Raw genomic sequence first — 144179 nt, forward strand, 5'->3', positions numbered from 1 at the left:
ACCACGGCTGGCCGGGAGGGAGTCCGGGAAAAGGTCTGGAGCTGCTGAAGAAGCAAGAGCCTTTTTCTTCCCTCTTTGTTTCCTGGTGCGCGAGAAGAGGGGATCGAGAGCGCTGCTAAAGGAGCTCCAGAGAGGGGCGCGAGCCGCGGCTATCAGTGCGGACCCCAGAGACGGGCATGAGACGCTAAGGCCGCTGCTGCCACCACCAAGAAGCCTATGTGCGAGCACAGGTCACTATCCCCACCTCCCCTCCTGGGAGCCTGTGCAGTCCGCCACTGCCAGGGTCCCGTGATCCATGGACAACTTCCCCGGGAGAATGCAAGGCACGCCTCAGTCTGGTGCAACGTCACACCGGCATCTGCCACCACAGGCTCGCCCTGCACTCCTCCCTCCCACCGGCCTGAGTGAGCCAGAGCTCCCGAATTAGCTGCTCCTTTAACCCCATCCTGTCTGGGCGAAGAACAGACGCCCTCAGGCGACCTACACACAGAGGCGGGTCCAAATCCAAAGCTGAACCCCGGGAGCTGTGCGAAAAAAAGAAGAGAAAGGGAAATTTCTCCCAGCAGCCTCAGGAGCACCGCATTAAATCTCCGCAATTAACTTGATGTACCCTGCATCTGTGGAATACCTGAATAGACAACGAATCATCACAAATTGAGGAGGTGGACTTTAGGAACAATGATATATATATTTTTCTTCCCTTTTTCTCTTTTTGTGAGTGTGTATGTGTATGGTTCTGTGTGATTTTGTCTGTATATCTTTGCTTTCACCATTTGTCCAAGGGTGTTGTCTGTCCGTTTTTTCTTTTGTTTTGTTTTGTTTTAGTATAGTTTTTAGCACTTGTTATCATTGGTGGATTTGTTTTTTGCTTTGATTGCTCTCTTCTTTCTTTTTTTTTATTACTTTTTAAATTTTTTTAATAATTATGTTCTATTTTAATTACTTTATTTTATTTTATCTTCTTTCTTTCTTTCTTTTTCTCCCTTTTATTCTGAGCCATGTGGATGACAGGCTTTTGGGGCTCTAGCCAGGCATCAGGACTGTGCCTCTGAGGTGGGAGAGCCAAGTTCAGTACATTGGTCTGCAAGAGACCTCCCAGCTCCACATAATATCAAACAGAGAAAATCTCCCAGAGCTCTCCATCTCAATGCCAAGACCCAGCTCCACTCAACGACCAGCAAGCTAAAGTGCTGGACACCCTATGCCAAACAACTAGCAACAGAGGAACACAACCACACCCATTAGCAGAGAGGCTGCCTAAAATCATAAAAAGGCCACAGACACCCCAAAACACACCACCAGACGTGGACCTGCCCACCAGAAAGACAAGATCCAGCCTCATCCACAAGAACATAGGCACTAGTCCCCTCCACCAGGAAGCCTTCAAAACCCACTGAACAAACCTTAGCCACTGGGGGCAGACACAAAAACAACAGAAATATGAACCTGCAGACTGAAAAAAGGAGACCGCAAACACAGTAAGTTAAGCAAAATGAGAAGACAGAGAAACACACAGCAGATGAAGGAGCAAGGCAAAAACCCACCAGACCTAACTAATGAAGAAGAAATGGGCAGTCTACCTGAAAAACAATTCAGAATAATGATAGTAAAGATGATCCAAAATCTTGGAAATAGAATGAAGAAAATAAAAGAAACATTTAGCAAGGACCTAGAAGAACTAAAGAGCAAACAAACAGTGACGAACAACACAATAAATGAAATTAAAAATTCTCTAGAAGGAATCAATAGCAGAATAACTGAGGCAGAAGAACGGATAAGTTACCTGGAAGATAAAATAGTGGAAATAACTACTGCAGAGCAGAATAAAGAAAAAAGAAAGAAAAGAACTGAGGACAGTCTCAGAGACCTCTGGGACAACATTAAACGCACACCAACATTTGAATTATAGGGGTCCAAGAAGAAGAAGAGAAAAAGAAAGGGACTGAGAAAATATTTGAAGAGATTATAGATGAAAACTTCCCTAAACTGGGAAAGGAAATAGTTAATCAAGTCCAGGAAGCACAGAGAGTCCCATACAGGATAAATTCAAGGAGGATACACGACAAGTCACATATTAATCAAACTATCAAAAATTAAATACAAAGAAAAAATATTAAAAGCAGCAAGGGAAAAAAAAAACAAATAACACACAAGGGAATCACCAAAAGGTTAATAGCTGATCTTTCAGCAGAAACTCTGCAAGCCAGAAGGGAGTGGCAGAACATACATAAAGTGATGAAAGAGAAAAACCTACAACCAAGATTACTCTACTCATAAAGGATCTCATTCAGATTTCACGGAGAAATTAAAACCTTTACAGACAAGCAAAAGCTAAGAGAATTCAGCACCACCAAACCAGCTTTACAACAAATGCTAAAGGAACTTCTCTAAGCTGGAAACACAAGAGAAGGAAAAGACCTACAATAACAAACCCAAAACAATTAAGAAAATGGTAATAGGAACATACATATCAACAATTACCTTAAATATATATGGATCAAATGCTCCAACCAAAAGACATAGATGGGATGAATGGATAAAACAACAAGACTCATATATATGCTGTCTGAAAGAGACCTAGGGACACATACGGGCTGAAAGTAAGGGGATGGAAAAAGATATTCCATGCAAATGGAAATCAAAAGAAGGCTGGAATAGCAATTCTCATATCAGACAAAATAGACTTTAAAACAAAGACTATTAAAAGAGACAAAGAAAGACACTACATAATGATCAATGGATCAATCCAAGAAGAAGATATAATTGTTGTAAATATTTATGCACCCAACATAGGAGCACCTCAATACATAAGGCAAATACTAACAGCCATAAAAGGGGAAATTGACAGTAACACAATAATAGTAGGGGACTTAAACACCCCACATTCACCAATGGACAGATCATCCAAAATGTAAATAAATATGGAAACACAAGCTTTAAATGATACATTAAACAAGATGGACTTAACTGATCTTTATAGGACATTCCATCCAAAAACAACACTTTCTTCTCAAGTGCCCATGACACGTTTTCCAGGATAGATCATATCTTGGGTCACAAATCAAACCTTGGTAAATTTAAGAAAATTGAACTCGTATCAAGTACCATTTCCGACCACAAAGCTATGAGACTAGATATCATTCACAGGAAAAAAATCTATAAAAAATACAAATATATGGAGGCTAAACAATACACTACTTAATAACCAACAGATCACTGAAGAAATCAAAGAGGAAATCAAAAAATACCTAGAAACAAATGACAATGAAAACACAATGACCCAAAACCTATGGGATGCAGCAAAAGCAGTTCAAAGAGGGAAGTTTACAGCAATAAAATCCTACCTTAAGAAACAAGAAATATCTCAAATAAAAAACCTAACCTTACACCTAAGGGAACTAGAAAAAGAAGAACCAGAAAACCCCAAAGTTAGCAGAGGGAAAGAAATCATAAAGATCAGATCAGAAATAAATGAAAAAGAAATGAAAGAAACGATAGCAAAGAACAATAAAACTAAAAGCTGGTTCTTTGGGAAAATAAACAAAATTGATAAACTATTAGCCACACACATCAAGAAAAAAAGGTAGAAGACTCAAATCAATAGAATTAGAAGTGAAAAAAGAGAAGTAGCACCTGACGCTGCAGAAATACAAAGGATCATGAGAGATTACTATAAGCAACTATATGCCAATAAAATGGACAACCGGGAAGAAATGGACAAATCCTTAGAAATACACAACCTTCTGAGACTGAACCAGGAAGAAATATAAAATATGAATAGACCAGTCACAAGCACTGAAGTTGAAACTGTGATTAAAAATCTTCCCACAGGGCTTCCCTAGTGGCACAGTGGTTGAGAGTCAGCCTGCCGATGCAGGGGACGCGGGTTCGTGCCACAGTCTGGGAAGATCCCACCTGCCGTGGAGCGGCTGGGCCTGGGAGCCACGGCCACTGAGCCTGCGCGTCTGGAGCCTGTGCTCCACAACGGAAGAGGCCACAAAAGTGAGAGGCCTGCGTACCGAAAACATCAATCAATCAATCTTCCAACAAACAAAAGCCCAGGACCACATGGTTTCACAGGCGAATTCTATCAAACATTTAGAGAACAACTAACACCTATCCTTCTCAAACTCTTACAAAATATGGCAGAGGGAGGAACACTCCCAAACTCATTGTACAAGGCCACCATCACCCTGACACCAAAACCAGACAAAGATGTCACAAAGAAAGAAGACTACAGGCCAATATCACTGATGAACATAGATGCAAAAATCGTCAACAAAATACTAGCAAAAAGAATCAAACAGCACATTAAAAGGATCATACACAGTGATCAAGTGGGGTTTATCCCAAGAATGCAAGGATTCTTCAATATATGCAAATCAATCAGTGTGATACACCATATTAACAAACTGAAGGAGAAAAACCATATGATCATCTCAATAGATGCAGAGAAAGCTTTTGACAAAATTCAACACCCACTTATGATAAAAACCCTCCAGAAAGTAGGCATAGAGGGAACTTACCTCAACATAATAAAGGCAATATATGACAAACCTGCAACCAACATCATTCTCAATGGTGAAAAACTGAAACCATTTCCACTAAGATTAGGAAGAAGAGAAGGTTGCCCACTCACCACTATTATTCAACATAGTTTTGGAAGTTTTAGCCACAGTAATCAGAGAAGAAAAAGAAATAAAAGGAATCCAAATTTAAAAAGAGGAAGTAAGCTGTCACTGTTTGCAGCTGACATGATACTATACATAGAGAATCCTAAAGGTGCTACCAGAAAACTACTAGAGCTAATCAATGAATTTGGTAAAGTAGCAGTATATAAAATTAATGCAGAGAAACCTCTTGCATTCCTATACACTAATGATGAAATATCTGAAATGAGATTAAGAAAACACTCCCATTTACCATTGCAACAAAAAGAGTAAAATATCTAGGAATAAACCTACCTAAGGAGACAAAAAGACCTGTATGCAGAAAATTATAAGACACTGATGAAAAATTAAAGATGATACAAACAGATGGAGAGATATACCATGTTCTTGGATTGGAAGAATCACCATTGTGACAATGACTACTACCACTGGCATTTTTTCACAGAACTAGAACAAAAAAATTTCACAGTTTGTATGGAAACACAAAAGACCCCAAATTGCCAAAGCAATCTTGAGAAAGAAAAATGGAGCTGGAGGAATCAGGCTCACAGTCTTCAGACTATACTACAAAGCTACAGTAATCAAGATACTGTGGTACTGGCACAAAACAGAAATATAGATCAATGGAACAGGATAGAAATCCCAGAGATAAACCCACACACATATGGTCACCTTCTTTGATAAAGGAGACAAAAATATACAGTGGAGAAAAGACAGCCTCTTCAATAAGTGGTGCTGGGAAAACTGGACAGCTCCATGTTAAAGAATGAAATTAGAACACTCCCTAACACCATACACCAAAATAAACTCAAAATGGATTAAATACCTAAATGTGATGCCAGACACTATCAAACTCTTAGAGGAAAGCATAGGCAGAACACTCTATGAAAGATATCACAGCAAGATCCTTTTTGACCCACCTCCTAGAGAAATGGAAATAAAAACAAAAATAAACAAACGGGGCCTAACGAAACTTAAAAGCTTTTGCACAGCAAAGGAAACCATAAACAAGACAAGAAGGCAACCCACCGAATGGGAGAAAATGTCTGCAAATGAAGTAACTGACAAAGGATTAATCTCCAAAATTTACAAGCAGCTCATGCAGCTCAATATCAAAAAAAAAAAAAAAAAACCCAATCCAAAAATGGGCAGAAGACCTAAACAGACATTTCTCCAAGAAGATATACAGATTGCCAAGAAACACATGAAAGAATGCTCAACATGTTTAATCATTAGAGAAATGCAAATAAAACCTACAATGATATATCATCTCGCACTGGTCAGAATGGCCATCATCAAAAAATCTACAAACCATAAATATTGGAGAAGGTGTGGAGAAAAGGGAATACTCTTGCACTGTTGGTGGGAATGTAAATTGATAGAGCCACTATGGAGAACAGTATGGAGGTTCCTTAAAAACCTAAAAACAGAACTACCATACAACCCAGCAATCCCACTACTGGGCATATACCCTGAGAAAACCATAATTCATAAAGAATCATGTGGGCTTCCCTGGTGACGCAGTGGTTGAGAATCCGTCTGCCATTGCAGGGGACACGGGTTCGTGCCACAGTCTGGGAAAATCCCACATGCTGCCGAGCGTCTGGGCCCGTGAGCTATGGCAGCTGAGCCTGTGCGTCTGGAACCTGTGCTCCACAGCGGGAGAGGCCACCACAGTGAGAGGCCCATGTACCAAAAAAAAAAAAAAAAAAAAAAAGAGTCATGTAGCACAATGTTCATTGCAGCTCTATTTACAATAGCCAGGACGTGGAAGCAACCTAAGTGTCCATCAACAGATGAATGGATAAAGAAGATGTGTCACATATGTACAATGGAGTATTACTCAGCCATAAAACGAAGCAAAATTGAGTTATTTGTAGTGAAGTGGACGGACCTAGAGTCTGTCATACAGAGTGAAGTAAGTCAGAAAGGGAAAAACAAATACCGTATGTTAACACATATATATGGAATCTAAAAGAAAAAAAAGTCCTGAAGGACTTAGGGGCAAGACGGGAATAAAGACACAGACCTACTAGAGAGTGGACTTCAGCATATGGGGAGGGGGAACGGTAAGCTGTGACAAAGTGAGAGAGTGGCATGGACATATATACACTACCAAATGTAAAATAGATAGCTAGTGGGAAGCAGCCGCATAGCACAGGGAAATCAGCTTGGTGGTTTGTGACCACCTAGAGAGGTGGGATAGGGAGGGTGGGAGGGAGGGAGGCGAAAGAGGGAAGAGATATGGAAACATATGTGTATGTATGACTGATTCACTTTGTTACAAAACAGAAACTAACACACCATTGTAAAGCGATTATATTCCAATAAAGATGTTAAAAAAATAAAAATAAGAGAATTCAGTAAGTGGTTGATAACAAAAACAAATTAGAAAACATAATGGGAAATTTTAAATCTAATTTACAATAGTAAATGAAAGATTAAAATACTAAGGAGTATACTAAATAAGAAAGGTACAGGACTTTTATTTTAAAATGTTAAAGTTAATCTAAAGAACATAGAAGATGAAAGGAACCAATATTGAAAAGAAACCAATTTCACTAATCTATAAATTCATGGTAATCCAGTCAAATCCAGTAACATCTCACAAATGATTTATCTTATAACATAAAAACGTGAAAATAGTCAGGGAGATTTTGAAGCAGAAAAAAAAAGTATTAGATATTATTTTAAAAATTATAAAGCTACATTAATTTAAACTATTTAGTGTTAGTACTGAAAAGACAAGTATATCAATGGAAGAATAGAGACTCCAGAAATATACCAAAATACTTATGGATATATAGTGGGAAACATGTACAAATGATTCTAGTGGAAAATATATCAAATATTCATTATGTGATATTCATATAACTATCAACCTATCTAGAAAAAAATGATAAAGGTAAATGCCTACCCTAATCCTTACTCAAAAATAAATTCCAGATCTAAGAAAGATTCAAATATTTTTGAAAACACCCTGAATGTACTAAGAGAAACATAGGTACTCTTTCAAATTAATCTTATAGTGAGAGAGTCCCTTCTAATGAGGGTATAAAACCCAGAGACCATACATTTAAAAGAATAATAAATACAGTAATAAAAAATACTTTTGAATAGAAAAAATACCATGAGAAAAGATTTAAAATAATAGCACACTGGAAAATATTTACAACACACTTCACACCAAAATGTTAATATCCTTATAAGAACTCTTGAAAAACATTTATGAAAAAGAGAAGCAATCCTACATAAAAATAGCAAAGGACATGGGTCTGAGAGTAAAGAAACATTTAAATGGCAATAAACATGAAAAATGCTCAAACTCAATAGTCATTAAAGTAATACACATTGAAAAACAATGGGATACCATTTTCATCTCAAAAATAATTTAGTGATGAATATGGCAGTGGGTCGGGAAGCTCTCTCATAAATTTTTGGTAGGAATAAATATTGGTACAACCCCTTTGGAAGGGCAATCTCTATCAAAATATGAAATGCACATACCCTTTTTGTCAGTTACTGAATTTCTAGGAATTCACGCTGCAGATATACTCTCTTATGTATGCAAATAGAAAGGTATATAAGTATGTGTGGCAGCATTGTAGCCATAACAAAAGTCAGAAAATAAGTCAAATATCCGTCAGTAGGGAACACTTAGACTGTGATATATACACATACTGTGTGTCTATATATAGTGATACGGGAAAATGTCCAAGGCACATTACGTGATAAAGCAAGCAAGATACAGAGCATTGCTTGGCATAAGTCCATTTGTAATTTTTAAAGCATACGCATGTGCGTGTAGGTGCTCGCCTACACATGGAATATCTCTGAAAGGATAGGTGAAGATGGTAAACCCGATTACCTGAGAGGAGTAGGACAAGGAGCAAAGGGTAGGCACTTTCTTCTCTCATTTTATATCCTTCTGCACTACATAGATGTTCATAGTGATCATGATTTTTTTTTTAATTTTCTGAAACTAATTTTTTAAATTTAATTTTTATTTTATATTGGAGTATAATTGGTTTACAATGTTGTGTTAGCTTCAGGTGTACAGCAAAGTGATTCAGTAATACATATACACATATCCATTCTTTTCAGATTCTTTTCCCATGTAGGTTATTACAGAATATTGAGTAGAGTTCCCTGTGCTATTCAGTAGGTCCTTGTTGATTATTTGTTTTACATGTAGTAATGTGTATATGTTAATCCCAAACTCCTAATTTATCCCTCCCCATCTAACTTTTCCTCTTTGGTAACCATAAGTTTGTTTTCGAAGTCTGTGAATCGGTTTCTGTTTTGTAAATAAGTTCACCTGTATCATTTTTTTAGATTCCACACATAAGTGATATCATATGATATTTGTCTTTCTCTGTCTGACTTACTTCACTTAGTACAATAATCTCTAGGTCCAACCATGTTGCTGCAAATGGCATTATTTCATTCTTTTTTATGGCTGAGTAATATTCCATTGTATATATGTACCACATCTTCTTTATCCATTCCTCTGTCGATGGACATTTAGGTTTCCTCCATGTCTTGGCTATTGTAAATAGTGCTGCAATGAACACTAGGGTGCATGTGTCCTTTCCAAGTATGATTTTCTCCGGGTATATGCCCAGGAGTGGGATTGCAGGATCATATGTTAACTCTATTTTTAGTTCTTTAAGGAAGCTCTATACTGTTCTCCATAGTGGCTGTACCAATTTACATTCCCATCAACACACCCTCTCCAGCATTTTTTTTGTAGACTTTTTGATGATGGCCATTCTGACCGGCATGAGGAGATACGTCATTATAGTTTTGATTTGCATTTTTCTAATAATTAGAGATGTTGAGCATATTTTCATGTGCATTTTGGCCATCTGTATGTCTTCTTTGGAGAACTGTCTATTTAGATTTTCTGTCCATTTTTTCATTGGGTTGTTTTTTTGATATTGAGCTGCATGAGCTGTTTGTGTATTTTGGAGATTAATTCCTTCTTGGTCACATTGTTGGCAAATATTTTCTCTCAGGTTGTCTTTTTGTTTTGTTTATGGTTTCCTTTGTTGTGAAAAAGATTTTAAGTATAATTCGGTCCCATTTGTTTATTTTTGTTTTTATTTTCATTACTCTAGGAGGTGGGTACAAAAGATACTGCTACAACTTATGTCAAAGAGTGTTCTGCCTATTTTTTCCTTTAAGAGTTAATAGTATTCAGTCTTACATTTAGATCTTTAATCCTTTTTGAGTTTATTTTTGTGTATGGTGTTAGATAGTGTTCTAATTTCATTCTTTTACATGTAGCTCTCTAATTTTCCCAGCACCACTTATTGAAGGGTCTGTCTTTTCTCCATTGTGTAGTCTTGCCTCCTTTGTTGTAGATTAATTGACCATAGGTATGTGGGTTTATTTCTGGGCTTTCTATCTTGTTCCATTGATCTATATTTCTGTTTTTGTGCCAATACCATACTGCTTTGATTACTGTAGCTTTGTAGTATAGTCTGAAATCAGAGAGCCTGAATCCTCTTTCTCAGAATTGCTTTTGCTATTTGGGGTCTTTTGTGTTTCCATACAAATTTAAATTTTTTTTGTTCTAGTTTTGTGAAAAATGTGATTGGTAAAGTTGATAGGGATTGCATTGAATCTGTAGATTTCCTTGGGTAGCATAATCATTTTGACACTATTGATTTACAGTGGTATCTCTTTCCATCTATTTATGTCATCTTCGATTTCTTTCATCAGTGTCTTATAGTTTTCAGAGTACAGGTTTTTGCTTACATAGGTAGGTTTATTCCTAGGTATTTTATTCTTTTTGATGCAGCGGTAAATGGGATTGTGAAACTAATTTTTACAATAAATATATGGGATCTAATTTTCTTGTAGTCACAGGTTTCTAAGATCTAGGATATTTGTACTCCATGCATTATTTTTTGATTATTTAATTCTCATAAAGACAGCACTGTGGGATATTATGACACCCACTTTACAGATAAGGAAAATGTGCTTTGAAGGGATTATATAACTCTCTCAATCTCACAGAGTGGCTCTGTCATGGCCAGGATTTGAGTTTCATTGAGATCTCTTTGGCTCCAAGCCCACAATTGAATCCTGGACACTGGCTTCCAATTCTTCATGACTGATAAGAGCTTCAGGACACCACCTGATTCTTCTCTCTCTCAGTCCCTGCTGCATATCAGGCTTAGGCAGAGAGCAGACTCACAAGAACTATCTGTTGAATGAATGAAAGTCACATGGATTTAATAGGCTGAATCATGAATCTGACTTTTTTCATCACAAAAATCAGGTTAAAATCAGAAAACACCAAGGAAACAATGATAAGGCCTTTACCTAGATTCTCTCTTTAGCACTATCTTTTTTTTTTATAGCATAAGTCAGCCAGTTCACATTCCCCAGGCTGTCCCCTTACACAAATGAAGCCATATGACTGAGTTTTAACCAGTAGAATGTTAAGGGAAGTGATGAACACTACATTCTGGACTTGAATATCAACAAATATTTTTTAAAGTGCCTTAGCAAATAATAATGTTTATATTGTTTTATAGGATTTATAGAGCTGTCTTTCTCCCTGTAACCAGAAAATGCTATTCTATTGTCTTTTAGCATTTAATATTACAGACGATAAATTTGGGATTTTTCTGGTTATTTTTCCATTGTAGGTAACTTGTTCTTTCTATCTGGAAGATTATAATAGAGTCACATCATCTTAGGAGTTCAGATTTTACCAAAATATTGCCTGGTGAATGTTACTTTTTATCAGTCCTGCTCTGAACTTGATGAACCCTTTTAATCTGCAAATTCAGATCTGTCTTCAACTCAGGACACCCTCTCTCCCTACTACTTGTTAGGGCATTAATTCTCTTCCTAATTCCTTTTTGAACTGTTTTTCACATGTCAAGTCTTTGTAATACTTCTCCCCAAACTTCTTTCTCCTCAGATCTTCCTTCTTTAAATCTTTGCTCTAGGCTTTGAGATACATCTCCCACTTGCCTCCACAGTAAACATCTTCTCCTTCATTCAGTCTGCTAAATTGTTGAATTGAGAAATCATGTGGTTTATCTCTACGCTTGTGCTGCACTTGAGCCTCCTTCAGTGTCCTTGTCAGTTTTAGTTCAGACTGTCACCTGTCATGTTCCATCAAGCCATTCATGGAAGGGGCTCTACTAGTTCTGACCCATCTCCTATTCTGGCTGCCAGGACCACTTAGTTGAGTTTTCATTTCGTCTGTTCATTAATTTTCAGGTCTGGTTGTTGGAGTCTCCTAACTGGTGTCGGTCACACAAATGTGGGGGAAATATTTTCTACCCCCAGGAGAGTGGCAGTTTAGAAGCCAGAAGATTGTCAGTTGCCTGCTACAAAGGGTGCTCCCACATTCTAGCACAAGATAGGTCCTCATACCATGCCCTAAGAGGTAGGAAGGATCCAGCTCCTGCTTGGCCTCATGGGGACCAATAAACCAGACACTCTCAAGGCTAATGTCATTCTTTCCCTCAGGTCCATAGATCTCAAAACCAGCATTTTCTCAGGAGCCTCCATGCAGACCTTGGTTATCCTGATGGGACAATCACCTTTTCAGCTCTGTCACTACTCTTGAGAAAGAAAGCCCTCTGCCCAATCTCCACTCCTCACTGCAGCCTCATCTCCTTCCCATCCAGCTCAAGAAAAGTAGGAGTTGGGAATTGAGAGTCAAGGAGAAGAAGGCTACAGCTATATGGCCATCTTCCAAGAATCCTTACTCCTCTGTGTTCTTAAAAACTGTCTTATTTCTATTTTTTAAGTGAAAGGAAAGGAACAAATATTCAAGGCAGGATTGAGAAAATGAAAAAAACATCATTTAAATAACCAGGAAGAATCATGATCATGGGGTAGGAGGAAAAAGCCCTGTGTTGGAAACCAAACAACCTGCTCACTGGCTTGGGGACCCTTGCAGGAGACCTCATGGTCCTGAACCTCAGTTTTCTCTTTTGTTGCATGAAGATGTTAGACCCCACTATGGACTCAATATTTGTGTCCTCCCAAATTCAAACATCAAAGCCTAATCCCCAGTATGATGGTATTTGGAGGGATAGTCTTTGGGAGTAATTACATCATGAGGGTGGAGCCTTCCTGATTAGGATTAGTGCCTTATAAGAAGAGACAGTGAGAGATGATCTCTCTTGGCCACGTGAAGATACAGGAAGAAGGTGGCTGTCTACCAGCTGGGAAGCAGGCCCTCCCAAGCTCCTGATCTTCCAGTACCTTGATCTTGGAATTAGCAGCCTCCAGAATTATGAGAAGTAACCACTGTTTAAGCCACCAGTCTATTCATTTTTGTTATAACATCCTGAACTAAGACAGAAATAGTTATCCCCAAGGACTAATCCAACATTAAAACCGTCTGAGTCTGTTAATTTTCTGAAATGACTTACGGTCAAGGAAAGCATTGCAAGAAAAAAAGTTTTTGTAATAAATTACAACATGGGTTTGAGAAGTGGTTATGTCTTGTGAGCCTTGTAAATCACTTCTGAAGCAGCTTAAGTCCCTCGTTGCTTCCTTACGCTGCAGCCTGTGCCAGAAGATTACAGGATGTCAGCTACCCAGCAAGAGTCTTACACTGAGTACTGGCCAAATCTGGGAGGAAAAGAAAATGCCACCTCATTCAGCTAATTTGTTAGATTCATAAAGTGTCAGATATAGAGCTCCTTAGACACCACCAAGTCAAGCTCCGTCTTCTGATTCATACTCAGTCTGAATCCAATCTGCCTTGGAAACTAGAAGTGCAATAGAGCAAGAATCAAGAAAAAAAGGGTCTGAAATTTTCAAAAACAGTGAAAGCTCAGTTCTTCCATCTGCCCAGCTGTTTCGAAAACCATAACAGCAAGCAGCTATAAACACAAGTTATGACCTGGAGTTGTCAGTGCCTTAGATCCCACAGAATAAACAAAGAAGAAAGAGAACAGGGAGTCACTGGACTCTGCAGTCCATGCATCCCTCCCTGATGACCAGAGAGATTTGTGGAGACTGACCATAAAATGCACTTCCCATCCTGCCCGAGTGATGTTAGCCAGCCTAACTCAGGCCACTTGACTAGCCCCTAATATATGAATGAATTCATCACACTCATTCAGTTCAAGCACTAGAGTCTCAACAATTTCACCAACTTGTCTTCCCTTTCCAAACTTGATACTGACCTCCTTGGCTCCAAAGCTCCTACTCTCTGTTTATGGAATCAAACTCATCCTTCAAGCCTGGTGCTTGACCCAGATTCTCTAGAATTGGTCTCCAACTTCCCTCCTTACACTCACACCTGAGTTAATGCCTGTTCCAAGGAGCTCTCAATAAACTTCCCACTTAAATGAACCTGGCCTCCAGGACCACACCCTGGAATAAGCTGTCCTGCTGAGTGGTGGCAAGATTCTTCTCCCTTAGACTTACTTGGAGTGGCTGGGACAGTTGAGGGTGCACATATCAGTTAGATATTAAAAAATCAAACAGCCCTGAATGCTAAGATGTTGAATTTTATCCTTAAGAAAACTGAGAGATTTTAGAGGTTTTTGAGAAGAAAGAGCCCTTGATCAGACCTGTCCAGACTTTAAAAAGACCACCCTTGAGGCAATGTGGAGAAAGAATATGAGTGAGACCAGAGAAAAAGCAAGATCTATCCACAGGCTAGTAGAGTTACACAGGAGGATGTTGCTGTATGTCATGCAATGAGGGCAGAGAAAAGTGAATAAAATCCTAATGGACTAAGAGAAGTGAATTTGCGAGATACAAATCTTGAGATGAATTTTTAAAAGAGAGGAGCCTAGGTTGGTAGGTGTAGTAGGTTTTATAGTGTCACCCCCAAAATTCACGTCTATCCATAACCTCAGAATGTGACCTTATATGGAAATAGGATCTTTGTAGATGTGGTTAGTTAAGGATCTCAAGATGCTATCATACTGGATTTGGGGTGGGCCCTGAATCCATTGTCTGGTCCTTGTAAGAATAGGAGAGGACACAGAGACAGAGAGAAGAGGGCCACGTGAAGACAGAGGCAGGAATTGGAGTTATGCAGCCACAAGCCAAGGAATGCCTGAAGTCACAAGAAGCCAGAAGAGGCAAGGAAGGATTCTTCCCTAGAAACTTCAGATGGAGCATGGACTTTCTGACACCTTGATTTCAAACTTCCAGACTCAAGAATTGTGAACGAATATGTTTCTATTGTATTAAGCCACCCAATTTGTGGTACTTTTTGTGGCAGCCCCAGGAAACAAACACAGTAGGGAGGGAAGGGGAAGGGATAGGTGTAGGGAAGGGGAAGGGATAGGTTTGAAAGAGTTAGCACCAGCAATAGCTAGGAGCTGGGAAGGGAAAATTAAAATAGCTAACAGGGCACTTCCTAGCCATGAAGTATCACGTTAAGATCCTTGCAGATTAGCTTCATTTACTCTGTGCAATAGCCCTATTACATAGGCATGGTTATCTCCCCCTTTTTCTAGATGAAGCAACTGAGAATAAATTAACTTGTTCAAGGTTACGTGGCTAGTAGCCCAGTTCAAGATTGGATCCTATCTGACTTTAAATTTCATGGTATACTTCTAGACATATACAGAGATGGGAACTGGGTTAATGTGATTATGTCAGTGAGTCCCTGAAGACGAATCATGAAATATTAAATCTGAAAAATGTTTTTAGGACACATTATTAAATGGAGAAAGTTTTGGAACAAACACAGGCACTTGGGCTTGATTAAACACCAGTTAGAAGCCATTGTCTTTTCCCACTTAACTATTCTATGTTGACCAGATAAAATTAACAGGCTGCCTCAAATCATTCTTCTTCACCCAGAGCACACAACCTCCCAACCAAGGCTGGGCAGGTGGGGTGGTGGGGCAGGGTTACAATGTCAGAAAGGGAGAGGGTCCTCCTCCCTCATGGACCCCAGAAACTTGGGTCCAGAAAATGAACTCCACGAATCCAAGAGGAACTGTTCACACCTGCAAACAATTCCCTTTGCAAAAATTCTGGTCAGTTTTTTGCTGCATACATACACACAAAGATAGATAAGATTAAGCAGATAAAATAAATTATAAGAAATCTCCTTGGGGTAAGGACTGAAGTTCTCTGATTATCAACATACCATACACATGGCGCACATGCACACAAAAGCTCACATATGCCTATTACACACACATGTAAAAACCCTGTGCACATGCATACATGGGAGCATGCGTGCACTCACGTGGACACACACAAACACACACACACACATCTGCCTCATTCTTTCCTCCAGGACAACTCCCTCACTTGTTGGGGGAGGAGGGAGGGTTCCTGGGGGATTTTACTTCTCTGAAGGAAGAAACCAAACCGATCTTACTGCAGAGTCCAAGCACTGGGACAGCTTAGGGGGAAGGTGGGAAGGTTGGAGGCTCAATATGCCTCTCTGAGAGCCTGGCAAGTTTATGTCCTCAAGTTCAGAACTCTGAGCCTGCTCTGTGGATGGTGCCTGGGAAAATTCTCAGAGTATCCCTCTGAGTCAGCCTGTGCATTTTCTGATCAGGATAGAGTGAAAAGATTGTTATTTTTGAGAAGCAAGAAGAGAGAGGAGGTTGCCTCTTTCAACTAAGGATGGACCAACAGCTGTCATTTTAATGGCAGTAACTGACAGTAACAGCTTGGTGGCATCATATTTAATGGGAAGAGACCAGCTCACCTCATGCCCTGGTTGCTATGTACAGAGTTCCAAAAAGGCCATAACAAAGGCTGGGAGAGTCACTGCTTAGGGTAGAAAGGAATAGGGCCTGTCCCCAAAGAAGGGGGGCTTGCTTTGACCAGCCTCGTTGGAATTTATGAGGTCTGTGTAGCAGAGTTTATGGGAGTGGCCCCAGAGGCAGCCAAAGCCCCTTTGAATTGCTCAGAAAGCCTTCACTCCAAGCTGCTTCCCTAAGTAATTATTGAACTTGGGAGAATGTAACTAAAGAACCTAGGTCTCCTGTGGCCATATTTAGGCATAATGGAAGATTTCCTGGCATTTAAAAAATAACATCAGCTTCATTTTTATCTCCTATGGGAGTTTGCTGACCCACCAGCAATTGGCCATTCCTCGGCAGAGGATAAAAAATGAGCCATATAATTTTATATATGGAAATGAAAGTTCTAAGCAGATTTCATTAGCCCTGAGGGAGAAAAGAAGCATATGTTCCAAGAATAAATATGTGTGAGTTTAAGAAATCAGCAGACTTATTTTCTTTGCTTCCCACCCCATAACCACCCTGGGGAGAGAGAAATTGAGGACACATGTTGCTGAAGCCTGGTGGTGGGTGTTGCCACTGAAATGTTGCCAGGTCCCCTTCAGAAGTCAGTGTTGCTGACTGAAGTGGTGCCTGAGAGCCCAAGGCAGGTGACTAACAAATCAAGTGTTGTTTTTATTTATTTATTTATTTATTTATTTATTTATTTATTTATTTATGGCTGTGTTGGGTCTTTGTTGCTGTGTGCGGGCTTTTTCTAGTTGCAGCGAGTGGGGGCTACTCTTTGCTGCGATGTGCGGGCTTCTCATTGCAGTGGCTTCTCTTGTTGCATAGCACGGGCTCTAGGCACACAGGCTTCAGTAGTTGTGGCATGTGGGTTCAGTAGTTGTGGCTTGCAGGCTCTAGAGCGCAGGCTCAGTAGTTGTCGCGCACGGGATTAGTTGCTCCGCGGTATGTGGGATCTTCCCAGACCAGGGCTCGAAACCCCATCCCCTGCATTGGCAGGCGGGTTCTTAACCACTGCACCACCAGGGACACCCAATCAAGTGGTTTAAGGACAAGAGATCTGCCTCCAGGAGCCCTACAAGCAGGAGGGGAAGCAACAGACATTTGTCCTGTTGTGTACAGGGTGCTGCATGTGGTGATGATGTTAGCCTAGAGGGTTCAGAACTAATGCTGCAATGCAGAGGGCCTGCTTCTCCATCCTACAGTGGGCCACAATTTCCTGTAATGTCAAACATAATTTGTCTATCTCCTGTCCTGCTCAGTCTTTTACCAGGTTCCTCACCCCAAGTATTTCTGAGAATCTCTGAGGCATGTTGCGATGTCTCACAGTCCAGCCAGTTTGTCCCTTGTCACCTCAGTCAACCAGTCTGAGACGATCTGATTTTTATAGAAGATTCTTCTTAATATCTCATGATCAATTTCTTGAGACTTGTCACCCTAAGAATGGATATATTTCTATCCCTTAATTACTCAGTCACAAGCAGGGCCACTTTAATATATAGTATCACTTTATTGAAGGCACTGGGCTCTAGCAGAAGGGAATTGCAACATGCGAAAAGCAAAGTTCTAAGCCCTAAAAAACAATGAAATATTCCCATGTGCAGGAACATGGATGGAACTAGAGATTATCATACTAAGTGAAGTAAGTCAGAAAGAGAAAGACAAATGCCATATGATATCATTTATATGTGGAATCTAAAATTTGACACAAATGAACGTATTAATGAAACAGAAACAGATGCACAGACATAGAGTACAAATTTATGGTTACCAAAAGGGAAAGGGGGTGGGGAGGGATAAAGTAGGAGTTTGGGATCAGCAGATACAAACTACTATATATAAAATAGGTAAGCAACAAGGTCCTACTGTATAGCACAGGGAATTATATTCAATATACTGTAATAAACCATAATGGGAAAGAATATGAAAAAGAATGTATATATATGTATAACTGAATCACTTTTCTATACACCAGAAACTAACACTACATTGTAAATCAACTATACTTCAATTTTTTTAAAAAAAGCAGGGAATTCCCTGGAGGTCCAGTGGTTAGGACTTGGTGTTTTCATTGCCGGGGCCTGGATTCGATCACTGGCTGGGGAACTTGCGGTTCAATCCTGCAAGCTGTGTGGCATGGCCAAAAACATAAATAAATAAAAATTTAAAAAACACAGATTAAATGCTAGATCATGGATATAGCTATTTCCAGTATCCACGATGGCCATCCATCCCCTCCCCGCTGGTTCTCCAGCATGTTGCAAGGGTCAGTTACCTATTCTCAGTAAGACTTCTATGGACCACATCTCCCTTTCTTGGAGCCCAGGCCCCCAAATCCTGAATAACCACATATATATGATCACAAACATAATCTGAGTGATGTGATCCCAAACACAACAAAGACATTTTTACATTATATGTACAGCAACATTACACCCAATTAGGCAGAACATTCCATTGCAGAACCAAGAAGCAGGCTCAGCTCTAGTGATTAGTTATAACAACAGTTACAACAGCAATAAATATAATAGCAGCAATGGTTTATTGAGCATCCACTCCATACCAGTAGCAATGCTAACTACTGCATATATGTTATTTCTAATCTTTATATTGCTATTGATGTTGTTAGATATTAGTTCCATTTTATGGATAAGAAAACTAAGGAGAAATAAAGTAAGTTGTCCAAAATCATACTCTTGGAAAAATTAGAAATAAGATTAGGATAAAGATGCTCCAAGACACTGAACCAGTATGAAAGCTGATTCCCTTCCCCAAGGAACTACAGGGGAAAAACACCAAGAAATTTCCAGGAGACCTGGAGTTAGGCTATTTTGAATGGTGTATGGATGGGGCTTTAATAAGGGCAGCAATGCATACTTCAGGAGAGTACAATAAGATAGAAATGCTTGGCAATCTGACTGGCTCTCCTCTGCTATTGCCTTGAGCAAACAGTGTCTGCCCTCCTACTTGTGGCTCTGAGCCACAAGTCCAGTTCTAGGCGACACAAACAAGGTGACACACAAGATATGTAGTTGTGAGGTGTTAAGAAAAACAAGTGAAGACTAACCTTGAGCAGAAATCCTCCTTCCAAACTCCTGCGGCTGACAGATGTTTTAAGGATGCTTCTTCCTCGTGGGCAAAGAATGAGACCCTGACCAATGAAAAGTCTCTGATTGGTTGTCCCATGCCTGGCTTTTTCCTTCACAGGGCTCAGCTCCCTAAACTGTGCTAACTAGGGTTGTTGCAAACTAAGGTCTACCCTCATCTGACAAAATAGCCAATATCCCAGGGAAGATGAGCTCACAAGCCAAAATAACAAGCATTTGAGGAGCACAATTATTTCAAATGAAACTAACTTAGTAGGTTATATATTCCACCAAAAGCAGAAATATTAGCAAAAAAAAAATGTTTGCCTAGTACAAATATTAAAAGAGATAATAGAAGTTATTAGCAATTTGAAAGAGAACTAGAAAGTATAAAAAGATCCAGGAAGAAATATTAAATATGAAAAGATATTAGTTAAAATAAAAACTATAAATGAAAGGAATAGCAGAAAGAATAAGCTACGGAATGGATTACCAACTGAAAGACTGAACTGAGAAAAAAAATCCCAGAGGGAAGAATGAAAAGACAAAGAAATACAAAACACAAAAGAAAATCTTTAGAGGTGACGGGCCAGGGAAACAGAAGTCATAATAGAACTTCCAAAAGAGGGACCAGTAATGGAGAGAAGGAAATATTCGAAGAAATGGAGATAAGCTCCCCTGAACGTAAGAGAAGAAGGAAGTGGGAGAGGAGGGAAGGGCTTCAGATGGAAAGGGCCAGAGAGTCCCACAAAAACCCCACATTAGACACTAATAAGAAAATGTAAGACTATCAAAGACAAGGAGAAAATTATGAAAGTTCCTAGACAACAAGGACAGGTCCTGAATTCATAAGCAAGGATTAGATTAATTTCAAATTTTCAATAGCACATTAGAAACAACCATAAAAAAAAAAGAATGAAAAAAATAGTGTAATGTCTTCAAAGCATTGGGGAAAAGTATTAGAACCATAGAACCAAGAAACTTTTATTCTTTCAAATTGTTATTTAAATATGATAAAAAATATTCTCAGGCATCAAAACCCTCAGACTGCCACAAAAAGACTTATACTGAAATTAATTCTGTATTAAGTACTTCAATTTGAGAAGAGAAAATTCCAGGAGATAAGATGTGTATGAAGTAACAGTGATCAAATACCTTAGTAGAGTTTGATGTTGTCTTAAAAATTAGCTACAAGAAAAACAAAGAGAAATTACATGCATAGTTACCCAGATTTAAAGTCTACATCAGTGATTCTTAAAATACGGTACCTGGACAAGCAGTAGCAGTATCACCTTGGAATTTGTTAGAAATGCAAATTCCCAGGCCCCATCTTAGACCTGCTGAATCAGACACTCTGGGTGTGGGGACCAGCAGTCTGTGATTTAACAAGCTTCCCAGTGATTTCGATACACCATGAAAATTTGAGAATCACTGGTCTCAAAGTGTGGTTTATGGACCCCTGGAAATTCCTGAGACTCTTTCAGGGAATCCACAAGGGCAAAACAATTTTCATAGTAATACTAAAAATGTTATTTGGCTTTCCATTCTCTCTCATGAGTGTATAAAGGAGTTTTCCAGAGACTCTATGAGTTATGAAATTTTTTTAAATGTAGTAACAAATATAAGAATCTTTTCTAAGACAAAAAGAGATTGGCTAAAATGTAAGGCAACACCACTCTTTCATTTTAAAAAATGCAGTTATTTTTCATGAAGATATGTTATGTTATCATGTAATGGGTTTGCTATTATTATTTTTCAATGAATTAATAAATATTTTAAATATTCTGTTTTAATTTGTAATATGATAAACTTTAATAGATATAACTCCCATAAACAAAAGTCTTTGGAATTCTAAACATTTTTTCAGCATATAAAGAGGTTCTGAGACCAAAAAGTTTGAAACATTGGTCTGGATATTGTCAATATAATGGGATAACAGGAAATGGAGAACAACCATATGAGAATAAGCTAACATTGTGTCATAATGGGGTTATTTAGTTACAGCAATTCAAAGAAAAAGTAAGGATTAAAAAGGAACTTACAAAGTGGGATAAACTAAAATAAATAAAATAAACTTTAATGGTAAAAAGAGGTCCAACTTATAAATGATTACCTTAAATGGACTAAATATTCCAATTAAAAGTCAGACTGTATCCACATCACCTTAATCAGACTGAAGAACCATAAAATTAGAAAAAATGGACATTATTTTTTTAAAAAGATAAAAATGGGCATTACTTAATGATAAAAACTTCAGTTCAACGGGAAGATGTAATAATTCTTGATCTGTATACACCTAATAATTTAGCCTCTACCTAAATAAAGCCAAAATTGACAAGTCTTACATCCAATATCTATAAATCCAAAAATACACTGGAAATTTGACCAAAAATGCCATATGCTGGTTTATAAAGCAAGTGTCAAAAAGTTTCAAAAAGATTGTAATAATAGAGAGTGTGTTCTTTGAACACAGTAGAATTAAGTTACAAATGCATACAAATGAAAAATAACAATTTATTTCTAAATAATCAGTAGATCATAGTAGAAATAACAATAGAAATTAGAAAATATTTTGAAATAAATACTACTGAAAATATGACATATCAGAATGTGTGTGAGGAAAATGAAGCCATATCAGAGGGAAATGCCTAGCATTAAATACAAGTATTATAAAAGAACATGATGAATAACTTTATGCCAATACATTTAAAAATTTAAATAATATGAACCAATTTCTAAAATATGAATAAATACATTTATACCATTCAAACTGGTACAAGAAGATATAGTTTCCAAAACTAATATAAGAAGATATAGAAAATATAAATCATTTATTCATTAAAAAAACATTGAACCCTAATTAGAGGATAAAGAAAGACTTGAGGCCCAGATTACCTCACCAAAGAATTCTTCCAAATGTTTAAGGGAGAAATAAAACTAATTTTAGCCAAACTCTTCCAGAGAATAGGAAAAAAAGAAACAATTCTAAACCCATTTTTTGAAGCCAGTACAGACAGTGCTCGACTTAACAATGTTTCAACTTACCGATGGTTTTGACTTTAGGATGATGCAAAAGCGATACAAACTCAGTAGAAACCATACTTCAAATTTGGAATTTTGATCTTTTCCCAGGCCTCTGATATGTGGTAGACACTCTCTGGTGTTGCTGAGCAGGGCAACAGTGCAGCTGCTGGTTGGCCACTTGATCACGAGGGTAAACAACCAAAACACTGACAACCATTCTGAATCCGGACAACCATGCCGTTTTTTCACCTTCAGTACAGTATTCAATAAATTCCATGAGATATTCGGTACCTTATTATAAAATAGGCTTTGCGTTTGATGATTTTGCTCAACTCTAGGCTAATGTAAGTGTTCTGAGAATGTTTAAGATAGGTTGGGCTAAGCTATATGTTGGGTAGTTTAGTTATATTAAATGCATTTCTTACTTACAATATTTTCAGCTTACAATGCATTTCTTGGGATGTAACCCCATTGTAAGTCAAGGAAGTTCTGTATAATCTTGATACTAAGTTAAATGTACCAAGACCTTATAAAAAAGGAAATTTATAGGTTAGTCTCTTACTCATGAACAAGATGTAAACATCCTAAAAAGAATATTAGTAAGCCAAATCTAGCAATTACACGAAAAGAATAACTAGATTGTGTTTATCCCAGGTGTGCACCGTTGGTTCATTTAAAAGTCAACTAATGTGACTCCCCAAACTAAGAGAATAAAGAAATAGAAAACAATATGATCACCTTAATAGATTAAAAAAATGTTATAAAATTTAACAGTATTTAAATAACCTTTAAAGCCTTAGCAAACTTCCTTAATCTGATAATGGTGAGAATGAAAAAGAGAGAAAGATGGTGTGGGTGGGTAGGGGAAAAAAAGAAGGAAGTTAGGAAGGAGGGAGGGAGGGAGGAAGGGAGGGAGGGAGGGAGGAAGGCAGGAGGAGGGAGGGAAGAGAGGACGCCTACCACACAGGAGAACAACAGCAAAATGATTCAGAACGCTAGCTATGCAGCAGTTTGGAAGTTTGAGGCAGGAGGAACTCATCCAAGACAGCAACCAGTTCTACTGGCCTCCCTCTTTATCTTTTTGGTTCAAACCCTTTCAGAGAACTCAGAGCCAGTTTGATGGAAGGCCAAGTGGCCTATTCATCCCTATACCTACAAATGCCTTACCCATGCTTTGCACATAGTAGGCACACCCTAAGTGTTTGTTAGAGACAGTAATTCAGGGACCGTAGTCCTTAAAGCAGCACTGATAAGCTTCATTATTCTTTCCCACCTCCTCATCGTTAGGGTGGAATCTTTTTTGCAAACATGAGATGATGAGAGTTAAACACCACAGTGTGTTGATTTTACTCTTCCCTGTACCTGTGAAATTAACTCAGCAACAGTTTCCTGCCTGGGGAAGTAATAGGACAGCTTCACTGTCCCAGGTCTCCTCTCTCCTATGTGGTGTGTTAGCATGTGCTTGTTCTCCCCTCTTCTCCTCTCGTCCCTCTATCGATTTGGCTGGGGATTCTTTTACTTTTTCCCATCATTCTCTTGCCGTTATCTCCTCGGAAATATCAGTTAATGAAAGTTTAAATGAATGCAAGCCTTATTCCAAGGCTTATAATCTAGATTTCTATGCCCAGCACTGATATTAGGGAAAAATAACAAAGAGCTTTTCTGGAAAAGCACACCTCTTTTGTTTCTGATTTAAAATATAAATTTCCTACAGTGCTCTCAGCTTCACCAATTCACAGCTTCCTTGGGAAAATCCCTCTAACTCTGGGAAACCACTTTGTCCTAGTTCAGTGAAGGCAGTTCTTAAGGAGGCTGCATAGAAGTATGGGAACAACAGAATAGCAAAGGCCTGGTTTTTACATTATTTACATAAATTAAAAATTATTTTTACATAATTTATATTTATGTATAAAATATGTAATTACAGAAACATAATTATAATACATAGTTGTATTACAAAATGTATAAATTATTTTACATAGCCAGGAATCCTGAACAACTCTGAAAGGCCTAATGCATTAGCCCTTAATTCTGTTAAAATTACATGTCTACATACCTCAAGAGAGGCAGCAAGTTGAAAACTCCCTGTGGAAATTTCCTTTTCCAGTGGGAAGCCAGAAAGATTTCTAGATCAAAGACATCACCACTTCAGGTTTTCCCTCCAGAGTACAGTCAGATAAGGGAACTTTTCTCCTAATTCCACTTATTGAAATGATAACAAGCAGATACCCTGTGCCCCCCAGCCTCCCAGCTGCTGTTAAGTCCTGAAGTCACCCTTATGATTGTATACCTCCGGGAAAGAGCTGACTTCTGGCTGTCAAAGTGACAGCACTGTGACAGCATCTCTCCTGTGCTTTCTTGGATCTCTGCACATTTGGTGTCAGATTCCCTGAGGAGACGAGGAGGACATACAATGGGTGGATGGGCCCAAGGGAGGTGGTGGGAAGGCAAGTTGTTATTCCCATTGGGAACTCCTATTTGGGAATTTTGCTCCGACAAATGAAAGTCTAGTGTGGAGCGTAGTTTTCCCAAGATATACGTAGCTCTATCTTAAGTATCCATTCTTATCTTTCAGGGGAAAGGCAACTATGCCCAGATTAGTAGGTGGCCTCTGTTACCTCTTCGTCTATATTCCTTCTCTATCCGGGGTTTTAGGTTTGGGGAAAGGAGGTTGGTAACTCTGAGCGCAGAAGGGAGGGGAAACTTGGTTTTCACACAATAAGCACAGAGGGAATTTTGAAGCCAAGTTTCTTTGTTCAGCTGCTTTGTAACAGATAGTACACTTGCTCTGCAGCAAAGGGATTTAGGGCTTTCCAAAGGGTTCAGAGGTCTTGGAATATGCCTCCACTGCAGGCTACAGAATTCTGTTGTCTAGAGACTTGAACTATTACAAACAATGATTATAGAATCCCCATGCCACTTGGAAAGGGATGTTGTAAGAAGAAAATGAGATCATATCAGCGAAGCACTTAGGAAGAGACAGGGTTAAGGACCTCTAATAGCAGCAGCAATTGTTCCTGTTGTGTAATTTGTATGTTTATTTTCCTGTGCTCGTCTTCCTCAGTGGTAACAAGGCCTTGCTATTTTATCAATGCTAACTCTTCCAAACGCATCAAGATACCTGACTTCCGTTATATCACCGCTGTTCTCATGTCCTTGGACATACTCATTAATTCATTCAACAAACATTTAGGAATACCTATTACATATCCTACTGAATGGAGGTTCAAAGATGGGCAAGATACGGTCCTTGTTCTTCAAGGGCTTACAGTCTAGTTGGAGAAATAGACACATGAACAACCAACTCAAACATAAAGCATAGAGAGAGAAGTGATCCCCAGTGTAATGAAGCATAAGGTTTGCAGTCTGTGTAAAGCAGGGCAGCAGGGCTACGGAGAGAGCAGCCAATTCAAACCGGGAGGGAACAGAGAAGGGGGTTGGAAAAGGCTTCCCGGAGCAGGGGAAGCTTGCGCTGCCTTTGTAACTAAATGAGGACTCTGCGTCCACCATGCCAGCAGCCTGAACGGAGTGGGCAAAGAGGGCCACGGGTCACCGAGAAGTGTTAGTTCAACTGCAAATAGTCTGCGTGCCTGAGGCCAGGAGAGGCCGGGAGTTCAGGCAGGAGGGTGGGGAGCCGGCTGGAGGCCGATCCTCGAGGACCTTGCTTGCCGGGGACTCCCACCGCTCCGCAGCCAGACAAAGAGAGGCGGCCCACCTGTGCTAGCGAGCAGCTTGCGGCGCGAGATAAGGAGCCCAGTAGGGGCCCAAGCCCCGTGGTACCCGCCTCCAGCGGGACCGCTCAGCAGCCCAGAGCGCGAAAGGCCGGCGGGCGCACAATCCTGTTCTGAAACGCAGGAACTGGGACTTTTGTTTTGGCCACAGGACGGGACTCAGAGAGCACACAATGCCCAGTGTTGAAACTCCCTGTTTGGAAGGAAGAACAGTTGCACATCTGGGAAAGGTTAGGGTCAGACCCAGAAGCGCGGGGAGCGGGCACATTCCTCTGAGACGCTGCGGCGGTGACGTCAATCGCGGCTGGGCTTGGCCAGAGCTGCTCGCGGGCAGGAGTCAGGGCCCATTAACTCTGCCCAGCGCCCGAGTGTTTATGTGGAAAATGTGAGGCCAGGAAGTTGCTCCTAATTATGATTTGGAGGTTGTCAAGTCACTGTTCTTTAGCGGTTGGTTTCTCTCTTTCCCACCTTCCCAGCTCCATTCGTTGCCTAGTTTCTTTTGTGTAGCTCAATCACTCTCTCTCTCTCTCTCTTCCTCTCTCGCTCTAATTCACTCTTTTACTGAAAAAAAAAAAACAGGAGAGAGAGATTTGCTTTGCATTTGCTCCCGCGCCTTCTCTGCGCTGCTTCCTTCCTCCCCCTTGTAGATCTTCCCACCGCTTCACGCCCACCGCCCTCCCGCCACCCCCATGGCTGTGGGCCCATCTGGGGAAGGAACTCTCCCGACACATGGCCACTTATAACATAGTGTTTGGACCATCAACGTTTTCCTCTTTCAAACAAGCTGCACTCTGCACAGGCACCATCATGGCCCCTCCCCAAAGCCAAGTCAGAAGGAGCCAGGAAACCTGTCCCTTACGCCTTCAGGCATCAATCAAATTTAAAGTAAAAGACGGCAGAGGAGAAACTTTGTAAGCCGGGAAGTGCTCAAGGCCTGAAATTCCACCTTCTCTTCTTGCCTCCATCACATCCCCAACACTTCCAAAGCCATTATCATCCACCCAGAATAATAACTTGGAGAACTAGAGACCTGCTTGTAATTACCATTATCCTATTTAATCCTCGGCCAAGGTGAGGCACCCCAGCAGTCCACTGCCAACGCCCAGGGAAAAAAATCCTAACAGCCTCATATAATGAGCAGTTACCCACATACAGATGATTCACTTGAATAATAATTGACAGTACATTTTAAGCCCAAGGCTACTTTTGTATTTGCCCTATGACTTTCCCCCACCACTCGCTGATCAGCCTCTTCCCCAAAAAATACTGCCAAGAAGCTTGAGGAAGGAAGAGAAAAGCCGAGACTACACTTGGGAAACACAACTCACACCGGCCTCAACCACACATGAACTGCAAAGTAAATAGGCAGGAGAAAAAAATGTGTATATATAATTTATTTTTATATAAGTTAAATTCACATATTCATGTAAAATTTACAAATTTATACTGATGTATATAATTTAGCTTTATATGTATAACTAATTTTAATGGGAACAGAGATAGAGAGAGATAGAGAGATGTATACATAGATTTACTTTATACTGATGTAAGATTAATTATTTATTGTTACATATTATAATTAACATTAAATGTAACATTATATTTAATAATGAACACACATCTTCAGTAAACAGCTTGATGTATTTTAACATATGTAAAATGTATCAAGCTGCTGAGAACCAGAGCTAGAGCAAGAGAGAGAGAGAGAAAGAGAGATCATTTATCATCACCTAGATCAAAATAGAGGACACTTTCATTACCTAGAAGTTTCCTTTATGGCCTTCTCAGTCAATAACTTTCCCCCAGCGGTGACCACTATTCTGACTTCTACCATTGTGCATAAGTTTTGTCTGTCTTGCTCATCACATAAATGGAACCATACAGTATTGTATTCTTTTCAGTCTGGCCCCTTTTGCTCATAATGTTTGTGAGATTTCCACATTGTTACATTTAACAAGATGTAGCCCATTATTTTTCAGTGTTGTGTAGTATTCCAGGAATTCCCTGGCAGTCCAGTGGTTAGGACTCAGTGCTCCCATTTCAGGGGGCTCGGGTTCAATCCCTGGTCAGGGAACTTGGATCCCACAAGCCACATGGCCAAAAAAAAAAAAAAAGTGCTGTGTTCCATTTATGAACATACCATAATTTATCTATTCTACTGTTCAATCACTTAATTTTTAAAACATCTATCCTTTAGGAGTATACAGACTACTCTTTCGCTTTAATCAGGTACTAACTACAGGACAGTACACTCTACACCAATGATTTGCAACCTCAGTTGTATGTGAGAATGACTTAAATAACTTTTTACCTTACATGTGGTTTTTGCTGTATCATGGATCATGGGTACCTCTGTGGAAAGACATAGCTCCCCAGACTTCCTCAGAAGATAGAATGGTTTCTTTATTTTGATTGAGACTAGAGGATATAAAATGTAATTGAAAGATTCTGTGTTTATGTAGCATAACACAGATATGATGATGATGATGATGATGATGATGATGATGATGGCAGACATTATGTATTGAAGCTTTCTGGATAACATACACTGTGCTCAGCACCGTACAAACACACTATCTGGCTGGCTCTTTATTCAATCTCAGTACCTAGCACAATGGCAGGCACACAGCAGAGCAGGTCCTCCAAATATACTCAGTAAGTAAATTTAATTTGATCCCCAGAACAACATTTTGAAGTAGTTATCATTATCTCTTTTTTAAAGAGGAAGAAAAATAGAATGTCAAAAACTGTGCCCAAACTTACCCAGCGTAAATATGGGAAAAGTAGGAATCAAATCCAGATTTTAACAACCCTAATCTATCTATTAACAATACTAATCTATCCTTGAATGAGACTTAAAGATATGGCTCTTCTGGTGAGGGAGGGGCGAGAAGAGGGTAGTATTATCCCAGATGGGGGTGGGGGGGGGTTGGATGACCTGGGGAGTGAAATCTTAAAGAAGCTCAGATACAAGGAAAAAGTGTGGTACTTTCATTGATCATCTACTATGGGCAGAGTACCCAGATAATTAGTATTGAAGGGATGAGGACACCTACCCATCTTCACAACAAGCTCTTTAAGTTGGTTTTATCATCTCTACTTTATAAGTGAGAAAGCTGAGGCTTTGGAACATTAAGGGCCACAAATGGCCAGGAATCATACAGTAAGTCGTGTACCCACAGTTCTAAACCAGGTCTCCCTAACTTCAAAGTCCTCACTCTTTTTACTACATCCTGTCGAAAAGAGGTGAAGATGTGGCAACACTTGGAGATTCAGTAGGCTCTGATATCAGCCTTACAAGAACATCATGAAAGGTTGAAGGAAAGTACAAAGTGAGATAATATTTTTAAGAAATAACAGCTTATGTTTATTTGAGCACTCACGGATGTACTAGAGCCTACTAAGGATTTTTCTTCCATCATCTAATTAATCCTCACAAAAACTTCTGAAGAAGGAACTATTTTTATTTTCACATTATAGATGAGTCACTTGAGACTTAGAGAGGTCAAGTAGCATACATGAGATCATGCTGTCATTAAATGACCAAGTCAAGGTTAGAAGTCAACCATTTGGCTCTCAATCGCATGCTTGTAACCTCCTTGCTGCACTGACTCTTGAGGAATAGACAGGAGGAAACAAATCACCTGGGCAGAGGCAAAACCAAGGAAAAGTGCTAGGACTCAGTGTGATGTACTAGAGCTAAGAGTGGTTCAAGACTAACCTACCTCATGAATGTCACATTTGTGTCCCCAGGGTCATGACCTAAAGCTGAGATAGCTGGGACTTGGGGACCAGATAGAAAAAGCCTATTTTCCCAGGGATCAAGGTGGTTGAAAATAGAACTGAAACAGTACAAATACGTTTTCAAGAAAGAATAATAATCTTAAAATTAGTTAGTTGAACCATCTTCCTGGTTCTCCCAAACAAGAGAAGACCAATAATAAACCAAAGAATGGTTTAATCTTAAACCAATATATTGATCACTGTGAGACTCTAAACAACACTCCCTTAGGCCACTTCATAGAAGACGTGGGATGACCTTCTGTTAGCTACCTGTGCTCTCAGACTTATTTCCGTAAAGGACTATCCACCCTATCCCAGCTAGACTATCTATTAAGACATGTGGATTTGTAATGGGAAACATTAATTAGCTACATTCCAAGCTCTTCCTGGGGTTTACAATCTTGGGGTAGGCAATCTTGGGGAGCACACTGTTACCAAATGTCTACCAAAAGCCTGCCTGAGTGAAGCAATATTTGAGAATGCTTTTTAGAAAGGAAAATGAATCTTTAAATTAATCTGATTATAAAAATAATATATGCTTAGTGGAGAAGATTCAAATATAGAAAGTATAAAGAAGAAAGTAAAAGCTGCTTGAGAGTCAATCACCCAGAAAGGACAATTGTTAACATTTTAGTGCACTTTCATCACCTACATGTGAAAACACATACATACACACAATCCAGGTGCCAACTGGGCTTTTCCGTACTTTAAGACTGAAAGATGGTTATGAACCCCTTGTCTTTGCCTGGAGGGAGAATCCATTACCTCCCGCATTTCTATGAAATACTCCAGTGCTAACAAGCCCATGATTGCCTCTGTCTCTGATGTCATCCCATGTTCCCTGAATTTTGGTTCTCTGCTGTGTCTTACAACTATTCCTCTAACTCCAGACGGCTGTTGACCCAAATGAAGAAATCAGTCACATTCATCTCACACAATTCCTTTGCTTGTGAAACAAACTACAACAAATGGGAGTTATATGGCAAAAAGGCAAACAACAAAATCTACCGTTACTCAGTTACTCTGGTTTCTCTTTTTTCCTGCTCCCTCTCTTCTCTTCTCTACTCTCCTTCCATCCCCCAAGTCTCTGTGCATTTCTAAGGCACAGTGATTCAGTCATCTCCCTTGTGACTTTGTATCTTGCTAATCCAAGTCCTTGGGACCTCACCTTCTCCAAGCAGCTTAGAAAGGTATTTTACTAAACAAATATAATACTTTTTTAATAAAGGGAATCAAATGTCTACTGGTAGGATATTTTTAACCTCACTTTATCACCATTCTAATAAATATACATGTGCCCTGTTAACTTCTAAGAAAGGAATCACATGCAGCTATTTGCAAATATATTTGACATTTTGTTCCCCAGAGTGTCTTTCAGGCCCAGTGTGCCACAGAACACACTTTAGAAAATATTGGGTAAAATTCTGTTAGAAAGAATAAAAATAAAAAAGAATTGTTAAAAGCAAACAGCTTTGTGACAATGGCACACTATACCTGATAACCAATCCCTTAGACAATAGGAGGTTTGCTCACACTCAGTAGTGTGACACTGAGAAAAATCCAAGGTACTGTAGCCCTCAAAAGTGGGATACTTAGAAAGGAAATGCAGTCATTTAAAGCACTTAAAAGTAAAATTCTTGAAGCCACACTACTATGAGGATGATCTAGGTAAAAATAGCCTCTTATTACTGGTCTTATTAACACTTATTCTTAAAATTCCAGAAAAGTAACTTCCTTTTATGAAGCCATGATAGAATTCTCCACTTCAGAAATGTTAGATGTCCCCATTCCTCACTGCCACATGCTCATGTAGCTTATTGTTTATGAAACTGGCATGGTGCTAAACTCTTTGCAGTGTCACTATCTGTGATGGTTAATTTTATGTTTCAAAATGGCTGGGCCATGGTGCCCATATATTTGGTCAAACATTATTCTGGATGTTTCTGTGAAGATTTTTTTGATTGAGATCAACATTTAAATCAGTGGACTTTGAGTAAAGCAGATTACCCTCCATAATGGATGGATTATGATTGGATAGGAGGGCCACATCCAGTTAGCTAAAGGCCTTAATAGAGCAAAAACTGGCTTCCCCAGAGCCAGAAGGGTTTCTATCAGCAGTCTGCCTTAGGACTTGGACTGCAATTATTCCTTGGGTCTCCAGCCTGACTGCCCACCCAGCAGACTTTTGATTGCCAAGCTTTCACAATTACATGAGCCAATTTCTCAAACTCAATCTCTCTCTATGTCTCTTTCTCCTTTCCTCTCTCTCTCTCTCTCTCTCTCTCTCTCTCTCACTATATATATATATATATATATATATATATATATATATATATATATATATACACACACAGAGAGAGACACACACACATATGTATGCAGATGTATATACACACAAACATATATAGATATTATACATGTATATTTATGTATATATTTTATATATACACATCCTGTTGGTTCTGTTTCTCTCGAGAGCCCTGATGAATTCACTATCTGTTCCTTGTCTGCTTCCCTAGCTAAATGGAGAATTCCTTGAAGGGAAGGAGCATGGCTATGTACCTCTCTTACTCAGGGTCTAACTCTCCACTTGGCATAAAGTAAGTACTTTTTAAATGACATAAATGAAATTGAAATTATTAATGTTATAAATTTTTTAGTTTAATGGAAATATAAAAATTACTTTTACAATAAGAAAAATAAAAACTTTTAGTGACCTAGAAATCTCTACATCTTTTTAGTTTTCCCTAAAAGTCCAATAAGCTTTTTTAAAGAATTTAAAAATTCAGCAACTAATTTTTTTAACCTGCAAAGTATAGGATAAAGAAAACATTCCAAGTGGACCTAAAAAGATGAACTTTCAAACATTCCACTATTAGCTAAAATAACTAAGTTTAGCAATAGATCAAGTGAAAAACAAGAACAAGAAAGAGAAATTGGAAATGCTAAATTGTACAACTTTTAATTATTTCAAGGACTAATTATGTTAAGTGCATATAAATGCCACAAGGTATAAGTTTAGTAGACTAATAAAAGTTTCACAGACATATTGAAGAAAAGATTAATAATTAACATATAACAAACACAACCAATAGTATATATTTTGGTTGCTTAGGGAAGGTAAACTTTTTGCATATTTCCAGAAAATATTTAGATTACACAAACTAAAATATTTAAGACTAAAAAAAAAAAAATGATGAGGGCTTCCCTGGTGGCGCAGTGGTTGAGAGTCTGCCTGCCAATGCAGGGGACACGGGTTCGTGCCCCGGTCCGGGAGGATCCCACATGCCGTGGAGCGGCTGGGCCCGTGAGCCATGGCCGCTGAGCCTGCTTGTCCGGAGCCTGTGCTCTGCAACGGGGGAGGCCACGATGGTGAGAGGCCCGTGTACCGCAAAAAAAAAAAAAAAAAAAATGATGAGACAATGGTTCAAAGAATAAATGAATAGAGGGATAAGATTATGAAAAGAATTTTGCATAAAAATTAATAATAGTCACATTATCAAGAATCAAACAATTCCCAAATTATTAAAATGCCTACATTAAAAATGGAAAGAGGGAAAAACCCATAACATTCACAATTAAAGAAAAGAAGATCACTTACTTAAAATATATGGGAAAATCTCAGCTCTCCATACTTGTTGGAGATGCAAATCACTAATTTGTAGCCAGAACTTTCAAAATTGATGGGTGGAGCAATGAAATAGCAATAAGTAGTTTAATGTAGCTGTTGTACAGGGACAGAGTGGCAGGAAATGGGACTAATACTTTCTGTTTTTCCTTTCTTCCTAAGCTTCTTGGCTGACGTCTTATCTGTGCATGATTTTCAACATCATCATGTAGATGGAACCAGATTGCAGATGTCCTTAAATGCCATAAAAAGGGGTTTATATTTCATTCTAAGAAGGCAATGCGAGTCCATTCAGAGACTGTGAAGTGGAAGAATAGCATGATCAAATCTGTCTGGTTGGTGGACTGAAGCAAAACAAATATGATATCTGAGGGTATATTAATGAAATTCAATAAATGGCCATTCTATCCTTATTTATTGGGCAAGGCTCCATGTTAAGAAGTAAATCTAAAGAAAACAGATAAAATCCAACCCTTGTGGATGTTGTTGTCCAGTGGGGACATTTCCATAGTCCATGGAAAAGCTTAATTAAATCAGATGAGAAACTCAGTCTAAGAATATTTGACCTAATCAGAGCATCAGCAATTACTTGGTGCAGTCCTCTCATGTTTACAGAAAATAAAGGTGAGGCTAAAAAAGAACCAGAGTTCTGATTTGAGTTTGGCAGTCATATATTCTATATGGACCACAATGCTAGATTTCGGAATCTGTGTTTCCAAACTCTAAGCGTGAACTTTAAGGAATGTATCCATTATGGATCATAGTTGCTCAGTTTGTATTTATCTTAACAGAATTTCTTACCTTAAACATAGATATAGGGATGGATGTTGATTTAAAGGGTAGCATGATGATGTAGAAGCCCATGCACAGGAAGTTTAGAAAGAGAGGGAAAAGAGAAAGTGAGAGCATAGGGACATCAATAATACATAGCATTGCAACATATCAATAGATTGACAAAAGCTGACACCTGAGTGCCAGAAAAAATGTACTCTGAGGTCTTAAAGTTCCAAGTGAATTTTAAAGTTGTACCTAAATTTAACAATTTTAACCTGTATAAATGACCCATCATTGAAAATTAATCCAAGTGTAATTCACATGTTCTAGACAACCACTTATGAGTAAGTTCTCCTATAAAATTTCAGGACCACTTTTGCAGTGATAATTGCATTGGTACTAAATGAAGTCCAAATGGCCCCACAGAGCACTGTTCAAATGAAGGTTTATAGATGTGCAAATAGAAAAGGTGATGAGGGAATTCAGACATCTTTTGGAAGTTAGGGGAGAAGGTAACATAGGCATCCCAAATGCAAAACCCCCTAAGTTGTGTCTGCCAGTACGAAATTCAGGTTGTGAGTGAATGGATACTGTGACATCCATGACAACTCAGTTCAAGTGAGAGTAGTAAACACACATGAAGAAATGTCACTCATTTTTTTAGACGCAATGCCTAATAAAATAATGATAATTAAAAAATTATTACATCTGAGGCTTCCCTGGTGGCGCAGTGGTTGGGAGTCCGCCTGCCGATGCAGGGGACATGGGTTCGTGCCCCGGTCCGGGAGGATCCCACATGCCCCTGGGAGCGGCTGGGCCCGTGAGCCATGGCCACTGAGCCTGCGCGTCTGGAGCCTGTGCTCCGCAACGGGAGAGGCCACAATGGTGAGAGGTCCGCATACTGCAAAAAAAATAAATAAATAAGTTATTACATCATTGAAACAGAAAAGCAGTGATTCAATTGAAGCAAAGTGACTCTCTAAATGTCTTCTTAACCATCCAGTGTTGATACGTTTGTCCTTTATAATCGTTTGCTCATAGAATGATTTTTTCATTGGACATAAACTCCTATAAAGCAAGAATAGTGCCTTTAACAGCTTTACTGAGATCTAGTTCACATACCATGCAATTCACCCATTTAAAGTGTATGATTCATATATACACTACCAAACATAAAATAGATAGCTAGTGGGAAGCAGCCGCATAGCACAGGGAGATCAGCTCCGTGCTTTTTGACCACCTAAAGGGGTGGGATAGGGAGGGTAGGAGGGAGGGAGATGCAAGAGGGAACAGATATGGGGACATATGTATATGTATAGATGATTCACTTTGTTATAAAGCAGAAACTGACGCACCATTGTAAAGCAATTATACTCTAATAAAGATGTTAAAATAAATAAATAAGATAAAATAAAGTGTATGATTCAATGGTTTGGGTATAATACATTATTAATTTTTTAAATTGTGGTTAAATGTATATAAGTAAAATTCGCCATTTTATCCATTTTTTTCCCATATATTTATTTATTTACTTACTTACTTTTGGCTGCGTTAGGTCTTCGTTGCTGCACGTGGGCTTTCTCTAGTTGCTGCAAGCAGGGGCCACGCCTCATTGCAGTGCGCAGGCTTCTCATTGCAGTGGCTTCTCTTGTTGCGGAGCATGGGCTCTAAGCACACAGGCATCTGACTAACATTTGTCATTTTGTTGAGTTCTCCCAACAGCCAAGAGATATTTTTATTCCTATTTTAAAGGTGAGGACACTGAACCCCACAGGGGTTAATCAACTTGTCAGTTATACATACAAAGTGAAGAGGTGAAACCAAACCCAGATCTTTAAGGCCCGCACTTTCTCCCACTAGAGTGGACATTTCAGTCACAGTTTCAAAGCAGCAAATCAGAACTCAGGAAGTTATAGATAGATGCCCAAAGAACAAAAATAGAATATTAAAACCACAATTTACCCATGCAGGAGAATAAAGGAAAACAATACAAATACAACAGTAGAATTCAAAATAGTCGGAGACCATTTAACAGAGGGGCAAACAGCAACAAACAGGCACATGTACCTGATGAAATCTACCCTCTTCTTATAATGGTGTAATTAGGTTGGAATCAGCCCTGAGTCACCAAGCAAAATTTAAGTTTTGTCTCTTATTTTTAGGGTACCAATAAAAATTATAAGGAATTAAGGGAAGATTTCTAATAGGTACTTAATATAAAAGGTTTGGTCCTGGAGTAGATGTATTCATTCAACAGAATTTCATTGAATATCTAATATGTGCAGTATACTTAGGCAGTATTCCAGGCATTGGTGATGCAACAGGAAATAAAACAGAGAAAAATCCCTGACCTAGAGAGATTACATTTTAATGGATATTGAATCGTGTATAAAATTTCTTAAGTGTCAGATAAACAGATTACTTTGTACCATGCTTTCACTATTAATTTGCAGTCATCTCTATCATCTTGTAAGTCTGAGCTAAACCCTTTGTAAACCAGGCAACGTGTCCTTCCTCTCCTGTTAGGCCACAAGTCATGTCTTTAGTTCCTACAGCAGCCATCACAGTACTCAGCTCCTCTTAGGGCAACACACACAATCTGAATTCAATCATTGTTGTTCTGCTGGGCTTTACAACAATTACAAGAAAAGGAGAGACTGTGTTCCACCAAGTTGCATCCAGGACTCGGAAACCCAGAGCCCATTTGGATCAAGAGAGGGAAGCTCATGGAGGGACCAGTGCCCAGATTCATCTCCAGCTAACACGTGGGAAAGTTACATAACTGCCCTTTCTTATTCATCACCCCAACTAGGCTTTAGTTGAAATGTCAGATGTTCATCCTTGTCCTTGCATAGTTATCTCTGCTTTGGAATTGCCCCTGTGCTACATCCAGTAGTAAAGGAAGACCCTGGGATAACATTGGGCCTGTTTCTCCAGGTCCACTGAGCTATCAGTTTGGAATCAAGGTCCCGCTTTCTTCTTAGAGACCTGCCCCCTCCCTTGTCCAGCTGCCAAAGAAACAGACTGCTCCTGCCAAGGTTTCAGAAACTGCAGTCTTTGAATGGTGCAAGAAAGACTGTGTTTTGGTACAAGTTCAAGAAAGCTCTCGGGATCCTGCTTAGGAGGAAATCAGCCAAAACAAAGGGTTAGGAGGGAGTGATGGGGGAAGCTGTTTGATCCAATATCAAATCTCACCACTGACTCCTTTGAACAAAGGCTATCGGATGAAGTCCTCTCCCTGTGAGCTGTGTGAACTGGATTCCACTTACCTTCTGCCTCTTGGAATTAGACAGACCCTCCGCTCAGCAAGGGAGTGAATGACAAGGGTGTGGGCAGTCCTTTCTGAGCTGGATGATTTAGTGAAGCATCTGGGGGATAGGGATGAGGTGAGGGGGATTTGGAAGGAGGAGGGGACTGAGCAAGAGGACTTTCCATCCCTCTGTTTGTAGAGCTGATAGGACCACATTGGTTGGGAGGTGGAGGAAGGAGGGCTCACTGTTCCCAAGGTGTGCACTCTGCCATAGAGTTGGTGGGGAGCCTTTGAAGAAAGATTGCCCCAACCCATTCCCCACCCAAGGCCCAGGGAAGGACTTGAGTTGAATCAATGATCTGGAAACAGTCAAAATCCAGTTACTGTTTGGCTCTCCACTTCCAGGGAAATGTGAGCTGTCTGTTTTTAATTACTTTGCTCTTATCACATCAGGCTGTTCTTTATTAGAGGCAGTTTCATTTCCAAGAAACCTGTTTTGCTTCTCCTCCCTTGCAGTCTTCTGGGGCCCTGCCTCCTCCCTGTCCCCACCCCCTGCCTCACCATTTCACCCCTCACCCCATCTACTACTGCATCAACTCCTTGCTTGTCCAGGAAATAAGCTGCTACATGACCCTAGCTAATACCAGACCTAGAAAAAAAAAGATTAAATTTCAGTCAGTGGCTGCAGCCGATGGCAAAATATTACTCCCCTGCCTTTGCCTTTTCTAGGTTACTACCTTCTGCCTATGTTGTTAATGGGACAACGGACCTCAGTCCATTTTGTGGTCAAAAGTCAGCAACTTGGTGGAAGTAGCCACTGTGTTTGCAAGTAGGACTCCTTGTGAGAGTCCTGGTGGCCCATAGTTTGAAAGGCAGGATAAAGCAAGACATCTGGATGTGGACTTCCCTGGTGGCACAGTGGTTAAGAATCCACCTGCAAATGCAGGGGACACGAGTTCGAGCCCTGGTCCGGGAACATCCCACATGCCGCAGAGCAACTAAGCCTGTGTGCCACAACTACTGAGCCTGGGCTCTAGAGCCCACAAGCCACAACTACTGAAGCCCATGTGTCACAACTAGTGAAGCCTGCATGCCTAGAGCGCATGCTCCACAACAAGAGAAGCCACAGCAAAGAGTAGCCCGTGCTTGCCACAATTAAAGAAAAGCCCATGCACAGCAATGAAGACCCAATGCAGGCAAAAATTAATTAATTAAGTTTTTAAAAAGACATCTGAATGAGCCAAGCAGACTCGCTCCAGTGTCTTTTCCCTCCGAACTCACCAATGTTCACAAACGCTGAGCATCTTCTACTGATCCACGTGCTCCACCAGGACCCGAGGCTGTTCTCAGCCAATGAGAATTGACTGGGTGGCCTGTTTCTTGCCCAGGTATCACTCAGTGAGACCCTGGGAACTCCCTGTGCCTCCCTGCAAGTTCCTCTTACATTCATTTTCTTCTATTTGTGTTCCTTCTTTCCGTCTCCCTCACATTTCCTCTCCCTCCACACTTTTCCAATTTCCCCCATCTTTTCTTAGAGTCTCACTCATGATGACTATGGTTGAAGGGCTTACTAATTTCTCCCTCACCAGTGTGAGAACTATCACCTAGGGTCCTCTGAGGTCTTCCTGCCCTTAAGCTTTAGAGAAGATCGCCACAACTCCATTCCCTCTTATGCCTTCCCTGTAGAATTCCAAAGTCCACCTCCAATTTTCTGTGCATTCTCAAGAGGTAGATTCTTCAAAAATCAACCTGGTTCTCAAATCCTGCTTTCACCAAGCAACAACCATGTGGACATTAATCCTGCTCTTGCCATGTTATTTATTTCTATACCAAAGTCACCCAGATAAGAACCTGGAACCTTCCTTGGTTTAAAAAAAACAACAGCCCTCACCATTCGCATGTGTGTAAGTAGACAGAGATGTTTATATTAGAATAACACACACAACTTCAAATTACATATGGAGATCACTTTACTTGAAATAGTCAAACCATACTTGAAGATTTTTCATAGACTCGCTGGCCCCAGCCTCATCCCCTCTCACTGTCCCCTCTTCTTCCATCTCTCCTCTCATCACCACCTTGCTGTTCAGTCTTTGTTATTGCAAAAGGGCCATCCATTTTTAAAGACCCACCTTCCTTAGGCAAAAGACCTGTACACTGAAAACAGTAAGATGCTGATGAAAGAAATGGAAGATGACACAAACAGATGGAAAGACATACCATGTTCTTGGATTGGAAGAACCAGTATTGTCAAAATGACTGTACTACCCAAGGTGATCTACAGATTCAAGGCAATCCCTATCAAATTACCAATGACTTTTTTTACAAAACTAAAACGAAAAATCTTAAAATTTGTATGGAGACAATAAAGACCCGAAATAGCTAAAGCAATCCTGAGAAAGATAAATAGAGCTGGAGGAATCAGGTTCCCTGGCTTCAGACTATACTACAAAGCTTCAGTCATCAAAACAGTATGGTACTGGCACAAAACAGAAATATAGATCAATGGAACAGGATAGAAAGCCCAGAAATAAACCCATATACCTATCATCAATTAATCTATGAAAAAGGAGGCAAGACTATACAATGGAGAAAAGAAATTCTCTTCTATAGACAGCTACATGTAAAAGAATGAAATTAGAACATTCTTTAACACCATACACAAAAATAAACTCAAAATAGATTAAAGACCTAAATGTAAGATCGGATAGTATAAAACTCTTAGAGGAAAATATAGGCAGAACACGCTTTGACATAAATCACAGCAAAATCTTTTTTGAACCATCTAGAGTAATGGAAATAAAAACAAAAATAAACAAATGGGACCTAATGAAACTTAAAAGCTTTTGCACAGCAAAGGGAACCATAAATAAGATGAAAAGACAACCCTCAGAATGGGAGAAAATATCTACAAATGAAGCAACTGACAGAGGATTAATCTCCAAAATTTACAAGAAGCTCATGCAGTTCAATATCATAAAAAGCAAACAACCCAATCCAAAAATGGGCAGAAGACTTAAATAGACATTTCTCCAAAGAAGATATACAGAAGGCCAACAAACACATGAAAGGATGCTCAACATCATTAATCATTAGAGAAATGCAAATCAAAACTACAATGAGATATCACCTCACACCAGTCAGAATGGCCATCATCAAAAAATCTAGAAACAATAAATGCTGGAGAGGGTGTGGAGAAAAGGGAACCCTCTTGCACTGTTGGTGGGAATGTAAATTGATACAGCCACTATGGAGAACAGTATGGATGTTCCTTAAAAAAACTAAAAATAGAACTACCATACAACCCAGCAATCCCACTACTAGGCATCTACCCTGAGAAAACCATAATTCAAAAAGAGTCACGTACCACAATGTTCATTGCAGCTCTATTTACAATAGCCAGGACATGGAAACAACCTAAGTGTCCATCAACAGATGAGTGGATAAAGAAGATGTGGCACATATATACAATGGAATATTACTCAGCCATAAAAAGAAACGAAATTGAGTTATTTGTAGTGAGGTGGATGGACGTACAGACTGTCATACAGAGTGAAGTAAGTCAGAAAGAGAAAAACAAATACAATATGCTAACACAGATATGTATGGAATCTAAAAAAAAATGGTTCTAAAGAACCTAGGGGCAGGACAGGAATAAAGATGCAGACACAGAGAATGGAATTGAGGGCACGAGGAAGGGCAAGGGGAAGCTGGGACAAAGTGAGAGAATGGCATGGACTTATATATACTACCAAATGTAAAATAGATGGCTAGTGGGAAGCAGCCACATAGCACAGGGAGATCAGCTCGGTGCTTTGTGACTACCTAGAAGGGTGGGATAAGGAGGGTGGGAGGGAGACGCAAGAGGGAGGAGATATGGGGATTATATGTATATGTATAGCTGATTCACTTTGCTATAAAGCAGAAACTAACACACCACTGTTGGTGGGAATGTAAATTGGTACAGTCACTATGGAGAACAGTATGGTGGTTCCTTAAAAAACTAAGAATAGAGTTACCATATGATCTAGCAATTCCACTCCTAGGTAAAACTGAGGTTCAAAAGGATACATGCACCCCGATGTTCATTGCAGTGCTGTTTACAGTAGCCAGGACATGGAAGCAACCTAAATGTCCAGTGACAGATGAATGGATAAAGACGATGTAGTACATATATACAATGGCATATTACTCGGCCTTTGAAAAGAATGAAATAATGCCATTTGCAGCAACATGGATGGACCTAGAGATTAGCATACTAAGTGAAGTAAGTCAGAGAAAGACAAGTATCATATGCTATCACTTATATGTGGAATCTAAAAGAAAATGATACAAATGAACTTATTTACAAAACAGAAACACTCACAGACTTAGAGAACAAAGTTATGGCTGCCTGGAGGAAGGGGTGGGGGAGAGGGATAGACTGGGAGTTTGGCATTGACAATGTACACACGGCTATATTTAAAATAGATAACCAACAAGGACCTACTGTATAGCACAGGGGGAGAAAGAGTTTAAAATTTAATCATTAAATTTTTCTTCTGGATTGTTTTAAAAAAAGAGAGAAAGAAAGAAGGAAATCTTCTGTTCAGAAGGGGAGAACAAGGAAAAAACAAAGACCCATCTTCCTTAAACAGCAGTCATAGGATTATTTTTTAATGTTTAATTATAAAACATTTGGAACTTTTAGAAAGTACAGAAAATAATACCACTGATAAGATTTTTAGATTTAGATGTTGAAATGTTGCCATTTTTGTTTCAGCCTGCTCTCTCTCTCGCTCTCTCTCTGAAATAAAATGCTTCCCAATGCAGCTAAAAGCCCAGGCCCATCCCTTTCCTTCCCTCCCACCCTCCCTAAAGTTAACCAATATTCAAGAGTTGTTGCATCATGCTCCTGCATATTTTTGTATTTTTATTGTATACGAATGTTTCTACAAACAATATAGAGTATTGTCTGTGTGTGTAAAAATATTTGCTTAAGTGGTGTATTGTACTGGATGGTGAGAATGAGCTTTGAGAGAAAGAACAACATTACAACGTTATCTTACTCTGGTTTCTATTTTCCCCAATCTCAGCCCTGAGCCCAGTGGCCCAACGTCTTGTACTCAACAAATGTGAATGAATTTATGAGAAAATAATCTCCTCAAAATCATCAATAACTAAAATATGCCAAGTTAAGTGGTAAACCAAGATAGATGATATTTATACACTTTTTAATTTTTAGTAGAAAACTTCAAGGAGTACAAATAACTCTTGCAACATAGGTATGTAGAGGAAGGGGGCTTCATGATGCCTCATTAAGGAGCCTCCTGACCTCAGGGCATAATATGTGTCTCCCTGCTCATGACTCACAATGACAGATTTCAGTGGGATCTCCTGAGACTGAAGTTCTCAGCCCATATCCTCCCATTCCCAAAACTGGTGATCTCATGGATGAGTATAGCTTCTCCTCTTACCTCACCCTGAGTTCATCCCCTCAAATGCCAGGAAGAGCACCTGACATCATTGTCTGTGGAGCAGCCAAGGACACCATCAGTCATTTGGCTTCATGGCTAGGGTCTGTATCCCTAAGGCATTATTCATTCTGCCAGATTGTGAAGGAGCAGAATTGGAGGTCTCTGGTCTACACTCTCACTTGCAACTCTCTGTAAGACTGAAACCTCACCCAAAGTGACAGTGTGGGGAGCTGTTTCAACCTCCTTAGTTACCCCGAACTTTAGTAGAGTGGCCATATAATTTATATATATGGATGTCTAGTTACCCTAAGTCAGTAACCCTGAATAAAGCCAACATGGAAGGCATCTCAAGTGATATATTATCCAGAGCCTCAGAGAATGATGCCCTTGATCCCCCTTCCAGTGTAAGTGTAAGGATGAATGAGTCCATTCTCTTACACCTGAATGTGAAGACCTAACTTCTTACAGTTTAGTTTGGGTAACAGAGACAACTTTTCAGCAGAGAGTAAGCCCATCCACTCTTCATTTCTTTAGTCTTTCTACACTGGGATGAAATTAGGGCCAACTCCTCCCTCACAGTCTTCTGAAAGTTTGCAGCAAATGACAACTTATATCAGACCAACATAAATCAGGGGAGAAGAAAAATGTTCCCAGTGGCTTAAAACTGTGGCTTTGAAGTAGAGCCCATCTGATGTCAATAGTGGCATTTGCCAGGTGACCATAAAGTTCCATGAATAACAACATGGGGATTTTAATATTAGATGAATTTGGGTTTGAGTCTCAGCTTCATCACTACTCTCCATGTGACCTTAGACAAATGACTTGTCTAAACCTCACTTCATCCATCTGTAAAATGGCAGGTAAGGATGACATCAATCTCAAAGTTTAGTTAGAAGCTTTCAGCGAGATAATGAATTTAAAGCCCCAAGGACAGGACTTGGCACATTTTAAGTGCCTGACAAATATTAGTTGTAATTATTACTCATACCATTTAAATCTTCACTGTATTTTGTCAGCATCCTCTCTATCTACTTCCACACATATAGTCTCTGTCCAATCAAACTGTCTACTTAACTTTTTATTTTTTTCACGGTATGCAGGCCTCTCACTGTTGTGGCCTCTCCCGTTGTGGAGCACAGGCTCCGGACACGCAGGTTCAGCGGCCATGGCTCACGGTCCCAGCCGCTCCACGGCATATGGGACCTTCCCGGGCCAGGGCACAAACCCATGTCCCCTGCATTGGCAGGCGGACTCAACCACTGCGCCACCAGGGAAGCCCTTCCTCTATATTTTTGCTCCTGTTCTGCCTGCCAGCTTGTCTCTTTCCTCTCTATCCATACACTCTTGGCTCAAGTATGGCCACAACTTACCCATTTTCCAAGGCCCACTTCCACTGTTACACCCATCCGAGAGTCTTCTAACAGGTGAGTTCTCATTCCTAAGTCCATCATCTACTATGCATTATAGGGGATTAGTATTTTCCTGGTAAACTATAAAGTATTCAGGGGCGTATGCTATATCTGATTAAGACTTCTCTTACCCACAGTGTTTAGCATATTACCTTGCAATATGCTCAATAAATATGTCTTGACTATAGTAAATCTTAGAACACAGTGCTTAACATCTGCAGTCAGACATGGGGCTCAATCATAACTTATTAACTGTGTGAGCTAAAGCAAATTATTTAACTCATTCAAATCTTGATGCTCTCCTATGAAAAACAGGCATGGCACTGCACAAGCAGGGTTGAGGATTATTGCTCTAGACTTGAGCCACTGATGAACCTTCAGGAAATTAGCCTTCTGTTGGATTTATTAGTGCTGCAATTAAGTTTAGTTATCTTTAGTAATACACTTTCAGAATGAGGCATATCTGGTCTCATTGTGTTTTTAAATCTTCTATTTTATGTTATTCAAATCACTTTTTTTTTTTTTTTTTTTGCACCACACAGCATGCAGGATCTTAGTTCTCAGACCAGGGATCGACCGGTGACCCCTGTGGTGGAAGCATGGAGTCTTAACCACTGGACCTCCAGGGAAGTCCCTCAAATCACTTTTAGTGAACGCCAGAGATCTATGTAAAAAGACCTACTCTATATCCTCCACTCAGGATGAAGTCTAACTTCCCACAAGCTGTCCATACCAGCTCACAAGCTCTCACCTTGGTACACCAGGACTGCATAAGACTTCAGCCCTCTTGCTCCTTCAAGACCCCTTGCCAGAAATTGAAGCAGAGAAGAGAGTTGCTTTCACCCACTGAGGAGGGAAGTGACTCCAGGGTAGGCTTTTGGACAGACTCTCTGTACACACCGTTGGCTACTTCACTTTGGAATTCTAAGCAAGCCCATCCCTTGCTATTGCATCCACACAATCAGGAAGACTGATTTTGCTCTAGACACCAGACCTCAAATCTCAAATAGACCACTATCGGCACTGTACTCTCTCGACCTGCCCTCAAATATTATCCCTGAACCATTCCCTGCCAGCCACACAAAGGCCGCAGCAGCTCAATGACCCTGTCATTCTCAGCCCAGGAGCCTATAGCCAATCTCATTGAAAGTTCCCATCCTATGGGAACTCCCTCATATTCCCATCAGCAAATCTACAGACATAACTGCATGCTCATCTCCTGCCGGTTACCACCCGGATATCCCACCTCATTTCAAAGGCCAATTTCTCAACAAGCGCACTGGGTCTTATCCTCTCAAAGACTTTGATCATATGGTCTTTTCCTCTCTCTCTGGGATCATAAGTCACTCTCTTTATGTTGGATTTTTCCTTTGATTCATACAAAACAAGATCTAGCATTTCCCATTAAAAAAAAAATCACTGCCTTGCTACTGAGTCTGCACTCTAGAGCCCGCTAGCCACAACTACTGAAGTCCGTGCACCTAGAACCCATGCTCCACAACAAAGAGAAGCCACCACAATGAGAAGCCTGTGCACCATAACAAAGAGTAGCCTCAGCTCTTGCAACTAGAGAAAGCCTGTGCACAGCAACAAAGACCCAACACAGCCAAAAATAAATAAATAAATAAATTTGTTTTTAAAAAATAATCACTCCCTGAAACTCTCATAACCTTCCAGCTGCTGCTCCATTTTCCTGTACCTTTTCATTTGCTTAAGGGTTGTCTACAAATATTGTGTTCATTTATTTATTTTTGACTTACTGTTTACAATCTGAGTTTCTTCTACAGCACTAGACAGCAAAATGTTCTTGTCTAGGTCACCAGTCATCTCCATGTTGTCAAATCCAATGAACCCATTTTGTTCGCATCTCAGTTGATTTCAGAGTAGCATTTTAATAGTCATCCATCCTTACCTTATTGGAATGTCCTTCTATATGGACTTGTGTGACACTCTGCAGTCCTGATTTTTATTATATCCCATTGATTATTCCTTGCCTGTCTCGTTTGCTCACTTCGCTCCTCTCTACCCAAACCCTAAACACTGGTACTCCTCAAACTCCAGCTGCCTCCCTCTCAACTTCTTTCTTTATCCTCTCTCAATATTTAAGCTGGGGGTTCTTAGTAAGGATTGATTTTGCCCACTAGGGTATAATCGTCAATTATGAAAGACTTTTTTTTTTTAATTTTTTTGTGGTACGCAGGCCTCTCACTGTTGTGGCCTCTCCCATTGCAGAGCACAGGCTCCGGACGCGCAGGCTCAGCGGCCATGGCTCACGGGCTCAGCCACTCCGTGGCAAGTGGGATCTTCCAAGTCCGGGGCACAAACCCATGTCCCCTGCATAGGCAGACGGACTCTCAACCACTGCGCCACCAGGGAAGCCCTGAAAGACATTTTTACACTTGTTACATCTGGGAGGATGTCACTGGCTTCTAGAGGGTAGAGGATGGTGATGCTGCTAAACACTGATGGTTAATACATAATCCTACAATACATAGCCTTCCACAACAAAGGATTATTAGTCCAAACTGTCAATAGTACCAGCATTGAGAAACCCTGTATAGCCAGTCCCTTGACCTCATATACTATCTGTGTGGTAGAAAAAAAATGTGTCATCTTCTGGTATCTATTTTTCTTTTCTTTTTAGTAGTAGAATTGACACCTCATCGTGTGGCCAGTTTAGAGACTGTATGTTACAGCCTCTCTTGCAGCTAAGCAATATATAAAAGTTCTGTGTCACTTCCTTAAAAAGAAGATGCTGTCTTTTCTCGTTTTTCTGAATGATGCAATGTGGTCCTGGTGTTAGTGAGCCAATGTCAATCATTCAAGGAAAAATAATATTCAAGGGGCTGATGAATCAATAAGATAAAGGTAAACTGGATCCTTGAATGACCTTGTGGAGTGGAGCTGTCTACCTAACCCAGACCACCCACCTCCTCTGACCCATTACGGGAGTGAGAAATAAACTTGATCCACAGTATTTAGGGCCCTGATTTTTTTTTTAATTTTATTGAAGCATAGTTGATTTAGAATGTTGTGTTAATTTCCACTGTACAGCAAAGTGACTCAGTTATACATATACATATATTATTTTTCATTTTCTTTTCCATTATAGTTTACCACAGGGTATTGAATATAATTACCTGCGCTATACAGTAGGACCTTGTTGTTTATCCATCTTATGTATACTAGAACAAACACTCATATTTTAAAACCACCACATTTTCTAGGAATTTCTATGACTATTTTTAAACATCTTTATTGGAATATAATTGCTTTACAATGTTGTGTTAGTTTCTGCTGTATAACAAAGTGAATCAGCTATACATATATATGTATCCCCATATCCCCTCCCTCTTTCATCTCCCTCCCACCCTCCTTATCCCACCCCTCTAGGTGGTCACCAAACACAGAACTGATCTCCCTGCTCTATGCGGCTGCTACCCACTAGCTATCTATTTTACATTTCGTAGTGTATATATGTCAATGCCACTCTCTCACTTTGTCGTCCCAGCTTACCCTTCCCCCTCCCCGCGTCCTCAACATCTGCGTCTTTATTGCTGTCCTGCTAGGGCCCTGATTTTTTTAAGTCTTTGTTGACGTCACAACTGACAGACATCTACATACTGATGAAGCTGTAGTTTGTAATCATAGCCTTGAGCTTTCCTCTAAGCTCCAAAATTATAGAATTAAGTACTTATTTGATTTGTACTCTTGGATTTCTCCTGGACATCTCAAACTTAACATTTTCAAACTGAGCTCTTGATTTAACCGCCAAACCACTTCTCTCCCAGCCTTTCCTTTTCTCAGTAGGTGACTAGAAATTGTAAGCCATCCTTGATTACTTCCTCTCGACCCCAGATTCATTCTTTCACTTCTTCTTCCAAAATAAGCATGATGTACACCCACTTTTTTGCTTGCTCTAGCTACCATCCTGGTTCAAGCCACAGGCATCTCTCCCTTGGTCACAGTGACAGCCTCCATACTGGGCTTCCTGATTTCTCCCCTGATCCTCCAATCTACATTCCACAGATAAGCCAGAGTAAATCTTTCTAAAATAAAAATCAGATAATTTCATGTCTTTTCACAAATACTCTCAGTGTCTTCCCAGTGCACGCAAAATAGAACTCATACTTCTTATGCAGAGCCCACAGATCTAGTCCCTGGTCCTCACTACCTGACTACTTCATCTTGGGTCACTCTTTAACTCTATGCTTGATGCCAAGCCACACTGATCTCCTTCCAATTCCTCACACAAATAAAGCTCTCTCCTGTCTCAGGACCCTCATTCATGCTATTCCCTTTTTCTGAGTGCATGTCCCTATGCTCTTTCCATGGCTGACCTGTCTTATCCTGCAAATTCATATCTTCAGAGATGCTTCCAGGCTCATGCTAAATAAGCTTCTTCTTTCTCTCCTTGTTTTTCTCTATTAATGTGTCCTGTTTATTTCCTTTATGGGACTTATTACCATTTACTGTTATTATATATGTACTTGTATGTGTGTTTTTATCTCCCCCATGACTGCAGCGATTCTGATTGTTTTATTCACTGATGTGTACTTACTATCAATATTGCCAGGCACATAGTAGTCACTCAAGATTATGTGAGTATGAATGCTCACATAATGAGCATTATGTGAGTATATGTGTTCTTTATTTAAATTTAATTGAGTGAAAGAATGTCTCAACAAAACAAAGTTTACCCTGTGTATCTCCCCATTAATTCTTACCAGCTGAAAGTAGGTTACAGTGAACATTAAGGACAGCCTCAAAAGGGAAAGAGGTTACACTCAGGCAATGTGAAACATAACAAGAGACTCAATGAGAGATGATTGGACACAGTGAAGGGTGTGTGTTGTAGGGAGGAACATGATGCTGGCTTGGGAACATGGATCTCTGCTCAAACCATCACTCAGTTCTAGTAATAGGAAAATATAAAACAGGTGCAACTCTTAGAGTCTAATTGTTTAAGATGTAAGTTAAGAAGAAAGGAAACAGGGAAGAAGAAAGGAAGGAAGGAAGGGAGGAAAACAAGGTACAAAATGTTCCTGACATTTTTATTCCTATGCAGTCAAGAGCAAAACTCACCAGGGAAGAGAGAAATCTAATGAAATACTTGGAAAACTTTATTACTGGAACTAAAGTGATTGGTGCTGGTCTTTGAAAAAGATCTTGTTGAATAGTTGGCCTCCAATCCCAGTCCCTGATGACAGGCTATGTGTGCATAAATTATTCATGTCTTTTCCAGCAAGAACTGGTCACACCACTTTCTCCTCCTTTTCCTGATGCTGCCTCTAGGAGTCTGTACCTACCCACGGTCTCCCCAACACTGTGCAGGATGTCTCATATCTGAGACTGATTTCACAACTTGTCAACATTGGCCCTGGGGATGCCAGTGCTTGATGTGTTTCCCTGATTTTCTTCCAAAGAGCAAAAGCACCTTGAGGATGAAGATCACAAGAAACCAACATTATTCCCAGGTCTGTTATGTACCAGGTATTTTACATGAGTTAAAAGTCAATTCTTCAGAAAACCCAGTGTGAAAAGTGTTATTATCCCAATTTTACACATGAGGAAAATAAGGCTAAGAGATTTATGTACTTTTTCTCTGTCACACAGCTAATAAGAGGCTGTGTCTGGTTCAGTTAACTGCAAAGCATGTGATCTCTGTATATATGGGACCTCAGCTATAAGTCAGGAGAACTTGTGAGATAAACAAAACTACCTCGCTAGAGCCAGAGTGATATTTTTAAAAACATAGACCTAATCATGTCACTCTCCTGCTAAAAACACTTCTTGAAATAGTTCCTTCCCACCTGGAGGTTGCACACACACACACACACACACACACACACACACACACACACTATTCAGAGTTTCATTTACATGACTACTTCTCTTCAACCTTTTCTATACCCCAAACCAGTAGTTCTCCAAATTCAGGGTGTGTATAAATTATATGGGAAAATTGTTAAAATTTTTAATTGCCCGGCCTCACCATCAGAAATTCAACATCAGTGGATCTGGGGAGGGGATCAAAATGTGCATGTTAAATAATCACCTGAAATGTTTCTTTTCTTTTCTTTCTTTTTTTTTTTTTTTTTTGTTGGCCGCGCCATGCAGCATGCAGGATCTTTGTTCCCTGACCAGGAATCGAACCTGTGCCCCCTGCAGTGGAAGCACAGTGTCCTAACCACTGGACCACCAGGGATTTCTGTCACCTGAAATGTTTCTGATGCAGGTGTTTCCAAGGACTACATCCTGAGAGGAATTCCAGGTTGTAAAATTTCATTATATTTTTGCCTTCCTCTCTGTAGCTCTTCCATTAAACACTCATTTATTAACAAACATTTGTTAAGCATTCACTATACTCCAGACATTTTTCTGGGCTTTGGGAACATGGCAGTTACAAAGAAATCCACAGGGATCTTGTTCTCATGGAGCTTGCAGTCTTACTAGAGTAAAACCAAAAAATTTAAAAATACACATATGGTATATCAGGTGGCAAAGAGTATTATGAAGAAAAATAAGAAGATGGCAGAGTAGAAGGACATGCTCTTCCTCCCAGAATCAAAACTAACTGCTGAACAATCATTGACGGGAAACACTGGAACTCACCAAAAAAGATACCCCACATCCAAAGACAAAGGAGAAGCCACAATGAGATGGTAGGAGGGGTGCAATCACAGTAAAATTAAATCCCATAACTGCTGGGTGGGTGACTCACAAACTGGAGAACACGTATACCACAGAAGTGCACCCCCTGGAATGAAGGTTCTGAGCTCCATGTCAGGCTTCCAAACCTGGGGGTCCAGCAATAGGAGGAGGAATTCCTAGAGAATCAGACTTTGAAGGTTAGCAGGATTTGATTGCAGGATGTCGACAAGACTGGGGGAAACAGACACTCCACTCTTGGAGTTCACACACAAAGTAGTATGTGAATCAGGGCCCAGGGGAAGGAGCAGTGACCCCATAGGAGACTGAACCAGACCTACCTGCTAGTGTTGGAGGGTCTCCTGCAGAGGCATAGCATAGCTGTGTCTCACCGTGAGGACAAGGACACTGGCAGCAGAAGTTCTGGGAAGTACTCCTTGTCATGAGCTCTCCCATAGTCCACCATTAGACCCACAAAAGAGCTGGGTATGCTCCAGTGTTGGGTCACCTCAGGCCAAACAACCAACAGGGAGGAAACCCAGGACCACCCATCAGCAGACAAGCAGATTAAAGTTTTACTGGGCTCTGCCCACCAGAGCAACACCAAGCTCTAGCCACCACCAGTCCCTCCCATCAGGAAACTTGCACAAGTCACTTAAATAGCCTCATTCACCAGACAGCAGAAGCAAGAAGAACTACAATGCTGCAACCTGTGGAACAAAAACCACATTCACAGAAAGATAGACAAGATGAAAAGGCAGAGGGCTTATGTATGAAATGAAGGAACAAGATAAAACCACAGAAAAAAAAAAACTAAATGAAGTGGAGATAAGAAACCTTCCAGAAAAACAATTCAGAATAATGATAGTGAAGATGACCCAGGACCTCGGAAAAAGAATAGAGACAAAGATTGAGAAGACGCAAGAATTGTTTAACAGAGACCTAGAAGAATTAAAGAACAAACAAACAGAGATGAACAGCACAATAAATGAAATGAAAAATACACTAGAAGGAATCAATAGCAGAATAACTGAAGCAGAAGAACAGATAAGTGACCTGAAAGACAGAATGGTGGAAATCACTGCTGTGGAACAGAATAAAGAAAAAAGAATGAAAAGAAATGAAGACAGCATTAGAGACCTCTGGGACAACATTAAACACAAAAACATTCACATTATAGGGGTCCCAGAAGGAGAAGAACGAGAGAAAGGACCTGAGAAAATATTTGAAGACATTATAGTCAAAAATTTCCCTAAAATGGGAAAGGAAATAGCCACCCAAGTCCAGGAAACACACAGAGTCGCAGGCAGGAAAAACCCAAGGAGAAACACGCTGAGACACATAGTAATCAAACTGACAAAAATTAAAGACAAAGAAAAATTATTGCAAGCAACAAGGGAAGAATGACAAATAACATACAAGGGAACTCCCATAAGGTTAACAGCTGATTTCTCAGCAGAAACTCTGCAAGCCAGAAGGGAGTGGCATGATATATTTAAAGTGATGAAAGGGAAGAACCTACAACTAAGATTACTCTAACTGGCAAGGATCTCATTCAGATTCGATGGAGAAATCAAAAGCTTTACAGACAAGCAAAAGCTAAGAGAATTCAGCACCACCAAACCAGCTCTACAACAAATGCTAAAGGAACTTCTCTAAGTGGGAAACAAAGAGAAGAAAAGGAACTACAAAAACAAGCCCAAAACAATTAAGAAAATGGTAACAGGAACATAAATATTGATAATTACCTTAAACGTGAATGGATTAAATGCTCCCACCAAAAGACACAGGCTCGCTGAATGGATACAAAAACAAGACCCATATATATGCTGTCTATAAGAGACCCACTTCAGACCTAGGGACACATACAGACTGAAAGTGAGGGGATGGAAAAAGATATTCCATGCAAATGGAAATCAAAAGAAAGCTGGAGTAGCAATATTCATATCAGATAAGATAGACTTTAAAATAAAGAATGTTACAAGAGACAAGGAAGGACACTACATAATGATCAAGGGATCAATCCAAGAAGAAGATATAACAATTATAAATATATATGCACCCAACATAGGAGCACCTCAATATATAAGGCAACTGCTAACAGCTATAAAAGAGGAAATTGACAGTAACACAGTAATAGTGGGGGACTTTAACACCTCACTTACACCAACGGACAGATCATCCAAACAGAAAATTAATAAGGAAACATAAGCTTTAAATGACACAATAGACCAGATAGATTTAATTGATATTTATAGAACATTCCATCCAAAAACAGCAGATTACACTTTCTTCTCAACTGTACATGGAACATTCTCCAGGACAGATCACATCTTGGGTCATAAATCAGGTGTCAGTAAATTTAAGAAAATTGAAATCATATCAAGCATCTTTTCTGACCACAACGTTGTGAGATAAGAAATCAATTACAGGGAAAAAAACATAAAAAACACAAACACATGGAGGCTAAACAATACGTTCCTAAATAACCAAGATATCACTGAGGAAATCAAAGAGGAGATCAAAAAATACCTAGAGACAAATTACAATGAAAAATGATGATCCAAAACCTATGGGATGCAGAAAAAGCAGTTCTAAGAGGGAAGCTTATACCAATACAAGCCTACCTCAAGAAACAAGAAAAATCTCAAATAAAAAATTTAACCTTACACCTAGGAACTAGAGGAAGAAGAACAAACAAAACTCGAAGTTAGTAGAAGGAAGAAATCATGAAGATCAGATCAGAAATAAATGAAATAGAAACAAAGAAAACAGTAGCAAACATCAACAAAACTAAAAGCTGGTTCTTTGAGAAGATAAACAACATTAATAAACCATAAGCCAGATTCATCAAGAAAAAGAGGGAGAGGACTCAAATCAATAAAATTAGAAATGAAAAAGAAGAAGTTACAACAGCCACTGCAGAAATATAAAGCATCCTAAGAGACTACTACAAGCAACTCTATGCCAATAAAATGGACAACCTGGAAGAAATGGACAACCTAGAAGAAATGGACAAATTCTTAGAAAGGTATAACCTTCCAAGACTGAACCAGGAAGAAATAGAAAATATGAACAGACCAATCACAAGTACTGAAATTGAAACTGTGACTGAAACTCTTCCAACAAACCAAAGTTCAGGACCAGATGCCTTTACAAGAGAATTCTATCAAATATTTAGGGAAGAACTAACACCTAGCTTTCTCAAATTCTTCCAAAATATATCAGAGAGAGGAACACTACCAAACTCATTCTATGAGGCCACCATCACCCTGATACCAAAATCAGACAAAGATACTACAAAAGAAAAAAGAAAATTACAGACCAATATTGAATATAAATGCAAAAATCCTCAACAAAATACTGGCAAACACAATCCAACAACACATTCAAAGGATCATACAACATGATCAAGTGGAATTTATCCCAGGGATGCAAGAATTCTTTAATATATGCAAATTAATCAATGTGATACACCATACTAACAAACTGAAGAATAAAAACCATATGATCATCTCAATAGATGCAGAAAAATCTTTTGACAAAATTCAACATCGATTTATGATAAAAACTCTCCAGAAAGTGGGCATAGAGGGAATCTACCTCAACATAATAAAGGCCATATATGACAAACCCACAGCAAACATCATTCTCAATAGTGAAAAACTTAAAGCATTTCTTCTAAGATCAGGAACAAGACAAGGATGTCCACTCTCACCACTCTTTGATTCAACATAGTTTCGGAAGTCCTAGCAATGGCAATCAGAGAAGAAAAAGAAATAAAAGAAATACAAATTGGAAAAGAAGAAGTAAAACTGTCACTATTTGCAGATGACATGATACTATACAAAGAGAATCCTAAAGATGCCACCAGAAAACTACTAGAGCTAATCAATGAATTTGGTAAAGTTTGCAGGACACAAACTTAATGCAGAGAAAGCACTTGCATTCCTATACACTAATGATGAAAAATCTGAAAGAGAAATTAAGGAAACACTCCCATTTACCATTGCAACAAAAAGAATAAAATACCTAAGAATAAACCTACCTAGGGAGACAAAAGACCGGTATGCAGAAAACTATAGGACACTGATGAAAGAAATCAGAGATGCTACAAACAGATGGAGAGATGTGCAATTTTCTTGGATTGGAAGAATAAATACTGTGAAAATGACTATACTACCCAAAGCAACCTATAGATTCAGTGCAATCCCTATCAAATTACCAATGGCATTTTTTACAGAACTAGAACAAAAAATCTTAAAATTTGTATAGAGACACAAAGAACCCCGAATAGCCAAAGCAGTCTTGAGGGAAAAAAAACGGTGCTGGAAGAATCAGACACACTGACTTCAGACTATACTACAAAGCTACAGTAATCAAGACAATATGGTACTGGCACAAAAACAGAACAATAGATCAATGGAACAGGATAGAAAGCCCAGAGATAAACCCATGCACCTATGGTCAACTAATCTATGACAAAGGAGGCAAGGATATACAATGGAGAAAAGACAGTCTCTTCGATAAGTGGTGCTGGGAAAACTGGACAGCTACATGTAAAAGAATGAAATTAGAACACGCCCTAACACCATACACAAAAATAAACTCAAAATGGATTAGAGACCTAAATGTAAGACTGGACACTATAAAACCCTTAGCGGAAAACATAGGAAGAACACTTTCACATAAATCATAGCAAGATCTTTTTTGATCCACCTCCTAGAGTAATGGAAATAAACACAAAAATAATCTAATGGGACCTAATGAAACTTAAAAGCTTTTGCAAAGCAAAGGAAACTAAAAACAAGATGAAAAGACAGCCCTCAGAATGGGAGAAAATATTTGCAAAAAACCAATGGACAAAGGATTAATCTCCAAAATATATAAACAGCTCATGCAGCTCAATAACAAAAAAACAAACAACCCAATCCAACAATGGGCAGAAGACCTAAATAGACATTTCTCCAAAGAACACATACAGATGGCCAAGAAGCACAAGAAAAGCTGCTCAATATCACTAATTATTAGAGCAATGCAAATCAAAACTACAGTGAGGTATCACCTCACACCCATTAGAATGGGCATCATCAGAAAATCTACAAACAACAAATGCTGGAGAGGGTATGGAGAAAAGGGAACCCTCTTGCACTGTTGGTGGGAATGTAAATTGATACAGCCACTGTGGAGAACAGTATGGAGGTTCCTTAAAAAACTAAAAATAGAACTACCATATGACCCCACAATCCCACTACTGGGCATATACCCTGAGAAAACCATAATTCAAAAGGAGTCATGTACCCCAATGTTCATTGCAGCACTATTTACGATAGCCAGGTCATGGAAGCAACCTAAATGCCCATCAACCAACGAATGGATAAAGAAGATATGGTACATATATACAATGGAATATTACTCAGCCATAAAAAAGAATGAAATTGGGTCATTTGTAGAGATGTGGATGGATCTAGAGACTGTCATACAGAGTGAAGTAAGTCAGAAAGAGAAAAACAAATATCGTATATTAACGCATATATGTGGAACCTAGAAAAATGGTACAGATGAACCAGTTTGCAGGGCAGAAATAGAGACAGATGTAGAGAACAAACATATGGACACCACGGGGGGAAAGTGGTGGGGGGTGCTGGTGGTGGGATGAATTGGGAGATTGGGATTGACATATATACACTAATATGTATTAAATGGGTAACTAATAAGAATTTGATTTATAAAAAAATAAATAAAATTCAAAAAAAGAAAACTAAGGTAGGGTAAAGAGATAGTGATAGGATGCTATTGTATGATGTTTATTTATTTAATGTTTTCTCCTTAAAGGAAAAAGCCTCACATGCCTTCTTCATTTCTACATCCTAACTGTTAGGGACCTAACCCCCAATAAATATCTCTTTAGGTAGGAATAGAACTACCTTATAGATGCTAGAAATAAAGACCCTTATAGTGGCTTTTATAAAGCTAAGAATGATGACATGATGCCTAACGCTGCCACCTGGAGTGGCCTGTGTAAACATTCTAAAGCAAAACTAAGTGATTTAGAACCAAGGAGCTTAAGTTTTATCACAAAAATAGAATAACACGATTTCCACTTCCAATAAAGATGGAGTAACATGAGAATGGATTTACCCTTCCACTAAACAACTTTTTAAATGGGAAAAAAATATATATATATTTATATATAGGTATATATTTATTTTATATATATGAAATGATGGTTTTCAGGCACTGGACATTAAGCAATGCAGGACAGAGATTCCTTTAAAAATAGCAAACAATAAAAGTAAGCACAGTTGTCACAGTTTACTATCTACTGATATCTTCCAGGCAACAGTGCAGGGAGGTGGAAACCAGGTTGAACCCAGGCATCTTCCTGAACTGAGGAGAGAGAGCTGGGTGTCCAAGGAGATAAAGGTGCCTAGAATTTGTAAGGCAAATCCCTTGAGAGACAATATCTATACAGACCAGAAATGTTCAAAAGATCCCTCCCAAATTTTCAGCTGAGTACTGACCAGTACATGCATGTGAGGAAACCACATGAGGCTGTGGAAAGAACAACCTAAAGGAGAAGAGGTAACAATCAGTGGATTCACACATCCAAGAATAGTGTGTGTTCTCACCAGCCAGAGTGGAAAACCTTGTAAGTCATGGTCAATTAGGTAGAACATTCAGAAAGATGTTATCTCTGTTATGGAGAAAAATTAGCCCTGGATAAAAGGCTGCTCCAATCCTACCCCAGAAAGCTTAAAAGCAAGCCTCAAAAGTATCAAACTACTTTAAGTAAGTAATGTAACTGCTTCCCAGAACAAAGCTAAAGAATACTTATTAGAATATAAAAACATCCAGTACCCAACAATTTGACAATGTCTGATACAATCAAAAATTACCAGGCATGCAAAGAAGAAAGAAAACACTACCCATACTAAGGAGAAAAATTAATCAATAGAAACAGACCCAGAAAAGGCAAAGATGATATAGTTAGTAGACAATGACATTAAAACAGTTATTATTACTATAGTCCATATATTCAAGATGGTAGAAGTAAGATGAAACATGCGGAGATATGGAAGACATTTCTCAAAAACCCAGTTGAACTTCTGGTGATGGAAATTATAATGTCTGAGATTAAAAGCATACTGTATGGGCTTAATAACAGATTATATACTGCAAAAGAAAATATTAGTAAACTTGAAGATATAACAATAAAAACTATCCAAAATAAAATACAAAGAAAGACAAAAAAAAAACCCAGAGCTTTAGTAAGTTGTGGGACAACTCCAAGAGGGCTAATAATTAGTTGGAGTCCCTGAAGGGAAGAGAGAGAGGGATAAATAGAAAAAATATTTGAAGAAAAAGAATGGCAAAAAATTTTTCCAAATGTGATGATCACTATAAAAGCCACAGATTCAAGAAGCTTAATGAACCCAAAGCACAAGAAATATAAAGAAAAATAAGTCAAGTTATGTCATAATCAAAATGTTAAAAAGAGTAATAAAGAGAAAATCATAAAAGCAGCTGGAGGGCGGGGGGAAGCACATTACATACAAAGGAATATAGATAAGTATAGTAACAGACTTCTCTTCAGGAACAATGTAAGCCAGAATACAGTGGAACAACATCTTTAAAACATGGAAAGAAAAACAAAAATAAAAACCTGCCAACTTAGAATTCCAAACCCAGAGAACGTACCCTTCAGAAACAAATGTAAAATAAAGATTTTTTTAAGACTCACAAAAGATAAAAGTTTAATCACCAGAAGACTGTTTAAAATAAAAGTAATAAGAATGTAATATGAGATGTATAATTTAGACAGAAGTAAAATATAAATATATAGCAAAAAGAGCACAAACACCAAGAGAAGGGGAATAGAATTATGCTGTTGTAAGATTTTTATACTATTTGTGAAGTGGTCTAATGTTACTCAAAAGTAGTCTATGAGAAGTTAAAGATGTATGCTATAAACTCTAAAGCATCACACAGAAGAAGGACATAGCTAATGAACCAATAAAATGGAATTTTTAAAATACTGAATTAATCTGAGAGAAGGCAGCAGACTGGGAAAAGGGAACGAAATATAGATGGTACAAATACAAAGCTAATAGCAAGATGGTATATTTAAAGCAAACCATAACAGTTGTGAATCATATTAATGTTAGTCTTCTTTACAGAAACACATGAAGCTAGAAAACAAAGAAGCAATGTCTTCAAAATTCAAATGAATGACCTTCCACATAGAATTCTACACACACACTACTAATCACACAAGAGGGTAGAGTAAAAATTTTTTCGGTCATGAAATAATCTCAAGAAACTTAACTGTCTGGTTGGCAGCCATACACTTCCTCAGCCAGCTTCACCACTAAAGCACTGCCCACCTCCACCCCACTTTGCTTGGCAGTTCAGACACCCTATCTCAACTTAATGCAACCATATTCACTGGGTATACCAAACCTACCAGGTGCAGTCCTGAGCACCAGGAATCATAGATAGCTAAGTCACTGTCCACATACTTAAGGCGGAGAGCAGATGTATACATAAACATTTCTAGACACAGCAGATGACAGTCAGAGATAAAACAGAACACTGGGAATCTCCTGTGGGGAGATGTGCAATGGAGCAACCAACTGTGTCTGGAGCATTTGGGAAAGCTTCTTGAAAAGCGTAGGACTGTATCACATCTAAGATCATCCATCTGGCATCCCCAAAGACCTCTACACAATCTGTCTATGCTCTACCTCCCAACAACAAACTGATATGCTACTCCACCGGACACAGGGCCTCCATCCGACCTGACTCCGCTTCTTCCTCCAAGGCTCCCTCTGCTTATATCTGCCAGCTCCCATAACACCCTGACATATATGTCAGACTCACTGGACCCTAGAGTCTTTGTCATTGGTCTTCTCCATCACTGAAGGCCCTTCTTTCTATTGATCTAAATCCTGCTCCACCCTTTCAGGGAATACTGGGGCATTTCATTTCCTCCAAGCACTCCTCCGCCTCCTCTTTGTAAGCATGATGCACTTATCTGGGAAGGCAAATGACCTCCAAGTGCCTACTGCCTCTGTTCCCCAAGCCCCCTGTAGCAGACAACCCTCCCTCGCTGGTCTCCAGCCAGCACACCTCCCACTGCACCCTAATGCAGCTTCCCATGATGCCCAATCAGGCACGGCCCCCAGACTGGAGTAGGCAGGTGAGTCAAAACTGTTCGCCACACCAGAGTTAAAAGCTGTACCATTTGCATTTAATCATGAAAGTAAGTCATAACAACAAATGCTTGAGCACCAACTATGTACGAGGCCATGAAAGACAGAAGAGAGGGACAAGGTGCTGCCCTGCTTTCCAGAGCTCTTGGTCTAAGCTGGGCAGGTGAACCTATGAGGTGTCGTCTTGTATCATTGGTAGATTGTCAGTATTTTGAGAGCAAGATCCATTGCATCTATCTCTGTATTCTCTCTCACCGTACGAGCAGAGAACTTAGCACTTAGTCTCAATAAATACCAAGATGGCATCATCCGCAAAAAAGAAAATAATCAGAGCCCAATGCTACATTTCTGAGCACCTGGGCCGAGGCCCTGTCTCACTATCAGGGAGCCCCACCGGCAGTTCTGACACCCAGGCCCAGATCCATTCGCCTCTCCTCAATGAGTTACAGAGCTAGGCTTTCTTTCTTACCTGTATCAGGCCTTTATATCTCGTTCTGACAGCCCAGGTCAAGGTAAATGACACTGAGATTATGTGTCCTACATGGGGCAGATCAAAGTAGCTCGCTACCTCCTGGGGATCTAGAGGTCCCAGGTCATGGGAAAAGTGCCAAACCCCATCATTTTAGAAAAGAAGTCTTTTCTTAGCATTGCTTTGTTTGCCTGACCTGAGCCGAATGCTCCATGTCCACCTACTTGGCAGAAAAGAAATGAGCCAACATTTCAAAATGGCAGGATCTGAGTAAGTTTAAAACCAAACACCTTCATTTTGACAAAAAAGCAGTCATTCCTTTCCTCCATTAACAGAGCTAAAGAAAAGCCTTTTACATTTGTCTATGGTTAAATTTCCTGACATCTGAATTATAAGTGTAATCTCATCTGATGCACACTTGTATCCCTGTAAACACACCACTTGCACACCTGGATACAGCACTTGGGAAAAGAAACATGTTCCAATCTTTTAGCTGATTCTCCAACCTACAGAGTAAGACAGGCAAAGAAGGGATTATTATTTACAATCATGTATGAAGGTCAAAGTCAACAGGAACAACAAAGAACAGTGCCCTCTGGTTTGATAGGACCTGACTACACCCACCTGGTGAGTGTGCCTACTGCCTCTGCCAAATCTCACCTGGGCTTTCACAGAGCTCCACCAGGACCTCGGCCTAGGGCCGTGAAGGCAACTTGGACTGAGCAACCTGAGGACACACCTTGGAGGCAAAGCTGCTGACTGGATGTGTTGGTAACTGGTGGGCGGCACTGCCTGCATTTAAGAACGTTTGTAGTCAAGTGTTCAGAGGCACTTAGACCTTGTCCAGAGGTGGCAAAAAGCCTGGGGTCAGGCTCCAGATCTGCCACTTACTGGCTTTGTGGACTCAAGCAAGCGACTTTACTCTCCTTACTAATACTTCATCATAAAATGAGAATAAGAGGGGCAGAAATGACCCAGGTTTGTTGTTGAGTGTGAATGAGGCAACACGTGTAAAACACGTGAGCCAGGGTCTGCGTGGAGCTCACACACATAGATGCTGGCTCAGATGCTGGCTCAGTTTACACTTGTGTCTGTGTTACACGCTTCCCTGGCCTGGCTGAGCCCCAAGAACATCACAGAGCCTGGCACGGAGCAGTTGCTAACAACTCACTATAGGAGCCCTGGGCCAGCGGCCCAGCTCCCCACCCACCCTGCAGGTCTGCATACCCACAGTGCAGGCATCTCTCCTAGGCGGTGGGGGGTGGCGGGGGCTGGCCCGAAGTCAGCAGCAGCTCCACGCCGAGGGAGACAGCTGCCCCATCCACAGCGGCTCCTACACCTCCTGGACTGCCCAGCAATGTCTGTCTACTGCCCATAATAGAACACACTCAGGAGATAAAACAGGGCCCAAGTCCCAGGCCCCGTGTCACCCCCTCCCTCCACTGTGCCTGCAAAGGAGCCGATGTCTGTGGGTCAGGGGCAGGAAGAGGCGGCATTCAGCTCACCAGACGTTTCTCCCCACCATGAAAACCACTCTTTGGGATGAACAACCCTAATTCGCAGTCACCTTTTTTCCAGTGAATGTAATGAGACCATAGGAACATAAATCATTTCGTTCTGAATAAATTCATGAATCAAAGTTTAAAAATAAAAAAAAAGAAATTTAACTCTCAAGCGCCCTTTCTCAACAAACGACTGGAAAATATACCCTACAAAATGAGAAAGTAGCCCAAGAAAAAGGACCCAGGAAACGGAAGATCCAACACAAGAGGGGGACGAAGTTTCCAGAATGAAGGCAAAGAGACGTCCCAGGATGTTAGTTGGTCACCAAGCCCAGAAACCTACCAAGGTTGGCACGAGAAGTTAGAAAGTTCCAACGTGACTCCAAGAAAAAAATAGAATTGATAGACTATCAACTGAGAAGTGGCATGCAGCAACTCCAGTAGAGCATATTAGAATGAATTAATGGCCAATAACGTGCAAAACAGGCGAATCAAAAAATAAGGCAATGATTAATGCTGGGGAAAACAAACCCTTATTCAAAAGAGTAACATGTAATTGTGTATTTCTTTGATAAAAAATATACATTTTAATTTTTAAAATATATTTACCAAGGAGCAGAGTCTGCCCAGAAGCCCGATTTCTTTTCTTTTTTTTAAAACACTTGATTTTTTTAAAAATTGTATATCATATTTCACTTGTTGACAATGGAAAAAAATGTTTAGATTTGTGTATCCTAACGTCCCTCACTTATACATATACCCACGCTTCTTCTACCCCCACCTTCCCAATATTACAATTTTGGGAAATCCAGAATTCAGTGGTAATAATATTATGACCATGCAAATGTTGCCACAGCTGTAGCTCAAGAGAAGAGGAGTTGGAAAAGCTGTGCACAGAAAGTCAGTTGGTAAAATAATACCTAAAACTGAAAAAAAAATCAATATTTTTTCAGCATATTTAGAAATATGGAGATAAAATTCAGATGAGTCAGCTAAGAGTTGAAGGTCTCTGCTCCGGTGGAGCATAACTCAATGTTAGGAAGCAGGACTCCTGCAATCCTATTTTATTTTTTTATAATATGAGTCTGCTTTTCTTTAACAATAATTTTAATTAAAATTAAAAAAAATTATAATCACCAATGTGCTTAGGCTTTCCAGCTAACATTTTTTTTAGAAAAATATCTTGAAATTAAAATAAAGATTGATTTGCAAATCAAATAAGGTATTCTGTCAAATTGAAAAAACAAATAATGCAATATATATTTAAAACTTGGACAAATTACAATCCAGGAATTCAAAACTCTAACCCCACACCATTTGGTCGAGGGAGATTGGCACATGACATTTAACTTTTTTTTTCAGTTTCCTGTTTATCAAAAATTAGACTTGAATAAGTAAAATCCAGATGTTGGGGAAATTAATTTAAAAACTAGTGAAAATATAACACGCTAGCAGTGCCGTCATATGTTTTGTGAGTCGTACTATTAATAGTAGGATGTAATAAAAAGAAGACTGGAATCTAGGATTTTAATCCTAGATCTGCCACTCAAACATCATTTAATAATGAACTAGTCAATTCCCTTCTCTGTGCTTCACTTTCCATCTGTAAAATGAAGGGCTCTTAACTGGGTCATCTCTCAAGTTTCTTTCAGGTCTTACGAGAATACAAAAGATACATTAGGAACATGACAAGACTTTCCTCTTTCTCTACTCATGCACCTCTTAGATTGATTTATATAATTATATGCAGGCATTTGAAAACTCTAGTCTTCAAGGATCTGACCATCGATCACAGCAAGAAATGCAGTAGTCTTATTTAAGCTAAATCTTAAACATCATCAGCCCCCATGAATTAAGGGTGTGGTGTCAAGAATAATCCAATAAAATTACCATACGACCCAGCAATCCCACTACTGGGCATACACCCTGAGAAAACCATAATTCAAAAAGAGTCATGTACCACAATGTTCATTGCAGCTCTATTTACAATAGCCAGGACATGGAAGCAACCTAAGGGTCCATCAACAGATGAATGGATAAAGAAAATGTGGCACATATATACAATGGAATATTACTCAGCCATAAAAAGAAACGAAATTGAGTTATTTGTAGTGAGGTGGATGGACCTAGAGACTGTCATACAGAGTGAAGTAAGTCAGAAAGAGAAAAACAAATACCATATGCTAACACATATATATGGACTCTAATAAATAAATAATAAATAAATAAATAAATAAATGGTACTGAAGAACCTACGGGCAGGACAGGAATAAAGATGCAGACATAGAGAATGGACTTGAGGACATGAGGAGGGGGAAGGGTAAGCTGGGACAAAGTGAGAGAGTGGCATGGACATATATACACTACCAAACATAGAATAGCTAGCTAGTGGGAAGCAGCCGCATGGCACAGGGAGATCAGCTCGGTGCTTTGTGACCACCTAGAGGGGTGGGATAGGGAGGGTGGGAGGGAGGGAGATGCAAGAGGGAGGACATATGGGGATATATGTATATGTATAGCTGATGCACTTTGTTATAAAGCAGAAACTAATACACCATTGTAAAGCAATTATACTCCAATAAGGATGTTTAAAAAACAAAAAAGAATAATCCAAAGCACTTCCACTTAGCTTTAAGATCCATTATATATTTTTGGTTTACAGCAAACTCAAATTAACATTTTGGTTTATTCGGGCTGATTTTTAAGTTTGTTGACCTAATTACATACTCAACAATCTAGTCTAAAATACGCCTGGCTTGATAGAAGAGACACTGTCTTTGAATTCGACATAGTCCTTTAATTTCTAAAGGCTGGTTCACACAGAGACCTAGTTGACATGGTAATAAAAGAGACTTTTGTAGTGTGTGTCCTGCTCACAAGTTCCTCTTCCCTGAGAACAGTTCTCCACTCTGATTCTCCAAGCCACATTTTAGTTACATAACCACTGTTCAGGACTCGATTGGCAGTGGCCGAGCACCAGAGCCAAAACGAGCCAATCAGAGCTCTGTAACTTGAGAGAGTGAAATCTCAATGTGGGTTTGGGTTCAGTTATATGAAAACTACATAAACTTGAGAACTGGGGCACAGCCATTATCGTATGAGTAGAAGTAGCTGAGATAGTTGATTTGCAAAGGCAGACCAAAAAGAAAAAGAAAAAGAAAAGAATTTGCAGAAAGAAATGAAAGCAAAATATAGATAAAGCCTGTTTTCTGGGCTTCCCTTGGCCTTCTTAATCCCTTTTGAGTCACAGCTGCATTCCTGTCACTGGATCCCAGGTCATTATATTAAATTCTTCCTTCTTGCTTAGACTAACTAGAACCAATTTCTATCATTAGCAGCAAAAAAAAATTGCTACTGTTAAATTGACTTTTTCAACCGAATTGAAAATTGTAATGAGGAAATCTTTTGGATTACTTTTTTTTCTTTTTTCTGAATTAACCTGTCATTTGCTCAGACACAAAGTGGCTTGGTATCACAGAGCCCCAGATTATTAAAAGACGATTGTGCATTTAGAAATTTTGTCTTATTTTCCATGCTGGTCTCTATTCTATAAAGTTTAAGCTTTAGTGTATAACTAAGATGATATACTGCACTTATCAGGTTAATAGAGGGTCATAGCAGTGGAACTTTTTATTGGAATGTCCAACTGCATTCCTGAATCAGTCACTGGCGAATCCATAATAATTACTTATTTTCTGAAAGCAATGGCAAAATGTTCCTACTAACAGATGAATAAAATAGCCACTGGAGCCCCTTGGCTGCTATTTGTTGACTACTTCCAGATAGCTGCAAAGCACATGCTCCCTTCTGCAAAAATTGAAACTCCAAAACCCTTCAGATAAAGGGGAACAGATGCTATAATGCAAAGTGCACCAAAATGAGTGTCAGCTGATGTGAGTCCAAGGCTTTACAACTGTTTTCGCCTCTGTGGATCTTAGACTCTTCATCTCATTTGGAATAGAAAAAATCCAACATGAAACCCATAGGGCAAATGAAGCCCAATAGACCACCTGCTAATGCCTCCCTTTCTTGGAGGGAAACTTTGTTTTTTTCTTCCAAGAAATGTTAAACTTTTTGTGCCTCTGTTTCCTCATCTGCATGATGGGGGTGCTAATTGTACCTACCTCATAAAGTTGTTGTGAGGCAGCTATTACACACAAAGTGCTTAGAAGAGTGCCTGACAAATAGGAATGCTCAATTAATTATAGCCATTGTTGCTATTATTTTTATTATCCTGAGGATATTTTTAACAGACTAGCTAGTTATGGGTGTCCCACTGTTAGTATGTTTGACTGCTACCAATGATAAATTTCACAAGATTTGTTGGACAAGTTTGTAACAGTAATCAAAGCTGAATATATTTAATGATAGTATTTTGAAACATTCAAGTTCAATTCCACTAAAAGAATAATTAAATTGGATCAACTTAAAGGATTATTGAATAAGGAAGAATAGGGCTGACTAAAGCTTGCAGGTAGCACCTGACTCATTTTGGGGTCATGGCCAATATTGATGCTACAAGAAAACTTACCATTATAGCCTTTTCATATCATGAGGAAAAACTGTTGAAAACATGTGGACAAAGGAAAGGAAAAGACATAGATATATCCTATTTGTCTGAGTTCTAATATTGCTTCCAAATCAGACATTGTGGGCTTCCATGTTTTCAGCTCTAGAAAATTCTGAGCCTAGAATGCAACTATTTCTATGGTTACCCAGAAGCAGAAAACTACTGCTTAGAACAGATTGTGGTCTCTTCTGCACACCTGCCAAATAACATCAGATCAGAGGAGATGCTGTTCATTTAGAAAAATACATGCCTTGTCTTGAACCTCACTGTGAATGTCCACCCCCACCCCACCTCAGGCCATAATCTGGAAGGATATGAAAAATTAGAAGTGAATTGCTCGACACAGTTAAGTGAGAAGAACTTTGAATCTCAGCAGGCAACCCAGGCAGGACGATAGGAAGGGATAAGCAGAAGACATGAGCCACAAGAAGGAAGGCCAGCCCACCACATCACCTCCATATAACAGCCAGTAGCAGGGAATTTTAGGACAATAAATCTAATGCTCATTTTTAAATTCCTGTCTTCATGATGCTATGCTGTAATCCCTTCAGTCCCCACAAAGCTTCAATAAAAAAGAAAAAGAAAGTAGAAACCAAGAACAGTATTTAGAAAGCACATTGCAGCATTTTTTTCGGCAAAAATCCACAGGTGGGATTTTCCATAGGAATATCTTATTTGGATTTTAAAATAAACATTGACTCCAGAAGGTGAGGGGACTGGGGGGTACATACAACTGACAATTGGGTTACATATGAATGACCTACCCTTACACAATGGAGAAATACTTCTTCCACATGACAGCAAATATCTCAGTGTCTTTAACTTTATCTTACCATTGTCTGATTTGTTTAGCTGTTGCTTGGGTCCCATTCAGGACTATTGTGTTCTCTTAGCTTATTATTATGGTTACCTTCCACTTCTTAAACAATCATGTCTCCTATGGGTCCATGTTTACGTAAAACAGGGATTGAGTACTGATATGCAGCCAGAATAAAAGCAGTCCATACAAAATAGGGTTGGATTTCAAAGGAAAAAATCATTTAAGTTTTTTTCCTTCTGCATTCATTTCTCTCTGTATGTAACCAAAGTGAAAGAACATTCCCACTTTATCAAGACCAAAAGTCAGGTACCAAGAAATTCATTTATTCCACAAATATTTATTGTCCTCAGTTGTATGACTGATACCGCTAGGAGGCAGGGCCATAAAGATAAATACAAAATGGGCACAGTTTAATTAGGGAAAGAGAAATAAAAACAAAAGTGGAGGCCTGTGTGTATAGTACACTAAGAAAATGTAAGGAGGTTTAAAGGACTGTGGCTTGGGGAGATGCAAAAAGTCCAAAATAAGATGATAACTGTAACAAGTTTTGAAGAATTCATGGGAGTTCACCAAGCCAACAGGAGGGAAAGGGCATTGCCAGAAGGCGGGGGCAGGAACCTATGAGCTACTACCACTCCAACAGGAAACAACAGGAAGCTTGATATGTAGGGAAATCAATTGGCAGGAGAAAAGGGAAAGGTAGGCAGTGTTGGGATTCTGAAGGTCCTTACATGACTGAGATGTTCTGCCTTGAATCCATGAATGATGAAGATCCAGCTTAATAAAGACCAGAGTGATGAAGAGGATTGTTGATTTAAAAGGGTGGGTTGGAAGGAAATAGAAATGGAATCTGGCACTCCAGAAGACCTGAACTATGATGATGACTGTAGAGGAGAAGGAACATTATATTCTTATTAGTGCCCAGGCCCAAATGGGATACCTCTGCTTTATTCCCTGAGCCTGGCTGCCTACGTGGACTGTTAAACTTGCCCAAGGGAGGAGGGAGGAAAAAAATCACTTTTTCTTTTTTCCTGGACAATTCCCAAATGAGGAGCTCTATATCCAAGCAATTTTTTCTGCTTTCCTGCATTTTTTTAACATCTTTATTGGAGTATAATTGCTTTACAATGGTGTGTTAGTTTCTGCTTTATAACAAAGTGAATCAGTCATACATATATGTATATCCCCATATCTCCTCCCTGTTGCGTCTCCCTCCCTCCCACCCTCCCTATCCCACCCCTTTAGGTGGTCACAAAGCACCGAGCTGATCTCCCTGTGCCATGCGGCTGCTTCCCACTAGCTAGCTATTTTATGTTTGGTAGTGTATATATGTCCATGCCACTCTCTCACTTTGTCCCAGCTTACCCTTCCCCCTCTCCATATCCTCAAGTCCATTCTCTAGTAGGTCTGTATCTTTATTCCCGTCTTCTTATCCCTAGGTTCTTCATGACCTTTTTTTTTTTTTTCCCTTAGATTCCATATAGTTCTACAGCCTCTTAGATTTCCATCCCAATTGCTAAGCAGAAAACTTTCTGTCCCCACTAAGATTTAGACGACTAAAGGGAGGACCCCAGGGCTTGGCCTGTAAATGGCAGTGAAGGTATGAAATCAACTCCAGTGTGAGGTTCTGAGCTCAGAAAGCAACACTAAGTTCACATCCCTGAGCTGAAGTGATCTGCAATCCTCACCACCCTCCTCAAACCACCACCACTGACGTCTATTGCCCCTGACAATCTCGGGAAAGCCAAGTTGTATTCCTACCATCTTTACATGCAATCCATCCAAATGAGCTTTTGCCAAATCCCAGTGGAGTGTAGAGATTCTTGTGAAGAATTTGTGAAATTTTGTTGTTTTTCTATCAAACATTCTCATTTTGTTTCTCTTCCTTCATTCGGACTTTGGGGGAGAGCTCAGCTTTCAGTTTGGTGGTGAGTTATCAGTTAAACACCTCGTCCCCAAAGGGCTGTCTTGGAGTCTTTTACAAATGACATTGGAAACAGTCTCAGTTGATTCAACAAGGTGGACAATGATGTCGTCAATGATGACATGTGCTATAGCTGGGCTGTATCTACACATGATAACTTATTTAGGAGGAAAAGTTAGGTTTAAGTATTGGATAAAATACTTTTAATATGAAATTAGTTATGACTTGTTGGATGAAATTCAACTTATTATTTTCAAAGCCAACTAGCCTTTAAATAAAATAAACATATTCTCTTTTTTAACATCTGTGTATGGATATCTCTTGTGTACTGCAGTTAGAGGAAACCTGAAAAGGATAGTTCCGACCAATTCTTCCTCTATTTCTTTGGAATAAATATTAATATCTGTGAGTCGTCCTCATAAAATTTTAAAGAGTGCCAGAAAGACCAGAACAAACATCTGAAAGAATTCCCTAAAGGTGCAAATGAGGCCACTAAAAACCACAGAGGTTAAGGGACACCCAATGTCACACAGGAAGTATGTGGCAGAGCTTGAATTCTACCCAGATGTCCTGGCTTCTTTGTCCAAATCTTTTTAGCTACATTTCTCCTTTTTTTAAAAAAGTTATGTATTTATTTATTTATTTATTTATATGTCTTAGGTTTACAACAAAATTCAGAGGAAAGTACAGAGATGTCCTCTATACCCCCAGCTCTCACATGTGCAGAGCCTGTCCCATTATCAGCATCACTCACCAGAGTGGTACATTTTTTACTAAAGATAAACCTACACTAACACATCATAGTCACCCAGAGTCGATTATTTACCTTAGCGTTCACTCTTGGTGTTATACATTCTATAGGTTTAGATGAATATATAATACCATGTAGCCATCATTATAACATCATAAAGAGTATTTTCACAGCCCTAAAACTCCTCTGTGTTCTGCCTATTCATTCCTCCCCCAACCCCCACCCCTGGTAATGACTGACCTTTTAATTCTCTCCATAGTTTTGCCTTTTCCAGAATGTCATATAGTCAAAATCGTATCATATGTAGACTTTTCAGATCAGCTTCTTTCACTTAGTAACATGCACTTAAGGTTCTTCCCTGTCTTTTCATGGCTTGATAGCTCATTTCTCTTTAGCGCTGAATAACATTCTGGAACTACACTCAGCAGTGGGCCAGACTATGCTTCCCTGATCAGACTGTGCTGCCGATTTGGTTCTGCAGACGGGCAGAGTTGCTGACTGGGGCTAGACTTGGTCTCTGCAGGTAGGGACTGGGTCTGCCAAGACCCCAGTGCTGTTTTTTGCAAGTCCCTCCCCCTTCTCTGTCGCAGATTCCCTGTGGTCAAGCCCCACAGTGTCCCTGCAATCCCCATGGGGTCTCCCAAGAAGTGACCCACAACACCTGGGGTGTGGAGTCTGGATGTCCCCTCGGGCTCTCTTTTCCCACTAGAGGAACCACAGGCTCAGGGACGGCCTCTCAGTGTGATGCTGAGGCGGCCTGGGGGAGGACAATGCTGTCAGCCTGTAGCTACAATTCAATAACAAAACAACAAACAACCCAATTGAAAAATGAGCAGAAGACCTAAATAGACATTTTCTAGAGAAGATATATACAGATGGCCAATAGGCCAATAGGCACATGAAAATGTGCTCAACATCACTAATTATTAGAGAAATATAAATCAAAACTGCAGATATAAATATAAATCAGAATGGCCATCATTAAAAAGTCTACAGATAACTAATGCTGGAGAGGGTGTGGAGAAAAGGGAATCCTTCTACACTGTTGGTAGGACTGTAAGTTGTTGCAGTCACTATGGAAAACACTATGGAGGTTCCTCAGAAAACTAAAAATAGAATTACCATATGATCCAGCAATCCCATTCCTGGGCATATATCCAGGCAAAACTATAATTCAAAAAGATACATGCACCCCTATGTTCACAGCAGCACTATTCACAATAGCCAAGACATGGAAACAACCTAAATGTCCATCGACAGATGAATGGATAAAGGTGTGGTATATATATACAATGGAATACTACTCAGCCATTAAAAAGAATGAAATTATGTCATTTGTAGCAACATGGATACAACTAGAGATTATCATACTAAGTGAAGTAAGTCAGAAAGACAAATACCATATGATATCACTTATATGTGGAATCTAAAATATGGCACCAATGAACCTATCTGCAAAACAGAAACAGACCCACAGACATAGAGAACAGACTGGTGGTTGCCAAGGGGGAGAGGGTTGGGGAGGGATGGAGTGGGAGGTTGAAGTTAGCAGATGTAAGCTATTATATATAGCATGGATAAACAAGGTCTTACTGTATAGCTCAGAGAACTATATTCAATATCCTATGATAAACCGTAATGGAAAAGAATATTTTTAAAAAGTATATATATGTATAACTGAATCACTTTACTGTACAGCAGAAATTAACACAACTTTGTAAATCAACTATATTTCAATAAAAATAATAAATAAATAAAAATAATAAATAAATAAATAAGAATTGCCTGCCTTCATCCTCAGGCAAATCTAAGAAAATACAATTTCCCTGACAGGTTACCTTAGTCGACAATAAGACAAGATGTGGGACAAAGAACCACAGACTGAGGAGAATTGAGACCCAAGAGGCTGAGTGCCCTTAGGCCTCTGAGCTGTTTATAAAGTTAGTGAACTGCACTGAGTGACCTTCAACTCTCCTTTCTCTGACATTCCCTGTCTTCTGAAAAAATATGGCTCATTTCATCCTGGCCAAATACAAAATGTCTGTACTTGGACCATATTCGCAGGAGTTGATGGCTCTGAATAAACTAGAGAATCCCTACCAGCAGAAAAATGTCATTTCTGGCTGTGGCAGCTTTGGTCTCTGAATTTTCCACAGCACCAGAGATAATGGCCCAGACAGTTTTCCTTTTCTCTGACTCCCATGTTTTTTGGCAATAAAAAGCCTACTGGAGACGGTAAATAATGTAAAAGCAGCAGAATCCCAATCCATCCCTGCAACACACTCCCACCACCATTTTAATCTACGAATCTGCCAAATCACACATCAACCAAAAGAAACTTTGAGTTTATTACGAGATCCAGAGGATAGCTTCTTCACAAATGATTTCATTTTTCAGGCTTTCAATACAATGAGCTGAAGTGAGCCAGCCAACTCAGGTGAGTAGAGAAGGGATCCTTGAAATTTGTGGTGTCTGGGACATGCCCCACAGATAATCTAGCAAGTGCATCATGAAGCAAAAACAGTTTCTGTAAATTGAGAAGACAGAGTATGAAGAGGGGAAAGAAGGGAGATTGATGCAAACTACGAGAGGTCATGTGGGAAAAATTAGTCTATTTTCTCAGCTGCTGCCAAAAAATGTCACTTGTGTTATAAAGAAATGGAAAATGAGAGAACTCCATTATCATCCAAAAACCACTTGTCCATTTCCTGCTCCATGTGGGAAGGAAAATTGGACCATAAACCCGATTTACACGGGGTTGTGGTCTTCTGGCGTCCTCTACTGTCAGAGAGGGAGACTGCAGTCGCCTGCACTGAGGAAGAAAATGATGCCAAGCCAGAATCTGGCCCTGGGCCTGAGAATCAATAAACTGTTAGATAATGAGAAGAGAGAAAAGAAGAAAGGAGTGTGAGAGGGAGAGAGTGGACAGGAAATTCTCAAGTTCCTTCCAAGGCTGGAATCAAGCTTGAGTCCATACCCAGAAGAGAGCACTGCTCTCCTGAGTCCCACAGAGCTGGGTGATTAAATGGGTAAAATGCCTAGAAATGTTTAACAGAGGGCAGCTCTTGACATCAGATAGGTGCTTGATGAATGAAAAAGGGGGGAAATGATGGGGGGGGAGAGAGAGAGAGAGAGAGAGATTGTAACTGACCAAAACTGCCTCCCTCCAGCTCATCATTGTAACAGAAATGTCTGACTCTGTCACTCATCTACACATTTTTCATAAATTATATCAATCCTCCAGATCTTTTCAAAAGTCTTTATGTTTGAACTACTGACTAAGGTAACAAGACGTGCTATAATTTGAATTTTATGGAGCCTTATAAATTCTCAATTGTTCTATAAATTATTTGTTGTATTTGGGTCATTTAAATTCAGAAACCTTAGAACCTGGTGTGCCTGGATCAGGGAATTTCTAATTTAGGGGTGGATGGGAAATGTCTACTCCTCATAACTATAAGAGGTATTATTTGCCAGTTTGTTTCATTTTACCTAAAACTGTTTGTGTCACAATAGATCATAGGCCACCATTGATTGAACAAGCACTACTGGTATCACCCCACTACCTGTGAAATAGAGGCTGCTAACTGATAAGTGAGAGGTGTTATAAGACGGCTTTCACACTCCTCAGCAAATACTTGGTTCAGTGCCAGGAGGGTTGAGAGCTCTCTGACTGCCTTGACAATTACTAGAATGTAGCAGTTAGGTAAATGAGGCTGCCGTAACAAGTAGGCCCCTCCAATAAGCTCTTCTCTTGCTCATGTCACAGTCTCAAGGTGATGTCCCCACTCAGCAGCCAGTGTTCCACATGGTGATTCAGGGGCCCAGGTTTCTTCCATTTTGTGGCTCTGCCATTCTGCAGGGTCAAAGCAGCATCATCCTTGTCCAGTCCTGGAAGAGACAAGACCAGAGATGGCCTCCAACCTTTGTGCTCAAGTCCCACTGACTAGAGCTCAGGCATAAATCCACATCTAACTGCAGTGGTCCAGCCGCGTGTCCAAGAAGAACACAGACTTTGGTGAACAACCAAGTTCTAGGCTGTGGCTACCAGAAATTTGGAGGTCAATTTGTGTTCTCCCTTCTGGTAACTCATGCTATTTAAATCCCTCATTATTATAAATCCCTCATGTTAATCCATCACAACACTTCTAAATGCTAGCATTAACATTTACAAGTTGTGTCACTTTGGACAAACTACATAGTACCTCTAAGATACATATTTCCCTCATCTATAAAATAGTGATAATGAGATTACTTATAGATAGTACTTATATATTGTAGGGAATAAATGAGCTAGTGTATATAATGCATTCAGCATGGTGCTAGCTGTTAACGAGAATGACCACGTTTATTATATCCTTCTTCTGTTTTGACTATTTTTCCAAATCAAAGAACATCAATAAATCTCTATTTTCGTTATGTTCAAAGTATCATATGGAGTAGCTATTTTATCCCTGCCCTCAATGAATTAAATCTGTTTTGCAGATGAGACATAAAACTGGTGAAAAGTAAAGCCTTAAGAATATTTATACAGAATATTGAGCCAAAGATAGAAAAATTTCAATTAAAAAGTACGTGATTAATTCGCAAATTAGTTGTGTGTACAATGAAATTTTCAGAAGGGAGCGTTAATGTAAGATCTTATGGGGGAGGTAAGATTTGAATTTGGTCTTCAAGAGTAGATTCTAGATCAGGATAATAGGTAAGACTAAGGACAGAAGGCACTACAGGAAACTAGAATGACCTAAAAAAAAAAAAAAAAAAAAAAAAAGGCAAAGACCAAGAAAGCAGGGACGTGGGGGAGGGGGATGGGCGCAAGGAAAAGTTGATAGACAAGATGATACAATCTTTCTAAATGTATGAGAATAATAAAAATAAAGCTGGAAAGGTAGGCTTGTGTTAATAGAAGGCGAAGCTAAGAACTTGTCCTTGTAGGCCAGTGACTAGCAAATCTAAATGTGCAGGAAAAAGCCTTCTGTAGGCAGGGGAAGATATATAAAAGGAGGTGGTGTGCAGGAGTTAAAAGCACGGGCTCCAGAGACACTGACTAATTCAGACCTTGGCTCTGCTCCTTAAAACACATGACCTTGGGCAACTTTGTCAACCTCTCAGTTTTCTCATCTGTAAAATGAGGTGATAAACTTTCACAGAGCTATTGTGAGGATTGGATGACTCAATGCATGCATGGGAATCATTGGAAGAGGACCTGGCATATGGTAGGGCAGCATTGGTATCAATGGTGATGACAATGATAGTTGTGGTCTACCCCTAAGGGGAGGCTTCATTATTCCAGGATTGAAGTCAACTTAGCTCTATACAATTGCTACGAGTAGGACACCTTTCTTTCTTAGTAATCATGAACTCTCTAGAACCACTGGACCTTTAGAAACCTTTAATGAGCTTATGTTACCATTTGGCTTCATATATACAAGTAGACCCAGGCATTTGTAAGTCCAACTCAAAATATCAGTTTTCCCTGAAGTTAGGTATAATCATTTGCCAGGGTTGCCATAACAAAATACCACAGACTGGGTGATTTAAACCACAGAGTTTTTCTTCTCACAATTGGAGGCCAGAAGTTCAAGAACAAGGGCTTGGCAGGTTTGGTTTCTCCTGAGGCCTCTCTCCTTGGCTTACAGATGGCTGCCTTCTTACTGAGTCCTCACATGGCCTTTCCCCTGTGTGCACATCCCTGGTGTCTCCCTGTGTGTCCAAATTTCGTCTTATAAACACAACAGCCATATTGAATGAGGGCCCACCCTTATGACCTCATTTTAGTTTAATCACCTCTCTAAGGGCCCTTTCTCCAAACACAGTCACATTCTGAAGTACTGGGGGTTGGGCTTTCATCATATGAATTTGGGGGGACACAGTCAATTCAATTCACAACACCAAGCTAGGATCTTTCTTCTCATTATAATATTTTCTCCAGTCCCCTGCCACGGAGGTCTCTTTTCATGACCATTATCTCATAATAAAGAGTCTGAGACTTTACCAAGAAAGCCAAGAGGTGTACTTGTGGTGACCATCCCCAGATACATACTCAGTGCTTCCTGTGCCGTATTCTGGGCAGTGTACCTGGATCCAGCCGTACACGGAACAACCTGCCTGCCCTGGTGAAGCTTGCATTCTAATAGGGGTGCCATAATCTAACAAAATACATGACAGCACTTGGAGTGACTCAGATGTGAACAAGTGCCATGGAGAATACGAAAGAAGAATAAGGGAGAAGGGGAACCCCCTGGGCAGGGGGATGACTACCTTATAAGGAGTGGTCATGGGAAGCCCCCCTCCTGGGGTCACACTTTAGCAGTGACTTGAGGAAGTCAGGGAACAAGCCATGCGGATAACTGGAGGAAGAACATTTCAGGCCGACAAGTGCTAAGTGCTAAGATCCTGAGCTGGGAGTGACTAGGAACATCAATGTGGCTGGAGCAGAACAGGTGAGGGAGAAAGTGCTTGGAAATGAGGAGAGGTGGGTCAGGTCCCCTGTGTGGTGCCTTGCTGTCATTGTAGGGATGTTGGCTTTTGCTGGAGTGAAATCAGAAGTCACTAGAAGTTTTTTTTTTTATTAATTTTTATTGGAGTATAGTTGCTTTACAATGTTGTGTTAGTTTCTACTGTACAGCAAAATGAATCAGTTATACACATACATATATCCCCTCTTTTTTGGATTTCCTTCCCATTTAGGTCACCACAGTGCATTAAGTAGAGCTCCCTGTGCTATACAGTAGGTTCTCATTCGTTATCTATTTTATACGTAGTATCAAGAGCGCATATATCCCACTAGAAGGTTTTGAGCATGGTCTGATTTGTTTTTAAAGGCTCCACTCAGATTATTGTGTTGAGAATAGACTGGGTGAGGGAGTGGGGAAGGGTGAGTGGGTAAGTCAACTAGTTACAATTGTCAGGTTAGACGTAACAGTAAAGTAGGAGCAGTGAAGTGAGTAAGAAAGGTTTAGATTCTTGATGTTGCAAATGTAGAACCACCAGGAATTTCTGTTATTCCATCTGGTGCTTATAACTCCCTCTAGATTGCCTTTGGCATCCTGCCCATCAGCACTATCAAGGTTTCAGTTGCACTGAGCATTCTCTATATCCTGGAGCCAAGTGTACAGCTTAAAACCATGCATAGCCTCCCGAGTTCAATCTCCATACCAAAATAAATGAGCACTAATGTTACATAAATCCTACATAGGAAACTGGATAAAGTGGGCATCTTTAACCATCTATATTCTGATCACAGGTTATAAAAAGTCCAAAGCCAAAAGGAATGCAGAATGCCTCCAGATGGTATCATATTCGGATAAAGAAATATAAAATGTCATCATGCATGTGAAACACTTCTAACCAGAAAAGGAAAAGAGAGCAGAAGAGAGGAAGACAGACCAGGAAAGTGATAAAAATTTGCTAACCCTAAAAGTGGGTGACTGGCATGGTGCAACAGTTCTTGTCGATACTTTTGAAAGCAAGCTACAGAATTGTTTTCCAATTGCTGACGTTAAGAAGTTGTATCTTGAGTTTTTCTTATTTAAGATGAAGACTTTAGCATAGTTCTACTCATCTTTTCCTTCCCTGATTTCTGTTCATATAGTCTGAGAGTTTAGCTCAACACAGTTTTTATTAAGTAAAAATTATCATGTAAGAGGTGGGCGGAGGGCGCGGGAAGTGAGCCTGGTTGCCTTTCGCCGCCCCGAACGCGAACTGCGCATTTCAGATCTGCTTGGTAAACCAGGTGCACCACCATACTGGCCACAAGACTTGTGTGGCTCTGGACACTGCCTTCCAGAGGTTTCCTCCCAGCTTTCACCAAGGCCTCCCTTGTTGTGAAGAATTCCATCACGAAGAATCGATGGCTCTTCACACCCAGCAGGGAATATGCCACCAAGACAAGAATTGGGATCTGGCTTGGGAAAACTGGCCAAGGACTCAAAAGAGGCAGCTTTGGAACCATCACTGGAAAAAATATTTAAAATTGATCAGATGAGATGTTTTATTGCTACAGGGGCTGCTGTTTTGGTGTTCTGTGTTACTGTGACTTGGAAATGTCTAATGAGATCGGCGCTATTGAAAAGGCTATAATTTGGCCTCAGTATGTGAAGGGTAGAATTCATTCCACTTATATGTACTTAGAAGGAAGTATTGGCTTAACAGCTTTGTCTTCCCTGGCAGTGAGCAGAACTCCTGCTCTCGTGAATTTGATGATGAGAGGCTCTTGGGTGGCAATTGGTGCAACCTTTGATTGCACCAGTTGTTATGCAGCCATGATTGGAGCTGGAATGCTGGTATACTCGATATCATATGACAGGAGCCCAGGCCCAAAGCATCTTGCTTGGTTATTACATTCTGGTATGATGGGTGCAGTGGTGGCTCCTCTGCTGATATTAGGGGGGCCTCTTCTCATCAGAGTTGCATGGTACACGGCTGGCACTGTGGGAGGCCTCTCCACCATGGCTATGTGTGTGCCCAGTGAGAAGTTTCTGAACATGGGAACACCACTGAGCATGGGCCTGGGTCTCGTCTTTTTGTCCTCAATGGGATCTATGTTTCTTCCACCTACCACTGTGGCTGGTGCCACTCTGTACTCAGTGGCAATTTATGGTGGATTAGTTCTTTTCAGCCTGTTTCTTCTGTATGACACACAGAAAGTAATCAAGTCTGCAGAAGAGTACCAGTGTACTGAGTTCAAAAATGTGATCCCATCAATTCAATGCTGGGAGTCTACATGGATACATTATACATATTTATGTGAGTTGCCAGTATTCTAGCAACTGGAGGCAACAGAAAGAAGTGAAGTGACCAGCTTCTGACTCCCTTAATACATCAGATATCTGGCTTGTTTAATAGGGGCAGATATTTGTTAAATAGTTTGTGCAAGCAGCTTTTGTGGAAGTTTAGAAGATAAGAACTTGTCAGCATGTTTCAGGTGTTCCAGTAAGGTGATGCTTCAGGTCTGCTTTTTCTTCTGGAGAATAAATTCAGTAGTTCTATTCCAAATAGCACACACATTTTCAATTCTCATGTTTGAGTAATTCTAAAATGGTCTAATGAGTGTGAAATCCAAGGTTTGTGTTGCAGGAATTTAAGTATTTTATCTATTTTTAAATTTAGTTGGTTAAGTGAAACTTAGCAAACTTGTGTACCTCCTTTTTTTTGAATGTGGACTATTAACAAGTAATGTCACAAGTGACATAGGGGTTTGGTAAAGGGACCAGAGAGAAGTAAAGTGTCACCTGCAGTCTTTCTTTGAATGCTGAGAACTTAGCACTTATGTAATTGTGGTGAGTCAGAGAGGGGGTTGGGACATTTGGAAACAGGTCATGGCTGTACATCTGCTGAACTTAGCAGAAGCACTGAGCAGAAAACAAAGACATAGGTGATTGTCAAGGCTGTTCTTACAGTACATATGTGATCATGTCTGGCTTCCCATTGACACTGTTAGAAGAGTCCACAATGCCAATCATATGGAGAATTCCTGTCATATAGCATGTGTGCATGTGAGTCTTACCTTTGAATCTTCTAGAACAAAATATCCCTAAAGCACTCAAGAAAAAATACTCAAAGCATGAAAATTGTTGCAATTTTAAGTATACAAACAGTATGTTCATAATTGCTGGATATTTTTGTAAATTTATTGAAATGTTTAAAGGAAAACATGCTTGCCTTTCTCATCTCATCAAGCTTTAAAGCCTGTTTGTGGTTTACACTTGAGATTATGAAAGCAGTTTTTCCCCTCAGATTTGGTTTCTTGCATTCCCTTTCAGAGGAATCACTAAAAAACGGAAGGCAAAGTGAGGTTTTTTCATGAACTATATCAATCAAAAATATAATGGAGAAAATGCTTCATTAGAGTTCCCCCTAGCAGAATTTTCCTCCTCTCCTCCATAGACCATTATTTAACTCTCTTGTGCCATTTGTAACTTTTTTGATACAGAAGAGTTATTTTTGGAAGTTCTTATGAATGAAGTAAGTATATGAGTATTGAGATAGTTGGTGTTTTGACAAAGATTTATTACAGTAATCCAGAAATAATTACTTACCACCTCAAGTCACATAGAATGCTTATTTCTGATATAATAAAGGTCCCAGCCAGATAAAAAGTAAAAAATTATCACTATTAATAACTAGTACTATTTTAATTGAAAATTACCATTCTGAAGACTCTGGTTCCCCACCAGCTCTCTCAGATAAAAGCTGATTTTTTTTTCCATACTCCATGTAGTAGGTTGAAAAATGACCTTCCAAGAAGAGATCCACATTCCAATTCCTGGAATGTTACCTTATATGGTAGTTTTTGCAGATGCCATTAAATTCAAGATCTTGAGATGGGGAGATTATCCTGGATTATCTGGGTCGGTTCAAAATGCAATCAAATGTACACTTCTAAGAATGAGGCAAAAAGAGATTTAACACACACACAGAGGAGAAGGCAATGTGAAGATAGAGCAGAGAGAGATTTGAAGATGCTGGCTTTGAAGATTGAAGAGATGTAAAACACAAGCCAAGGAGTGCCAAGAACATCCAAAAAAATGAAAGAGACAAGGAACAATGGATTCTCCCTAGAATCTCTAGAGGGAGCACAGCATTGCCAATACCTTGATTTTGGCTCAGTAATACTGACTTTGGACTTCTAACCTCTAGAACTGTGAGAGAATAAATTTCTGTTGTTTCAAGCCACAGAGTTTGTATTAATTTTTTACAGCAGCTACAAGAAACTAATACACCCACATACTTGAGAGCTGCAGTTTAAGTAGGCATTGCTGACTCTTCTAACAGTGTCAAACAATGGGAAGCCAGACATGATCACATATGTACTGTAAGGACAGCCTTGACAATCACCTATGTCTTTGTTTTCTGCTCAGTGCTTCTGCTAAGTTCAGCAGATGTACCGCCATGACTTGTTACCCTGAATGCTACTTCGAAACATATCTTTCCCCTTTATCTATCAGACTTGACCATCAGACACCTCTTCCTTTTACTGTGATCTGGCTATCTCCTGACCTCTCCCTGCTCATCAAGGGCTTTAGTGCTCAGCTGGCTTCATTCTCTTCACTCTTACTCTTTCAATCTATTTGGAAATTTCAACAATCCTCTGTTTCTGCAGATTTTTTACTATTCAGTTGAGAGGACGTGCCCTTCACTTCACTCCAGCCATCCACACTTTTATGGTTCTCCCAAAATCTTATCATCACCAGTAACCATACACCTTCTGAAATCTCAGTTCCAGTCATGCCCTACCATCCACCACCTCCAGCCCTCCCGGCTCATGGACTCAATTCTCTTCCCCAAGCGTCTCTTGACCACACAGGGACCGCCATTGCACTGACCCTACCACTTATCCCTACTCCACACTGCCCCCCACCCCTGTATGTCCTCATTTACCTCCAGCTTAGAAGCTTTGATCTAGTTTGAGAATCATTTCCTTCCTAACGCCCTTATTGGCCCTACCCTTTGTTTCTTCATCTGATTAAGCCTCCAATCTGCTTAACCAAACTATCTACCTACTCTGAGCTAAACATATTACTTTAAATTCATGATGACTAATCTCAACTCAACACTGCCCAGCACTCCTACCCTACTTCCCTAGGATATTTGTTTTCTCTTTCTCCAACACAAATATTTAAGAACTTCTCGTTTTCAACAGACCACACATTTCCTCACTCAATCTCTGCTGATGACTTTGACTCATTCCTGAGTGAAAAACAAAACAAAACTCAGGAATCAGATGAAACTAACCTCATCTTCCTACCACTAAAGCCACTCAAAACCCACTTTTCCTTCTCTATTGATATGACGGAATAATTGTCCCAGGTCCTAGCTGTGACCCATTCTTCCATGTGTACATGGGATCTCATCCCTGCTCAAGGAACTTGACCCTATAGTTTTCCCTTTTCTCTTGTGTTATCAGCTGCCCTTTCACAACTGGACTGTTCCCATTGGCTCACATACATGCTTTAATATCACTCATCTAAAAAATAATTTTAAAGCAAACACCTGTCTTTCACTCCCACACTGGCCTCCAGCTACTTCATTTCTCTGCAGTCTTTCACACCCAAACCCCTCAAAATTATCTATACTCAGTCTCTATTTTCTTACCTTCTCTTCTCAACCTACTTTTTTGGATTTCATCCCTCACCCCACCCACCTTCATGAAAAACTCCTTCAGTTTTTATCAGGGTCTCAAAACCAGTGGTCAATTCCCTATTCTCATATTACCCAATCACTTAGCAGCTTTTAACGCAGTTAGCTACTTCCCTTTTTACACCTACTTTTCCCTGGGTTTCCCTGATACCATGCTCCCCTGGCTTACCTTTTACCTCACTGGCCACTCCTCTGTTTCATTTGTTGGCTCCTTCTTGTCTGCTGAGTCTCTAAATGTTGGAATACTCTGGACCCCATCCTTAGCCTTTCTTCTCTTCCCTATCGGCACTTTCTCCCAATCTCATCTTGTCCAGTTCTGTCACTATGAATGCTACCTATATATTGCTAACTCCAAAATCTGTACCTGCAACACTGATCTTCCCACTAAGATCAAGACCCAGATATCCAGCTACCTCCTCAGTATATCAAATTTAACTAATCCTAAGGAGAACTCTTGATCCACCCCCCAAATCAGCCATGTGCATGTCACTAAGTGATAACCCCATATATGGTACCTCCCTATACCCAGTTGCTCAGGCCAAAATCCTCTTTCTCTCATCACTTACATCCAATCCTCAGCAAGTGCAACATATATTTCTCAAATCCAAGCCACTTCTTAGCATCTCCATCAACACTCCATTCCATGCCATCATCACATCTCACCTACACCACTGCAGCAGTCTCCCTTACCCATCTCTCTTCTCCAACTCTTGTCTCTCTGTAACTCATTCTCTGAAGATCAGACATAGAGAGTTTCTCCAAGATTAAGTGTGATCACTGTCACTCTATTTAAATATCTCTGATAGCTTCCTGTGGCAATTAGAATAAAATCCAGATTCTCTAGTGTAGCTTACCAAGCCCTCTGTGATGTGACCCTGCATTAATCCACTACAGCTTTGTTACAGAGGTGGAATTTTCTGCTGCCCATTGTGCCTTTCTCAGGGTTCCCCCTATTTTTTTGCTCTCTTTATTTTTATTTTTTTAATTTTCTTTTTTCCAGCTTTACTGAGATACAATTAACCTACAACATATGTCAGACCATCACATTGTACACCTTTAACTTGTGAGGAAGAGCTGCCCATGATGTAAGTGACCACCATCTCCACCATCCCCTCCTTCTATACTCACTTCCCTTGGATTGAAGATAGGAGGACAGCAATAAGGCTCTGTGTATCCTGGGTCTATGATACAGGGGCAGATGGTGGGTTTGGTTGGACAAATGTCCAACTATCCTTAAACATTCTGTATTTAATTAATGCAAGGCCTGATTATGCCCTGTGGTCAAAACTGTTTAAATACTGCTAAATCTAGCTCCATCTATCTGATGTCATGAGTTTCTCAAATTCTTATATTGGGTTGTCTTTCAGTCTTATTTTAATGCATGTATAATTTATAGGCATGACTCAAGCATACGAAACCTATTTTCCTTCATTTCTCTGTTAGAAAGATAAATTAATTCAGAAGCCTCCACATCTGCCAATGCTGAAAATCCAATCTTGCCAATAAAAAGTAGTTCAATGACTTCTTGTTTAAAGCTTCATCTTTGGGGAAGTAAATACTTATTCAAGTTCTGGATTCTCCCTTGTCACCTTCTTCCCACATTCTTTCTTGGAATCATCTAAGTTCCAGAGGTCTTAGGTCCCAGCTTTGGAGAAGGAACATGTGGTCTACATATTTTCATTTGCCTTCAATGTCCCCCACTGATGTGTGGCTTGTCCCATCTGTTCTTGGGCATCAGACTCTGCACCAGCTACTTCACTGCTCCTGTCCAAGCCAAGTCACACAGCTGGCAGTCTGCTCACTCTGTGCACTTTGGTAGAACTCTGAGCCCTTCAGCGGAACATCTCTCAACTCTTCCACCTTAATCGCATTTGTGGGTCTTGGAAACTCGTGGCTATTTTCCTTGCACCATCCTGATATGCCTTCAATTATAAGGTAGCCCTGGCTTGTCCAGTTAGCCACCTTTCTTGGAAATTGTTCTCTACTATTCCAGCATGCTGCTACTCAGTGTCATATAGGTCTTGTGGCCTCTCCAAGAATCTGATCATCTCCCAGAGACATACTATGCAATCAGATCCCAAGACTTTCAGCTTTGGAGTTCTACCTGCGTGAGTCTACAGTCTCTCCACCGATAGATGGTATGGGGGAAGGGAAGGGCCTTCACAGGGGCACACTAACATCTACTCTTTTGTCACCCCACCTTGGAATCCCCCTTTCAAATCTTTATTGCCTTAAAAGTAGAAAAGTTACTCAAATTCTTTACTTTTTCTTTCCTATATTTTGGCCTGAGGTGTAAATTCTAGGTTCTTAGTCTCTTGATACACAAAGCCAATATTTTGTAATTTTGAAAATGGTCTTTGCTCTCCCCACAATGCCTGGCTCTAAGCCTATGGACTTTGGTATAAATTTACAGAAGTCTACAAAAAAGCTCAAGAATGATGAATCTGACTCAGGATGTATATCTCCTGTGAGTCACTACCTTTAGAAACCCTGGATGATGAAGGGGAAGAGAAATGGGTTCAAATAATTCTTGGGAAGGGGAGAGGGAAGAAACAATCTTTAAACACCTTTAAAATACTACCCCCTGCTACACTGCTTTTTTATTTCTTTTGTAGGTCTTTATATTTTTCTGTATCTTCCAAGGAATTTTATTGGGAAGATATAAAAGGCTATATCACGGGCTGCCAACCAGTTGCTATTTTTAAACTTGTGTTTATTTTTTATGGAAGCAAACTTCACATACAGGAATTTTCTTTCATCTCAGGCATTTTCTTCATGGAGTCATACTTAGCAAAGGAGCCAGGAACCAAAACCAGAGCTAGAAGGGCAAATACCCAAAGGAAGTAGAGGTAGGTATATCCAAAGTAGAGCTTTGCTTATCTCCCACTTTGCTCCAAGCCATGCCTAGTTTTATCTAAGCATTAGAGAGATGGTATATTCATTTTCTAGTACTGCTGTAACAAAAATACCACAAACTGGGCCACTTAAAGCAATAGAAATTTATCCTCTCACAGTTGTGGAGACTAGAAGTCTGAAATCAGAGTGTTAGTGGGGTCGGTTCCTTCTAGAGTCTCTGAGGGAGAATCTGTCCCATACCTTTCTCCTAGCTTCTGGTGGTTGCCAGCAATCCTTGGCATCCCTTGGCTTGTAGCTGTCTCACCCCAATCTCTGTCTCCATCTTCATGTGGCCTTCTCCTCTCTCTGTGTTTTCATATATCCTCCTTATAAGGACACCAGTCACTGGATTTAAGACCCACCATTATCTACCATGACCTCATCTTAACTAATTACATTTGCAAAGACCTTATTTCCAAAGAAGGTCACATTCTGAGTTTCTAAGAGGATATGAGTTTGGAGGGAGACTCTATTCAACCTAGTTCAGGTGGAAAAAATATCTTGAAGTTGTTCTGTGATAATACATGGAAGTATTTTTCCAGAAGGTCCCAGGTGAGCCACATACTAGATTCTGACTGCAAAGTTGAGAGGGGCCATGGGTTGGAGGTAGTTATGTTCTCTGAGTGCAAATTTTTAGGTCAGGTAGACTTTTGAAAATATAGATGGCTAGCATTTGGTTTTTATGATGATTGCCATTCTTGCTTTTCTAACATCTATCACATCTAGACCTCTTTCATCTTCCTCTCTACCTAGTCAATAGCTCCAGAGAAAAAGCACTAGATAAGAATTCAAAACTTCACTTAAAGTCTATTTCTATCATTTACCATCTGCTTGGCTCTAAGCAAATCACTTCCCTGAGCTTCCATGTCCTGAACTGTAAAATAATTAGACTTCCAATGATTCTTTTGTAAGTTTGTGACATTTTTACCTCCAAAGTTATTGAAAATTTAAACTACACTAAGGCTTTTTGGATGCTGTATTTTATTGAAGAAGCAAGGCAGTGTGTAATGTCAGAGATAAACTCCTATGCAGCCTAATTAAAATTCAAAAATATTTTGGAGTTTCAAGAAATAAACTCTAGTTGCCTGGAAATGCATTTACATGGAGCACATATTTATCTGGCATTATTAGGTGACGTCCCAGTTCAGCAGACAAAATGGACTAGACTGTGAATAAGTGTGTACACAAATGAGAGCCCAGGGAATATCTATCTGATTAGGTTTCAAATGCCCCAGAGCACATAGCATAGCGTATTCTATGTAGATATTTGATTTATATTTCAGGCAGGAGAAGAGAGGTGGAAGGGTGAGAGGGAGAACAGGAATAAGAATGAGCTAATTAGAATTCCATTGCCTCTCTGAGCTTAGATTTCCTCATTCCTAAGATGCAGCTGATGCTCCTGCTGTTCATTAGTGCTCTCTACCTATCATCAGGCACTCAGTGTAGCTTCAGCATTTATCACATCGTCAAGCTCCAAAGCACCGATCAGGCTGCCACATGGTAAGTGCACAATACATGTTTGTAAATGAGTGAAGGAAAGACTATGTCCGGACTATGTCAAGGGGTTGTTTTGAACTGTAGCTTCTTATTATTACGTCTGTCACCCTCTGCTGCTGATTACAAAGCTCCCTCCCAGCTTGCCTTTGCCAGTTTTTTCTTTAGTTAGCAGTCTCTGCTTTGGCCACTAGATGGCACAAGAGGAAAGTTCTTTAAAGATCAGGAAGGAAGGAAAGGCGCTTTGGAGACGTTGAGCTGCAATACGAACAAGGCAGCCACCCCCAGGGTTCATTTAACAAACCAGGTAGCCAGCATTTCACCTAACACATTGGAAGGAAGCAAAGCCTCCACAAGGCTGGATTTGAAATGACCTTTGGGCACTGGTAGATACAAAGACAAAAACACGCTCTGCAGATAGTAATAACCACCTGGTACATACTGCTGCCTTTTAAAGCCTTGCTGTAATCTGGGAGCACTGATGTGACTTACAGAAGCACCCGGCAACTCCACTTGCTGAGATTCGGTGCTCACAAAGAAACTTTGTATTATAAATGGACTTTGTCTTTAGATCTGCCTCCAGGGAGAAAAAGCTGTGGTCATTCCAGCATGAGACCTTCCAACTTTTGTGACAGGTGTATGTTTCACTGTAACAATAAATTGGTAATCTGTTTTAAACATCAGTCTCCTATGAGCTTGGTAAATGTGAATTGCAACCAGGAAAAGGACTTTCTCTTGACAAAATGAACTATCTGAGCCTGTTGGACTGGTGTGATGTCTGTGTTGAATGCCTCCTATGACATCTCTTAGTGGCACCACTGCTGTGGTGACCCATTTTCTACACACCCTTCTTTCACACATCTGTGGCCATGATTCGCCATCCTGGCTGCATACCAAAATTATCCATGAAGATTGTTACTGATGCAGAGTCGCAGACTCCAGCCCCAAAGATTCTAATTCAATAGATCTGGCGTGGATCCGGGAATCTGTATTCCTAAGAAGTCCAGTTGATTCCAACGAGCCTGGCTCCACACCTATGGTGTTTGAGAACCATTCATCTTTCTAAGTATAATTCCACAGCTTAGTCCAGAACCACAGATTCATGGAATATTTTATTTGAAAAAGGTCTCCACATCAATAAGAATGCCTTTTACAGCAACCCTGAACCCTCAGGTTCCCAGGGAAGGCATCAAGGACTAGACAGGAAGCTGCTAGGCCATTAAAGCCTAACAGCCACAAGAAGCTAGCAGACCTCTGGGACCTTTGACCTTTAACCAGGAGTATCAAAAGAATCCCATTAGCTCTTGGAGAAATGGCCCTGTCTGGTCAAAAATGTATACGTGAAGGACTACCCCAGTGGTCCAGTGGTTAAGACTCCGTACTTCCACTGCAGGGGGGCACAGGTTCGATCCCTGGTCAGGGAACTAAGATCCTGCATGCTGTGTGATGCAGCCCAAAAATAAATAAATAAATAATATTATATATATATATACACACACACACACACACACACACACACACACACACACACACACACGAGACCATGAGACCAAGGCCAGATACATAATTTGTAAGCCCAGTACAAAATTTAAAATTATTAAAAAATTGAAGATGGAGATGGCAGGGCATTAAACTAAGTGTGTGGCCCTTCTGAGCAAGAGGCCCTATGCAACTGCCCACACCCCATGCCCGTGAGGTTGGCCCTCTACAGGGCTATTGGGACAGGCTACCACTGAGGCAGGAAGATGATTATAAATCAAGGGATAGCTGTATTTTTATCTGATCTTCTTTTCAATTTGCTTATTTTCCTGCATCCACACAGCAGCCAAGGTGATCTCTTTAAAGTGCAATCTGTCCCGTCCCTCCCCTGCATTAACTGATCCAGTGGCGCCCATAGATCCAGCATCAACTCTAAAGCCCTGACTGAGCAGGGCTAGCATCTCCTTTTGCAATTTGACTCCTGCCCACTGCTCTCATGTTATGCTCCCCATTCTTTCTCTATACTACAGTCCACTACCCTTGTTTCAATTCCTCTAGTTTTCCAGGCTTCTTTCTGCTCAGACCTCTCATGAATGCCGTTCTCTGTGGCTTGAAAAATCTTCCCTACCTGTCCTAACCTGGTTAAATTTTGACTATCATTCAGGTCATAGGTTAAATGTCTCTTCGTCATGGAAGCCTTCTCTGACCCACCTTGGGACACACTCTCCTATCACCCTCTCCTTGTCTTTATAAATTTATTCCCACTGTTGTTAAATGGTGACTTGTGCTGTTATTTGTTTAATGTCTGTCTCCCCTGCTAGGCTAAATGCTTCTATCTTATTATTGTTTGGCACAGTACCTAGAACACAGGAGGTGCTCAAGAAGTATTTTTGAATTAATGAATGAAAAAAACCAACAAAGGCAGAAAGGGTGAAAATGTCAGGTGTTGTGCGTGTTCCTCTTATTAAAGAAACACATCCATTCCCAAAGCCCAAATCACTCCAAAGATGGATATTTGGCATTAAAATCTCCCTTAGAGGGCTTCCCCGGTGGCACAGTGGTTAAGAATCTGCCTGCCAATGCAGGGGACATGGGTTCGTGTCCTGATGCAGGAAGATCCCACATGCCGCGGAGCAACTAAGCCCGTGCACCACAACTACTGAGCCTGCGCTCTAGAGCCCGTGAGCCACAACTACTGAGCCCCGTGCTGCAACTATTGAAGCCCATGCGCCTAGAGCCCGTGCTCCGCAGCAAGAGAAGCCACCACAATGAGAAGCCCGTGCACTGCAACAAAGAGTAGCCCCCACTTGCCACAAGTAGAGAAAGCCCGCGTGCAGCAACAAAGACCCAACACAGTCAAAGATAAATAAATAAATAAAATAGAAAAATAAAACCCAAAAACCTCCCTTAGATAGAAAAGGAAACAAAAGCAAAAATAAACAAATGGGACCTAATTATAAGTTTTTGCATAGTAAAGGAAACCATCAGCAAAACAAAAATACAACCTACTGAATGGGAGAAAATATTTGCAAAGGATATGTCTGATAAAGAGTTAATGTCCAGGGCTTCCCTGGTGGCGCAGTGGTTGAGAGTCTGCCTGCTGATGCAGGGGACACAGGTTCGTGCCCCGGTCCGGGAAGATCCCACATGCCACAGAGCGGCTGGGCCCGTGAGCCATGGCTGCTGAGCCTGCGCGTCCGGAGCCTGTGCTCCACAATGGGAGAGGCCACAACAGTGAGAGGCACGCATACCGCAAAAAAAAAAAAAAAAAAAAAAAGAGTTAATGTCAAAATTATAAAAACAACTCAATATAAAAAAACAAACCACCTGATTAAAAAATGGGCAGAAGACTTGAATAGACATTTTTTCAAAGAAGACATACAGATGGCCAACAGGCACATGAAAAGATGCTCAACATTGCTAATCATCAGGGAAACCACAAATCAAAATCACAATGATAGGGGCTTCCCTGGTGGCGCAGTGGTTGAGAGTCCGCCTGCCGATGCAGGGGACACGGGTTCGTGCCCCGGTCCGGGAAGATCCCACATGCCGCGGAGCGGCTGGGCCCGTGAGCCATGGCTGCTGGGCCTGCGCGTCCGGAGTCTGTGCTCCGCAACGGGAGAGGCCACAACAATGAGAGGCCCACGTACCACCAAAAAAAAAAAAAAAAAAAAAAAAAAAATCACAATGATACAGTATCTCATACCGGTCAGAATGGCTATCATCAAAAAGACCACAAATAACAAACATTAGCAAGGATGCGGAGAAAAGTGAACCCTTGTGCACCATTTGTGGTAATGTAAACTGGTGCAGCCATTGGAAAAGACTATGGAGATTCTTCAAAAAAACTAAAACTAGAACTACCACATGACCCAGAAATTCCATTCCTGGGTATATATCCAAAGAAAATGAAAACACTAATTTGAAAAGATATATGCACCCCAATGTTTATAGCAGCATTATTTATAATAGCCAACATATGGAAGCAACCTAAGTGTCTATCAACAGATGAATGGATAAAGAAGATGTGGTGTATATACACATATTTACATATTAACCATAAAAAAGACTGAAATTTTATCATTTGCAACAACATAGATGGACCTGGAGAGTATTATGCTTAGTGAAATAAGTCAGAGAAAAACAAATACTGTATATTATCACTTATATGTGGAATCCAAAAACAAACAAACAAACAAATAAATATAACAAAACAGAAACAGACTCAGATACAGAGAACAAATTCTACCAGTGGGGGTAGGGCAAGGCATGGGTAGGGGATTAACAGGTACAAACTACTATGTATAAAAAGAATAAGATACACAGATATATTGTACAGCACAGGGAATATAGCCAATATTTTATAAAACTTTAAATGGAGTATAATCTATAAAAATATTGAATCACTATGTTGTACACCTGAAACTAATAGTATTTAATTTAAAAAATAAAATGAAATAAATAAACTTCCCTTATATAAAGGGTGACCATACTTCACAACTTTTTCCAGGACAATCCAATTTTTAACAGCGTGCCTATTAACAGCACTTACTTTTGTTCACCAAAACTCCCTGTTTGGGCATTGAATTATATGGACCTCCTGCTTACATACCACACTTTGGTAACATGAACCATCTCTCTTTTTCTCTTTCTCTCTCTGCGTAGGTGAGTTGATGAGACAGTTTCTGTGCTTTGGTGGCTGTAGTATTAACAGAAGAGCTTAAGTTATTAAACCAGGCAGCTTTAATCTGTGAGGTCTCCTGAAGCAGTGAGGATTAAAGTATTTTTATTGCAGAGCCAATGTAGCTATTACATCGAGCTAGGGTTTGCTTCCAGCAACCCCCAAACTGGCCCCACTGCCTTTCTCTAGACCCACTTCCCAACCGTGAGGGATGCGATGGAATTTTACCTGGAGATTGACCCTGTCACCTTGAACCTGATCATCCTAGTTGCGAGCTACGTCATCTTGCTCCTGGTTTTCCTCATCTCCTGCGTGCTGTATGACTGCCGAGGCAAGGACCCCAGTAAGGAGTATGCTCCTGAGGCCACCCTGGACACCCAGTCCTCCATCCACCTGGTGGTGATGCAGCAAAGTGCTCCGCGGGCCCACTGGACAAGCGGCCCTGGCCTTCATTTTGGGAATCGTGCTCCACTAGGGAAGAAAAGCACAATGGTGTGAGGCTGGCTGAAGGATACTGGGGAGAGAGCACTAGACATTCTGGACAAAACTTGCCCCACGTGGCTACAATTCTCTCAGCACACAGGTCCTGCTTGGCTATGTAAGTGGGAGCTCTGCCTTCCTTTCTGCTTTCTCGTCATCCTCCTTGAGGGTGAAGCAACTGTTTCAGGTAAGAAGCCCACGGCGACCTTTGGTCAAGGTCTCCAGATGCAAAATCTCAGCACTATTATTGCTTAGTGAAGCTGGTTACAAGTACATTCCTGATGAAGCTCTCCTTGCAACTTCTAGGAGAGATTGACATTTGAGAAAGGGTTTAAAGAAGCGAGTGCAATGGTGTGTGTGTGTGTGTGTGTGTGTGTGTGTGTGTGTGTGTGTGGTGAGGAATGGGACTAGCTCAAATCTATCCTATACTTATCAAATCCTTTCTTTTCAAGGCAACCACTGAACTTTTCCAGACTTAAGATTTTTATTATTTCTATAGGTACCAGCTCTTCACATTCATTCCTCACTCTGAGTCAATATGGTGAACACAGTAACCGTAGAGCATGGTAGTTTACTGACAAAGCTTGGAGCCTGGGTTCAGACCCTGTCTCCTTCACTTACTGGCTGTGTGACCAGAGCCATTTGTTTGTGCCTCAGGACTAGTGGGAGGACCTCCAGGCTGTTTGGAGTATTTAAATGAGTGAATTCACTGAAAACACCTGAGACAGTACTTGGCATGTAGGGTTAGCTGTTATGATGAATATTAATATTATTCCCTTTCATACTTCTCATCAAGAAATTTAATCTCCAGTCCTGAAATCTGACCTGGTCCAATGCAAAGTTACTGAGGTCCCATGGCTTGGTGTTTCACTCCCCCCAGCACTACTTGCTGTCTTCCTGTTCCCTTTCTTTGTTGCTACTAACTATAAATTTGTTTTCTGCTCATTCACTTATTTTCACAATTTTGAATTAGTATCTCCATTGTGTATGTATGTTTTTTATTAATCCTCCCTGCTTTGAGCTCAGAGCAACTTACGTGTTCACTGGTGATTTACTAAACCCCTCCTTCTAATCAGGCCCTGTTGGAAATACACAGAAACGAGTGTGTCATGACCCTCTCTTCGGTCTTTGCTGCCTAACAGGAAGAGGAGGAGTCAGGAATGACTCAGAGGATGAAGGACAAGAAAACATTGCGGATTCTGTGCTAGAAGTTCTACCTAGAGTGCAGGAGTCTGCAGAGACACGGGTGCCCAGCCCTAAAAAGGGGCTCAAGGAACATTTGCATAATGTTGAATAAACAATTTCATCTTAGACTCAGGCTTCAAAGATGAGGTGATTTGTCTTGAAAGATAAGCAACTATTTTCTAGAAGGACAAAAATGTGTCGGGGGCTTGGAAGTAGGACAGGAGATGGCATTTTAGACAGAAGAGATAATGTAGACAAAGCTTGGAAGCAGAAATTGTAGAGTTCACTGACTGTGACAGTCTGATGGCTTCCAAAACTTGGAAGAAAAAGTGAGAAATTAAGTTTCATTTTAACTTATAGAAAACTTGAAGAGGAGGTACTGGCCCAGCCTGCCCTGCCAGCTTCAGCAATGGGCACTGTTTTGGCATTGGATTGTTGAGTAGTATAACAAAAACAAACAAAATTCCAGTAATTTTGTTTTCGGATTTTTAATAATTAAAATTTTTTCTTTATATTTTGTCAGAAAATCATATTTTTTCTTACATATGTGATTTGAAAATTATATTGAGAATCTTTCAGAGAAATTTTTTTCTTTTATGGTCAAGGAGTCATCCTTACCTTAATAGTGAAAATATAAAATTAATGGGAAAACAGAGTAAATTAACAGGCAGCTTCTAAGAACCTGCACTTTCCCTAGTGTGAACTTCACCTGGACTAACCTTATTTATTTCCCCATCATGGGAATACATATCAATTAGTGGAGAAAAAAATATATCAGTGAAGAAAACAATCCAAGGACCACAAGAAAAGTGTTGACAACAGTAATAATTATAATCATAGCTTTTTGAGAGAGAGAAATATAAAATGTTTATCTCATCTAATTTTAAAGTTCAGATTATGATATAACCATTCATTGATAATTTTTAGATAAACAAATAGTTTCAATTATATTTCAATTCCATATTGTGGTCAATTGAAGAAGAAAAATTAACAGAAACGGAAGGAAAGAAAAATAAATTCTAAGAGAAAGAAGGAGAACGAGAAGAACCAAAAACCAAATAGTTAAAGTAACAACAATGACAGAAAAGGGAACAGAAATAAAGTCAGAGGAGAGAAAAAAGAAGTAAAGAAGGAAACTAAAAAGACTCTAGGGTGGATGTTGGAATAAAGGGCATTAAGCTTTTCCAAGCCTGTGGTTCCTTTGATTTGTGGTTCATCTGGAGTTGTGTTCTCCAACAGGAACCAGCTTCTCAGCTTTTAAAAGAATCTTTTCTGTATAGCACGTACACTTAGAATCTTATAAGAACTAGAAGTATCTTTAAGAATTTTACCAACAAGGAAACTAACCCAGAAAGAACAGTGATTTTCCCAAGAGCCTTTGGCTTCAGAACTGACACAAAGATCCTGTTATTCCCTTTTTCCTATTTGTCCCCCAGTCCTCTTTCAGGTAAACATTATCTCTTACCTGTTTGCAGTTTAAAACTTTGTGATTTATTTCTTATTTTTTAAATAAAGCTTTAATTCCCAATGGAATTATTAGTTGCACAGCTATGAAATTGTAACTAATGTCTTAAAGCCTGGTGAAATGGGTGCCAGCTAGAACCAAGGAGTTCCTTTTACAGTCAAATGCTACAGCATTATTTTTGTTTCCTTTTGGGATTAGGACTCCCTTATTCCACCTTCTTTTAATTCATTATTCTCCCATCATGCACAATTTTTATCAAAGCAAATGCAATATTTTGACCTAATTTGGATGATAGTTGTGGGAAGGACATAAACAAAACTCTTCCAAGGCCAGGGAAGGGAGGGAGAGAATGTAGGTTTGTCAGGAATCTCTACATGCCAGATACCTTTTTTTCACTCTCCTCCTCCCCTATGAGACGGACACAATTAAAAGTAGTTTAAAGATAAGAAAATGGAGGCTCAGGAAGGCACTAAAGCTTGTGCAAGTTCACAGCGGGTCCATGCAGGAGGCAGTATCTGAACTCAGTTGCAGGTATGTCACCTCTGCTCTCTATTTTTTTCAGCCATTCAAGGGCAGTAGCAAACCCATGTTTATTCTTCTTTTTCTCTCTCCCATGCTAGAAGTGCATACCTGGGAGGCTGCTCAAGAAAAAGCTGTTAAATCATATAACAGTTTTTCAGATTTCCAGCAAAGAAAAAATAAATTGTGATAATTTGGCCGGAACATTATCTTCTGATATTCCAAAAGACACCAAGATGGAATGGCCTAAGGCAGGGCTTGGTGCCAGAAATGCCAAGCTCAAAACCCTCTGTCTCTACCTGCTGTTGAGCCTTTTATGCATCACTTAACTGCCTAAGTCTTTTGCCCAACTTAAATACAATGTTGTCGATGAGGTTTAGAATTATATATGTAAAATATCTGGCATATGGTATGATTTCAACACAACGAAAGCCACTATTATTATAATACCAACAGATAAGGTGAAAGTAAAGTAGGGCATCTCGCCACTCAGCGGCCAAGACTGCTTCTGCAGATTCAGGCTCATTTATGGGACCGCTGAGGAGAAGGAGGATGAGGTTGGAGAGCTGCCACACACAGCAGGAATTGGGAAACAGGGGGAAGCATCTGTGATGGGTTGAAGACATATGTTGAAGTCTTTCCCCCCAGTACTCCAGAATGTGATTCTGTTTCAAAATAGGATCCGTACCAGTATAATTAGCTAAGGTGAGGTCGTGGTGGAGCAGGGTGGACCCCTAATCCAATATGATTGGTGTCCTTATGAAAAAGGGGGATCTGGACACAGACATACACACAGGAGAATGCCTGTGAAGACTAGAGTTATTCTACCACTTGCCAAGGAACTACCAGAAGGGAAGAGAGAGGTCTGGAACAGATCCTGCCGTAGTGCCTTTGGAGGGAACATGACCCTGCCAACACCTTGATCTAAAACTTTGTGCCTCCAGAACCGTGTGACAATAAATTCCTGTTGTTTAAGCCACTTAGTTTGTGGTAAATTGTTAGGATAGGATTAGCAAACTAATACAGTGCCTAAAGATAATTTTACTACGTATAATGGGATGCTTAACATTTTAAGGCCCTTTGGAGTCAGTGACATGATTCTTTTGGATGTGACGCCATACTGAGCTGGGGCCTTGGGCAGAAGCTAGAAAGCTAAGCTTTATCAGAGTTACCTGGGAAAGAGACATGCACAAGCAGAGTAACAATTTGTTGTGTTTTTAAGGAGGTTAGACTACAGGAGAAATGTCTAGAGGAAGATAATGTGCTTGTGATTTTCCTAAATAGAAAATAAAGGATAATTGAGAGGAATAAGTTCTATAAAGAGGGGGAAGGGGCCAGTCACAAAGAAAAGATGTTATGGAGTCCAAGTGTAAACCTACTGGGTTGAAGCAAAAAAAAAAAAAAAAAAGCCTCAGAACTAGCCTTAAAGAATCCAAGTCCCTTGGTGTCACAGTGGTTGAGAGTCCGTCTGCCGATGCAGGGGACACAGGTTCGTGCCCCGGTCCGGGAAGATCCCACATGCTGTGGAGCGGCTGGGCCCGTGAGCCATGGCCGCTGCGCCTGCGCGTCCTGAGCCTGTGCTCCGCAACGGGAGAGGCCACAGCAGTGAGAGGCCCGCGTACTACAAAAAAAAAAAAAAAAAAAAAAAAAAGAATCCAAGTCCCTCCAGATATTCCATAGATACTTCAGAAGCCACTTAGTGAGTGCCAGACACATCATTTAATCTGCCAGAAAATGTGTAGGGGGAGGAACATTTATTCTTATTTTAGAGACAAGGGAGTTTCAGATTGTCTTGTCTGAACTTTTAGGGGACAGAATAGGATTAGCAGAGCCCTGGGATCCTGACTCAGCCCTGAGTTTGCCTATAATTCCATGACAGCCCAGAATCTATGCAGAGTAGCAGAGCGATTGGGCCTGCTGAGTGCACACTTTTGCAATCTGTCTCTCACTGCCGTTACTTTCAGGGAGTACCGATAACACAAACCTCTTGAAGGCAAAAGCCCCTGAGAAATAGAGGGCACAGTCCAGTGTTGCTCAAGAGTACCAAGAACAGCCCTTTTCTCACTACTTCATCTTCCCTGAGAACAGTAGTGGTTGAAATATACAAAGTAAAAGAACACTTGGGCTGTCAGTGTTCCAGATAAGGGTTTTGTAACACTAAGATTAAGAAAGATCTCCGCTATTTCACATCCTCCCAAGATAGTGGGAAGTTGTCTGCACGTGCTTATTTTTTGTTCAAAGCTTCTCTGTACTTGACTGTTATTTAATTAAACATCAGCCATATGCTGGGATCTGCTGGTTCTCTGTTTGGCATATCTACAGCCTGGTGGCCTCAGATGCAATCTAAGGTTGAAAGACATGCAAGACTTAGGAGATACTAGAAGAATGAGGACTTGGTTAGGATGAAGGGGACCAAGGGAGAGAAAAGTCTGTTGCTCCAAGGGCTGGGGTGGAGTGTGCTTAAAATTGGCCAACAGGGCTTCCCTGGTGGCGCAGTGTTGAGAGTCTGCCTGCCGATGCAGGGGACACGGGTTTGTGCCCCAGTCCGGGAAGATTCCACATGCCGCGGAGCGGCTGGGCCCGTGAGCCATGGCCGCTGAGCCTGCGCGTCCGGAGCCTGTGCTCCGCAACGGGAGAGGCCACAACAATGAGAGGCCCGCGTACCGCAAAAAAAAAAAAAAAAAAAAAAATTTGGCCAACAAGCGTGCAAAAGAAACGTGGCAGTGGAATTTGGAATCTGAACTGTTTGTCAGAAGTGATAAGGACATTCTTACCATGGAAATTTATCAGTGACAAGTTGCTTGCCATTAGGTGAGGGAGAAAAACTTATGATAGAATTTTGGAGAAAAATTTCAATGTTAACAGTCATTAGACAGATACTCAGGAGGAAAACCAGAAGGTCCAGATAAGGAAACGATTGGTTTCTTAAATGTCAACAAGAAAGTTTACCTAAATTTAACCTAAGTCTCTTCTGCCTCTTATACTCTACATTCATTTTCTCTCATTTGCCCCTTCTGGGTTTTATTTTTTTTTAAAATCACTGTTTATAGGGTGATTTGTATAAACATGTCTCATGAAAGAATCCAATCAGATTAGATCACAGTCATAAGTTTGGTGATCACAGTCACAGCCTATTGACGAATCACCATCAGTTGTGAGATGTCTGCAAGTCATTTGTTACTAAAAATAAGTTATCTAAGTTTGTGAATGATTTACCTGTTTTCAAATAGGGTGTGAATTAAAGGTAATCTCAATCCTAATGCCATTGTCACTTCTGTGTACTCCAGTGTTGTTGCTGAGGCAGCACAGATACAGGTGTGGTGACAGCTAACATGGAAGCAATTGCACATAGCTATTGATCACTCATCTACTTGACGAATATTTGACCTACTTTGTACAGGCCTCATGCCAGGTCCAGGAGATGCACTACGCACACAGCAGATGCAAGTTGTGTCCTCACAAAGCTTGCCAAGTAGCAGGAAAAATTCCTGAGCACTTTTCATGTATTGTCTGTCTATCCACTACAGCCCTAAGAGGTACTGTCTTTTTCCCAATCTTATGAATTTTTGGTAGCTAAGACTCTAAAACCCATTCTCCAGACCAGCGGCCTCCAAGCACCCCTGAGCCTGCATTCCTTTCACTAAAGGAAACTTTAGTACTCACCTGTGTGTGTGTATTTATATAAGTATACATTTATGAATATTTAAATAATATATATTTAAATAAGCCTAGATTTGTAGATAGTTACACTTTATATATACACATATGCATATACTTATACATTTTATGTACTTTATGGATCTTCCTGTACACCTCACCTTGGAGACCACTGCTCCACACCATTCCACCACCTTGCCTCCTGATTTTGTCTATGTATAATGGCAATAATCTACCTCCAATCCCCCCCAAGCTTAACCCTAGATTTTGCTCTGGATGAGTGGGGATGGGAACCTTGTCTAAGAACTTGATCTAGGAAATATTTGTTTTTAATAATGAGCAGTCATTTTCAAGTTTGGACTAGATCTTTGTACTGTTAAGGACGTTTTGGCAAAATTCCTTGATGAGTTTTTTAATATGCAAAGATAAGTTCTTCTACTTTGTAAATCCTATTCATTTACTTTGAATTTTCTTTCCTGGCTGGATCTTAAGTACCTCCAACAAAAGAGTGAGTGTCCTGTATGCCTGTTTCAGTCCCCGCAGCACCCAGGAAAGGACTGAACACATCAGGAAATCTTCATCCTGTTAGAGAAAGGAAGACTTTTTTTACTTCATCTGTAGAATAGGAATTACTATCCTGTGGAAACAAAGTGCCCCAGACACAGGAGGGAGGTGGCCGGGCTGCTCTGACAATCCCAAGTTTGGAAGACTAGGAACGTGCAGCACATAGTCTTGTAATGAATGAAGCAGCCAAGATGATGCCAGGACTGACCCCCTCCCTCACAGGCACAGTGGAGAGGAGGCTGGGAAACCAGAGCAATAGAAAAGAGTCCTTCCACCTCTCTACTCTGGCCCCAGTGCCACCAAAGTCACCCAACTTCCTCTTTCCCTGTTTTTTCCTCTATGAAGATGCCTCTACTGAACCACCAGGAAAATGATTGCAAGTCCTCCTGGACCTGGCCCTGCCACGTCCCTCTGTGCCACTAGACTCTGCTGCTGCCCCAGGTTCCAATTCTAACCCAGTCACTAACCTCCTGGGAGGTTTTAGGTCCCACTTGCTCATCTAGAGAAAGAAAGCAATGAAGTTAATTAACACCCATCCAAGGTCCTTCCAGCTCTGGCATTTTTGACCCCATATCTCTCCTTTTTCCTGAACTTTCCTCTCTCCTGGCCTTTTAGAATGAAGAAACTATAGACAGGAGGATTTGTCCTGAAAACCTGCCTTTGGTTCTGGCATTGTTATTGATCAGGGAGCTGCAAAGCGAGGCTTAACAGAGGGCTAAGTCCTTTTCTTTCACAGGACGGATGCACACACCCCATTTTCTAACATGTTTTTCATCTGACATTTCAATTAACTATCCCCACGTTGGTGCTTCTTCAAGTCAAGGTCTCTTTTGCACGCTTTGGAAGGAGCATAAACCGTGACAAATGGTCTCAGTGTAGGCATATGATGATGCATTGATTTCCTAGTTGCTGGGATGTATTAACAAACTTATTGTCCCCAAATGTAAAAATAATGAACTTACTGCCAAGCGTGGAACATTGACAATGTGAAACAGATTAGATTTATTGGAGCCTCTGAGACAATCCTTAATTTTTAGTAGAACATTGTCTTTTATTTCCATCCTAAGTGAATTTCAATTGCCTTCCCCCTTAAAACCTTGTTTTCACATGGTCGCAGTGATTAGGAATTTAAAAAAAAATTTTTAAGTGGATGCATTAGTTAGAAATTGTGCTCAGATATGACTAACAAAGACACAAAACACAGTGGCTGAAACATGATGGGGACTTTGTTATCTCTCCTGCAGCTTGAAGTTGGGAGGGAGATGGTTCAACCTTGTACAGTGGCTCTAAGATACCCCCAAGGACCCAGGTACATTTATTTCTGCTCCATCAGCTTTACTTCATGATTTCTATATCTGAAGTTGTCTTCTCATTACAAGATGGCCACTGCAGTGCCAAACCTTCCATCTGAGTTCCAGGCAGGGAGAGAGAGGAATAAGAGGGGAAGGACAAATGGGCTGATACCAGTCAAGTCAGCTGAGAGGCCCACTCAACCACTTCTACTTATATTTCATTGGCTAGAACTTAACAAAATGTCTACCCCCATCTGCAAAGAAGCCTGGAAGATGCAGATTTTTGCAGGGTACATTGACATTCCGCCCAACCAAATTCAGGGTTTCATTACAAAAGAAAAGGGAGAGAATGAATTTGGTATGGGCAACTGTCCTAGTGGGGTTGTTTTTTCTTCTAAAATTAATAACTGTCTGTTAAGGTAAACTTGAAAGCTCTGGAATTGGAAAAGAAAGAGATAATGATGATTTTAACTACCCTAAGTGATCTCCAGTAGCAGTTAGTGTAATTGCATGCTTAGTTTTTTATTAGTATTTGTGTTTTTCTGATTGTATTTTTTTGACTATAAAAGGAATGCCTATCCATTAGGGAAACTTTGAGCAAAGTATGGAGAAGAAAATAGGAATCACCCATAACCCAGAGATAATCACTGTACTATTCTGTTGCATTTTCTGCCACTTTTATGTATATTTTTCATATTAGTAATCATAGTGTATGTATAAGCTGGTACCTTTTTAATTACTTTCTACATAAGATAAGTGAATTTACATATGACCCTACCTAATGTCTCCCTGCACCCTTATAACAGAGCATTCCAAATCGTGGTTGCAAAGCTGTTTGGAAGGTGCTTAAAGTAGGAGAGGATGAATAGCACAGACTGGTTTTCTCCTCTTCTGCTTCTGGGAGGCCATACGGCAGATCTGGCTCACTTCTCACCCTCACTCTAAGACTACATCATATGCTCTCCTTTCTGTATTTTTCCATCTTAAAAAATGTCAAGTGTACATGCCAAAAGTTAAAATGATTCTTCAGGGAACATGAACTGTCATGCCCATTCTTACTGCATGGCTCACAGAGGTGGATTTTGCTCTGGCTTGTAAATTCATAGGATCTCATAGCTAGATAGGGCCTTCATGGCCCCATGCCCAACCCCTAATGCAACAGTGGAGAGAAGCAGAAAGGAAAAGTACCCTGTTCAAGGTCACATGGCATGGTCAGTACCAGAACCCCGGCCTCCCAAGTGCCTTTCTAGTGATTTTCCAACCTACTTGAGATGCTTTGGATGGTGCAACTGATCTCTAAACTTCAAAGGTGTTATGAGTCCCACAGAAAATACACAGCCAAATGCAGCCAGTTGCTAAAGGAATTAACTAAAGCCTAGAGATTGGTAACTTGCTTAGGGTGGCATTTCTCAGATGGGCAATTCCATTTAATATACATGGATTTTCAGAGAAAATATACACTCTACAGAAAACAAGTTTTTCCATCCAGTGTTCATTTGCTATGAGCTCAGACCTTGCTAAGTGACAAAAAGTTGTGCTATAGATTATAGAATTCACAGTCTGGTTGGGGAGATGAGAGAGACATAAGCCAATATGGCACATTCATACAATAGAATGTCATGAAACTGTAAAGGAATGAGGTAATCTGCAGGAACTGCTATGCCCATGATATATCATTAGAAGAAAAATGCTGATCACAGAGGAGTTTGGTAGTATATGTAGTATGATTCCTTCTGTGTTTAGAAAACAAAGTACATTCACACACTTACATGTTTTGTATGCATAGAAAATATGTAGACAAATACACACCAACTTTTAACAGTGGTTATTCAATAGAGTGGGATTTTAAGATGGGGAAATAACTTTTTATTTACTTTTTTCACTCTCATGTTTCTGTTTTTAAAATACAATTATGTATAATCAGTTTCTTCATCATACATTTTGAATAATTATAGCAACTACCACAGAGGAATTGTGACAATTAAGCAAATTGTTATCAATAAAATGCTTAGAACTTTGCCAGGCACATACTAAGAGCTCAATAAACATTAGCTTTTATGATGATGTTGGGGGGTGCTGGGGGGAGAGATGAGTGCTCACATGCTCTTGCTAAGCATATACATTCATACAAGTTATTTATAAGGCAATTTGACCAGATACATATGCCAAAAGCCTTTAAAATTTGAAAGCATTTTGACCCAGCTGTTCCACTTTCAGAAATTTCTCCTATGGAAAAAATTGTGTAAGTATATAAGAAATACGTACAAAGATGAATAAAGAGCAAAATGTTGGCAACAAGTTAAATGTTCAAAAACAGGAATGGTTTAATAAATTATGGTGCATCTTTTTTTTTTTTTTTTTTTTTTTTTGCGGTACGCGGGCCTCTCACTTTTGTGGCCTTTCCCGTTGCGGAGCACAGGCTCTGGACACGCAGGCTCAGCGGCTGTGGCTCATGGCCTCAGCCGCTCTGCGGCATGTGGGATCTTCCCGGACCAGGGCACGAACCAGTGTCCCCTGCATCGGAAGGCAGACTCTCAACCACTGCACCACCAGGGAAGCCCTATGGTGCATCTTTTCAATGGAATCGTAGGCATTCATTGTAGCAGTGAATTCATTAACGTGGTAATATGTTAATGATATAATATTAAGTGAAAAAAGTGCAAATTTCCAAATAGCATATACAGTATGGTTACATTAGGGTACAAAAAATATATGTATGTATGTCTAAAACTACATGCACTTAAGTATTAATAGTATTGCACCCTGGGCAACTGTGAAAATTTTCTTCTTGTACTTAGCTGTAGTTTTCAATTTTTTCTACAATGAGTCTCTATTACAAGTATTTTTTTTAAAAAGGCAAAGGGGGAGCATTTCATAATGTAGCCTCCATGCCCAGGCATGGGGACACCTCTGCCTGGGAGCCAGAGGAGATGCAAGTGCTTCCAGCCTCCAAGGATCATGTGGGTAGGTTTTTTCAGTCTCTACTTCAGACTCAGCAGACATGGGCTAGTGTCATTGCCTGACTCGGGAGACAGACTTTTGAATGTTGATTGAATGCCAAAAGAAGGAAATAGATGAGCAAAGTTGGGCCATGTCATTGCAATCAGCAAACTCAAATTCTTATGATGACAATTCTAGTTTTTCCTGGTACACTCCCAGTTTATGCCTTTTGTCCCAGCATAATTATGAATAACATCTCTTTCATTCTTGGTCACCCTACCCACTTGGAGTTTACTCACTCGTTTCATTATTTCCTTTAATTTGTTCTTCTAGATGCTGTATTTCCTGTACACTGAAGTTATTAAAGGCTTGTTCAGGTTCAACTTCTTTCTTGGCAAGAACTCTTCATAGGTGGTTCTGTTTGCTGTATATTGCCTCATATCAGGAGGTGTGCAATGTCTGGTTGTCCCACTTTTAGTGATAAGCAAATTGATGGTGGATTCAGGTGGTGTCCACGTGGTCAAGCCATCATAAAGTTCTCCATCTTCTTTATCTCATGGTTTCATCAATTGCTGATCACTGCCTGAATGATTGCATTAGAAGTTAGAAAATAGGTCTAGCTCTATCATCCCTTCCACATTTATTGGCTGGAATTCTTTTGTAAAGAAGTCTGTCCCTCATCAGTTAGGGCTGGGTTACTCTCTAGTACAGTTTATATAGGAAGGACAGATTACATGCTGAACTCTTTCCTTGTAATGGTCAATTTTCAAAGTAAGGAGTTGAAACCCTTACAATGGCGCCCAGAGTTTTTTGGGTTTTGGGGTGGTTTTTTCTGAAGTTTTTTTGTTTGCTTGGTTTTTGGTGGGAAGATGTCTATCTATTTCATTCTTAAAATTTTGGTATCATGGGCTTCCCTGGTGGCGCAGTGGTTGAGAGTCCGCCTGCCGATGCAGGGGACGCAGGTTCGTGCCCCGGTCCAGGAGGATCCCACATGCCGCGGAGCGGCTGGGCCCGTGAGCCATGGTCGCTGAGCCTGCGCGTCCGGAGCCTGTGCTCCGCAACGGGAGAGGCCACGACAGTGAGAGGCCCGCATACTGCAAAAAAAAAATAAAAAAAAAAAAAAAAAAAAAAAAAAAAAAAAAAAAAAAATTTTGGTATCATGAATTCATTGAGTTTTTCTATGTTAAATCTAAATACATTTATAAAACAAATTATACTTATTAAATTAGGAACTGTCTATATTAGTCAGGGTTCTCCAGAGAAACAGAACCAGTGAATGTGTGTGTATATATACTGTATATATATGTAGAGAGACAGAGAATTTACTCTAAGAAGTTTGCTCACACAATTGTGAGCCTGGCAAGTTTGAAATCTGCAGGGCAGCCAGGCTGACTGAAGAACCAGAGATGAGCCGAACAACGCAAGGTTAAGCCTTCTGGAAGCAGCCTTAAACTTCTTCTGTTAAGGCCTTCAACTGATTGGATGAATCCCACCTACATTATGGAGGGTAATATGTTTTATGAAAAGCCAGCTGATTTAAATGTTAATCTCATCTAAAAATACATACCTTCACAGCAATATCTAGACTGATGCTTGACCAGATACCTGGGTACCATGGCCTAGCCAAGTTGACACATTAAGTTAACCATCACATTATCTCTATTTAAAAAAAAAAAACTGGCAATACAAGTTAGGAAATGCAAAATGAGTTGTAGAATCAATGCTTACTGTGGGTGTTCACAGATGCAGAAGAACTCTTGGGCTGAACCAAACAAGAAAGGTTTGCATTAGTCATTTCTGTGTGTTCTACTGGCTTAAGTGCTAGACTGAGTGTTGGCAAAAATGGTGCTAGTTCTGGCACTTCTCGTGTAACTTCTCTTGTGTAATTTATACTAGTTCACTGAGATTCAGAATCTTCATCTGAAAATCAAGATAATTGCATCTGTCCTACCTGCCATTATACTTTGTCATGACAGCCAAAAGAAATTATGTCTATTAAAGCATTTTGAAAACTCTGCATGTTATGCAAATGTAGGGTGCTATTAGACTACTTTTGTTAACAGCCAACGAATCACAGAGTGTCAAGCAAATGTGCTTTAAAGCTGCAGCCATAAGTGCAAGGCCACATTATGATGATGTTTAGTGACTTTCTCTTCATTTGAGAGAGGCCACCACTCTTAGCCCCACATTTTAAGAAGAGGGAAAGTTGTTACTTCCCTAAAGGAAAAATGAATCAGTGTACTAATTTTCCATATTAATGCCTCTGTCTGTAAATTCATGTTTCCCCTAGAGTCCCTATTTCTGTATGTCAACAAGGTAGCAATGACAAATACAAATGATGGATATCTGACTGGCTTGACTCATTCATTTATTTACTCAGTAAGCATTTATCAAACACCTAGTATATGTGAGACACTATGCCAGATGCTATTGGAGGCACAGAAGTGAATCAAATCTAGATTCTCTCCTCAAGCAATTTACATGTTCTTAAGAGGAAAAAGCCATAATTAAAAAAAAAATACAATACAATATAGAAATTGAAATGTACAATGAGAGAGATAAGTGACATCCCATGGAAATTCAGAGAAGGAGAGATCAAGTTCAACTGAAAGTTCCAGACAGCTTCTTGGAGGAGGTGGCACTGAGCTAGCCTGAAGAATAGGAATAGATTTGGGCCTAGGTGTGGGGAGGTAGGCAAGGTGGAGCAGATGGTATGTGGGGAGGGGGGTGTTGTAAATGTGCTGGAGAATACAAGGTTCTTGAAGGGAAGAAGTAGGAACGATGTTTGGACACATGCTATTTGTGGCAAATTACAAATTCTCTCCTTTACCTCTAACTTCCTTCTCTGTAATTTTGGAGAGGATCTTAAGATTCATCTAATGATGGCAAAAAGGCTTCCTCTGTCTAGCCCAAAAGCTTCTACTAATGGGTACCAGAAGGTCATATCTGGTCAGTCAGCTCAATGGAGAAGGTTATTGTCAAATAACTACTTAATAAATTATAATTTTATTATGATTTTGATGCTTTCAATTCTAAAACTATATGATTCCAATGATTCTCAGAAACCAAATCTTCTCTGACGGTTTTTAACATTTTAGATATAAATCTTTCTTAGCTAGAGTACCCATGGCCATGCTTCCCAAACCTAAAATACAGAACTTAATTTAGCCTCCTTGAAGATTCAGAGTCAACCTCAAAAACAGAAAGAATCAGGTTGTGCTGTATCACAGCATTGCCAGGGCCCATGGGAGCACAAAAGATTATTTATCTCAAAACTCAGTGACTCCAGATTGCTCTGTTTGTTATCCTTTTTTTCTTTTCTTTCTGCCTTGTTGCTGAGCATTCAAAGCTTAGATTTTGATGGTCTCAGCATCCCCACCCATCTCATCCCATTTTTGTTCTGTTTGCTGCTTCTATTCAACATGAGGCCTGGAAGTCAGATCACCAAGTTCTGTTAGAATTACACGTAAAGTAAGAGTAAATAAGCTCTGAGTAAGGGTCTAAGAGGATTACTTACATGTAAAGTATCTTGAGACTTAGTGCCATCTGGTCTGGCTGTTTAATTAAAGGGGTGTGTGTGTGTGAGAGAGAGAGACAGAGACAGAGACAGAGGTAGAGACAGAGAGAGAAAATGTATGTTTGCGCATGTGCGCACATGTAAATGTGCTTTTCCCTTATGGTTTTTTACTGTGATTGTGTGACAGGTCAAGTGCAAGATAAGTAAAATGTGACAGTCTATAATTTGCCTAAAGAAATTGAGAAGCATTGAAAAATCTAAGTAAGAAGAAATTTTGTAGCATTGTGTAGAAGAGATAATCATGGTTGCCCCTGGTATTACACAGACCCTGTGATGATTATAAGGTAGTGTAAGGAGAAACCATTATCTCTGAGAAACAGCAGTTACATGGTTAGTCTAAATTCTCATGGGAAATTGAAAGAAAATGATGATTAGACTTGAGGTCTCCAGATCCCAAACCAGAGTTCCTTCAACTACTACGAAATGCTACCCACATGATAATTATTATTAGAAATCAACGGAAATCCTGCACCTCTGCACTTCTACACCACATTGGGGTTGGGGGAGGGATTTAACCAAGGGATGTGAGTTTGGAATACGTACAATGTATCTCAAAAATCTACCAATGTGTGTGCTAAACAGAAACACCTGGAAAACTTATTAAAAATATGGATGTTCAGGTCCCATTATCAAGTCTATTTTAGGAGATCTGGGATTGGGACCAGAAGTTTGGAAGAGATTTTCACCCTTAAGTACTGAAGCATCCAATTCCATCATAACTACAATACCATTATCACACCAGATTTTGATTTTATGAGAAACCCAACTGCCTTGTGTTCCCAGCCATTTAGTATTCAGGCCTGGGCTTTAGATAGTCAGAAGGTCATTGTTTTCTTCACAGAACATCTTTCTTCCTGCCCCTGCCTTTCCTGTTCAGCTCACTGTGTACTTCTCAGCCCCTTCACCCATGCCTGTGCCAAAATAACAGAATACCTAGGCATGCATGAGATGCTACCCAATTCCTTTCGGTTCTACCTTTGCTTGTGGTGCTCAGCTGGATGTGGTGATGAGGTTACTACAGGACATTCTCACTAGCCGGGCCCTGCCTCACAGGAAGGTTGAGAAGTTTTCAACAATGATCATGTTTCTGAAAGAAAGGTCAAATGGTCGAAGGTAATGTTAACAGTAAAAATGGTGACGGTGATCCAGCTGGGAACTCAAAGCATGCAATGGGGTTGGAGGCCCACCTGCCGATGCTACACCAGCAGCAGCAGGGGGTCTTACTGAGAGTACACACTGGAACAAGTGTTTTTGTGCACATCACCTCATTTAAAACTCATGACAGTCCTAAGATGGGAATACTATTATCCTTATTTTATATGTAATGAACCTAAGGCTGAGAAGTAATTTGTCCAAGTCTGTACAGCTAGAAAGAGGCAAAGCTGGGTTCAAAATCATCATAGCAGATGTAGGTTAATATCAGCCACTGGGCTACATTGGCACACAACCAGACTTGTGCCAGAATGTGATCTAAATACACGTTCAGATGTTGTAAGGATCTGCATGCCTGACTGGGGTCCTAAACCATGCTATGGAGAAGGTCAGTTCTGGTCATATACTTTGGCGGCATTGTAAGGATACTGAACCCTGTGGGAACACAGGCTAGAAGCTTTGTTTATGAATCAGAAGACCAAGAAGTCCTCTGTTCCCTGAAGTCAGTGCAGGATCTGAGGATGACTCAATGCCTGGGGGAAACGTGGGGTCCTGCTGTCCCACTGGGAACACAGAGAGCCCTCTCTGTCAGGGAGATGGAGCACTATAGAATTCAGAAGACATCACAGAGAAGGAGGCTGCCCATGGGTCTGCAGGACCTGGAGAACTGGCCTATGGGCTCCCTGCTACTATAGAGAGGTTCCATTTTCCTTCCCCAGACTCGAGAACAAATATCGACATGAGGGAGATGGGTTGGAAGTAGCATCCTCATCAATGAACGTTTAACCCAGTGGTTTTTGAACTCCCAATGTGGCTATTTCCACAAAAGTGTCTTAAGAGACACTGCAAAGGAACAGGGTAAATGCATCAGGCCTGTTTCTTCCCAACTAACCCCATTTCAACCAGAAAAGCTCTGCTGAAATACATTTTATATATTGGGCTCCTTTGTAAGCTTCTATTTGAAGGAGGGATTCCATGTTAAGAAACAGGCTTGAAAATAACTGTTTTCTATCCTCCTGAATTCTTCTGCTATTATTCCTAAACTTCTGGATAGTCAGAGACCTGAGGCCAATTTTCTGAGGCTGAACAAAATCTGAGGAATAACCTCCCCCTACAATAAGTTTCCAACACAGCTGGTTGGTCTCTATCTTAGCCCTTTAGTGAGATGGTAAAGAGACCAATGTATCAGGTACCCATGATGGCAAAATTGTACCCTTCTCTGAGGAAAGGGACACACCTTCAATTAAGCTTCAAGTCTCAAGGGACAGAAGGGGACTACCATTCAGGTCCATGTACCTTGGGGAGAGGAACACCAGCCAACTCTACCACTGTCCACCTGTAGTCAACTCATACCTGAGCCCCTGCTGAATACAATATTCAGAGACACTCTGACTTCTATAGGGGAAATGCAAAGAAAGGGTCTACGGGGAAGACAATGTTGACTGCCTACTTGATGATCATTTCCCACCCATACCCTGCCTCCTCATTGCTGTACTGAACTAAAACAAATAGATGGCCAGATACCTCTCTAGAAAAGATGGGTTGACTCAGGAGCTGCGGAGAACTGCAATTCGGGGTCTGCAACGATGGCAAGCCACGTGCAAGCCCTCACAGGGCAAGGGAAGGAAAATGCTTTATAAAAGAAGAACAGGAGGGTGGGAGTCTGTAGTAAAAAAGAGTCTGGGGCTTTTCATTGGCTCGGTCCTTGCCAGGAAAGAAGAGGAGTCTTTCTTCTTCCCGCTGGGCTTTGCTGTCATTACCGGGCGTGAGAGTATCCTTTCCTGGTCTCCCAACTCTATTTAATTGAGGTTTCAGTTTATTAACTTTTTGTAGCTAGCAGGGCCCATGTCTCATTGTTGAGACTAAAAATATCAGATATTCACTTTCCCAGCCTCACTTGTATTGAGGATGTGAGAATGTGACCCACCCCTGCAGGGGACTTCTACAAAGGGCTTTCCTCTCTCTAAGAAAAAGTGATATGTCCATGAAAATGTCCTTCTCCTTCATCACTTGCCAGACACTTGGCAAATAGTATCTCCTTTTATCCTCGAAACAACCCCATGAGGTGGTTAATAGCATAGTCCTGATTTTAGAGATGAGGAAACCAAGGCCAAGAGAGATGAATAACTTGACCAAGATCATGTCTAATAGATGGCACGGCCAAGATTTGAACCCAGATGTGTATTGCTCCTGTTATAGATTGAATTGCATCCCCTCAAAAGTTATGTTGAGGTCCTAATCCCCACTACCTCAGATTCTGACCTTATTTGGAAATAGGGTCTTTATAGAGGTAATTAAGTTAAAACAAGGTCATTAGAGTGGACCCTAATCCAACATGACTGATGTCCTTATAAAAAGGGATAATTTGGACACAGACACAGACACACACAGAGAGAAGATAATGTGGAGACACAGAGGGAAAAGACAGCTATGTGGCTGGAATGATGCATGTACAAGCCAGAGAATGGCAAGAATTGATGGCAAACACCAGAAGCTAAAAGAGGAAAGGAAGGCTTCTCTACTAGAACCATCAGAGAGAGCGTGGCCCTGCTGACACCTTGACTTCAGACTTCTAGCCTCCAGAATTATGAAACAATAAATGTCTGTCGTTTTAAGCCACCCAGGTTTTGGTACTTTGTTACAGCAGCTCTAAGAAACTAATAGAAGTCCCAAAACCTTAAACACCTTCTTATACTACTTACTGAAAAGATGCAAATTTAGATATATTTGGCTAGGAACATTACTAGAATAGTGGAGACAATCCTAGAAAATAGTGGTGTCTTCTAGAAGGCACAAAGGTAGGGCCAAGCAAATCATATGTTCACTTAGCCAGAGAGCCAGGTTACAGTGGAGACCATCACAGACTCAATCTGCATTTATCAAACTATAAGTATGGTCATAGGTGCTTCACACACAAGGCTCCCAACACCCTACAAGGTCTCTACGTCCAAACAGGTCATGGAACTGACTGGCCCCAATCCCACAGCTGATAAAGAAAAGCAAGCCTTTAAACATAGAGCTTCTGACAAACCCCACTGTTCTTTCTGCCTGCTGAACCAGCTTCAGGATCATTGCCTCAGGATGTGGGCAGATATGAGAAGGAACACTGTGAAAGTACAGTATTTGCCTTATGCATTGCACTTCTACATATCCTTGGCTCCTGAGGATTCAGGAATAGGTTTTGGTTTTAGACTTTTAAGACTTAAACTGGTCAGTGTGATCAGTTGCAGTTCCTATCTATGCTGTATCTCCCCCATGGCCTCATTTCCCCCTCTGTTATTGTGCATTCTACTGCAGTAGAGCTAATAATTGCAACTAATTAACTTAAGAATTGCCTTGAGATAAAAACAAAAGTGCTTACATTAAGGAATTCAGTAGGTTTGATGTAGGCAGAAGAACTTGTCCCTTAAGAAGAAATCTCTGAACTTTGGCTTCCAGCCCTTGGCACCTCTGACATCATCAAGATTGTGATCTTGAGGCTGTCGCTTTTTGCTTGAGCAGACCTGTGGGTGCTTCCTCTACTACCTGGGAGAACTACCTACGTGAAAGTCTTCACTTTCTTTCCACATACTGGGAATGCAAATGTGCATTAAAGATGCGTCATGGATCTATCACCACACATTGTCCAACTAAGAGTAGCTCAGGAATGGAGAAAATGGGAGGTGACGAGTCAAGCTCTAGGTCCCAAGATGGTGAACTCCAAGAGGAAAGAAATGTAGTGTCTGGAATTGCCTTTATTCACCCTTCCAGAATGAGGAATTTTTATAATTTCCTTTGCATTACATTTATCATGGAACCCTGTGTGATACAACCTCAAACTCCCATACGTCACATCTAAAGCTCTCCACACGCTGGCCCTAACTTTTTTCCAACCAGACCCCAGCCACATTTCTACATGAAACCTCCATTTGACCCCAGAGACTCCAAAATATGCTTGGTGCTTTTTTATCTTCCTGTCTCCTGGCTCACAGCCCCTCCCCACCAGAATCCCGTCACAGCTTAAATAGGTACAAGGGGACCCATCCTCCAGTCCAAGGGGTCTAAGTTGCCTGTTCAGGTACTGACTTTATCAGAACCACCTGAGGAGCTTATTAGAGACTCCTGAACTCTGCTCCCAGATGATTCTGAGGCACAGCTAAGTTTGGGAACCTAAGAGCCCATACTTACTCACCCAATACAGGACTCCCCCCAGTACCACCCTAAGACATGGAAGTCAGCACCTGCTTGAACACTCTGGTAATGGTCTTGAATTGCATTTTTCAACAATGCTATTTGTCTAAACTTCCTGCCACGTGTTGAGACAATATCATCTTCTTCTCTGCAAATCCTATTTGACCTAATTCTGTCATGTGAATCACCCAAAATAAATCCATTAACTCTTCCTAAAAGTAGTTGTTCAAATATCGAAAGATAGATCTCACCTCCCTTTCCCTTCCCTCATTCCCTCCCATCAGATCTTCAATTTTCTGGCTAAACAATTCTAATTCCCTCAAATATAGATCATAATTCATCATCATCCTCATCATCCTTGCCATAGCTCCATGAGACAGGTACAGTTATTTCCATTGCATAGATAAGGAAACTGAGGCTATGGGAGGTTAAGTAACTTCCCCAAGATGACACAGTAAGTGTCAGAGCTTGGACTTGAGCAAGTCTGCTGACTCCAAAGTGGATGGGTTTAACTGCTATGCTGCCACCAACTTGTTCATTATTCTTTGGACAGTCTCCAATTTTAATGTCTCTCATTAAATGTGATATTCAAAATGGGACACAATGTTTGTGAACGTTTCTGCTTGGAACAAAATACAGAGTTCTCTTACTGCCCACTGCACACTTCTGTTAACACAGGCCAAGATGAACTTGGCATTTCCTGACAGCTCTATCACATGGTTCACTGATATCAGTTAAAATTCACATGGACTGCAGTAAAATCATGTAGTATTTCTATTGTATTAATTGCCTATCATGGGATTCCTCTCCCCACCTGCTGCATCTAGGGAGAGTTCGGGGTGGGGTTCTCATTCCATTTCCTGGTGCCTCCGCCCCCTGAGCTGGAGGGCTGGTCCTTCCTTGGTCCCCAAATAAAGAGCAAATTTCACTGAAAAAAAGAATTGCCTATCATGGGCAAGTCAAAGAACTGTGGACTAGAAATGAAGGAGTGGATACAGTGTTAGATAAGGTACACCCTGCTCTCAAAGGAGCAAAGTGGAGAAAGAAGGGGTGGGAGTGGAAGAGATGGTAGAACTGGTTCCCAGCCATATCGCTGGTGTTATAAAACTGTCAGGCACAGAGACCCTAGGGAGACTCAATCCTTCTCCAACTCTGTGACCAACGTTACTTTGTGACCCTGTACCGTTCAGAGGCTGAGCAGAAGAGCATGTCAGATGCTTAAAGCTACCACCCAATATGTCTGATCCTGTACCTGTAAATTGATCTATTTTAAACCAGAGTTAAGGATTTTCCTTCTATTTGTACTTAATTGTACCTTATGTATTTATCTTATGAGTTTTGGTCCATCTTTTTAAATTTTAAAAGTGTTTTGTTTTGTTGTTTACCCTGATACTGCAAGAATCAAATTCTACAATGTCAACACACCCAGCTCTGAACTTCCCGCAAATGGAATGAACATGCCTTATATGTCACTAATAAAAGTGTTAAATAGGAATCGACCTTGGACAGACAGCAGTGTGACAGAGATACAAGCTCAGACTGGGAGTGGGCTATGTCTGGTTTGTTCATCCCTTTCTGTCAAAAACACAGCACAGGGCTCCACACAGGTGGATGCTATCAAGGCTTGTATAAATCAATCAAGGTCCTTCTCCAGGATCAAACCATAGAATATTAGAATATCTTAGTTGGAAAGGACCTTAAAAATCATTTAACTCAATGTCCTTTCTTCGTATAGTCAGAAAATGAAACCCAAAGAGGAACAATTATTTACCTGAAATCACCTACTTAGGGGAAAAAAAAGCTCAATGATCCAGCCTTCCTACTTTCTAATTCAGAACACCTCCTACCACACTGAGCAGCAGACTTACCAATCAACACTCTTCTATTATGTGTTCACCCCCATAACTGTACTACTATCAAGCCTGGAGGGACCCTTGGAAGCCCCAATTAAGGCAGAAGAAAGACCTTTTCCTTTTGACTCAGAGACCAAATGCTCCTGGGTAAATAAAAATAAGCTCCCACCTCTTTAGGCACTAAATTTGTCATAATAAGGGAAAGACTCTTCACAGAGAGTCCCAGAAAGTAGCTATGGGGTTCTAGAGGAGAAAAAAAAAAGTCTCCCATCATTCCTGACACACAGAAACAGGCCTCCCAGGGATTTCTCCAGAGTATTAAACCACATCAGAGGCCCATGACCCCATAGGCCCAGGTGTTCATTCTACCTCTGGGCCTGACCTATTCTGAATTCTGCTGTCCAAATCACAATGAAGAGTAAATGTTATAGATTGTTGAGGATGTACTAAGCTCCTCATGCTGGGTTTTACATTCTTTATTTCAAATCTTCATGACAACACTGCATGCTAGCTTTCATTTGCTCATTTTCCAGATAAGGAAATAAAGATCCAGAGAGGTTAAATAACTTTTCCAAGGTAATAAGTGGAGAAGCCAGTATTGAAACCCATGTCTACCCATCTAAATCCAAGATTTATTTCAAGGCCATACGCTTTCCACAGTACCACCCTGCTTGCCCCAAAATCTGTCCTCAATTATTTTAAGTTTGACCTCAACTAACCCCCAAACAAGTTACCCAGAAAAATAGGAATTTGGCTACCACCAAAGACTATCTACAGCCTTTCCAATCTGCTCCTCCAGACCAATCTCCCAATGGATTCCTAATGTAGCCTACATTTGCAACTTTCTTCTGCAAGAACTCTCTGCCCTGAATTGTTCTATTAACCATATTACAGAATCAAAAACAATATGACTTCAAGGATACACTTAACTCATTCAATATTACCACTGCAGGGGAGTTGTCTAGGGGTTTTTTCCTCATTAAAGAAATCGATCAAATAGATCATGAACAAATTGTATTGTTCTGGATACTCACAGAAATTATTTGTTTAAACCACCCCATTTGTGGTATTTTATCAGAGCAGCCCTAGCTGACTGATATAGTTGTGTAACCTCCACCATAATCAAGATATAGAATATTTCCATCATTCCAAAAATTTTTCTCTTTGTAGTCAATCCTCTTTCCTCACCTTCAGTCTCTGGCAGCCATTGACCTGTTTCTGTTGCTGCAGTTTCACATTTTCCAGAATGTCATATAAATGGAATCATACAGTATAGAGCCTTTTGAATCTGGCTTTTTTTCACTTAGCATGATGCTTTGAGATTCATCCATGTTGCTGCATGGATAATCATTTATTTTGATGAAGATGTTTTGAGAGTATATGAGCAAGAGAAAAGAGAGAGAGAAGGAAGAGGAATAGGACATTGGTTTTGAGGAGTAAGGGGATATTGAGTCAAGAATCAGGTATTTGAGGGCTTCCCTGGTGGCTCAGTGGTTAAGAATCTGCCTGCCAATGCAGGGGACAGGGGTTCAAGCCCTGGTCCGGGAAGATCCCACGTGCCTCGGAGCAACTAAGCCCGTGTGCCACAACTACTGAGCCTGCGCTCTAGAGCCCGTGAGTCACAACTACTGAGCCCACGTGCCACAACTACTGAAGCCCACATGCCTAGAGCCCATGCTCCGCAACAAGAGAAGCCACTGCAATGAGAAGCCTGCGCACCGCAAGCAAGAGTAGCGCCCGCTCGCCACAAGGAGAGAAAGCCTGCATGCAGCAACGAAGACCAACGCAGCCAAAAATAAATTAATTTAAAATTTTTTAAAAAGATAACTATCCTTTAAAAAAAATCAGGTATTTGAGAAATTGAATGTACTCAAAATATAGTACAAATAATTACTCTAGATTTCCCCAAAATCTAATCTAGTTGAATCTCTCCCACCTCTCTCTCTTTGGCCTTAGGTCAGAGTTGAGATAATCACTCTCAACTCTGGGATTCTCAGTCCCCAATTTCCTATTATCCTTAGTCTGTGTGAGGATTCATTCCTGCTTAATTTTATATGTTTCTCAATTTATTCTCTACACCACTGCTGTTCTCCCCCCAGACTTTCTCTCTCTTTCTAACATGTTTATTATACATGCTTAGGTGTATGAGAATCTTTAAAACCTATATAGTGCTGATTTGTATTCTAATGTGTTTTATTTATTTTTTAAATTTAATTAATTTATTTTTATTTTTGGCTGCATTGGGTTTTCATTGCGACACACGGGCTTTCTCTAGCTGCGGTGGAGCAGGGGCTATTCTTCGTTGCTGTACGCGGGCTTCTCGTTGTGGTGGCTTCTCTTATTGCGGAGCATGGGCTCTAGGCATGAAGGCTTCAGTAGTTGTGGCTCGCGGACTCTAGAGTGCAGGCTCAGTAGTTGTGGCGCACGGGCTTAGTTGCTCCGCGGCATGTGGGATCTCCCCAGACCAGGACTCGAACCCATGTCCCCTGCATTGGCTCGCTGATTCTTAACCACTGCGCCACCAGGGAAGTACCTACTTATGTGTTTTAAATATAAGTAAAGGGTATTGTGATATAGAGCTTGAACGATTTCTTTTTTACTCAGCACTATGTTTTTAAGATCTATTGAGGTAATGCATAGTACTTTGTGAACTGTAAATAACTCTACAAATATTTTCTACTACTACTTTTAATAGTAGTAGTGGTGGTAGTAGTAATAATAATAATAATGTATTCAAGAAATCTTTTTGAGTATCTACTTTGTTAAACCCTAGGTATAGATAAACCTTTTTTAAAAAAAAGACACAATTCCTCATGGAGAAATGTGAGAGTTTCCTATTCTCTAGTATGAGAGTTTCTAACAGGAGGGCCTAACCTCATCTTGAGACTCAGGGGCTGTTTCTCTAAGGCAGGGAAACTTCAGCCAATTTTTGCCCCTTAAGCTAGGGCTCCTACACATATAAGCCACATATATTGTTCATATACCAGATGGGTTTTGCATTTTTTTCAAAAGGGTAAGTTTGAACAAAAGAAATCTAGGACTGAGCTGCAGAAAATTGGGTCCAATGACTTCTGTGGAGAGATGAGTCAAACCCGGGTGATTCAGATGACAGGGCAACACAGATGATTGAAAACTGGAATCGTGAATAATGTGCATCACCTTCTCATCCTGTGCAAGTGCATGTTGTCACAACATGCCAGCATCATCAAAAGAAATATTAAGCTCCTACTGCCATGCATGGTGGGTCAGAGTGCGGGCCTGTTTGTTTGCTTGGATGGAGGTGAAATTAGAGAAAGTAACACAACCCCAGGACACAGGATCAAGTCGCTGCTCTCAGTTCTAGCACTGAATTGCACCCAAGTTCAGAATAAAGGATTAATGCCCTCAAATTGACTAAGCACTTTATATTGCATTAATTTCAATTTAATATGAAGGAAGAAGGAGGAACAAATGGGAAACAGTCTAAAAACAGGGAGCACATACAAGAGTGTAGATCAGTTAGTTCAGGCAGCAGGCAGATCCCAACTCTCCACTCCCATTACTCTCAAGAGCAAGATCTGCTTGTGGGTTAATGGCACTCACCATGTTTTCCCTTTAGCGATAGAACCAGGTAAAGATCTTGGGAGCTGTCAACAGGATTTTGTTTTTAATGCAAGCCTGTGTAAATACTGGTCTTCATTTAGAGAGCATTTTTGTATTTTCTAGTAATGCAGATTTATGTGAAAAATGCCTGGTTTATCCTCTCCCAATCTACTCTTACCTTTGTGAACTCTTAAAAATCTGTATCCTAGTGTTAGAGGAAAACCATTACATTATAACTGCTTGCTGATCTGCAGTCCTCTGACAGGAAATTTGAAACTGCAAACTGCTATGTAGGGTTCACCAAAATGCTTGACGTTTAAGAGGGTCTAAAAGACTAAAGGTCATGGTCTATTTCAAATGTATTTTGAAAGCCTCTCGATTTGCCTTTTTTATGTGTTGACATGGGTAGAGATTTAACACCATGGTGACTAGAACGGAAAGAAATTTATCCTTAAACCCCGAAGAGTAAACTCACAGCATCATGTTTTAGTCTCACCACCTTCCTGTTTGAATGATTCATTGTAACAAATATTTTTTGAGCTTTCCTACTATATTCAAGAGAGAAACAAAAATTAACAAAACACAGACTTAAAGAGCCACAGTTCTTAACTGCAGGGCCTTATGTGGGCTTCCAGTGGTGCTTAAATAACCATATTGTTATTAAATATCCAGACTTCTAAATCCATTGGGAAAAAAAATAGGGCTCAGAACTTTCATCAGATTCTCAAAGGCATCTGTGGCTTCAGGAAATTTAAGGATCTCTGACCTAGTCGTGGGATAAGTCATATATAAAGACTGAATGATAAATTGTTAAAGGTGAAATGGTATTTTAAAGCCATCTAAGCTGAATTAGTCTTCTTCAGTTTACAAATGAGAAAACTGAGGTGAGGCAGGGGACTATGACTTGCCCCTAGTGCCAGAGAGCACTAAGACGTGGGCCACAGCCCTCATTCTGGAGCTAACTATGGCTATGACTAGGGTAGAGTAAGAGAAGTAACAGAAAAGAACTACAGGAGAAATGGGAAAGATTACATTTGCTTGAGAGTGTCAGAAAAGACCTGATGAGGGACGTGGCCTTTGAAAGAGTCTCAAATGATGGATTTTGAGACATATTATTGCGAAGGCTAAGGTGAGAGTGGATGGAGTATGAGTGTCATCTGGGGAAAAGAAGCAAGAAAAATAAAGTTAGGAACACATGAATGTGTGTGTGTGTGTGTGTGTGTGTGTGTGTGTAAGAATAGGAGACAGGACTGGAAAAATAGGCGGTGGCCCTATTGTGAAAGGTGTCAGAGGTAGGATGAGAACAGACATGCCACGTACAACACAAGTTAAAAAATCCACAAAGGGGCTTCCCTGGTGGTGCAGTGGTTGAGAGTCTGCCTGCTGATGCAGGGGACATGGGTTCGTGCCCCGGTCCGGGAAGATCCCACGTGCCACGGAGCGGCTGGGCCCATGAGCCATGGCCGCTGAGCCTGCGTGTCCGGAGCCTGTGCTCCACAACGGGAGAGGCCACAACAGTGAGAGGCCTGCGTACCACAAAAAAAAAAAAAAAAAAAAAAAAATCCATTGCTGACCAGATGACACTGACTGATCAGCTGGTAATGAGAGAGAAGAGGAAGTAGGCTTGACTCTAACTTGCCCTGATGTCCTTCCAGCCTGACATGTCTTTGCACAGGGAACTGATGGGGTCACACCAGAAGGCAAATTCCAACAATGCCAAGCTGGTAGATATTTCTTAGAAAACAAGGGCTCTGCTATTGACCCTCAAAAGGGAAAAATCTATAGGTTATTCCAGATATCACCCAATGAAGACCCATCCCACCGCCATACTTACATAGTCTTGATCAGCTACACTGAACATCTGTGGAATTTACTACTCAAACCTAGGGACCTGCCATTAACAGTAGACTGGATTAATACACTGTGGTATATGTCTCCATGCCTGCAGTGGGAGAAGAGAGTGATGGGGCCTCCTGGGGAGCTGGTGATATTCTGTTTCTTGTTCTCAGTGCTGGTTATAAGGGTGTATTCAGCTTCTAAAGATTCATTCAGTCTACATATATGACTTTTTTAGTATATATATTTCAATAAAAAGTTTAAAAGAAAAACCTACCTGGAGACCACTATTATCATCCCCAGAGCAATGATACTCAGCTGGACCAGTGCTGAACTTACCAAGGGACATGTAGGATAATGTATATGGTTTGCATTTTCACTTGAGAGTGAAGGGAAGGGAGAAGGAAGTGGAAAATAAGAGAGACCCGTATGCTTGGAAACCAAGTTGTGTGGCCTCGTATTCTGAGGAATTGTCCAGGTGGTGCGCTTCAGAGAAAAGGGTAGGTGACCATGTGGGGACTAAGCCTCCTATTCTAGCCTTCGCCACGGAGATCGCTGAGCATCTCACTTTTCCTCTCTGGACTTCAGGTTGGCCAGCTAGAAAAGGAAAATATTTGATCTTACTAACCGTGACCTAAGGGCTTTGTTCTCACTGGGGTGTTTAAGAAAAGACATAATTTTTTTGGGGGGGGAGTACTAAAAAGAATGCAGCAAACTGACAGATCATTTTTCTTATTAGAAAGCAAAGTTAAACATTTTTAGGTGACTCTCAGGTCACCCAGACAGGATGTGATGACAAAGCCCATTTTCCAGAACAGGACAGCCACTGTGGAAGTGAAGCACTTAGAGCAGCAGAGCTGGAGCTTTCAGTGGGCTGTTCACAGCAACTTCTTGGTTTGTCCAGGCCATGGTCAAAGTCCCACTGAGAAGCTGAAAACTTGTCCCACCCATTTTCCCTCCGTTCAGCGTTAGTGATCCATGGGCTGACATTAGAGTCTCCTATTTCTCCATTCTGTGAATTTTCCTTCCTGCGTCACCATCACTAAGCCAGCTCTGTTACCAACTTTACTCTGCTGTTTCCATACACAAAACTGTGTTTACACACACGTGTATAGTCTGGAGTCAACCAGCTATTTTCAAACAAACTGGTAGTTTAACAGAATGCAGCAGGATTTTTATACCAGAAATTCACAAACTGTTCTGTGGAGCAACTATACTCAGGGATATTCATACTAATTCCTTGACAAAAGGATATGTGGTCAAATACACTTGGGGATTGCTGAGTTTTTTTTAAGTGTTTACTTAAAACTTCTCAGAGATTTTGATATGCATTATGGATGTTCCAGAGGATTCAAAAACCCTTAAATCTTTTTTGTAGGAATAGTAACTCCTCAGGCAACCTAGTTTAGGAAAACTGGTAAATGCCTTCATTCAACAAACATATATCAAGTACCTACTATGTGTCAGGCACTGTTCCAGGTGCCTGGAGAATATATCTTTCTCAAGGTCCTTTTCAAAGCATTTTTATTCTAGTGGCGAGAGGAGACAATAAACCAGTAAACAAGACAGATTCTGCATGTGATAAGAAACATATGGAGGAAACAGCCAGGGCCCACTTTAAGGCCTCTTTGGGGAGCTATTTGAGCTGAAACTTGAAGATAAACATGAGTCAGCCACAGGAAGAGCCATGAGGAAAACATTCTAGACAAACAAGAGAGTAAGTGCAAAGGCCCAAAGGCAGGAAAGATCTTGGGCTGCTCCAGGATCAGGTCAAGTTCTGACCAGGCTGGGGTTGCTGGAGGGCAGTGAGGGATGAAGACAGTGGTGGAAAAAATGAGGTTGGGGAAGAGGCAGGTATTGGATCACGTAAGGCCTGGTGGCAACAATCAGGAATTTGGATCTTCGTCTAAGGAGGATAAGAAGCCCCTAGGGGGCTTAAGTAGTGAGGTGCTTCCAAGGGAGATGGAGAGAAGCGGGTGAGTAAGAAATGTGTCCTGGTAGGAAAGCCTATGGAACTCTCCGGTGACTGTCTAGATTCTACTTATGCTTCGGCACTTTATCTGTGCTTTGCTCACATTACCTTTCTGTGGTTGTGAGCCTCTGTTTCCTAACTCAATTGCGAGTTCCCTCTCTCTAGGCTCTAAGCAGAAAAACAAAGAGTAAAATCCAGGTATCAAAAGACCTGGGTTCCAATCCTGGGCTCCCAGCAGCTGTGAGAGCGTGGACCAGTCACTGCACCTCTCTGGGCCTCACTCACTTCATCTGTAAAGTGAAACCAAAGGACTAAGTGATCTACTGCTATGATTCTGAGATCTACATTCTACACCTCTCAAGGCAGGGAGAGACATAACTAGACAAACAGAGAGAAGGGAACTAGGGATTTGCTCCACATCCCTTGAGAGATGACAAGGAAGAAAAATAAAGGTTAAAGATTCACCCCATAACATCGGGCTTGGTAACAGTTTCTTGGATATGACACCAAAAGCACAAGCAACAGAAGCAAAATTAGACAAACAGGAACTACATCAAACTAAAAAGTTTCAGCACAATAAAGGAAATAATCAGCAGACTGAACAGGCAACCTGGAGTATGGGAAAAAATATTTGCAAACCATATATCTGATAAGGACTTAATATCCAAAATATACTAGGACTCCTACAATTCAACAGCAAAAAAATAAAAATAAAAATACCCCATTTAAAAATGAGCAAAGGACTTGAACTGCCATTTCTCCAAAGAAGACATATAAATGGCTAACAGATATATGAAAAAATGGTCAACATCACTAATTGTCAGGGAAATGCAAATCAAAACTACAATGAGGTATCCTCTCACACCTGTTAGAATGGGTTTTATTAAATAATAATAATTTTTAAAAGATAAGTGTTGGCAAGGATGTGGAAAAATTGGAACCCTTGTACACTCTTTTTTTAATTTTATTTATTTTATTTTTGGCTGTGTTGGGTCTTGGTTGCTGTGCGCGGGCTTTCTCTAGTTGTGGCGAGCGGGGGCTACTGTTTGTTGCGGTGCGCAGGCTTCTCATTGTGGTGGCTTCTCTTGTTGCGGAGCATGGGCTCTAGGAACGTGGGCTTCAGTAGTCGCAGCACGCAGACTCGGTAGTTGTGGCTCCTGGGCTCTAGAGCGCAGACTCAGTAGTTGTGGCACACGGGCTTAGTTGCTCCATGGCATGTGGGATCTTCCCGGACCAGGGCTTGAACCTGTGTCCCCTGCATTGGCAGGCAGATTCTTAACCACTGCACCACCAGGGAAGCCCCCCCTTGTACACCCTTGGTGGAAATGCAAAATGGTACAGTTGCTGTGTAAAACAACATGAAGTTTCCTCAAAAAATTGAAAATAGAATTACCATATGATCCAACAATCCCACTTCTGGGTATTTATCCAAAATATGTTCAAACCCACAAAATATATACATTAAATATGTGCAATTTTTTTTATAGTCAAAGGTTAGACATCAGTTTCCTGTGGCTGCTGTAACAAATCTCCACAAATTGAGTGTCTCAAAACAACAGAAATTTATTCTCTTACATCCTGGAGGCCAAAATCAAGGAGTTGGTAGGGCCAAATTCTCTCCAAAGGCTCCAGAGGAGAATCCATCCCTTGTCTCTTCCAGGTTCTGGTGGCTCCAGGAGTTCCGACTTTGGGCTGCATCACTCCAGTCTCTGCTGCCTCTTACTCTTCTGTCTCAACCTCCCGCCATCTGTTTTTTTTTAAAGATACTTGATATTGGGACTTCCCTGGCGGTCCAGTGGTTAAGACTCCACTGCAGGCGGCTGGGGTTCGATCCCTGGTTGGGGAACTAAGATCCCACATGCTGCACGGTGCGGCCAAGAATTTTTTAAATAAATAAATAAGGACAGATACTTGATATTGCATTTAGGGCCCATCCAGATAATCTAGGATAAGCTCCTACTCTCCAGATCCTTGACTTAATCATGTCTTTTGCCATATAAAGAAAGTAATATGCAATCTTTTACCTCATAAAAGAGCTTCTAGAGATTAGAACATGGACATATCTTTCTGGGGGGCCATCACTAAGCCCACTACAGATATCAATTACTGCCTCACTAATATGCCCTCACACTGTTTTCGGGTATTCATTCTTCCTTTCCAGGATTCCCATTCCACCATGACTTTCATCTCTTTCACTTCTCCTTCATAGTGCTCAGTAAAAGACTCTGCATAGTAGTTATTCAGTGAGCACTGCTCTCAAACAGAAACTTCAGGAAACCTTTAAGTAAGAGTATCCCAGGTACTTCCCTTACAACTCAAAGATTGGAAAATCGGCTAGACATCAGCTGGTTTGTAAAGCAGCAAAAGAATACACTCAGCTAGGCATAAGAGATTTAGGTTTTAGTCCCTACTCTGCACCAGTCTGTTTTGTGACCCAGGAGGAAAGTCTTTCCGGCTGTCTGGGCATTGGTGTCTAAAAGAGAGAAGCCTACTGTGATTGGCTTCTGGAAGCTCTTACACCACTTATATTGCACAAGAAGAATTTGTAAGGGAGAAAAAAAAAATATTTTACTATCCCCATCTTAGGTTCATGGGCCCTGCAAATTGGACTGGCAAAAGACAGATTAACAAGAGTGAAACAGAAGTTCGTTAACATGTGTATCATGCATACACATGACAGAATTCAGTGATAAATATCTCAAAGGGGGGTTAGAATTTAGGTTTATATAGCATCTTAGCAAAAGAACAATACGTTTGTAGAGATGTGACAAGACAAAGGAAGAGGACTTTAAGTTTTTAGGGGCAGCTAATTGTGAGAAGGTAAATACATGGGGAAAACCAGTGGAAAATAAGGGCTAGTTAGCAAAGTTTGTTATCTAGTTTCCTCTGGTGCCACTTTGGGGCCGATAAGAGTCTGGAGTTGTCTCCAATGATTAAGAATCATCCTGCCTTTCCAAGTAGAGAGGGGGAGGGCAGGGAGTTTTTCTCGTGTCTGCTTTTTCTCAATTGCCTTTGGCTGAAAATAATCCTATGTCAGAGTGGCATATCTTAAGGGGTGGCATGCTCTGAACCCCTTCGAACTCAAAATTAAACATGTTCTTTCTGAGGATCCTTTGAAACACGTATCTCCTCTAAGTTACAGAAGGAAAACATAGCCTTTTGCCCTTTTCTACTGCAATCTGGGGGGAAGCTCCTGCCCTAGAAAGAAGAAAAGCATTGAAGCGAGATAAAAATCTTCATTTTCCAGTCTTGCTGGCCCAGATCTGAACACTTGAGGCTTTTGCAATAAGGAGGGTCAAGTTTCAAAGATCTCTATCTCTACCATGAGCTCTATTGCTGTTTTGGAAAAAGCCAGCAAATCCTTCAGCTAACAAGTATTCTTCAGCCCAGCAACATATAGCCCACTGGATGCCTGCTTCTGTCTCCCAGCCTCATCCTGCCCTCTCCATCCCCCCTCCCACACCCAGCATATCCCCACGAAAACTTCCTCCCATAAATAAGTTAAAGAGCCAAGCTATTAACTAGAGGACTTATAACAGAGGGTGAGAAAGGCACAGGAAAAGGAAAATAATTATCCTGTCCTTCTCAACACACTCCCTTACTTAAGTGCTAGGAGAAATACATGAACTTTTGTACCAGAGAGAAAGGAAGAAAATAACATTAACTGAACACCTACTATGTACCAGGCCTTTTCCTGGTTATCTTAGCCTCACAACAACCCTGTGAAATAGTTATTATCGTTCCCTTTAAGAGATATGGGAACAGCCCAAATATCCATGACTGGACGAAAAGGATAAACAAAATGTGGTATGTATATACACTGGAATATTATCCAGCCTTAAAAAGGAAGGAAATTCTAGTAAATGCTACAACTCGGATGAGACATTAAAACATTATGCACAAGACTCACAGATATAGGGAACAAACAAGTGGACACCAGTGGGGAGAGGGAAGGGGGAGGGGCATTACAGGTGTAGGGGATTGAGAGGGACAAACAATTATATATAAAATAAGCTACAAGGATATATTGTACCACATGGGGACTGTAGTCAATATTTTATAATAACTATAAATGGAGTATAACCTTTAAAATTGTGAATCACTGTACTGTATACCTATAATTTATATAATAGTGTCCATCAACCATACTGCAATAAAAAAAATGTTTTAAGACGTGTGCTAAGTGAAATGAGTCAGACACATATTATATGATTCCACTTATGTACCTAGAATAGACAAATCCATAGAGACAGAAAGTAGTATAGATGTTACCAAAGGGTGAGAGGAAGGGAGAACAGGAGTTATTGTTTGATGGGTTCAGACCTTCTGTTCGAGACGATGAAAAACTCTGGAAATAGAGAGTGGTGATGGGTTGCACGGAATTGCGAATGTACTTAATGCTGCCGGACTGTATACTTTAAAATCGTTAAAATTGTAAAAATTTGTGTTATGTATTTTTCTTTTTTTTTTTTTTTTTTGCGGTACGCGGGCCTCTCACTGTTGTGGCCTCTCCCCTTGCGGAGCACAGGCTCCGGACGCGCAGGCTCAGCGGCCATGGCTCACGGGCCCAGCCGCTCCGCGGCATGTGGGATCTTCCCGGACCGGGACACGAACCCGTGTTCCCTGCATCGGCAGGCGGACTCTCAACCACTGCGCCACCAGGGAAGCCCTGTGTTATCTATATTTTAAGACAACTAAAAAAAAGGATATGGAACCTATGAGGTTAATTGTCCCAAATCACACTGCCATTAAAGGGAAACCCAGGGTCTGAACCCACTTAACTGACATGTGATAATTATTATGTGGAGAAAAAAATCCATAGATAAGAATAATACTAATCTCCAGACAAAGCAGAAACTGCAACTGAGTAAACTTTAGCTTCTCATGACTACCCCAAGCTAATTTCCTGACCTGAAGTTGGTTGTCAGATGATGGCTGGGTGGAAAGAATGCTAACTCATCACTCATTGAATATTATCCAACCACATCCTCCTAAGTCTCTTCTGTAGATGGCCTCATCTGCTGTGTTATCCCCTGGTTCAGCTCTGTTTGAACTTTGAGAATAATTGAAGAACTAAAGATAAATATATTAACCTGGCCCCTAAAGCCTACAAATAATGGCCTTAATGAGAGTAAAATTAGTAATCACCTTTAGCCACTGTTGAGAGAATTTTGAGAAGTCCCTAGACTGTAATGCTCAGGTCTAGTTTCATCTCTCATCCCAGGTATACAGCACAATATCTGGCCAAAAGCAATATTTGGAGATGTTTAATTAATTGAATTAAATTTTGAAAATTTAACCCCAAAACTCACAGGAGATACTCTATATGACCAGCCTAGATACTGAATAATCCAAAGACTCTAGTGGCGATCAGTGATTCTGTTGTTGCTGGTGGTGGTGGTTGTGGTCTCTCACTCCTTTCCTACCACCATATGACACACAGAGGTTAACTCTGCTTTTTGGTACCATGTCCTGGGTGTGTTAATCAAAGGACCACTGAGGAAGGTTTAAGTACTGTATCACTTCTTGGTAAGAATAGCTAAGGACATGCCTGACACAATGTGCCTACAAAAGTGACGAAACATGAAGGGCCAACAGAACCTGTGAAGCACTGTATTCTTCCCCAAATATTTATCCTGAACATAAGGAGGCCTTTAGACCTCGCTTCCAACTTACAGGAAATATACAAGGCAGAGACATAAGTTAAATCACACCACAATTAGATAATGACAGAATGTAAGACATTCCTCAAGACAATTGACCTTCCTACTGCAAAACGTCAATTCCATGGGAGCAAGAAGAGGCCACTGGTCTAGATTAGAGGAAATTAAAGAAATATAAAGCCAAAATACATTATATGAACCTTAATTAGATTCTGGCTCAAAAAAAAGCTATAAAATGGGCAATGAAGAACATCTGATTATGGACTAAAAATTAGTCATTAGGGAATTATTTTTCATGTTTTTACTATTATAATGATATGGTATGAAGGAAATTGTCCTTCTTTTTAGGGCATGCATGCTGAGGTATGTGAGGCTGAAGTGTCACAACATCTAATACTTACTTTCAGAAGGTTTAGCAAAAAGAAGTATGCATGCTCACACACATGTGCCTAAGAGTAGGGAAAGCAAATATGGCAAAACCTTAACTGTTGTTAAATTTGGATGTTGGGCATTTGGGTGATCATTGTACTATTCTCTCGACTTTTCTATATATTAGAACATTTTCCAAATTAAAAATTATTTTAAAAAGTAAAAATCAAAATTACAACAGCAAAAAATAGCTAATGTTTACTGACTGTGTGCTGTGTGCCAGCCAATGGTCTAAGACTTTATATTAGCAGCTTATTTAATTTCCATAACCACTCTATGAGACAGATTCTAATATTCTTCTCACTTTAGTCATGAGGAACATATTCAGTTATACAGTACAGATCTCTTAAGGAAAGAACATGGGGCCATTTCAAAGCCACTTCCTGATGGTGAATGATTCCACTCACAGTAAATGCCAAAAACAGACAAGCTTGGAATGAAAAGCCACTTGAATTCCAGATTATTTAGTGCTCTCCTGACCCAGGAAACTCATGTCTTCCATTTATACCCCTTAAATATTCATTAATGCAGCTACTGATATCACTAAAGCTCCATCTATTAGGAAGCTGTATAATAAAATGACCTCTATCCTACCAGAATATTGTTCAGTTTTTAATTTAAGGGTCAACTCGTTCCATTTTGATAGCAAGAAGGGGACGCACTGCATTTATTGCGCCTCTGCAACTAACAGTTGTGGGGCCTGGACGTGGACAACATACTTTTACCTTCCTGGGCCCCTCGCTTGTGAAATGAAGAGTTTGGCCAAAAAAGTATAAGATTCTTTCCAACTTGGCCTTGTTGTAACCGGAACTTAGAATAGTCAGTTTCACAACGAATCTGTTCTATTTTGTTCAATTACGGAATTTTTTAAACAAAGTTTCTCAGAGCTGAGCAAATCCTTCCCTTCTATGGGAAGTTTTATGGTTCTATTTTAAAAGTGTCCTCCACAGCTGCTCCCTGGCCCCTTTTATGGCCCATGCGTCTGTTTACCTGGCAACCAAGTGTAGAGACCCCTTGTGACCTGAGGCAAGAGATTCAAGGTTCAAACATGCGGGCATGGTAGGGGGACTTTAAATTGCAAGGCTGCATCTCGGAACAGAAATCATCTGAAATGCTAAGCTCAGTCCCAAACTTCCTCACCTCAATTTCATGTCCCTAATAGTAGGAAATGCACTACGTACACCTTAAACTACCCACAGGTCAGGAACCATCAGATGGAAAAATAGCACAAGAATTCTGCTCAAATCTGTTTAGTCTCCAAAATTGTCCAGCCAAAGAGCCGTTCCATCTGAAGGTCAGTGAGTGTGGCCAAGGCCAACTTCTCCAAGTGGTTAGAGGTGATATGGATTCTAATCCTCTAACTGAATCATCAAATGGGTTTGATTTCTACAAGTTGCAGGCAGGTCTGCAGTTACCCCCATATTTCAGCTGGAACTCTTGAAGCAAACTGCCATGCGATGACTGCTCCCAAGCTCCACCCACATGCCAACCTTCCATCCTCTTGCTGCCACCAGCCCCGCCCCAGCTCCAGCTCCCTCCTGGAGTGCTTCCTCAGCATTTTCTTACTTAGGGAAAGGTTTTTAGCAAAAGTAACTTTGCATTGTGATTGATTTTTCACCTTTATTTCACACAAACACTAAAAATATATATATATGAAATGGAGGCATTTCAAACTTCTCTTGGAAGGGATTTAAGGTTGCCTCTACTGTTTGTTGCCACTGTTAGTTTTAAAGATATGTATATTGTCAACTTCAAGATGTAGCCCTAAACCCAGAGCCCCACAGAGTCCCTTTACCACCACCACCCCCAGCAGCTGTGGGAACTAGACCTTTCTGGTTGCCAGACTTGGGTGGGAACGTGGAAAGGCCTTGCCCCACTTTGACTCTGCCATCCTTGCTCAGAGGCTGACCTCCCTCCCTCTGCCCAGGACACAGCACCAGTATTTCTAAATCAGGACCGAACACAGCAAAGTGTAAACCCTACATTCCATTCCTTCTGTAAGAGAGTCCTGTGAAAGTTCTCTTCTTGAAAAGGGGGTGGGGATGGGGGGAGCTACCACTGGCTGCCTGCTTTCAGGGCAAATCCTTCCATCTCCCCATAGAAGGAGACTTTGAAAGGAGACTGGTTAGGGTGATGTATCATGCCCCAAAGGTGGTCCGTGTACATTCTTCTACCAAACAATTTCATTTTAAAATAAGGTCGGGGAATAATGCATGTTACTGACTCTCAGAGATTCACACTGACATGTTAAAGGTTCTGAGAAAAAAAAGCTGTTTGTTTTTTTTGTTTGTTTGCTTTTATAATTTATAGTTTTATAACTTATTTATTTTTGGCTGCATTGGGTCTTTGTTGCGCACGGGCTTTCTCTAGTTGCAGCGAGCGGGGGCTACTCTTCGTTGTGGTGCGTGGGCTTCTCATTACAGGGGCTTCTCTTGTTGCAGAGCACGGGCTCTAGGCATGTGGGTTCAGTAGTTGTGGTGCGTGGGCTCAGTAACTGTGGCTCGCGGGCTCTAGATGCAGGCTCAGTAGTTGTGGCACACGGGCTTAGTTGCTCTGCAGCATGTGGGATCTTCCTCGAACCCATGTCCCCTGCATTGGCAGGCAGATTCTTTTTTTTTTTTTTTTTTTTTTTTTTTTTTTTGCGGTACGCGGGCCTCTCACTGTTGTGGCCTCTCCCCTTGCGGAGCACAGGCTCCGGACGCGCAGGCTCAGCGGCCATGGCTCACGGGCCTACCCGCTCCGCGGCATGTGGGATCTTCCCAGACCGGGGCACGAACCCGTGTCCCCTGCATCGGCAGGCGGACTCTTAACCACTGCACCACCAGGGAAGCCCTGGCAGGCAGATTCTTAACAACTGTGACACCAGGGAAGTCCAGAAAGCTGTTTAAGTTTAGTGCAAGATTTCCAAAAGCTATTTGACCATACTGTCCTTTTTTCTCTTTTATGAAACACTTATAAACATCTCTTCTGAAGAACACAAACTGGGAAATGCAGGTTTAATGGAAAATCGTGACCTTTGGTGTTAATAAATCTAGATTGGAATCACCATTGTATCGTTTACTTGCTGTGGGGCCCTGGGAAATTTACTTAACCTCTCTGAGTCTCCGTCCTGCCATCTTTAAAAGTAAGCTAATAATTCCAACCTCATGAGGGTACTGTGAGAATGAAATAAATGAAGGTGTTGCTTGACACCTGATGGGAGTCCAATGAATGGTAATTGCCATTTATAAAAATGACACCTTGTGGAATGGCGGTTGTGAGGCACCTTCCAGATTCTCCCTTCCAGAAGAAAGGAAGGAATTATTTCCTCAGCTGCTGAGAATGCTGCCCGGGAGGGCCCAACTCTCAGCCCTCTTCAGGAATTGTCTTGGCTGGGGACAGCATGTCAGTGACATACCACATCCTTCCAGCAGCTGTGGAGGGGCCGGGGTTACAAAGGCCTGACTCTCTCACCCAATATGGGGACCTGTCTGAAGGGTCATCCCAGCTTCAGAGCTTCCTGTGGGGTCGGCTAAGGCTGTCCTCCTCCCCCGATCCCACTTCCCTCTGCTCCCCTCCCCGCTTCCCTCCCTTCTGCAGGTGTCAATCCAAGAGCAGTCGCTAAAAAACCTCCAGCACACCAATTTCCACTTCAGAGTCGGCTTCCTGAGGACCCAGCCAGCACCACTGTGATTCTAATAGAGCATCTTCCATCAGGACTTTGATGGCAGGAAGGAAAGGCAGTAGGGCTCAAACAGCCTCAGCAAGGCCCAGATTTATGCATCTAATGAAGTAGGAGTTCCTTAAAGAAATGCATCTTATGCCAGGCAAATGTCCTCCCCAACCATGTCTCTGACAGGTTCTCTCAGTAGTAGACTATGGTATCACCTGAGCAGCTTGAAAACCATGGGGCCTGTCAGGCCCAGCCCAGACTGTCTTAGGAGGTACTTTGGGATGACACTGAGAATCAATATTTGTAAAAAACCCTCCAGATGATGCTGGTGTGGGCTACTCTTGCACCACTGTTAGAGAATCAGTGCTGCAAACTGTTTCTTTTTTAGGTGTGGCAGGTCAGGTAGCCTGTGCCATGACTGCTCCACACTCTGCATTCGTTGTAGCATGAAAGCAGCCACAGACAAAATGTGAGATGAAACAGATGGCTGGACTCCAATAAAACTTCACTTACAGAAACAGACCGCAGGCCACATGAGTCCGTAGGCCATGCTTTGGCACCCCCAACCCTAGACTCTTATTTTTCAAGGCATGATCCTAGGTTCATCAACTTCACCTTGGACCCTGCTATAAAAGGCTGGTTCTCAGGCCCAGGCCCAGAAGTACTGAATCGGAATCTGCAATTTAACAAGCTGATCCGGTGATTTCTACTATGTTTGAGTTTGAGAAGCAATGCTATATAGTGTCCATTGGAGCAAGGTCATAGATCTATATGGCCATGACCTAGTTAAGCTTCTCTCTGTTCCATGATTACAGAGGAAAGATTGGAACCTTCCCAATCTGCGCTAGGTAGCTTGCAAAAGTGTGCCATGTAGAGCAGGTCAGCTCAAGTGCCCCTTTCCTGGGCAAACCAAGTAAATTCTGACTTTCTAACTGGAGGCCAGTGGTTAATTAATACGAAAGACATTATATCTTTGTAAAAAGATATAATCAAGCTGATATGGGAGCCAGGTGGGGTCAAAGAAACCTTTTAATCCTTGTGGGGAAGTAGAGTGGAAGAGGCCGTCTGGATTGCCAGGCACAAGAGCTCATCTTCCTGACTCATTCAATCCTGTTTTTCTGGCAGAGAATATTTGCAATATTGCATTAGTCAAATGATTCTGCAACATCATCTAAATGACATAAAATGTCTGCTTGTGTCTGAGCATGATTCTGAGGGAAGACTTGTGCCAGCCCATCTGTTTCTCTGGAGAATAGATCCAGAATTAATTATATTAGAAAAAAACAGGCTCATTTTGACAGGATGACCCTGGTAAGTGCGTATAAAAGGCCTATATGCTAGAACTGTCCTCACAAGGGGCATCACCAGCATAAGGGCAGATACATCTTGTCCTACCCTCCACGCATGCCCTGACAAAAGCCCAGAGATGCTTTCTTGGTTGGACTTAAGCACTCCATCTTCTAAAGCAGTGATTGGCAAACTTTTTCTGTAAAGGGCCAGAGAGTAAATATTTTAGGCTTTGTCAGCTATAAGGTGTCTGTTACAACCACTCAGCTCTGCACTGTAGTACAAAAGCAGCCATAGACAGTGCGTAAAGGAATGAGGGGAACTTGCTTAATAAAACTTCATTTACAAAAGCAGGCAGTGAGCTGGATTTGACCTACGGATTTTAGTTTGCTGGCTCCTGCTCTAGTGTGGTTTAAACCACTGCTTCTCAAATTGTAATGGGCATAGAAATCAGCAGCATGTCTTGTTAAAATGCAGATTCTTTTTCAGTAGGTGAGGCCTGAGATTCTACATTTTTTTAATCCATTTATTTAATTTTTGGCTGCATTGGGTCTTTGCCGCTGCACGTGGGTTTTCTCTAGTTGCTGAGAATGGGGGCTACTCTTTGCTGTGGTGCGCAGGCTTCTCATTGCGGTGGCTGCTCTTGTTGTGGAGCACGGGCTCTAGGCACGTGGGCTTCAGTAATTGTGGCTCACGGGCTCTAGAGCGCAGGCCGAGTAGTTGTGGCGCACGGGCTTAGTTGCTCTGTGGCATGTGGGATCTTCCCGGACCAGGGCTCGAACCCGTGTCCCCTGCATTGGCAGGCAGATTCTTAACCACTGAGCCACCAGGGAAGCCCGAGATTCTACATTTTTAACCAGCTCCCATATGGTGATGATGGTGGTGGTCTAGAATCATGTTTTGAGCAGCAAGGAATGAGTTTAGACCAGAAGCTCTCAACCTTGGATGCACCCTGGAATCACCTGGAGAGCTTTAAAAATACCATTACCCAAGAGGAATGACAACAATGCCTGGTTCCTACCCTTACCCTCTGAAGTTCTTATTTCACTGGTCTGGTTGTGACCTGAATATCAGCTTTGTTTAAAGCTCTGCAGGTAATTCTGATATGCAGCAAAAATTAAAAATCATTGTCAGGATAGAATCTGGAAGTTGGGGCATTCATGTCAACTGTTTGGTAGAGGCAGGGATATTCCCCCAACAAACACTTCCTGAGCATTTAGCATGTCCGAGGGAAGGTCATCTATTGAGTGCGGGAAATGCAGGTGGAGGTGAAGGACTTGAAGAAAATTGTGAAAATTCAGAACAGGTTCTCAGAACACTAGCAGAAGATGCAGAGCAGTGGACAAAGGGATTTCCCAGTGCTGTAAAGGGCCCGGTGCAGTTAGAGACGTTTTCAACTGAATAAAAGGAAGAATTTGCTGACAGTAAAACTGTCCAAAGTTGTCATGGGCTCCCATCGGAAATGGTGAACCTCTGTCACTGGATGATTTCAACCACTGGTGAAATCAGCACTTTTCATGCACAAAACCTAGGTATCAAGAACAGCCTAGCAGGGTGTTACTAGTAATTTTGGCCATTAGGAGTTAAACTGCCAACCTTTGCAAATGAATGACTTTAAAAATATACTTTAGAATACAGTCAAGCCTGTTTCTGTAACAGCATCCCTCTTAACTATTTGCATTATTTTTTTTTTGATTTTTTGTTTTATTAGTTTCTGCTTTATAACAAAGTGAATCAGTCATACATATACATCTGTTCCCATATCCCTTCCCTCTTGCGTCTCCCTCCCTCCCACCCTCCCTATCCCACTATTTGCATTATTGATTCACTTCGAATGGAAAAAAAAAAAAGGCGTGGCACAAAGTTAATGCCAGGAATTGCACACAACCCACTAACTCTTAATCTCATCAGCAGAGGTGTTGTATCTCACAGGTAGCATCATTCATCAAGTGTGGAGTAGTGGAAAAAAAGGACTTTGAACTGCTGAGACAGATGGTACCTTGATAGAGGGGGATCCAAGAATTGAATTTGGAGTGGAGATGCCGAGCCAGCAGCAGTTAAAACTCCTTCCAACTCTGATACTTGGTGATTCTAAGAAAACACCTGTGCTTCTGTTTGTTCTTTTGGTTTGAAAGTAAAAGCTTCCTATTAAGAGGGAGAATGAATCACTACATAAATTATTCAGGGCTTGAAGTCCTTTAGAGAACGGCTCTCTGGTCTTTGAGGCAGGGATCTTCTCTTACAGCCCAAGTCTGGGTCAAGCCTGCATTTATTTTTCAGATGCAGAGAAAGGCCACACATAGATAGTTAGGTAACTAGGCCTCCTCGATCTCATATCTTTATGATTATCAAAAGCATCACCTTGTGCATAGCTTGCAATAAATTATTTTCCTTAAAGCCCAGAATTGTTGTTTGGCCTAGATTAGGTGTTGCTGCAAAGGGATTTCATTGCTAGCAAGATGCAGTGTGACACAGCAGTGTGCCTGCATTCACGTATCAGCTTTGCCACTTTCCAGGCAGTTACCTTAAATAGGTTGCATTCTGCTTAATGCCAGCCTCATCATCAGTGAAATGAGGATAATGGTACCTATGTCAGAGGGTTAGTATGAGAACATAATACAGGTCGAGTGCTTAGATTAGCAACTGGCAGGTACAAGGTAAGTATTCAGGCTACATTAGTTACTATATAATTCCTGCCTTGTAGGAGCTGAGAGGAAGATACACTTAAAGGACACACTTCGACAACACAGGCAGCCAACAAAATAACAGCATAAAACAAAAACAGAATTAGACAGTGGGTATTTTATTACTTTTCTTTTATAGATTCTACTTGTTTTTAAAATTAAGCACCAACCCTTTAGCTTGGCATCAAAGTCCATTATGATCTGATGCCAACATTTCTACACACAGGACACATTCTTCCCCATTAAGTAAATAACCTATACTGGAACCTAACTGGACCATTAACTGTGATCTAATGGGCTCCATACCTTCTTATCTCTAAAAACTTAAACCTGTGTGTAATATACTTTTTCCTCACCTTTACTGGTCAGTGTCTCCCCACCCTTCACTATCTAGGCCAGATGACTTTCTCCATGAAGACTTTCTCTATAACCCAGCAGACAGGACGTTATTTATCCTCCTCTGTGATGTCAACACTTTATGCCACCGTTACCATATTTATCATATACTCCCTTGGTTTAGAGTTATTTTGTGAAGCCCACTAGGTTTTAAGTACCTTGAAAGACAGAAATTGCCTCTTATTCATCTTTACATCCTATCCTCTGACCTGACCCCACCATCACCACCTACACAATGCAGGCCATGGTGCCTTATACACTGTAGGCATTTGACAAATATAGGCTGGGTCTGTGAATCTCTGGGATATAGGAGAACATAAGTGTGGAGATGGGGGAGAATTTCCTATGTAGCCCAAGTAAGAAAAGAGAAAGTATATGACTATAACCCAGGGGCTTAACCACTTATTAAAATTTGATACTCAACATCTGAGAACAAATTCTTGTACACATGTAGTATTAGGCATCTTTTAGGTGCTAGCCACACTCACACACCCTTCTAAAAGGACTGCCCCCCCCACTCAGAGATCCTGATGAAATGGTGGATGAGTCAACTCTGTTGCTCTACCATAGTTCACCCTCCAGCCTGAGTTGATTGGATCAGGGCAGCCAATTCACAGAAAGCCTGGTTACCCATAGCCTCACAAGACAAGATGAGCTCAGCCAATGGCTCTCCCACTGAGATGTCAAATTGGGACTTGGAGTATTCAACCAAGAGCTATAAACACCAGAGCTGCTGTAATAATAGCAACAACACAGCTGTATTTATTGAGCATGGACTATGTGTCATGACTATGTTGAGTATTTAAGGACATTATCTTAATTACTCCTCACAATATTCTGTGAGATTGAGGCTGTTATTAGCTCCATTTTATAGATGAGGAAACTGGAACACAGAGAAGTTAAGTGATAAATCAGGAGTCAGACTCAAGCAATCTGTCTCTAGAGTCTACGCCCTTAACCTCTGTGCGGAAATGTTTGTTTCCCCAGGACAGGGCAGGGCAGGGTGAAATGTCTGAAGACTGAGAGATGAGACGACCCTTTGAAGGTCACGGACAAGCCAAGGAGTAAGTGGAGGAAGCCAGTCTTTGTAGGAAAACAAAACAACAACAAAAGGAGGGTCGAAGAGAGAAAAGTAAATGAAAGATTACACAGTGGCAGAAAGACCTCATTTCCCATCAGCTGTAAAATTCCCAGGGGCTTGGCAGTATTGTGTTTCCTGCCATAGAATTTTGTAACCCAACTGCTTATGATAAACTGACTTTTGTATGAGTTAAACTGAGTGGGGCTTCTTTGCAATGAAAAGAACCCGTGTGCACTTGTTCGAAGCCTGTGTTTCCATATTGCACGTTCAGCCTGTGGACTCAGAGGCCCCACTCATTGCATGGTCCCCAACTCAGCCCTGTTCCAACTCTGCAGACCCTCTGGCTCAGGGAAAAACTCCTTCCTCAGAGTCACAGGACCTGGTTGTAGTTCTAGCTCAGCCATCTTATGAACTGTGTGACCTTGAACTGGTCCTCGATGTGTCTAAACCTTAACCGCTTCATTTATAAAGCGGGTGTCGGGGAGGGGATGGCCAATAACAAAACATTTGTCCTGCCTCCTGCCTCCAGCCATAAGTTGTGGTTGCAGTTTAACTAAGTTAACAGAGTAGGTGAAGAGGCTGTGCAAAATATGCAGCACTCTTTTAAGCACAGCATTCCTTAGGGCTTGTTTGTAAACTACGGCTTTTATCAGTGGTGCTGGGCCGGTCAGTAAAGAAAAAGGTAATGTTATCACCATCGCATTCTCTTACTCTATCTCTGTTTACAAGGTCACAGGTATTGCCAGAAAATACTCACATTCCTTTCTTCTCACTCATGAGTCAACTCTGGAAGCACCAGTCTCTATCAGTAAGACATCTATTTTTCCTCTCCTCTGTGTACTCATGAGTGGAAACCCTGGGCTGGTTCTCCCTAGTCTTGGCTCTGATTCTTCCCATTTCTCTGCTTCAGCACACCTTACCTACTCTGCCAACTTGGGCCTATATGGCCCCCTCCTCACCCCCAAAAAGAGTTGTGATTGCTGTCCAGGGAACCCTTAACTGACTGGGAAGAAACTTACTTGACAAAAAAGAGATGGCCGAGACAGATATTAGCTTGAAGTCAGGCCCATTGTGTGATTCTCTGATATAATTAAGATCAATTGTATCTTGTGATACAAGACAGAGGGGTTTTAAATCTAGTTTAATTTCTTTGGTGGGTTTGTTAGTAAATGAACCTTCCTTATAAATGTTATTTTGTGGGGTTTTCCCAACTTCAGAAATGTTTGTCATCTCAGCAAAACTACAAAAGTCACTAAATCATAGTCTTCCTATTTTATAACTCATGCAGACATAACCCAAATTTCCTATAAATAAATGATGAGATAGTTTATGCTTGCTTTATTAAGTTAGGGAGTAGGGAGGATCCTGAGACATAGAAGCCCTGAGGTAGGCTGGCAGATAAAACACAGGACCCTCAAGTTAAATTTGAATTTCAGATAAATAATGAATAAACAACTGTGGATGGAAGACGTCTCCTGCCATATCAGCAGACAAAGGGTGTGGCAGCCATCAAGCCATCAGTCATTGCGGCCACCCCCCTGAGAGGCACACTGTGCACCCTGAGAGGGTTCACGACAGAGAAAAACAGGACACTGGCCCTAGATTGTTAAGGTGAATATCAAAGAAATGATTTCAATGACCCCAGACTCTTGCATCTTCCCATACATAGAAAAGCGCTAAATTCATTAATTTGAGGTGTCTGTTTTTTCTTTAATTAGCAGTAATCTTTTGTTTTAACTATCTTTTCTTTGTTTGTGTTTTCTTGTTTGCTTGGTTGTTTGTTTGTTTGTTTTTGTGGCACGCGGGCCTCTCACTGTTGTGGCCTCTCCCGTTGAGGAGCACAGGCTCCGGACGCGCAGGCTCAGCGGCCATGGCTCACGGGCCCAGCCGCTCCGCGGCATGTGGGATCTTCCCAGACCGGGGCACGAACCCGTGTCCCCTGCATTGGCAGGCGGACTCTCAACCACTGCGCCACCAGGGAAGCCCCCCTTTGTTTGTGTTTTTGGTTTTGGTTTTATTTGCTTGTTTGTTTTGCAAAAACTCCTATATATCCTGGCTCCTCCCTTCCCGTTTTTCTTTTTTTTTCCCCTTACCTTTTCAGAGAAGTCCCTAAGAAATACCTGAGAGGCTGTCTCCCGGGCTTAAGACCTCAATATGTGCACCAAATAAAATATAATTCTCGGGCCTCCCTGGTGGCCAATGCAGGGGTCACGGGTTCGAGCCCTGGTCTGGGAAGATCCCACATGCCACGGAGCAACTAAGCCCGTGCGCCACAACTATTGAGCCTGTGCTCTAGAGCCCGTGCTCTAGAGCCTGGGAGCCACAGCTACTGAGCCCGCGAGCCACAACTACTGAAGCCCGTGTGCCTAGAGCCCGTGCTCTGCAACAAGAGAAGCCCCCTCAATGAGAAGCCTGCACACCTCAACGAAGAGTAGCCCCTGCTCACCACACCTAGAAAAGCCTGCACACAGCAACGAAGACCCAATGCAGCCAAAAATAAAGTAAATAAAATATACTAATTTTTTTAAAAACATAATTCTCAACTTTTAGGCTGTGCTTTTTTTTTTTTCAGCCAACACAACCAATTCTCCATGGGATGAACTTATACTAAGAACTTATTTGTTGTTAACTGAAATTCTAATTTAACTGGGCGTCCTATATTTTTATTTGCTAAATGTGGCAACCCTATCCCATTCTGACTCTTATTAACAGATAACATTTAAATTCTGCAGTCCTCAGAATCCTCTATAAAATGAGAAGTCTGAACAAGATGAAACCTAAAGTTTCCTACAGCTCCATAATTACATAATTCTGTGACTCAAATACTAGTGAACAACACATGTGATATTGGGTGACTGATTTAATCTATGAAAGGATCAGTGTTCCCATCTTCAAAGTAAGGATGATAAAGCCAACATCACAGAATTGTTAGATGAGTGGACCTTTGTCAAAGAGAGGCAAAGCCAGACATTAACGTGGTGAAAACATTTTATTCAATAAGTACTGACAGTAAGGGAAAGAGCTGAACTCCACTCTGATCTGTGCAGAGCTGACCGGGCATTTAAAGGGAGGATGAGCTAGTGGAGGTTGAGGCGGGTAATTGGGGGCTCAAATAGAGGAAGTGAAAAATTACAAATGTTTAGTGTAAATTGACTAGCCAGCTGTGTCAGCTAGCTGGCAATTACTGAAACAAGGAATCTATCCTCCCACCAAGACTGGGAGACTGAGGCTCTGGATTCCATTTCAAAGGAATAACTCTTAGGGGAATTCCCTGATGTTCCAGTGGTTAGGACTCTGTGCTCTCACTGAGGAGGGCCCAGGTTCCCTGGTTCCTAACCAGTTTCCCTGGTCAGGAAACTCAGATCCTACAAGCCTCTTGGCACAGCCAAAAAAAGTAATAGCTTTTAGGTCCTTGAGAAAAACACTCCTGAGTTGTAGGAGATACATATACATCTCAAAGTGACAGAGGAAGAATTTACAGTTGTAAGGGTTTTTTTTAGTAAATGCTCTAAGAAAGGGAGATCAGGGGCCTATTGTCAAGGACTGGCTAGAACTGGGAGTAAGTTATTTTGACAGCCCTGAGCTTTTCTAGCAGGAACTCAAAAGGGGGCTGGATTATCCCAGGAACATGGCCTTAGGCACTGGAAGCCACAGACCACTGGTCTCTAATACAGGGGTTTGAATGGAGTCCTCCTGTGCCCAGATCTCTTTGCACTTCTCACCTTCAAAAGTGCCTGGCACAGGAAATCGTGCTTACAAATAACACTCCTGTTATCACATTAGATGTGAGGCCTCCCTCCTGGGGCCCTATCTGAACCGAAGTCCCCTGCCTTGGTCAGGGAATACCTTCCTGCTCACATTCACGCTGTCAATAACAAAACTGAGTTTGGTACAAGCAAGACAGGCATTTATTCAATGGCCAGGGAATGTAGAAGAGGAGCTCATGTTCCCAAAGGGAGGAAAGTGGGGAACTTTTAAGGGGTAAGAGGCAGGTGCATCATCAGAAACTGGGGAAAAGAACAGAGACTTCCAGAAACAGATGGCACATGCAGTCCCTCAGGCTCCCTTGCACATGGCACAAATTGTGCCTAGCAGAGTACAGATCTCCCCTTTGGGTGGAGATCTTAGTATGGTAATGAAGCTAAGGTAACTTTCAAACCCATCCAGATTTCACCTGCACAGGCACATTCCTATGGTCAAATCAGAGCCAGTTTGAGGTAGTTGACCACTGTAAATCTGTCAAAGCATATATCTCTCAAAGTACAGCTGCAAAGCATCTCTGCCAAACACCAGGAACTTTTGAAACAAACACAGAGATAAATCGAGGCAATGAAAGTGGTGACCTTTAGCCTATTTTGCCCACTATCTTGGATCTAGCTGGTTAAGTCTGGTTTTGTGGGGGGCCTTTGTGGCATCCTGTTGATAAAACACAACTAGGCTGTATGGTTAAAAAGAGTTTTGGGGCCTGGGGCCTGGCCTGCATAGCAAGGGTGACAATTCCTTTATTCATTCAAAATACTATAAGATCTTTCATAATCAAACTGTATCCAACCAGAATTTTTTACAGTGTGAAGAAAGAGCTTTTGATGCAAAGTTTTAGTGTAAAAGGGGGAATAGAAAATTTGCTTAACTTGCTTAAAATATCATTGTCTTAAGAAATTGTTGGCAAGCAATGGACATGCTGCAGTTTAAAATGAATCTTATTTTCCATTAAGACATCTCTTAAGACTCGCCATCAATGTTTTTGTTGACATGGAATTGGTGGTTTACAGGCACAAAATACAGATACTTAAATTAGTCTACAATTTGGACTGTATGTTAGTTCTCAGCTTGCCCTCCCTTAGTCCAAATACAAAGATTTCTCAGTTTCTGAATAGGTCAGGGTACTATATTGATTTAATCGTATCTATATTGCTGCCAATCTGAGCTGGATCTGGGGAAGAGCATATGTCCTATTTTTGTTTCCCTTTACTCATTAGATTTCTATTTTTAAATGGTACTGAATTGTGAGTTTCACTTAATGCTCACAGAAGCAGTCATGGATAGAATTGTATTCTTCCCTGCGTTTTCACAGATTCAGGCTTTGTATAAATAGCCCTTTTATCCTTCTCAGATGAGCTCCTTTCTCTCCACTCCAATGGCATTACCCTAGTTCTGACCTTCATCACTTCTTGGCTGGATTATTCTAATCATGTTTCACCTGGTCACTCTACTTCCAGTTTCAGTCACAGTATCTGTTAGAATAACTTGCATGTGAGAGAAGCACAGACTAAGAGTGGTATAAATGAGATAGAACTTCTCTGGTGCTCAAAAGTCTGGCTGGCGTGGCAGCTCTGGACCATGGGGGCCACATACTCCCCACGTTGCAGTTCAGTCTGCGGAGAAAGGGACATGGATGGGGGGGCAGTACCTTTAAAGGCATAACCCAGGAATTGCACTTCAGTTCACATATCCCACTGCCCAGAACTTAGTCATACGGCCCACACTTAGCTATAAGGCAAGCTAGAAAATGCAGTCTTTATTTTGGACAGCCATGTGCCCAGCTAAAAAACTGGGTCTCTATTAGGACAGATAAAAAGGAGAAGGATATAGTATAGTGATGTCCAATATAGTATCCACTAGCCACAGGTGGCTATTTACATTTAAATTTATTAAAATTAAGTAACAGCATAAATTCAGTTTTTCAGATGCACTAGTCATGTTTCAAGTGCTCAGTAGTGTAAGTGGCTACATACCATGATACTGGCCAGCACAGATATAGAACATTTCTATCATCATTGAAAGTTCCACTGGATAGAGCTGATATAGACAACCAACAATCTTGTCCACACCCCTCCAATTCTTCATATAAATTTCATCATATATAACTGATCACCTCATTTGTGCATTTAAAGTTTTTCAACAGGTCTCTACTGCTTTCAGTATAAACTCCAAATCTCCTTAGTTTACCACATCAGTCCTTTGTTTAATCTGAACCCTTCTTATGACTCCATCTTCATCTACTACAATTCTCCACAAATGCCTTTTACTTATAGCATGTGGATTTGCAGGTCTTGAATCACATCATGCTTTTGCATATGCTGTGCTCTGTTACCCCCAAACTGAGTTCACCTCTTGGTGGGTGTCAAGCCAAAAGACCCCCTACCTTAACTGCTTACAAAATCCCTCCTTGAGATACTTCACTCCTCAATCTCGAGTGCTACAGGGCCAAAGGTCAGTCTTCTGTAATTGCTTCCTGCTGAGAATAGGTGATGTAGTCTCCCTAGTTAGAGGAGTGAAACTCTCTTGCTGCTAGAGCTAGATAAGTTTTGGAGTCCACTGAAGCAGAGTCTGAACCTCGCTTAAAGAGCATTATTCTAGCAGTTGTAGGAGAGGCACAGCAAGAGAGACAATAAACAGCAACTTTGCAACCATCATTAGCAGAGATATGAGCCAAGAGCCCCCTAAATCAAACCATTTTTCTAATATTTTCCCTAAACTAGGAAGAGGATCATTCAGAGAGGAGATTTGATTTTTCATATGCATCATAAGTTGAATCACATTAGAAGACTAATCAGGTATAAAAAACAGCATTTGGTATATATTATAGCATAAGTTCCTCCTAGAGAGACTATTAAAATATCAAGGGCCATGCGCTTTTGTAGGACCACTTTTTTTTTTTTTATCATAGAAACATTTGAGTTCAGCAGATTGACAACCTGATTACTATCATTTTAAGGCTTGCTGGGTAAAATTCATTAAGGCCTCTATGTGAGTGATAATATCCTCTATTTTTTATTTCTAAATGCATTTCCCTCCTCAACAGCCAAAGCAGATGTACAATGCATGTTTATAGGCCACAAAACAGGCCACTCTGGTCAGCATAAAGTTTGAGTTAAATTATGTATTCATCAGAATGACTTCCTCAATTGGAAAATTTCTTTTATCATTTCCCCTTTTGATTGCAAATCTTCTGCTAGATCAAAATATCTGTCCCTACATGACAGGGTGGTTGCTGCCTGCCATGGGTCCATCATGTCCATCAATGCTAAGCCTTCTTTTTGTTCATATATTTGTCTAGTTATCCACATTTTGGGAAAACTAATCAGATACAGTGAACAGAGTTATGTTAATGGGGAAA

At 40.7% G+C, this 144179-nt stretch overlaps 1 protein-coding gene and 1 pseudogene across 2 annotated transcripts; both read left to right on the plus strand.

Moving 5' to 3' along the window:
- Nucleotides 1–26404: 26404 nt before the first annotated feature.
- LOC307067984 (growth hormone-inducible transmembrane protein-like) lies at nt 26405–79227 on the plus strand (annotated as a pseudogene). Its single transcript has 3 exons — nt 26405–26616; nt 26879–27142; nt 78169–79227. The product of its transcript is annotated as a growth hormone-inducible transmembrane protein-like (transcript).
- A 12612-nt stretch (nt 79228–91839) lies between these two features.
- Nucleotides 91840–92121, plus strand: SMIM36 (small integral membrane protein 36; the record flags this gene model as incomplete). Its single annotated transcript, XM_079724745.1, has 1 exon — nt 91840–92121. The coding sequence occupies one exon, from the start codon at nt 91840–91842 to the stop codon at nt 92119–92121; it is 282 nt and encodes a 93-aa protein (XP_079580871.1).
- Between the last annotated feature and the right edge of the window lie 52058 nt (nt 92122–144179).

Source organism: Hyperoodon ampullatus (genome assembly GCF_949752795.1).
Source record: "Hyperoodon ampullatus genome assembly, chromosome: 19".
NCBI classification, from domain to species: domain Eukaryota; kingdom Metazoa; phylum Chordata; class Mammalia; order Artiodactyla; family Ziphiidae; genus Hyperoodon; species Hyperoodon ampullatus.